Here is a 144,179-nt window from a genome sequence, read left to right as displayed (position 1 = left end):
CACGACTCATGGCTGCTGGAAATATAGCTGTTGTCATCAAGGGACTAGTAGACCAATATGAAGACATTGATGGCTTGCTTAGCAAGCCCATCAAAAAAGTTAAACCCAAGAACTTCTTCAACTCTTATAGATTTGTGGGAGTCCATCGTGTAGCTCTAGAGTGGGGCCTAAGGCTGGCACTGTTGTCCCAAAAAAACAAATTAGTCTGCTCAACAATCTCTGCCAAAAATACATCGTCAATAAACAACTGAAAGAAATGTATCTGCAAAAAGTTTTCAGTATTGACTCTACACCCTGCAACACCAGTAATGTCTGGCAATTGCCGGCTGCACCATGCCTGGGGCAATCCAGAGGTCAGCACTTCCAACTGTAAGCCTTGCATCCCTAGGCTGCAGCCCAGATGCCTCTTACTGCACATCAATGTCCTCCTCTAAAACAGGCACTTCAGCTGCACTAAGAGTAGCTTCATCCGCACTGAGAGTAGCTTCCTCATCCGATGATTCCATGTGGAGAGAAAACTCACTGCCTGAATCTTCCACTCCCTCCTGTGCCTCCAATGCAGAGTCAGTGTCTGAACCATGGTCAGAGTAAGACTCAAAAAGCATACCAACAACCTGCTGAGCAGTAATCCTGCGGCTAGCCATTATCCTTACTAAGAAAGGAGACTGCACAAACAAGTCAACAACAACCAACACTGTGCAAAATAAGGAAAAAAAAGTGTGCCTTTATCACAAAGATCTATATACTGAAAAATTATGCGTTGCACTTGAAAGAGACAGTTACACTCACCAGCACCTACTCTGTAGAGACACAGCAAAAACTAATGAAATCCTACTAGAAAGAAAAAAAAATGACTCACAAGACAACAAAATACACATTGAGCACAAATACAAAAAGTTTGACGCTCAAACAGAAGCCAAACATACTGCTATTATTCCACCATCCGTAAAAAACACATTCATGCAGAAAAATGAAACTTATATTGTACAAAAGTCTCTTACCAAACACATGCAACTACATAAACAGCAATACCACCAGTAACGAAACCGCAACCTGGAACAGTCTAAAGAGCAAAAGCATTGAACTTGAACAAAACGGGAGAAATAAAGCATTACGATTGCAATACACTAGAAATAAAACAATTAACATTATAACACTCTATGTCACTACCCAAATGGTCATTCTGCCAGAAGGGCCTTCAAATAGGGCTGAGAAAACACTGTGCTCCCTTTCGAAGCGACCCTTGCCCAAGGGCTCGCTTCCAATACAAAGAAAAAAAATCCCTGGTGCCTAGTGAGGGCATTTCTGCTGCACGATCACGAAGCTGTGTGCGATCGTGAAGCAGAAATGCCCTGCACATTGACATCAGGACATCCGGGGAGAGGAAAACTCTTCCCTCTCCCCCAATGCCTCTGTGCATGTAGGAACCCCCCATTCCCTCCCCAGAGCAAGGAAACCTACCTTGTCCTTTCAGACCCTGGAAGCATAGGGCTTCTAGGGCTTCCTGATGACGTTGGCGCACGCTGACGTGATGGGATTGCCCAGGGAGGTTCGGGGGTGGCAGTGGATATTCTTCCGCTGCCATCCCCCTTTGTGGGGGCTTGATGGGCTGCCCATGGGGGAAGCACCAGCGCTTCCCCCATGGGTGGGTGGCATGATGGAGCAGTTCCGTCATGAGCACTCAAGGAGTTAAGAGTCTTGCAAGTAGCTTTGAATCCAATTTTAACCAACAAATGCCAATTTGACAGAAGCAATCCATTCACCCAGCCAGCTCAGTGTAGAGGTGTCCCTCCTCCAAGTAGGTTCAGTGTGAGCCACTGACATTTCCTTTTTCCTGATCAGCAGCTTGCTGTCTCAGGCTTTCAAGAGGGAAACAGGTCCTCTGCCCCTGGCACATCTCTTCCCTAGAAGGTCCCTTGAACTCAGGAGGTCTGCTGTGTCAGGCCCAAGTTCCTGGGATTCAGTTCCTTCTGAGGCTGATAGGCACTCTCCCTGTAGAGGGAGGACCTTGAGCTTGTGGCTAATTTGAAGTTGGTTTCCCAGTCTTCTTGCCTTTTCTCTTGGATAGTTGGACCGTTTTTCCAGGTTCCAACTCCTCTTTTTCATTCTGGGCTTTGCATTGCGTTCTTGTTTTTTGCACACACCCATTCAGGTATACCCAGCATAGCTGCATGGGTCTTTCTTTCAACTTCAGCCCAGGATGAGGTCTCCAGATCATTACCTAGCAGACATTCTACAGGAATTTCCGAGGATACCACCATCTTCTTTTTACCAGTAACCCCTCTCCAGTCTAAGGACACTATCACAATGGGATGGACCTTCGCCTAATTATCAGCACTGAGGCCTGTGAATCTCTCATCAGTCAGGGAGTCTCCTGGGGACACCAGTTTTTCGGTCGCCATCATGACACTTGGACCTGTATCCCTCAGGACAAAAACTCTAATCCGTTTATATGAGGCTGTTATCTGTATTTTTCTATATTAATAATGGGCCAGACAGCAATGGCAGCTACATACACCCTCTGAGACTAAAGTTGCTTCAGTGAGCTCTCAGAAATTGTCAGAGCTCACTTGGGATCTCATCTGAAGACTTGCAGCTACATTTACTGCAGATGCACTAGGGGGACTCTTTTTGTTGGGAGAGCTACGGTTTTTAGTTTGGTGCCCACTACCTTGCAATTAAAGCACCAAGCCTTCTTGTATTCCCAGTTCTCACCCTGGTACCCATCCTTAGACTGTGTATTGGCCTGGGACCCACCTCCTGAACAGGTTTTTGGGGGCCTCACGAAGACTCTTGTTTTTTGTTTTTCAACAGGTCACCATCTTTCCCTTGGGTGGGCTTAGTGATCCCTATCTTTTTTTCACCAGCCATGAGATTTTTTGGTCACCCTTGTTTTGGCCCAGTGGCTGGCCTTCCCAAACTCAAGGAGAAAGAGCACCTAGGTCTACCAAGTACTGATGTAATTTCTCGGGAACACAGTTACTAAACAGGTGCTCCTTTATATTAAGATTATAAAGCTCAACATAGTCTTGCACATCATTATCTTTCAATATTTTCAATGAAAAGTCTACAAAATCGACCCAGGTATGACTCTGGGTTTTTTAAGTCTCCCGGAACCTGATCCTGTATTTCTCAGTGGTATGTCCAAAGCCTTCAATCAGGGTATCCTTCATGAGGTCATAGGAATCAGCATATGCCCCATTCAGTGCCAGGAGCCTGTCCCTACACTTTCCTGAGAACAGTTCCCAGAGAAGAGAGCCCCAATACTTTTGGTTGACTTGCCTCATTTTACAAACCATCTAGAAGGCTTTAAACTCTTTGGTGTGATCATCACTCTGTGTATATTTGGGGAGAATCCCTCTGGGGATCTTTGGGTCAAACGCTTCATCTTTCTCCCTATTGATTAGCTTGCTGCCACCAGAGATGGGTCCTAGACCCTTCTCGGCTATTTCTTTTTCTATAGCTAAGAGTTTGGATTCAAAGGCTATCCTCTTGGATAGTTTTTGAAGATGAGCATCTTCGCTCTCTAAGTCTTTTGGTGCATTTTATCTGGCAGAAATACTTATCGGTAAGGTTGCATTGGGAGAAATCTGCTGAAATACAAACTAATTTGTTGTTTGTTAATTTGGGATGTAGAAAATCTGTTTACCACAATTACAGGTAGCTCAAAATGCTCAAGTACAGAAGGAAATCCCACCTGAAATGTACTCCTACTTAGAGCAGGTACATTTTTTTGTCATTATCACATAGAAGCATGAATGTAAAACATAAAAATACTTAAATATATATATATTTTTTTTAATTAACATTATCCACTGTAGGAAGACTGCTCTTTATGTAGGATATCAAAACGAGATGCTCTGTGCAAAGAATCCGACAGGGGCTTGATCTAGCAATCCCATCGTGGTGTTATCTGTAGGACCACTGTTGGAATCATCATCAACTTCATCCACTTCAGGCTCCTCTCCAACTCTTTCATTAGGGGTTCCTTCCTTGGCCAAGAATCTAGCATTTTCTACAAGCAGTTTTTGCAGGTGTGCCTTATTGGGTCTAGATCCCGTGGGAAGGTTGCATGCTTGGCAGAGGTATTTAGGTCGGTCTAAATTAGGTTTCCCGTAGGGTCCCAGGTTGAGCTCCTGGGAGGAACCTGCCTCAGACATGGTATTAAAGTAGTTGGGCCTCTTTTTGAAAACTACTAATATTCTAAGTACTTTCTAACGGCCAAACTAATTTAAATGCTTTTTCAAATTTAAACAGTTTCGCTGTTGGGCTTAAAACAAGGCTCTAACAGCTAGGTTTTAAACAATTTAGAAAAGATCTAAATTGGAAAAATGTTTTGGGCTAAATACAATTTCGGATTCCTTAGTGGAATCACTTATTAATCATGTGGTACAGCAGATGTTGAGTCTTGTATCCCACCGCTTCTTCGCCAATGTAGGAAGCTGGCTCTTTATTAGTATATCAAAACGACATATACTGCGCAAGGACTCCGGGAGTCCCTTACGAGTGGTCCGATGCTTAATCTAGCAATCCCAAGGTGCTCTTTTAGTGTGGTCGAGCAGCCTTAGGCTTCTCAGAGAGAAGTGTAAGAAATCTGCAAATACACACAATAGTCAATGAATGATGCACCCAACTCAATAAAGAGATACACACCAATTTATAAAAATAACACGTATCTTTATGTATGTTCAGGTAACACAATCCATACGATCAGGTCAGTATGTTTTTCAAGGAAAAAACGTTTACATTTACACAGCGACACTGTGCATTTTTCAGAGGCTGCAATGTTATCTTAAGGAAAGAAAAACAAATACGAAATACGAGGTCTTTTAAAAAATATATATATATTTATTGGCATTTTCAAAAGAAAATACAAAAACTCAAAACTACAACAAGCCAGTACACTAGCTATGCATATACAGAATTCAAATCTGCACAATCCGATCATTTCAGGTGTTGTATAATATGCGCCCATACCATGAATATCCAACAGAGAAATAAAAAAGACATCCGCATTTCATTGTTCATCAAGTACAAAGCATATGGGGAGCGTGATCACAAGACCAAGCCTTTTCACATATCATTTGCACTGCATGCAGGTTAACTGTAAGGAAAGAATGTTTTGCAACATTTCACAATAGCCCAGCAGTTGACTCTGTGTGTGTCAAGACGTTTCCATCTGACCCCTGTCTCTCTATGGCCCAAGTGATGAATGGCTCCCAGATGTCTCTAGGTCTTGAAGTGGAGGGCATTAATTCCCAGAATGTGGTTAATTGGGAGTGACCATATGTGACGTCCCTGATCCACTCCTTAATGGAAGGTACCCTCCTCTTCCCCAGTGCACGGCAATCCGGGGTTTAGCAAATAGAAGTAATAACGCGTGTAGTTTGCGGACCTTAACGGGCGTGTTTCTAACATAGCTCAGCAGGCCAAGCAGAGGGGGGGGGGGGGTGACAGAGACGTCCCGATGATCTGGTTGATCAATGTGAAGATTGTGGATCAGAAGGATCCCATGCCAGGTATAAGACGAATGAATAAGTAAACCCACTGCGCCAGCGGATTTCATTGTCTCTCTGCCCCATGCGGTGTAGACCTGTAGGTGTTTTATAGAACCGTTGGAGGAACTTTTAATTGAAGCAGGCGAAGCTTATTGTTATGTCGTATATTTCTTTAATTCCACGAGGTAAGAACATAGAGTGTAATGGTTTAATAGTTCCATGTGGAACATTGATTGTAAAGAGCTGTTGAGAGGAAGACATCGCTTCCCTGGCTCTCACCTGTTATATTACTATTTCTTGGAATAAATACTATATCCGACTTCTACATCTTGTTGACTACCTTCACTTCAAATTGGCGACGAGGGAAACTGGCGTTTGGTCATCTTTATAAACTATTTTACTGGAAGTATATCGAAGGAAACCTCATTTTAAAAAAGAAAAGAAAAGAAAGCGGACCGGAACAAGAGACTTCTGTGAGTTATTTTTTTTACATTCACCTTGACGTTGCCACCACTTGCCGACTGCGCTTTAAATTAATTATAAACTGTGTGAATAGTAAACACAGCGCCGCTTACAAATCAACCGTTACAAATCAGCGTCTACCTGCATTTTTCAACTGTGCCTGCCATTCCACTGCATGCGCCGACCGCGAGGGGGACTGCGCACGTCACTTATAACGCGACTGCAACAATACCCTCAGGATCTGACGTCATACGCAGGTCACGCAGCGTGACCCCAACGTGGCGGCCATTTTACAGCCAATGTTTACATATCGAGTACTTCTCGGGAAGTAATGAGAAGCTGTGGCACATTCTGAAATAAGCGTTAAAGGTCGTGTAGTGCAACGCGAAAGAGACAATATCTACATTTCACAGAAGATACATTCGGGACAGCACAGTAAGGTGAAACGGATATTTAAAAAAAAAAAAAAATTTAATGGTTATTTTTTTTTTGTGGAACATTATAACAGGTGAGAAAGTCGGGAGAAGGTTGTTTTTGTTTATTTAACTTGTACTTCACAGTGCATGGAAGAAGGTGATTCCAGTGTAAATACTGTGGTTAAGGACAGAGACATGGCACAACAACATTTTTCAATTAGTCCTCCTGAACCATTTTGGGTTAAAGGTACCCAACCCAGTATAAAATGGATAGAATGGAAAGAATATTTTGTTAATTATTTGGAAGCCGTTGATGAAACCAAGAAAATGAAACCCGAGCAAAAAAAGAGACTTTTATTACATTCTTTAGGTCCCATAGGATTAAAGACATTTTCAAGAATGAGTAAGTCTGATGACTCCAATCTAGATGAGTTTGAAAACGCGATAAAAAATATGGATAAGTACTTTGCACCCAAGGTGTGCATTGGGGTCATAAGACACAAATTCTTCCAAAGAAAACAAACTAAAGAGGAAACTGTGGATGAATGGATGGATGACCTCAAAAAACTAGCCATTGATTGTAAATTTGACAATTTGCATGATGATCTCATACGTGATCAATCGGTAATGCACAACAACAACTCTGCCCTACAAGATCGTCTTTGGGTTAATGGTGATGCACCTCTTGATGATGTTGTAGCCATCATGAGAAAATCTGAAATGTCAGGGAGGTGTGCCACGGTTGTGAAGGAGACTGAGAAAGATTTGTCCAAGGCTTCTGGAACTGTTTGTAAGTTTCAGGCTTCCAATAGAAATTTTCCTCAGCAGCAGCAACAAGGGAGATGGACTGGTCAGCCTACAAGAGTTCAGAACAAGAACATGGAAGATAGGAGATGCTATGGATGTGATAGTAAAGAACATCTAGCATTTAGTAGACTATGTCCAGCGTTAAAGAAAAAGTGTGGTATTTGTGGACTTTTAGGTCACTTTAGCAAGATGTGTCGCAGACGCAGTAATGTGAAGTATGTGTATGAAGATGAGTTTGAGAACGGTAAGTGTCGGTGGTGGTGTTGCTCCTCACAGGCGAGCAATATTCCGCTTAGCTACCATCTGGCCAAGCGTTGACCAGAGTTTGCCTTTGGTGTTCAGGTCCGTGAGCTCCCAAACATTTAGGAGACACCATTTGGCCTCGAGCCGCATTTCTACCCCTCATACATCACTCATACATTCATGTATTTCCCTCCAATAGTTGTGGATTAGAGGACACTCCCAGATAATATGTAGAAAGGACCCCTCTACGCCACAATTTCTTTTACACAGCCCCTCTTCGTTCCTGCCCATCAGTACCAGTCTAGGACTGGAGAGATATAAACAATGTAGGATCTTTAATTGAATCAGCCTACGGTTTGCTGAGATGGTGAACTTCTTTGGCGAGGAGAATGATTCATGCCACTCCTCGTCGTCCAATTCCAGGCCGTCCCGCCCCCACTTCTCCCTCAATGATGTAAGAGGATCTGGGGTGTTGCGTATTACCTTCTTTTTTTTTTTTTTTAATATTTTTTTTATTAAACAAGCCGTAGGATAAACATTGGTACATTGATTACTTCATAATTAGAAAAAATTTCCAGGCAATATACAAGAGACAAAACTACACAAACTGCAATGACGTATGACTAAACGTTTTTCCTTTCATAAAAAGCTAAAACAAAAACGTAGTCAGATTGAAAATATAAAAACTATTGGTATGGAACAAACATCAAGATTACAATACGGATTAATAAAGTGCTAGTGCACTGTAGTATGGAAGCCGCTAATTTAAAACAGCAAGAATATTATTGTACACATTTTTTTTTTTTTTTTTTTTTTTAAGTGCTAGTGCAGTATCATGTAAAGTTGGCATATGTAAAGAGACTAGAGCGTTAAAGTGGGTGGACCGACAATATATATCAGGAGGAGTATTATCCTATTTCTTTAAAGTACAAATGCAAAATCGCACAACGTTAACAAATTAATATATCTATGATGGAATACACAAACGACTGGTATAATATAGCAAATTAAATATGTAGTTGAAATTCTTAAAAATGTAGAAGCAATACATTCTAAAAATTTGACTTAAATAAGACTATTGACTTCCTTTTATCGATTCAAGCATCTCAAAATATTTCCAGTTCCTTTCAAACCTAGCAATCGCTCCCACTCTACCTGCATAAGCTCTCTCAAAGTTACATGTTCTTCTCATTTTATTAATCCATTTTAATTGGCATGGGGCTATCATAGATTTCCAATTTTGTAAGATTAAAGATCGTGCTACCGCCGTAGAGATAAAAATAAACACTTCTTCTGATTTGTTAAACCTGTTCCTATCTTTACAGATACCGAAAAGGGCTATCTCTACCTCTGGTAGTAGAATTTTCCCAATTGCCATCTCTATGTCTATAAAAATCCCCTTCCAAAAGGATTCTAACTTAGGACAGGAGAAGAAGATATGTTGCCAGCCACCCTGACCCCTAGTTTTACATCTGAAACATTTGTTCTCGTATGCAGGGAATATTTTCTGCAAAGCCTCAGGGGTATAATATAACAACCAACGAGAAAAAAAAGACATACGTTTAAAATTAGCTGCACGGAGTGCTTTGTTTCCTAAATGACATATAACTTCCCAGTCTTTATCTGTAAAAACACACTGAGTCATAAGGCTTATTTTTTCTAAGTGACAAGCAGTTATAGGAGATGGTCCAGAGGGGAAGAGCTTTTTATACCAGAATCCAATACCTGTATGTTTCTCCCCATATAGAGTTGTTAACAAAACATTAGGTGTTGTATCTAGCCCTCCTATTTCTTTTTTTATAAAATTGACCAGTTGTATATATTCGAAGAACCTAATACGTCTAGGATGTGCTCTATCTATTACCGTTTGCCAGCCAATTACAGAATTTTGGATGAGTAGGTGCCTTATTTCCCCAAATCCAGCGGATTCCCATTCTAGCAGGTGATTCAATGATATCTGAAGACCCATCTTAGCACATTCTATCAGTTTCAAATAGATAGATCCATCTGAACCATATTTTTTAAATAAGAGCCGTAATCTTGATGCATATCCCATCAGTGTCTTTATATCTGGTTTTCTTAGGAAGCTTTGCAGTTTTTAAAAAGAAAAAAATTTGAGAGCCTGATTCCTCAAGCATTTTATCCCAAAAAAAATTGTCTCTTGTCTGTCTATTCCTTAATAATCCCGCCACTATGTCAAAAAAAGCTGCTTCATAGTATGTTTTAAAATGGGGCAGAGCGAGTCCACCTAGATTTACTGAAAGTTGTACCACCGAAAGCTTGGCTCTTGAGGCCTTTTTATTCCAAATAAATCTCCTCAGCATGGATTCAAGTTCATTAAAAAAGGCCATGTTAACTTTAATTGGGATATTGCTAAACAAGAATAAAAGCAAGGGCAGTACGTTCATCTTTACCAAAGCCACTCTGCCAATCAAAGACAAAGGCAACAGGTCCCATTGTTCAAGTAAGCTCTTGATTTTGTTCTTCGTTTTTAAATAATTTAAACGAAAAAGTTCTTGATACTCCCTGGTTACATAGATCCCTAGGTATCTTATTGGATCCCGTTTTTCTGCTTGGGGCTGGAGTTCTAGCGGAAGAAAATCTGAATTTGAGCATAAAACAAGAACTTCTGTTTTTTTCTCATTGATCTTATAACCCCCAATCTTTTCGTATTCCTTAAGATCTTTCATAAGATGAAGAATATTTTCTTTATCGGGGGCCATATATAAGATAATATCGTCTGCGAATAATTTTAGTTTTGACATTCCAACGATTGGGGGAGATATTGCTACATTATTCCTTAATTTTATTACTAGAGGCTCAATAAAAAAGTGAAAAGCAAAGGGGATAAGGGGCACCCCTGTCTAGTGCCTCGATTAATTTTTATCTTCCCTGCTTGCCTAGCATTAATTATAACCTGGGCTGATGCCCCTTCATAAATATTCTGTAGCATATTAATAATTAGAGCAGGGAACCCAAAATAACCCAAGGAAGTAAATAAAACTGACCAGTTAACTAAATCAAACGCTTTTTCTGCATCAATCATTAAGATGCATGCAGGGATTGAGTTAATATTAAAAAAATCTAACGCCTGTATCAAATATTCTGTATTAGCAGCCATATAGCGACCGGCTATAAACCCCGTCTGGTCTTGATGTATTACCTCCTGGGCTGCGAACACAAATCTTTGAGCCCAGATTTTCATAAGGATCTTATAGTCCGAGTTCAACAGACTAATTGGTCTAAAGGAATTCACATCCTCGGGGTTTTTATCTTTCTTCACGAAACTAATAATTGTGGACTCTTTGAACTCTAAAGGAACCGTCCCGCCAAGTCGAATAAAATTAAATAGATTTTTCAAGGGGTCTTCTAGTTCCTTCAAAAACACCTTATAAAACTCAATTGGGAACCCATCTATTCCTGAGGCTTTCGCTCCCGCTGTTTCCTTTATACCATTTTGTATTTCTAGGGAACTTATTTCACTATTTATTTGATTATGCCTGGAGACAGAAATTTTGGGTATATCCAGATTGTCAAAATATTCCCTGATTAGTGTTTCTTCCACTTGAATAGCAGGAGAATAGATTCTCTTGTAATGATCTAGGAATATTTTCGCGATCCCCTCACTCCGAGTCTCTGTGCCACCGAGGGGATCCTGAATTTTCAAAATAACAGAGGACTCTTGTTTTTTTCGGATCGAGTTAGCCAAAAGCTTCCCCATCAGTTGACTATCTTCATATAGTTTTTGCTGGAAGGCCTTTGAGCTGTTTATCTCTTCCAAAATAAAGAAGTCCCTGAGCGATGCTTTGGCTTGTTCCCATTTATTAGGCATTTGATGCAGTTTTAATGCGTATTCTTTCTCAGCGATACACTGAAGGGTAGATATTTTTCCCTTACGGACGTTTGCCTTGTTGCTGGAATATGCTATAATCTGTCCTCGGGCTGCAGCTTTAAATGCGCCCCATATTGCAAAAGGCTCTGCTGAATCCTTATTGACCAAAAAAAACTCTTTTATCCATTCTCTGAAGCTCTCTACCCATAATGTATTCTGTAAGAGGGTACGATCCAGCTGCCACCTGGGACGCACCCCCTCCATACCCTCCAGAATCAATTCAATTTCAATCCTCCCGTGATCTGAAAACGGATTACAACCTATCGATGCGTTGGAGATTTGCAACGATCTGGAGGATAGAAATAAGTCTATTCTAGAGGCTGTCTGAAATCTATTAGAATAACATGTGTAATACTCAATGTTGGGGTTCAGTGAGCGCCAAGAGTCTCGCAGTTGGTATTCTGCCATAAAGGCCTCTAGCACCCTTTTAGTTTTTGGTTTTAATTGTTTCTTATTCTTGTTAGAGGTATCCTTCTTTAAATCCTGAATGTAATTAAAATCACCCCCTATTATAATTTGCCCCGGAATACCCCTTAACGTTTCACTAATTTCAGTCAGGGCTGTGGTGTCATCCAAGATTGGGCCATAGTAATTTACAAGGTTGAATGTTTTTCCCAGCAATTTTACTACCACCCAAAGCCATCTACCTTTAGGATCTCTTTGTACCTGCACAATTTCCCAGGGTAGGTTTCTTGAGAAGTAGATTGCGACACCCCTCTGCGCCACCCCTGCTGAGGAGAAGAACCCATGGGAGAAATATCTTGGCAGAAACAATTTTGGATAATGTGTTTTCAGGTGTGTCTCCTGGAGGAAGACCACCTGGGGTTTAAGGGCTGTAATCCATTTTAAAAGGGCACCGTATTTCTGTTTGTTGAGAAGCCCATTTGCATTTAAGGACAGGATTTTGCATGGATCAAAACCCATCTATAGAAAAAAATCTTAAACATATTCTGTACCAACTAATTTCAAAAATAGCAGACCTACTGTGCTTGTATTTTTTTACTGCATTTACCCCCCCCCACCCTACACCCCCCCAGTGACGTGGGAGCCCCCCCTCCGTCCACGCAGCCCACATCTCCCCCCCCCATAGCTTCTTCAGGTGTCTTCTTGTTACACCTGGTGTGACCCACTAACCCAGGCGCCGCCTTGGTTGTTTCCCTCTTTTTTATTTGCTTTTATATAAATATATATATATTTTTTTTTTTTGTTTTTGCTAACAGAATACTCGGATTTCTTAAATGTAATCGCTTTTTAAGTTTTTTGAGCTTTTGAGCCTTATAACCTAGGCCTTTGTGGATATTTCATTGAGAAGAGTCTGGGCCTCTTCAATATCGGTAAACAAAAAGAATTTTCCCTTTACAAGAACCTTCAGCTTTGATTGCTGAGCAATCGAGGCCTGGGCGCCATTAGCTTTGAACAATTGTAACAATTTTACGAATTCTTTCCTTCTTTTGGCTGCGGCCGCAGTCATGTCTGAGAATATCCTACATTTAATAGTTTCTGAAATAGCAAACTGACGTTGTTGATAGGCCTTTGAAAGAATCCGCTCCTTAATCCTGAAGTCCGCAAAATTCAGTAAGATAGTTCTTGGAAAAGGAGAATTTGGAAAACGCTGAGCCGGTACTCTGTGGGCCCTTGTTATTGTTAGGTCTCCCTCAAAGTCTGGCAGGACTACTTTCTGGATGAAAGAGTTAACCCATTGTATCGTGTCTGGGCCTTCTGTTCCTTCGGGAACCCCCACAATTCTCAGGTTTGATCTACGAGAATGGTTCTCCAACTCCTCAAGTTTATTTTCCATAGAGATCCTCTTCTTTACAGCCTCCTTGGTTGCTCCTGAGGCCCTATTCATTTGATCTTCCAAGCTTGCTATCCTTGACTCAGCTTCCTGAACCCTTATAGGGAGTGCTAATGTTATTTCCTCCAGCTTATCTATTCTGGCATGGATGGCAGCAAGCTCAGTTCGTTGATTATTTTTAATCTCACGAATTTCGTCGAGAATTAAATTGAGCATCTCACGAATGTCTAGCTGGAATTTTGCTTCAGATCTCCCTTCAGAGTCCAGTATACTTAAGTCGAGCCCTGTTGCTTCTTCATTCCTGGGGGTTATCGCTTGTATGATTTCCCCATCCCTTACTTCCTCATTTGCTGTTGGAAGCTGGATTTGAGGTGTAGATACTGTCTTGTCGGGGCCTTTAGATAAAGCACTTGGGGTAGGTGTATCCTGTGAAGAGGAGGGGAGGTTCAATTTTGGAGTTGTTTTTTTCGCAAAAAGTGGAAAATCCTTCACTTCCTTTCCTCTGGTTCCACTCTTTCCACCCCCCTCTTCTGACTGGGCTGCTGGTATAGCCAGAGTTGGAGAAGAATTTGGGGGTTGAGGTTGAGGATGAACTACCACCTCTAGCTGAAGAGAAGGAACTACTGTATTAAGGTCAGCCATGTTGCCCTCCTTGATAACTTCTTTACACTGTTCTTCATGCTGTTGGGGGGTGGAGGAGAGAGGCAGTTCATCATCTGAAGACTCGGGTGTTGTATCTTCAGGCACAGGGCTTTCCTCCCTGTTGCCATCCTCTTTTTTATCCTTAGCAGCCTTGCGTGCCGCCTTTCTAGCCAGAGCAAGGCGAGTTTTAACCTTCTGTCGGGCAGCCGCTTCCACTTTACTGAGTTTGACTGCATCCTCGCACTCTTTCTGCGGTTTGCCCATCCTTAGAAGTGCAACCTCTCCTTTATATATATATATATATATTTTTTTTTTTTGCAAAGAACTTATAAAGCTTTTGAGACTTTAACTGTACAATTGCGTGACCATCAAGAGTTTTTTTTTTTTTTTTTTTTTTATTTCCTCACAATTACAGCTTGGCAGTCTTTATAAGGCCCTGGAGTTTGAGAAACTCCGCTGATACTTTACAGCCGATTTTTCACGAAATGCTTGTATAAAGTGTAAGACGCTTTATCCAGCTTCTGCTAATGAAAGGGTGAGATTGACATTTTTTTCATTTTTTTTCATTTTCCCCCGCTTTTGCCAACCTATCCCTAACCCCAGTCCTTGAATCTCACAGTTGTCGTGGTGCTGGTATCACTGAGGTATCATTGAGGGAGTGCTCACCTCTGGCATTCTTAGAATCCCGCCGACAGTCCAGGAACGTAGTGAGTGTAGTGATGCGGTAATTAACAGCTGAGCCGGACTCGCGGGGCAAAAGCTTTAAACGGCTCCTCTGCTTTCAATCCTCGGAGGTTTACATCCGCGATTCTGTGACTCCGACGCTTCCAACGCTCATTTCCTTGCTTCGCGGCGGCAGAAGCAGACTGTGAGAGCAGCGGGAAGCAGCTAGCGTCTCTGAGGCTCGATCGCCATTCCTGAAGGCGGGGCCATGGGTCGTGAGTCACGGGAGACTACGCAGAGGCGTGGATCTCTGCAGTCCCCGTCATCGTCGTCCGCCCCAGACAAATTGTTGATGGGAAAACGTTCTGCAATCGCGTATTACCTTCTTGTATGTGAGAGAGATAGCTTTTTCCTGTAGGTGCCCGTCGAATAGTCTGTCCTCTAGTGGGGAGGACTCCGGTAAGTGGGCCCAGCCGGGATGTTAGCTTGAAGGGAGTGCCTAACCTGCATGTATCTGAGATATTCTGATTCGGCTAGCTCGTGTGTCTGTTGTAGTGAAGCAAATGGGATCATTCTGTTTTTCCCCCAGAGGTCACCAATTCAGGAGAGTCCTATTAGGTCCCATTTATCAAACCCCTTAGTTCGACCATGTGTGCCCAAGGATTCGGAGTCCCATAGTGGGGTGGCAAGCGTGAGTTTTTTGCCCCACCCTAGAGTGCGGTTTACCATGTGCCAGATTTGTACTGAAAGCTGTGTGGGTCCTGTCAGGGGAAATGTGTTGGGTCTGGAATACAGTGACCTTGTGAAGCTACACCTGGGAGTATCCACTTGTTCATCTTGTACCTGGGGTCATCCCCACCACGATAAATGCACTAGTTTATGGCTGAGAGGTGCGCTGCCCAGTAATATTTTTTAATATCAGGGAGTACTATACCTCCATCATACCAGCCAAGTGTCAATTTTCGTAGTGATATATGCGGTTTACCATCCCAGGGGAGGTCTCTTTGGGTAGTTTCGATGTCTTTGAAAAATCTCGGCGGAACTGGGTCCGGGAAATTCTGGAGGGCATAAAGGAAACAAGGCAATGCCATCATTTGAAAGAGTAGTGAGTTTACAATGGGGTATACCCTAAGAACTCTCTGACCTGGGTCAGTAAACATAAGTACGTATATAGTGGTCAGGTTCTATAGATTATAGTCAAGAATTAATCATGAATTAGTTGTACAAAAAGAGTTATTAAGCAGAAAATCCCAAGGTGTAGTACACAAAAGCATTTATTTCAACATTGTTATAGCGTTGTGATTATCACTAAAGCATTTAGAAAACACAAACATAAAAGCTAAAGAAGGACCAATTACTTCATTGGATCAGAAGAGGACTGAAGGACATAAGTCTCAAAAGTTTTCTTATATAGCAACGTTATGTGGAGACAATTCTTAAGCATACAGTATATATTGAGTATTTACATAGTGCGCTCGAAGTGACAAGGAAAGGGAGACAGTTAAGTGGGTTGGGGGTGATTGGGTAGAAGTGAGGACTAGGTAAAGGGTGTTGTGACCTTATAACAATCACAGTGGTTTGAAATGCAACCTTTACAGACTAATTTAGTTCATTAGTTCCGTTCTATTCTTTAACATAGGGTCCGTATTAATCAGTGGGTTGCCTCCTATGTTAAGAAAATCAGATGCAATCCAGTCTACGTTTCGACCCCTGGATTAAGGGTTGATTGGAGCCTCAAGCTGGGGTCTTCATCAGGACAAGGAGGAGCTGGAGCGCCTAAAGATTAATATATTATTTTAGAAAGAGGAAATTTATCAAATCTGTAGTTAGCAAAGATTCTGTATTACTACCAAGGGCTCAATTGAAAAAATGGGCTTCTTACTTCATGTAAGGCCGTCCAGTGGCCTATTGAGGATGAACCTGCGTCGGTTCCATAGTGGTGTAGGAAGCCTAGGAAGTGTATTAAAAATGGAGGTTTAGGTACTGGGTCACTTAGAGTGAAACTGTGAGCATGTGTGCTCAAAGAGAAAACATCAGGGGACACTTACTAGGGCGTCAATGGCTATCCAATCAAAGGTACACAATTTCGGATCGAGTTGCGTCCGGGTATAATGGATCAATCTAAAAATAGAGGAGAAAGGGGTATATAGGTATTACCCTGTCTTTGTAGCATTGGAGGGTAGTATTACCAGCATTAATATAGACATTTAATGGCAAAACATGGTTAAGCTAACAACCCATGTTGGATTGGTCTAGTTATCAGAATAATTGCGTGTGAATTACATGGTCGAAAAGTAAAACACAACGGGGCAAAAAACTTTAAAGTTATCAGAATTACCCCGTGTGGATTCTATTGCCAGGAAGTAAAACACAGCGGAATTAATTAAAAGACCCTTTGAAGAATTCACTCCTTCCTCATAGAATGGTGTCGTATTAAAACATAATGTTAAACTGGTGGCCCCTCTCAGATAGACATGTCTTACTGGGTGAGGTAGATTAAGAGCGTGTCAATTACCTTCTTCGTTACTTGATTATAACGTGTCCTCAGAGCTAAGTCAGGATAGTTACTTGTATCAGCGCTGCCCGGTCGCGAGTGAAGCCGCGAGGTGCAGGCGCTGAATACTAACTGGGGGCTCGGCGGATTCCACCAATCAGGTGGCGGCCTGAGCCAGCACGATAGGGACTGTCTCTGAAGAGCCGTGTGGGAACGGGTTCTACCTTTCGCTCGGCGATCTCCTGCGCATCCGGGCACCGCAAGGGAGCGAGTGCTTCAGTAAACCTCTGTTGAACGGGGGGAAAGCAACGAGGCGTCCAGCGCTAAAGTTTCCAAGTGTAACAACCAACAACAGATAAATTCTTAGATACTTGTAGGAACTCCTTTAGCCAAACATAGTTAGCTTTAGTCTAAGGTTGGATTAATTGCCTACATAGTGGAAAAAATATCACTAAGTGCAACATATAGACATGAGTCAGAACACTGTTCAATAAATTATCACAGTTAAAAAAGTTGTTACTAATACATTAGAAACACATTGAAGCCCCATAGGGGTATGTGAAAAGCCCGTATGTATGTTCTAGGGTTATTCACAATATATCACTGAGTGCATCATACAGACGTGAGTCAGAACGCATCTGATAAAATATCACAGTTAAGGAAGTTGATACTAATACATTAGAGACACATTGAAAACCCATAGGAGTATTTGAGAAGCCCATATGTATCTTCTACGGTTATTCACAATTGATCAGAGCCATTTGGGAGAAAGTTACATCAGTTTCATTAAGTCCATTCTGTACAGAATCAAGTCTCTGCATCCATTTACATTCGCGTATGTTCAAAACAGAGTCTAGGTCCCCACCCCTGGGTCCCAGCGTGATTTTTTCTATAACGACCCATTTGAGGGATTCAGGTGTGTGATTTTGTGCCTGAAAGTGTTCCACTAAGGGCGGCCCCACAGTTTGGCATGTTATTCTACTACAGTGTTGTAGTATCCTGTTTTTTTGCTTAGTTTGGCCAATGTAAATGAGGTTACATGGGCACAGGATGGCATATATCACACTGTTACTATTGCAGTTTGTCAATGTTTTTAAATCAATGGTGACATTGTTGTGTGTGATACTCTTGGTTTCAATGCATAGTGCACATGCCTTGCAATTACTACATTTGTAATTTCCAATGATGTTCGGAAGGTTCCACATTGATTGTATAGTGGGCGCCGGTGGGGTGTCTAGCATAGAGCGGACCACCACGTCTCTAATACTTTTAGCTTTTTTAAATGCATGCATCGGTGGTTCTGGGACTTCAATCACGTCTGATATAATACTCCAATGACTGTTGATTAATTCTTGACTATAATCTATAGAACCTGACCGCTATATACGTACTTATCATTTGAAAGAGGGCTGCTCGTCCCAGTAACAAGAGTGGGAGTGTCTTCCATGTAGCAGTGTTGTGCTTGAACCTATGTAAGGGTGGGAGGAGATTCCGTTCATAGCGGAGCTTAGCATCCGTTGAGACAAAAATACCCAAGTATTTGAATCCTTCCGTTACTGTTTGAATCAAGTAGTCTTTTGGTACTGTGGGGGGGTCACCGTGTAGTACATATAGCAGTAACTTGCTCCAGTTAATTCTATAGCCTGAGTTTTTCCTGAAACTTGTGAAGATATCAAGGACCACCCTTAATGACTTCAGAGGGTAAGTCAGATATAGGAGGACGTTGTCTGTGTATATTGAGATTCGATCTTTCCATTATTCTGCCCATCTAAATCCCCTAATGGAAGAATCCCTCCGTATCCAGGCTGCCAGTGGCTCAAGGGAGAGCTCAAAAAAGTAGGGGCGAGGGGGGGACACACCTGCTATGTCCCAGAGAGCGAAAACGTTTGAGATTTTGTTGTTTACTACCACCTGTGCCAGTGGCTCAGTATAAAGGAGCTGCACCCATCCATATGGCCGGGATGCCCGCCACCCCCTCTCAACACAATCCCCAAGGATGGGAGAAGTCGGACACAAGTTTGAACTTTTGGAAGGCGGGAGGGAGTCACCCTCCCGGCCGTATTTATTAAAATATGAAACAAAATTTAAAACATTAAATAAAAGTTTCATAATTATGTACAATTTTACATTTATTACATTTCGATGCAGACATGATCTTTGGCTAACCTTAACAGATCTCTAATACAAAGGTTTCCTAGCCGAGCCTAACATCCTGCAAATGCAAACATTCTAAATTAAAATTGTACATCCTAGCATTAAGGGCCAACGGCAAGGTCTTAACCGGTGTCAGATCCCTACTGCCAAAACTCTCGCCCTCACGGTGTGAGTGGCGCATGCGCAGAGGACTCTACCCTCGTTGCCAACTGTAACTTCCCTTGTCGTGGTGGGGGCCCCCTTTCCACTCGACGCCATCTTAAAGGTCGTCCGAGTTCCCGTGTGAGGTATCTGTAGGAAGGACAGCGTGGTTTCCCCACCACCCCCCCCCCCCCCCCCCCCCCATCCCCACACTCTCTATCCGCCGTCGCGGATATCCGGCCCCTGGGAAATTAGTAGGAGGGGCATCTAGCCGCCTCCCCCCCTGGGAGGGGCCTATGGCCGTCTCCCCCTAGGCGACCCATCCTTAGTGGGTGCCGCCTCCCCGTGGGAGGGGCCAATGGCCGCCTCCCCTCGGGCGCTCCCATCCGTTGTGGGTGGCGCCCCCCCTCTAGGGACCTTGAAATTACTGCTCACCGATCATGACCTTACCGCCCGACCAAAATAAATACGACAGTTGTTTACCTACTAAAGGGAAAATCCTGACATTTTCTCAATGCTACATTGACTGCTCACTCCTACCAAGAAAACATTATCCTACAGGCAGAAGTCACATCCTTATCAAAACATTCCTTTACTGTTCTACAAAGGAAAAAAGGCCTACTCAGCAAAACTTTATTTAAACAAACATTGCCATAAGGGGCTGGTGGGTGGGTCAAAATTGCTGCTTGTTCCGTCGAGGGCTCACGAGCAACGAGTGGGTGCAGCCTTCAGAGCACAGGAACAAGAGGACGCTTCTTCGGATTCCCGCTCTATTTATTCTTCTGCGGGAGGGCGTGTACCCTCCTCCGGTACGCCTACTGGGCGTGGCCTTCGGTGTAGGTGTCTAGGACAACCCCTCTTGGGCGGGAAAAGGCGCGCCCCGGCTACGCCGCTTCGGGCATACCAGCCGAGACACGCCCCCCGCCCAAAATGGTTGCCCGGGAGGATCGAGGCACCCAACCATACGTTCGGGGGGACCGAATGGTCGCCCCTTTCCATATGGCCGGGATGCCCGCCACCCCCTCTCAACACAATCCCCAAGGATGGGAGAAGTCGGACACAAGTTTGAACTTTTGGAAGGCGGGAGGGAGTCACCCTCCCGGCCGTATTTATTAAAATATGAAACAAAATTTAAAACATTAAATAAAAGTTTCATAATTATGTACAATTTTACATTTATTACATTTTGATGCAGACATGATCTTTGGCTAACCTTAACAGATCTCTAATACAAAGGTTTCCTAGCCGAGTCTAACATCCTGCAAATGCAAACATTCTAAATTAAAATTGTACATCCTAGCATTAAGGGCCAACGGCAAGGTCTTAACCGGTGTCAGATCCCTACTACCAAAACTCTCGCCCTCACGGTGTGAGTGGCGCATGCGCAGAGGACTCTACCCTCGTTGCCAACTGTAACTTCCCTTGTCGTGGTGGGGGCCCCCTTTCCACTCGACGCCATCTTAAAGGTCGTCCGAGTTCCAGTGTGAGGTATCTGTAGGAAGGACAGCGTGGACTCCCCCCCCATCCCCACACTCTCTATCCGCCGTCGCGGATATCCGACCCCCGGGAAATTAGTAGGAGGGGCATCTAGCCGCCTCCCCCCCTGGGAGGGGCCTATGGCCGTCTCCCCCTAGGCGACCCATCCTTAGTGGGTGCCGCCTCCCCGTGGGAGGGACCAATGGCCGCCTCCCCTCGGGCGTCCCATCCGTTGTGGGTGGCGCCCCCCTCTAGGGACCTTGAAATTACTGCTCACCGATCATGACCTTACCGCCACAGGCCGGATAGTTGACCGACTATCCGGCCCCCCCAACTCCTCCTAAAGGTCATGCTTCCTCAAACCCCTTAGCCATGCTACGAAGTCTCCTATGAGTAAATCATTCCCCTCCCTGGACAGGTGAACCCCATCATTCAGATACATGAGATCACCCCGAATATACCCGTGAGGAATGCTATGCAACTGCGAAGAGCGAAACAATTTACCAATTTTATTGTTAACCCTTTTCACCGAATGGTTCAGTGCTGACACTGAAAGGCCTCCCCGCCATACCTTCCTGGGAATCATGTGGGACCAGGAAATCGTGCACCCCGGGATTCTTTTAGCCAACCAGCTAACAGCAGACAAAATTTGTTCGAACAACACTCGTCGACCTAGTGTCACCAAGTCATTGCCCCCAGGTGTACTATGACTACAGATGGCGGTGACCTTTTCCGCCCTAGGAGACCCTCAAAAAATGATTCGAATTGGTCAAAACAGAGCCCGCCCTTCCCATGGAAGGCCACTCTGTACCCGTATTCCCCAGCTGCGTGAGTCGCGTCACCTGCTTCGAATACGTCCCCGGCGCGCCTCACATATGAGTGGCCCATGACCCATACCACTCTCTCTCCAGACGGTGATCCTTGACCGCTGGTCTCCTGGTGCTGGGTCGACTGCAAATTCCGCCCCGCGTGACAGGCTCGCGAAACTGTAATTCAAACAAAAGACAAGAAGCGTGAGTGCATGTCAATTGATCATTACAACATGTGCAATCGCACATACCTTTTGAAGCAATTCGAGGACCATCGTCCCAACTGTTTCACTTCCTCCGCACTCTGACCCCTGGCTGTAGCCTCAGTAGCAGCCCCTATCCTAAAGGAGTGGGTCCCAAAATCGCACGGGTCCATGCCCGCAGCAGCGATTGTCAGTGCTAGCACCCTCTGGAACTGAAACCTCGTCAGTGGGGTGCCATCCATGTGCCTCGGCAAACTCCCCCCCCCATGTAGCCGCCCTTAGTGCCAAGTATTCCTCTATACACTTTATTGGGCACGTGGGGGACCCTCGCGCGCGCTGCACGACAAAACTATTCCCAAAAGCCCCCTGGTCAGTCTTGGACCTGGCTATCGAGACCACCATCGAATCGCCCCTAATTTGGACGTGATCCCTGCATAAGCCTCCCTCAACGTCTTTCTTATTCCTTGCGACCAGTTCGCTCACCCGCATAGCCCCATGGAATGCTAATGCGAAAGCTGCCAGGAACAGAACTGCTTCGAAATGGGAGGAGCATGTCTCGTCTAGTTTTGCTCCAAGCAAAGCCAACCTGTGTAAGCCAATCGGGCGTCTCACATCTTGCTCGCGACCCTCGAGGCGCTGCCAGCCGCGAAGGGCCTTCTTAACCAAAAAGGAATCCGTTGGGTCTCTTATGCCATGCACCTGCGCCATGAATGAAATGGCCGCCCTATGCCTACTGGCCGTTGCCGCTGCTCGGCCTTCTCTGTACAGCGCTACCAGGAACCCCAGGAAGGATTCCTCCTGACCCCAGCTCTGACTCCCTGTTGGACCCAAAAATGTGCAATAGGAACGAAACGCTCCTTCGTAAGCCTTCCTTGTCCTGGGGGCTAAGCTTGCTGCCATGAGGTCTTGTAGTCCGGGGCACCGATTAGCCATAGTGCTTCGGGGAATGGTGCCGCCACTAGGTCCGCTGTAGGCAGATAACCCCTGAACGCCTGCATATGTGAACGAGAGAGTGCATCAGCTGCATGATTCAGTACGCCTGGCACATGTTTCGCCCTGAACTGTACATTCAGTCTCATGCAAAGCAGCACAACTTCCTTCAACAATCTCAAGATCCATTTGCAGCGTGCTGCCTGTTGGTTAATTCATTCGACCACAGTCATATTATCAGAACAAAACACCACTGCGTGATCCCTGAAGTTGTCAGGCCATGCCATCAGAGCAACCCAAATGGGGAATAACTCCAAGAACCCAATGTTACCTGTGAGACCGCTGGAGTGCCACCAGGCCGGCCATGTTTGCGCCGACCATCGATTACCTAAGATGGTGCCAAATCCCACGCTCCCCGCCGAGTCAGTCCACAGACCTAGTTCATCTGACGACACTGGCGGCTTGTTCCACACGACTCGACCGTTGAAGTCCGCCAGAAATGCCAACCAAATGCGCATATCCTGGCGAACCTCTGCCGACAGTCTCGTACGGTGGTGCCCCTCTTTGAGACCGACCATAGCTTGTGCAATAGAGCGTGAGAAGGGGCGGGCCATAGGTATTACCCTCAAGGCAAAGTTAAGCTGACCCACTGTTTGCTGTAACTGGTGCAGGGTCACTTTCTCTTTACCCAGGCATTGCATCAAGGAAGCCCTAAACTTGGCCACCTTTTCCATTGGTAAACGGAAACATCCCTCCACAGAATCGAGCTCAATTCCCAGAAACTCCAGTGAAGTAGAAGGTCCAACCGTCTTACCTGGTGCCAGTGGGACTCCAAACTCCCTCATGAGGATGCAAAAGTCGTGCAGTGCCTGCGCACATCTCGTATCGCCGGCTGCTCCCAAGAACAGGAAGTCATCGAGATAGTGCATAACATACCTATGCCCTGTGGCCTCGGTGAATGCCCACTCTAAAAAACAACTGAACATTTCAAAATAGGCACAAGAAATGGAGCAACCCATAGGCATGCATTTATCCATGTAATAACTTCCTTGAAATGCAAAACCTAGCAAGCGCTGATCCTGTGGGTGTACCGGGAGCAACCGGAATAGTGATTCGATATCTGATTTTGCCATCAGCGCCCCGGGGCCTAGGCGATTCAACATGGCCACGGCCTCATCGAACGATACGTACCGTACTGAACAGACTTCTGGGTCAATGGCCTTGTTCACTGAGGAACCCCTTGGATCAGACAGGTTATGAATAAGTCTAAACTCCCCTGGGTCTTTCTTCGGGACAACCCCTAATGGGGAACAGATGAATTCTGCCACCGGCGGGCGATGGAAAGGCCCTGCCACTCGCCCCAAGCTGACTTCTTTTGCTATTTTCTTCTCTGCCACGCTTGGGTTGTGCTGCACCGATAACTGGTTTTTACAGAAGGAGTCCCCCCGAAAATCCCCCGCCGGGATGTGGAAGCCATGTAAGAATCCGTTCCTCAACACCCCGGCGGATACATGATCAGGGTATCTGTTTAACCAAGGAGTCATAGCCATGAGATCAACGGCTGTAGGCAATCGGTCACAACGTTCTACCTCACTCCTGCTTAGACCCTCCTTTTCCTCCCGTCCCGCTATTTTTCGATTTACACGAACTCTCCCGGTGTGAGGAGTTCCCACAGCCCGCACATACATGCTTGAACCTACATGTTCCCTGCAGTCTGTTACAGTTGCCTCGATTGAAGCCCCAACAGACCCCCTGTTTGCCGCCATACCCGCCGGTCTTAGGCTGGTAATCACCACCGGCGCCCGCTCGAAAGGGCACCGCAGGCTTTTGGCGGACGACTCCTGACCCGCTCCCGCCTGGCGAGGACGTACCTGCCGCCCCTGGCAGGAGCTGCTTGTGCCATGACACAGAGTCCAGGCAATCCCAAGTCAAAGTAGCATCATATTCTTTGGCTTTCCTGAATTTCATGTCATAACCTTTCCATTCCTCCCCCCCCGTACATAGAATAAAATTCCATAATACGATTTTGATAGCAAGTCAACTCAGTCATCACCTCGGGTTTACGTTCCCCCACAACTGCAGTAAATATAGAGAAGGCCTTAACCCAATTCGTCACTGTCTCATCCACCCTGAATTCCGCCATCTTGGCGCGCCAGACGCTCGGGTGCCATAAATCCTTCTGGGTTTTAGCATATTCCATCTCGCGATGGTCAGTTAATAAGGAAAACATGTTCACATATTTGTCCCCCCATATTAACTCTTTCGTGGCCAAAGGGATGTGCTGTGCCACCTTTTCCCGCCTCGAGGGTAATGAACCCTCCCCCGCTATTGGCAATGCGAGCTTACCCGGTTCGGCCGTTGTTCCCGCCGTTTTCTCGTGACCAACTGCAGGTCCTACCGGTGCTACCTGTGGGGAAACAAGAGGAACATTCGCCTTTGCGACATCTCTCGACTGCCGCATTTGCTTGATTAGTAGTCTGGCCTCCTCGGCCGCATCTCCAGGGGCCACTGACCCCCCTGCTTTCTTCTTGAGCCATGCTGCCAACTGCGTGGCCAATTCGGGAGGCATATCCTCATCGTTATCAGGAGTAATTACAACCGGGATCGGCTGCCCCATATCAGGATTTGGTACCGGGTTGTCTACCGGCATGAGGGGGGTGACTGGGGGTACCTCTGGGACCGGGGCCTCCCCCGAAACTGCCCTCTTCTTGACCCGTTTCCCTCTACCCTCAGGGATGACTCCCGGCAAGGCCGGGCCTATTACCTTCTTAGGGTGACCCGGGTTGCTCAGCGCAGCCAGCTGTTTTTTGACCTCCGTCAAACCTCTACCGATCGATTGGACTTGTCCGAGTTTTCGGTCCATGCAAGCCATCCGGTTCGACAACAGGCGTAACACCTTGTCCGTCTCGGAACTCTTTCCCGCTTTCTTGCCAGCCATGATGTCGAGTATTCCGCTCCTAGCTGATCGACGAGGCTCCGGACTCTTCGAACTCCAAGTAACTGAAAGAGAAACAACAAGATTACAAGTTCTCAAAATTGCTGCTTGTTCCGTCGAGGCCTCACGAGCAACGAGTGGGTGCAGCCTTCAGAGCACAGGAACAAGAGGACGCTTCTTCGGATTCCCGCTCTATTTATTCTTCTGCGGGAGGGCGTGTATTTATTTATTTATTTTGAATTTTGTAGAGCGCGCAGCTACCTCCGACGGAGGTGTCTCGGCGCTGAAGACATAGTCTCAGGAGGGTCGGGGGGAAGTACAGAGGGGTCTTAGATCTGTGAAAATAACCAGGTCTTTAGTTTTTTTCTAAATAGGGGTTCGGACGTCAGGAATCTTAGTTCAGTGGGTAGCTGATTCCATAGTTTGGCGGTTGTTACTGCCAGGGCCCTTTCCCCTGTACGTGTGAGGCGAAAGTGGGGGCAGATCATGAGGCGAAGATGATTAGACCTCAGGTTTCTTGGTGCTTGTGAAAACCTCATTCTGTGACGTAGGTAGGATGGGCCTCTGTCATTGAGCGCTCTGAAGGCCAGTGTTAAGGCCTTGAATTGGATACAGAGTTTTATTGGTAGCCAGTGAAGTTTGATTAGATGGGGTGTGATGGAATGGCGATAGGGGACATTGCAGACAAGCCTGGCCGCCGCATTCTGGACTTTTTGAAGTTGGTGGATGAGGTAAGTGGGGGCGCCTACGTATAGGCTGTTGGCATAGTCCAGATGAGCGGTAATCAGGGCATGGACCACCGTTTTGCGGGACTCCAGTGGGAGGTATGGGATGATTTTTTTTATCATTCGGAGTTTGCCGAAGCAGGCTGAGGAGACTTTGTTGACTTGAGTTTTGCAGGAGAGGGAGGTGTTGAATTGAAAGCCAAGGTTGCGTGTGGTTTGAACTGGTTCTGGGGGGGGGGTTGAGTTCAGACGGCCACCAGAGGTTGGAGGGTATAGGCGATTTTTGATTGAAGAACAGTACCTCGGTTTTGTCTGTATTGAGTTTCAGGTTGTTGGCGAACATCCAGGCTGCGATGTTGAGCATACAGAGGCGGAAGTTGGAAAAAGATTTTTCAGTGTGTTTTCTGAAGGAGAACACCAGTTGGGTGTCGTCAGCGTAGAAGGTTACTTTGACGCCCCAGGATTCTACAACTTTGGCCAAAGGTTTGAGGTATACATTGAAAAGGAGCGGGCTGAGGGCAGAGCCCTGTGGGACGCCCCAGATCAACTGAGCGTGTACCCTCCTCCGGTACGCCTACTGGGCGTGGCCTTCGGTGTAGGTGTCTAGGACAACCCCTCTTGGGCGGGAAAAGGCGCGCCCCGGCTACGGGCATACCAGCCGAGACACGCCCCCCGCCCAAAATGGTTTCCCGGGAGGATCGAGGCACCCAACCATACGTTCGGGGGGACCGAATGGTCGCCCCTTTCCAATAAAATTGGGACCAAAGCCCAGCTTTTAAAGGACTGCCGTTATATATGCCCATTCGAGGGTGTTGAACGCCATTGTTGCGTCTAGTAATACCACAATGGCGTCTTCTTGGATGGTGGTGTGTCGCCCCAATACACAGTGAAGTCTTCTCAGATTAAGTGCGATGTTTTGGTGTGGCATAAAGCCCGATTGGTCGGGGTGAACTAATTTGTCTATTACTTGCCTTAGCCGGTTTGCTAGTAAGTTCGCAAGTATTTTTAGGCTCAACATTCAATAAGGAGATGGGTCTGTATGAGGTGCATTAATATTTTTGTTTCCCTGTTTTGGGTATGGGCACTAGTGTGGAAATAAGTTGGTCTCGTGGGAGTATACCCAGTTCTTTACTGTCTTCGAACATGCTCTTTAGATAGGGGGGCAGTTTGTCAGGTTTGAGTTTGTATAGTTCAATGGGCAGACCGTTTGGGCCCAAGGCTTTTTCTGGTCATAGCGTTCTGATCGCCGTAGCTAGTTCGTCATCTGTAAATGCACTCTCCATCGCCTTTCTTTCGGAGTCAGCGAGGACGGGTAATGGGATGTCTGCTAGTAGTGCAGAGGAGTCCTCTTCCTGAAGCGCTGAACCACTCCGGTACACTTGTGTAAAGTGAGTAGCGAACTCTCGTATTATGTCATGGGGTTCTGTTAGCACAGCACCCGAACTACTCTTAAGCTCTGGCACTAGCCTATTTGCCCTTTCTTTTTTGTCCAACCAGGCAGTTTGCCTGCTTTGTCTCCTTGGTCGTACAGGCGTCAGTCTTTGTCTCTTACTAGGGTTTTGGCCGCATCGGTTGCCAGCGCTTTGTACTCTGCTTTTTTGAGCCGCATTCTATGGAGAGCGGCTTGATCTTGTCCGTCTTTTGCTGCCTCCTCGAGGCAAAGGTGGTCGCGCTCACAAGCGACCATCTTTTTTTCCTTGCGCAGCCCAGCTATGGCTGAGAGAGCATGGCCCCTGATCACAGTTTTGAACGCTTCCCATAGGGTCGAAGGGGAGTGTACTGTGCTTTCATTTTCTGGAAAATATTGTTTGAGGGTCTAGGTGAACGCAGCTTTAATTTCCGGATTGCGGAGATACCATGGGTTGATGGGTGCTACACAACCTACTCTTTTTTCACCTATGGTGAGGTGAGCACACAGAGGAGAATGATCAGAGATACCCCTCGCCAAGTGCTTGACTTCTTGTGTAATAGTGGTTTGTTGTATGGGCATGAGATTATAATCTATTCTAGAGAATGTGTGGTGGGACCCTGAGAAGAAAGCGTATTGTTGGAGGTCTGGATGGCGCATTCTCCAGAGGTCCGTGAGGCCGAAGGCCTCAATGAAGTTGGAGAGCCAGTTGTGCCCAGTACTAATGTCACGTTGCGGGTGGTAGTCGAGAACCCCCGAGACAACTGCGTTGAAGTCCCCACCCAGTATGAGTTTCCCTTCATGAAGGGAGAGTAAAAGCGTCCCAAGATCTTTATACGATTGTGTTTGGAGACCTGGTGGAATATATACCACTAGTAGCATGAGGGTTTGCCCTTCCCAGTGTCCCGAGACCGCTGCCTAGCACCAGTGGGTCTGTCCATGTGTGTTTGATGCTGAGTAGGAATGTACGTTTAAGTAGGATGCCTACCCCGCATGACCCGAAAGTAAAGCCAGCGTGTGCCACCATTGTGTATCCTCACCTGTTTAGAGCCTTACAAATGTTAACAATTAGGTCTGTCTCTTGGAGCAGTGCAACATCTGGGGAGTGACGCTTTAGGTGTTGGAGCTTTATGCTTCTTTTCACCTTGTCCCCAATCCATTGACGTTTTAACTGATGAGTTTTAGACTCTTATCCGACTGCACATTCACTTTTAAAAATCAGGGCATTGTCGCACCCGTGCATCATGTAACATAACCAAAGCATGAAATAATGTTTCGTACATGACCAAGAATCAGCCCCCCAAAACCCCCCTCCCACTTTGACATTAGAAAATTACATTAATACTGAAAATAGCACCCTCCGCCCGAAGTTGTCCCCCCCTCACTGCTACCCTGCCACGTAAGTTTAAAACTACCCACATCCCTAACTAGCAGAGTGCCTATCGCCCCAAGAACAAGTCAACAATTTACGAGGGATAAATGCCCTAGCACCGACTCCGGCTGCCCAAGGAATACCCCCACCCTTAGAGAAAAAATTGTGAGGTTAAAGGACCCCAGGGTCATACCAACCCCACGTCTCACTAAATATTCCCCGCCCACCTCAACATTGGAAAGTGTATACATTACAGTTTGTTGAGGTGGATCCGTTGGTTCAATACCACAGAGTTCAGATCGCTCAGTCTCTGAACCACTAGTGTTCCCGGGCTACTGGACCTCGATCTCCAGAAATGCTTGCTCTGCCTGTTGATGTCTGATCTGCCATCCGCTGAGCCCGGCGAATGGGTGCGGGTGTCTCTCCAGTTATCATCCGTAGTCGCCGTTGATCTCCGAGTGGCCAACCAGTACTGTACCTCCGATGGGGATGTGAAGAAAAGGGATTTGCCTTCTACTGTGACTTTGAGCTTTGCGGGGAAGAACATCATGTACTTGATTCCTCTTTCTCTGAGCTCTTCCTTGACCCCGTTGAAGGAGCGCCGTTTCTGTTGAACCTTAAACGTGAAGTCAGGGAAGAATCGCACTGTCGCATTTTCATACTGTAGCTCTCCTTGTGTTTGAGCGCCTTTAGGATTGCGTCACAGTCCCTATAGTTAAGTATGTTGGCAATTATAGCTCCCAGTTTGGGACTGGGGATTGGTGTTCGATGCGCCCGTTCGATTGTGTATAGGGAGGAGAGCCGCTTCGGCTTGAGGTGATTGAGGATTAATTCCTCCAGGAAGAGGTCCATACTAGGCCGATCTGAGCCCTCCGGGACTCCGACCACTCTTATGTTGTTTCGGCGGGCTCTCCCTTCCTGATCTTTGAGTTTCAGCGCCATCTGGCGGTGCTGGTGGACTAGCTGCTGTACCCACTCTTCAAGTTTTTTTGTGGAGGTTTGAAGTTCCAGAACATTCGCTTCGTTGACCTTGACTCTGTATGACGTTTTACTCATATCTGCTCTAAGCAGGTTCATCTCTGTGGAGACTTTGTCAATTTTAGTTTTGAGTGTGGCACCCAGCACCTGGATGACCGCCATGATGGATGTGAGAGATGGATTGTTTTCTCACCTTGGACTCCCTCTTCTGTGGGGTTGTGTTTTGGGACCGCATATTTATCAAGCTTATTCGTTTGCACTGCAGCGCTGCCCTTGGGCTTCATTGTGAGAGTGCACACGTCCAGGCCACCCAGCAGGAGTGTAGTGTCTCCACCTTCGTAGAGCCTGAGTGTCTCAGCGGCTTTGCAATGTCACTCCACAATTGTCTCAGTCTGCACATTAGGGATGAGCGAGCGCTGGTTGCGTCGTCACCAGGGGAGATCAGTAGGAGGCATACAGTAGATCTTGTCCATTTCCCGCTTGGGTGAAGCAAGTAGGCTATGAAATGGCTTGGCGTAGGCTGGTGTGCGGTCGATTATGGCCTGGTTGTCACAGTTCTTACTGGAGAAAATAGGCCTTTTGCCTTTAGTGGCTGCCAATCCTGCACGCGTGCATGGCAGGCTCTGATGGTGCACACGTGTCTTGACAAGGGTTTCACCGTCCCCCTGGGCCCGCTGATGGCCGACTACCCCTCCTTGGTGATGTGGGAAGGATTCTGCTGCTCCCACTCACTGCAGCTCTTGTCCGCCTCTGTGTGAGCACCCCGCCTGACCTCGAGTAATTAAGGGCCTGTGGGATTGCCAGCGGAGAAACCCAGGAAAGAGCCTGCTGATTCCGTCCCGTTTGACGCTCTATGCGCTGGCTCCGATGTTGTGTGGTAGCGCGGCCACTCTAGTCCTCTGGCCCAGCGCTGTGCAGTGTCGTGGACGGCCTCCGGGGACTCCGGCAGTGTGCACTCCAGCTCCCCAGCGCAGCTGCCGAGACTCATGCAGGCCTCCGGCGAGGGTTGCCAGATACTATTTCGGAATACTTTGGGCAAGGGTATGTAGGGGCAGCGCCGATAGGGTTACATATGCGGGGGCCTCTGCAGTGAGCGGATCAGGAGGCGGCCGTGGGTTTTACCTCCAGGCCCCGCGCGGCCTTCCCTGGCAGTCGCGGCTGCTCTTCAGAGTTACGGCGCAGCCCTCGAGTGTCCCACCATGTTCCGATTTTTGCAGCGAACTGCTCCGGAATTGTTGTGTAGATGTTGGGGGTAGATTTAGGTCCCTTCTGCTGGATTTATGACGGATTTTAGGGTGTTAAGGGCTCTACCCCGCGGAGCTCTTCTTTCAAGCGGCCATCTTCGCCGGCGCTAGGCCACTCCACCCAGAGATGAATTTTTGAGAAATGTAAATTACATTTTGGCAACAGATTTGGAATTCATAAAATGGTTGTTTGAAAGTGTAGAAATTACTAATATCGCCATACAGCACCAATTGTCGGTAACATTTAAATACAAAACAGTACTGTTAGGTGAAATTCATAAATACTACCACACAGCCTCAGATTGGGAAGGCGGGCAATCGATTGGCCGATGGGCCTCTGGCTGAAGCCAGTTGGTGGGCTGTTTTTTTGGACTCTCCCCCCCCCCCCCCCCCCAACCCCCCCTGGTGCACACCATGAAACGTGTAACAGCCTTGACAAAACATGACCCCATGCAGCTGAAGACAGCCCAGTGGGCTACTGTCGGTTGCAGAATGAAAATAGGCTGCTCTGACTGTCACAGCATGAGGTGTGCCTGCCTCCGTCCGGGTGTGACAAAGGTCTCAAGGAGGTGTGGATGAGAAGTCATTAGCACTTACTTTTCATGGGTCTGCAGCATGGGAGCATCAAGAGATGGAGGTTTGTGAGGCCCAGCGAGGAAGCGCCTCAGTTTTTGATAATTCTGTGCTTCCAAAGCATATTTTTTTTCCTTGGAATGTTAATTTCCTATTAGGTGCTGGCTCTATAAGCTTTAAAATAATTTTATTACTGCAAATGTTTGTCATCGTTTAGCTCCATTAACTAACTAAGTAGTGTATTATCAAAGGTTGCAATCTACGAATGTGGCCCACTCTGTTTGGCTGCCCAGGACGAATTGTGCCCCCAATCCAACCCTGCTACCACTCCTGCCTCAAAGTTGCGTGCTTCTCCTGCCGGAGAGAGTCATGCTCTGGAGACAAGCAACCTGCAGAACCTGCCGCCCCTTGGCAGGACACCACAGGCATGCCGGGCAGATGGAGGGGTGAGGGGCCTCTACCCCCAGGGATGTCTCCTTGGTAACCGCTGCGTAAACAAAAGACATCTGAGGCTGAGCAGGCCTGTTGATAGGCCTGCGGGGCAGAACCCACACCACTCGCTGACCGTGCCCCAGTGCAGCTGGGCAGCAAATCAGACGGGACACACCCCATGCAAATAAGGGTGAACAGATCTTGCGACCTAAAAACAACCGAGACATTTTGCAAACATAGAGCAAGGACTACAGTTTTATATCAACGAAGTGGCAAAGAATGACAGCCTTCATCAACAGAGAACCACAGAAAAGGCACTAAGAACATAAATAAAATGTTAATTTTAAAACCAGCATCATACATGTTAATTAAATTGCTAACTTACAGCTGTAAACAAGCCCTGCTTTGGAACACGTCACTGTTTTCGGACAGGAGCCAAAATTGCAGAAATTAGCTGGGGCAGCTCTTCAAAACCCAGGACTGCAAATCCGGGGCACCTAGTCACCGCACATGCAAATGTAATTAATATTATTAACCCCCTCCACTCTCTTCCTCCCAGTGGGCCTTAACCTCTGATGCCATCTACATCAAAGCTCCCAATGCCCAGCATCTACAGGCCCTTCTACATGTTCGATCAACAAACTAAGTTGTAGGTCGTCATCCACACTGCACTGGCCCAAGCAGGCAACCTCGCAGCCGAGTAAGCTAGGGATCCTTCTGAAAGCCGAAATCCAAACTAACCTCATTTTGGTGGAGTGGTCGGATGTTGAGGGCCCTCCTAAAATTGTAGGCGTGACCCACGTGCAGCTGGAACTGATTTCAAGATTTTCAAAGGAAAAAAAAAACCTCGCTTTCATGGTTAGCAATCTGCATATTTACAGGTCAGAATTACAATCCTGCCAGATTTCTTTCAATAATGGACCAAAGTAGTGTCTAAGTTCACTATGTCTATGTCACTGGAGCACCTGGTTCTTGTGCTGATCTTTCATTTAACATACCAATGCATTCTGGGATTTGCAGTATTGATTCACTACACTGGAACAATTTGTACTAAATCATACAAATAAACATGATGCTATAATGATTACAGACCTAGCTACTAAACTATTGGATAAAAAAGATAATCCCACCCATTTTATAAAATTTCAAACAAGAGAATTACAGGGCATACACCTTTGGCCAAACTACAGATGTCCTACAGCCGAGGTTACCAACTGACTCCATGTGGATGTTATCAAGAACACAATACTGTGTTCCTGGGTTTTCTTTAACACATCATTGATTTGTTTTCGTTCAATCAGGACAAGAGCTACATTTCTTGCCGTGCATTTGGTTGTAAAAGAGAAAGTTCAAGCATGGAGCACCACATCCCTGGTGATATGTAATCTTCAGGAATACCTAAAATACCGAATATGGTCAGCCCGCCCGGCCACACAGACCCTGGCCTTGGATAAGTTCAAGCCACCGACACATTGCACTACATGTCAATTGGGTGATATAGCAACAGATTGGTTGCTCCTTTGGCAGTCCTGCTCAGTTCCTCAGATCCATGTGCAGAAACTGCTTTCATTTCATTCTGGGACTTGTAATCATATTTATCCCATCAAAAAAACATGTCTAAAAGAACAAGATAGAAAGGAAAAACCTGGTCTGGTGGTGCTAGTTATACAGGGATCTGGCAAACGTGGCACGTATTCCATGCGCCAGATATCTGGCGCAAAGAGAGTTACAAATAAGGCACTATGGACATTGTGAGATTTTCTGACAGAACAGGCATCCCCCTGTAGAATGATGTACCTCTTTGGAAGTTTGATAAAGTAGAAACTATATCTGAAAGAGAAACGTTAGTGATAGATTCCTTATCTTAGAATATCCCTAGGCGTCAGACTGGATCCGGAAAGTTTTTCGTCAGCAGTACCCCTGCATGTTGGTAGGTGGCGTCGTGCTGCTCAGCGTTCGTCGCTGGCGTCGTAAGCGCTGAGATGACGTCACGTAGAATACTTAGGTGCCACCCATGCTCGCTGACGTCAGTTCTTTCTTTTTCCGCGCCAGCAAGCGCAGATCCGGTTAAAGCCCGTACCCTAGTCACTTTTTTACTAACTTTTTGAGACTTGTCTCTACTTCTTTTTAGTCTTTGACTCCTGGTGCCATGTAGAGATGCCTGGGTTTAAATCGGGGGCAGTGGGTGAGATTTTAAAGTGGTGGGGCGCAAAGTGATTTGCATACAGCACCGTAGCGAGCGCAGCGAGCGATCCCGAACCCCAAAAGGAGGGTTACCCACCCCAAGAAAATTTTGAAAAAAAAGAAGAAAAATCGTGCATTTTCAAGCAAATTTGAGAAAGCAGGAAGGTTAATAAAGCAATTATGAAAGTGCAGTTATTACATTAATAGATGGCATAACATAGGTAGCTGATTATTCAGTATAACCACAGAGCTTCATACATTCCGTCCTATTATGCTCAGGTGCTGAATTCAGACTATAAGACTTTCATGGAAATCTCAGCTCTAAGAGAAGAAGAAGTTGCAAAATCACAAGTCAGCAGAAACACAAATCCACAGCCAAAAGCACAGTGACATAAAAGCTGCCACTGCCAAGATGGACAATAAGGCAGCAGGATGAAGACCGGCCAGCAAAGCAGGCATATTTCAGCCAAAGCAGTTCATAGTATACGTATGAAGTGAACTAACTGTGAAGTGAACCACCTGCAAGTGAAGTGACGAGTTCAAGGAAAGGCCTGGCCTGCTCCCTGCCTTGAGCAATGAATCATGCAGTCGGCCGTGTGCAACTGCAAGCACAATGCACCGCCCGGGTCTGGACTAGCCTAGGAGGCTGGAATGGCGGGGCCGGACAGGGTCTTCTGGTCTTCTATTTATTTATGCGTTTTTATATAGCGCAGACTTTACCCAAAGGCGTCAGAGCGCTTCACAATTGGAACAGTAATGAAACATGAGGAGAAAATTAAAAGTGAACAAATTACAAGATCAAACGTTAAGTTACAAGAGGCAAAAGTGACAATTGTGAGCAAACAAAATACATGAGGTTGCACACGGTGCATTACAGGAGGAAAAGTGACATGTGTGCACACAAGTCCTTAAAAGATGACTGAAGGCAGGGTTTGAATTTTCCAATCCCTGAATGTAAGAGCTTCACATTCACTGTCTGAATGCTAGATGCATTATCTACACGAGTAATTAAACTAATAACAGTGTATAAAAGCAATTACTACTAATGTGTCTTTATTACTAAAGGAACACTTTTGTGAAAAATTTGAATAATGAAATACTGATCAAAAAGAACTGTTTCTAAACTTATACCTGGTAGTTACGATCCATGCAATTCCTTAAAGATGGTACATAATTCATTAAGCAGGTATATTACAGGTGGTAACCTGAGACCTATCTTACTCAAGGATGTATGCAATGAAAGCAGTAACTCGTGAGCTTCCTACGTAAAATACAAATCTGTGACCTGCATGGTGAATGCTTCACTTTGCAGCTGGGACATCACATTTAACTCTGTCTCTTTATACTTTGTATGAGTGAGGCCGGCCTGTAACTAGACTGCACACAGATCTCGCCAGCAAATGTATTCACCACCAAAGTTATCTTACAGCTACAATGCTTTGGAATTTGTTGGGAAACAAAGATCTCTCTGCACCAGGTGTCTACAGTCTAATCCCAATAAACTATTTTAAAGTGAAGTCTGCTCGAGAGAAAACAAAGTATAATTAGAAGAGGTAATGTATAATACTGCAATATATGGTAGACACTCGAGCAAAAGAACAAACGTTACGTTCGTAGGCAATGGTGGCACTTGTGCAAGTATCAAAGCAAACAAAATGCCATTACAGCGCAGTCCCCGGCAACACTCACTTGAAAGATCTGCCAAGGTGCCCTTTTTGTCAACTGGAGAGCATCGTTATATTCCCACCCAGCCAGGTAGATTTGTCCACACACGCCCACTGCGTTAATCTGAAGAGGATCAGCACAAAATCTGATAGTCTTTCTGTAGAGCATGATCATCACCCCCATTGGGCACACCATCACCATGCCATGCAAGGTGTAGATGGCAAGGGGTCACCTCTGAGGGGAGACTCTATGCAGACAGTAGAAGGCAAGGCGTCTTCTTTTCTGGGCAGTGCTGTGCGGAGAGTAGAAGGCAGGGGTCATCTCTGGGGGGCATGCTACGTAGGGAATAAATAGAAGGCATGGAGGGTGGAGCCTTCTCTAGGGGCTCGGTGAAGTGGTTAGAGAAAAGGGAAGTGCTTTAAATGGATAGATACTGCCCGGTACTGTGTGCCTGCACTACCTGAATGTGAAAGGTAGAGTATCTGCACCTCTCAGCACTGCTGTAACATATATAATGTGAGAGCACCGGCACTTCTCAGGAGCAAGCAGGTACTCTAATTAGTGGGTGCCTGCAATTCAATATTTCTAATTCACGCACTGAGGCCTGAACAAGGGGTATTTTCCTATGGAGATCGTCTGTCACAATTTCTAGCATATGTCCATTTGCTGTTTGGAATACATCGCCACAGATGTGACTGGTGGTGCAGTTTACTGACAAACATGACGTGATCATGACGTCGAAGATCAACAACCGACTAACAGCACACAATGACACTTCAGAAAAAAGCCGTCTTTTGACCGGCAGCGTGTGAAATTGGAGCCACCCTTCAGGGCACCATTTAGGACCAGAGCACATGTGTACAGAGGAATCATGAAGACCTTTCGTTGTATCTTTATTTTTGCTGTTGGCATAAATGAGCTCCTAACGGTAGTGGAAGCATGCAGGGTTCAAGCTGTGAAATATTCAACTGAGGCAGCCAGTCCAAGCCAATACTTTATAAAGTAGATGCATTATTAGGTCTGTGTATCTCTTACCAACATGACCATTCCTACAAGAAGCACCGTTCCTTGCAAACCCAATCAAAGACATGAACATTATAAGCTCAGAGGAACACTCATAGTTGAGGATGTTCTCCCTAGGGGTGGGCGCGGAGTTCATAGACTTTCACTTCACGGAGTTGCTAAAAAACTCCCCAAGTTCCACATGTGAGTGGAGTAATGGGGAAGTAAGAGAAAGTGGCCTCAAATGCGCTGCACTGACTGTACCAATAGCAAATATAAGGCACTGCCTGGCCGATCGCAATATGCCTGCGCATGGCACAGAAATCGTTTTCAAGTTACCTTACCGTCACGTAGGTAAGGGTGCCGCTCTGTTGTATGACTATGTCCAGTTGTCTACACAATATTGGCATGCTCCAGCAACAGCTTTAGCCAGCATGCATTATCTGTTTTGGTCACTGCAGCACACAACACGACCCTTAGAAGCTGCGTGGAAGACGTGGGCTGTCAGACCTACTGAGAATATCCTCCACTGTCACCAAAGCCCCTGGGGACCGAAAGTGGATATGTGAGAGTGATGCATGTGGGAATTATGGCAGCACGTGCTGAGGATGAGGAAATGTCAGTTATCTGCACTCCGCCACAGTCACCTTGCTCCCTGGCCTTGGCCTTTGTTCTCGAGTCTCGACTTAGTACAGGCCAGGGTTTGACGGATCCGTGTTTTTGAGATGGAGCCAAGGGACGAGCCTTCCACGCAGCAGCCTGATATATGCATAACTGGGGTATATGCATAACTGGGGGTGGGTTTGTGGCTTCGGTTTCGTTTCGTCACACTCACAGAACAAAACCCTTCCCTGGCTGGTTGTGTCTGTGTGAGTGTGACACTTCTGCGACCCACCCATGCCAATGCCATCTGTGCAGAACGGCGCGGATGGTGCACTGCACGTGCGATCAGCTGAGCTACGGGCCGGGGTGCGGTGACCGTGGTGGTGGCGCGCAGTGTAGATTGTGTCACAGTCACCCCCGGATGGGGTGACACCCGGTGCGGTCCGCACCCCCCTAGTAGTAACGCCACTGTTGAGAGGTTTCCGTTTCGGTTTTACCCAGGCCCCCCCTCCGAAAAAACAACTGAACTCAACTGAACTAATGATACTCACTAAAAGAAGAAGTCAATACTTCGTGATGATGAGGACGGCCGACGGGTCGAGCTGGAAAGAAAGGCAACGAACAGGCAGCAAAAGGCAAGCACAGGCTGCCGGCGGTGATGCGCACACACTGTCTCCACACGAGTCGACTCCACACACAACCACGAGGCGAGTCGGAGTGAACCGGATCCAACGTACGACAGCAGCACCGCGCGCCAATGGCCAATCACTGCATGACTACAATAAGTCAGACACAGTGATTGGCCAAATGTGCACTGCGGCTGAGCCACCCACGCGTGGCATCCAATATGGATTGCCCCGGCTCTGCGGCGCGGTGACCAGCCAATCCTGGCGCTGCATGTAGCGCCAGGATTGGCTTGGAGGGCACACTAACTGCTCGCCTTGTCGCCCTTTTAACGCCAGGGCTGCCGCACGAATAAACCTGCACCCCCCTAGTCACTAGCTAATGTGGGGGGACTTAATGCGCATGCTCGGGCAAGTTTCTGCCCCAAGCTGTACATGGGCGTTCTAAAAAGGAGGACTCATCTCTTCTCGACTCACCTGTCAATCACACCAGCCCGCCCCCCTACGCACTCCCATTTCAGTCGGGTGCTGCCCGGCGGCGCTCGGATAAATATCATGAGAAAAGTTATTTAATACACTGTGAGTCAGGAACATTTATTTAAATTATTTTACTTGGCAGCTGCGGGTCCATGGGCTGGTGGGGCTACGCCCCTACGCCCCAACGCCCCAATGGACGCACCGCGGCGGGTTTAAATACTGCGGGGCCTGTTGCCATACAATATCAGTGGCCGACTCCCATGGCGTCTGTCTCTTCTCTCTGGAATGCGACCATGACTCCCGGTCATGTTCTGACTGTCTGGCCATGGCTCCGAAGGCTTTGTGGGAGCAGTCCCAAAAGCTGCTGGAGGCCAGGCAGTCGTCTCTGCGCCGTTCGAGATCCAGGGGTCGCTTGAGAGACCGCAGAGCCATCATCATCGCTCCTCTGGGTCAAAGTCTTCACCCTTGGAATCGGGTAAGAGACGTCACATGAAAAAGTTGAAGAAACGTGTACACTCTCCGATGTCCCCCCGTCGGTTTCCGGACGCAGACGAGGGGGCCAGGGGTCCTTCCCCTGTGGCTCCATTGGAGTCTAGGAGTCCTGTGAACTACCCACCCTATCCAGATCTGCGGGTGACTCCGGCCCAGGTGCAAGAGTTTCTTGCCGCCATGGACAGCCTTTTCAGGCCTAGGGCTCCCGCCGGCGCGCCTTCCGGTCCTGCGGTCCCTATTGAGGCCCCTTGCTTGCCACCGGCTCTGCCGTCGGTGCTGCCGGTGACTCCAGCCACGGCGCTGCAAGGTTCTCCGCCGGCAGCTCCTGCGCCACAAGGGCCTCCGCCAGCATCGCCGGCCCTGACACTACAGGGTCCTCCGCCAGTGGCCCCGGCGCCCACTATGGCTCTGTTTTACGGAGCCGAAATGGGTTCCGTTCGTCCCACCTCCGCCCATGCCAGACTTTCCGGGCAATTTTGCTCCGGCTTTGGACCTTAATTGGGACATGGAGCCAGGTCGGCGCCGTTCTCTGAGCCATTGAAGCATTTGTTTTCCCCTGTGCCTCTCCCGCCGCTGCTGCCTGTGCCTCGGGCCGTGGAGGATAGGGATGACTGGGAGGGGTCGGAGGACTATTTTGCACGGCAGTGCAAGTCTGAACATGAGTGGGTGGAGGAATCAGGGGATGCAGGTGGCCTTGACCTCTCCTATGGTCCGGTGTTTGTGTCTCCTCCCGTTGTCATGGAGGAAGGTGCCACATACAATGTGGTTCTCCGTAGGGCAGCTGAGGCTCTTGAGCTTCATCTGCCCATGGTTTCCTTCAAAACAAACCTCCTTACTGAAGTGCTTCAGCCGGCTGCAAGTTCTATGGAACCTCTGCTTCCGTTCAATGAGGCCTTGAGGCATGTTTTGATGGGTACCTGGTATAGACCAGCCATAGAGGTGCCTGTGGATAAAATCGTGGCCAGGCGTCATCATCCGGCACCGGGTGACGCTGCCTTTTTTAACAAATCCTCCGATCCCGGAGAGCCTGGTCATTCAGGTCTCCGCTTCCCCAAGTGCATTCCCTACGGCTCCGCTGGATAATGAATCGAAAAAGCTGGAGTAGTTTGGCAAGAATTTATTCTCCTCAGTCAACACTGCATGCCTCTTGGGCCGCTACTCTCATGCTGTGTGGGACACAGTGGCGCAAGCTTTGCCCAGTGCCCGGAAGAGGTTCTGGCTGTACTTTCTCAAGCTGTTGCATAGGGGAAGGATGCCGCAAAGTTCGCCATTAAGTCCACCTCCACTCCCGCAGCATCCACCTCAAAGCCTTCCTAGTCCAAGCTTTGTGGTGCACCCCACGCCGGTGGGTGGCAGAATTCAACATCACCTCCCCCACTGGTGCTCTGTCACTTCGGACAGGTGGGTGCTGCAAATCGTACGAAGGGGCTACTCCCTCCCCTTCAAGTCTGCCCCACCAGCCATGCCACCTCAGTTCCACCGCATGTCAGGGGATCACTTTGCGCTTCTCCAACAGGAAACCACGGTACTATTGGCCAAGGGGGCCATCAAACGCGTTCCGGGCCAGAAGTAGGACGTGGTTGTTATTCCCACTACTTTCTGGTACAGAAGAAGGGGAAAGGGGGCCTGCGCCCCATCTTGGACCTCAGGAACGTCAATCGCTTCCTCCGGAAGGAGAAGATCAAGATGTTGACTCTATCTCAGGTCTTGGCTGCCCCAGACCATGGAGACTGGATGGTAGCGTTGGACTTGCAGGATGCATATTTTCACATCCTCTTCCTGCTGGGCCACCAGCGTTGCCTGCGGTTCACGGTAGGCCACGAGCATTTTCAGTTTGCCTTGCTCCCCTTTGGCCTTACCAGCGCCCCTCGGGTGTTCACGAAAGTGATTGAGGTGGTCGCAGCCCATCTGCGCAGGTCAGGGATATCAGTCTTCTCCTACCTCAATGACTGGTTATTGAAGGTGGGCTCCCCCCAGGCAGTCGTCACCCACTTTCAGACTACAGCTGACCTCCTGAATTTGCTGGGGTTCTCCATCAACATGCCGAAGTCGCACCTGAGTCCCTCTCAGAAGCTCCCCTTCATGGGAGCGGTTCTGGATTCGACGCAGTTTCGGGTTTATCCTTCCGAGCAGCAAGTCCGGGATATTCAGGCTATGATTCCGATCTTTCTGCCTCTATCCCGGATTTCAGTCAGGATGACCCTCCGGCTCCTGGGCCTGATGGCCTCCTGCATCCTGCTAGTGTAACATGCCAGATGGCATATGTATATTGATTAACATAATCCCAGGGGCAACTCAGTCCTGTATTTCCAAGATAAGGAGTGCACACAGGCCGAGTTTTCAATAATCTTCCCATAGGATAAGTTTCAATTAATGACATAGTATATTGTCTAAAAACTTCTTTTCTCTTCGGTCCATGGTGGTTTTTATTGTGATTGATGTTCTGTGTAATACTGTGATTATTTTATTCATTGTTTTATTTGAAATGTCTGAGATATGTGTATGAGATTTTTACAGTTTTATAGAAATGCTTTTTACATTGTGATAACAATAGTTGAATAAAACATGTTTTGCAATTTTTCATTTGAACAAGTTAGTACATGATTTTATCTTGTGAGGTGGGCTGGAAAAAACATCAATGTAATTTTTCTAATAGGTCATACATAGATTTCAATCTAGTAGTGGTGCAGGTGATTCTGCATATAATTGTCCAAGGGATTATTTGTTTAAATTGTGAAGAGTACCCTATTCCCTTGGTTTCAACAAGGGGTCTGTCTCTGGTTAACACACAGGCTCTGAAGTGGGACCTGAAGTTCCAGTGGGCACAGCATCAGGGCAACCTGTCCGATCATGTTGAGATGTCGGAGGGTACTGCAAGACAATTGCAGTGATCGCTCACGAATCGCGATTGGGTCAATGGCAGATCCCTCTCCCTTCCCCAACCGGAGCACACAGTGGTGACGGATGCGTCCCTCTTGGGATGGGGCAGCCACTTGGGAGAGGCGGAGATCAGAGGCCTCTGGTCTCCGGCGGAGTCCCGGCTCCATATCAACCTTTTGGAGCTTCGGGCAATCCGTCTTGCACTGAAGGCATTCCTTCCCTCTGTCCGGGTAAATGTAGTGCAGATGTTCACGGACAACACCACCGCCATGTGGTATTGCAATAAACAGGGCGGGGTATGGTTGTGGACCCTATGTCAGGAGGCTCTGTGCCTCTGGACATGGCTGGAACATCAAGGCATTACCTTGGTGGTTCAACACCTGGCAGGTTCTCTGAATGCCAGGGCAGACAAACTCAGCCGCCGGTGCTTGATGGATCATGAATGGCGTCTGAACTCTGACGTGGCGTAAGGTCTCTTTCTGAAGTGGGGAGAGCCTTGGTTAGATCTATTTGCCTCCGAAGAGAATGCGCAATTTCATCAGTTCTGTGCATTGGAATTACCAAGGCGGCACTCACTCAGCGACGCTTTTTGTTGCGAGTGGAGTTGCGGTGTGTTGTACGCCTTTCCGTCCATACCATTTCTGCCCAGAGTGCTAAAGAAGATTTGCCACGACCGGGCCCAAGTCATCCTTGTAGCTCTGGATTGGGCACGAAAATACTGGTATCCCGAGCTACTCAGCATGGCGATCGATCCCCCGATCTGACTGCCTCTTTGGGAGGATCTTCTGTCGCAGCAGCAGGGGACGGTCCTCCACTCGAACCTGTCCAGCCTCCACCTCCATGCGTGGAGATTGAGCGGCGACAGTTGACAGCTTTCGATCTTCCTCCTGAAGTCTGTGATGTCACTGTGGCAGCCATACGTCCCTCCACTAAGACTGTATACGCCTGCAGGTGGAACAAATTTGTGGCATGGTACGCAGCGAAGGCTATGGATCCCCTTTCTGCCCCTCTTCCTGAGGTCCTTCTGTTCCTTCTATCCTTGGCCTAGCAGGGCTATGCTCTGGGCACTATCAAAGGTTATCTTGCGTCCATCTCCGCCTTTCTACGGCTTCCAGATCAGCCTTCTCTTTTTAAGTCCCCGGTTGTTAACCGTTTTCTCAAAGGCATTACACACACGTTTCCTCCCGTGCCTTTCATAATGCCTCAATGGGACTTAAATCTTGTCTTGACTTATCTGTTGTGCGCTCCCTTTGAGCCCCTTCATAACTGTTACGTCTTATCACTGTAAAGACTGCTTTCCTGGTAGCTATCACCTCTGCCAGAAGAGTGAGTGAGCTCCAGGCTCTTTCTTCTAAACCTCCTTTCCTTTCTGTTCATCCGAACAAGGTGGTTTTAAGGACCCGACCTTCTTTCTTGCCAAAGTTTGTCGTGCCCTTTCACATTGGGCAGACCATCACTTTGCCCTCCTTCTTTCCGACTCTGCTTCCTTCAAAAGAGTAAGAGAGGCTCCACCGTCCGGACTCAAAACGTGTGCTCTCGTTCTATCTGAAGCGCACACAACAGTTCCGGGTGGATGACCGGCTCTTTGTTGGCGCCAAAAAAGTTTGGGCCATGCACAAACGAACCATCTCTCGGTGGGTTGTTCTGTGCATCAAAGCGTTTTACTCGTTGGCAAAGAAGAAGCCTCCTGTGGGGCTGCATTATTATTATTATTTCTGAGTTTGTATAGCGCCTGGTTACACTGTCAGTGTGTCCCCGCGCTGTCAGAAGAGCCAGTTGCTCCGTCAGTCAGACAAGACGGGGCTATTCTTTAGGAAAGAGGAATGTTTTAAGTTTCCTGCGGAAGATGAGCTCCGATGTTTCCACTCTTAAGCTCAGGGGGAGAGAGTTCCATTTATGTGCCGCCAAAGTACGAAAGGATCTACCCCCCATTCTGGCTCTCTTGTGTCTGGGGACAGCGAGGAGGCCTGCTCCTAATGAGCGGAGTTGTCGGGTAGGCGTATAGGGGCAAAGAAGGTTCCGAAGGAAGGCCGGGCCCTTGCCATGTACGATCCTGTGACCAATACATAGGACCTTGAAGTCGATCCTTTCATTGATCGGAAGCCAATGTAATATTTGTAGAGATTTTTTAGAGGCGGCTCTTCTGGGCAGCCGGAGGACCAGGCGAGCGGCAGCATTCTGGATTGTCTGCAGTCGACGCCGACTAGTGGCGTTGGCGCCTAGATACAAGGCATTGCCGTAGTCCAGTCTCGACGTGACAAGAGCGTGGACCAGGGTCTTCCTTGAGGATTCTGGGAGCAGGTCCAGGGTCTTACGGAGTTTCCGTAGAATCGAAAAGCACGTACCAGCTACCCGTCTGGTGTGGTAGTCGTAGTTAAGCTTTGAGTCCACCCATACTCCAAGATTCTTGACCTGATCACTGGGGGTAGGGAGGGGCCCCAGGGTCTGCGGCCACCAGGCAGATGACCAGACTGAGGGGGGTTTTCCTACAATCAACACCTCAGTCTTGTCTCCGTTCAGACGGAGGCAGTTCTTCGCCATCCATCCAGCCAGCTCTTGGAGGCATGATGAGAAGTTCGCGGCGGCTTGTTCAGCAGGTTGGGTCAGAGCGACCACCAGCTGAGTGTCGTCTGCGTATGTCACTACTTCCACCCCATATCGTTCCGCAGTAGTAGCCACGGGGGTGACATATAAATTGAAAAGGGTTGGACTGAGGCTTGATCCCTGAGGCACTCCTTGACCGAGGTCAAAGGTGTCGGAGCGTGCTCCTCCTTGCTCCACCGAGAAGCTACGGTTAGTAAGAAAAGATTCCAGCCATAACCAGGCCGTGCCTGTCACCCCTCCTTTCTTCAGACACTGTAGCAACGTATGATGTGCTACAGTGTCGAAGGCTGCACTGAGGTCCAGGAGCACTAGTGCCGCCACATGCCCGGCGTCCACGTGCTTCCTCAGTGCCTCAGTCGAAAAAAGGAGGGCTGATTCTGTGGAATGGCGGGCCCGGAAGCCCGATTGGTTGGTATGCAAGAGGGCTCTGGACTCTATGTGTGCTGAGAGTTGTTGGTTGACCAGCTTTTCCGCCAGTTTGGAGAAGAAGGGTAGGAGCGAAATGGGGCGCAGGTTGCTGAGCTGGGACGCACTGATATGGGGTTTTTTCTTAAGAGGCAGTACGACTGCCTGTTTCCACCCATGTGGGACCTTGCCAGTGTTAAAAGAGGTAGACAATATATGGCCTACATACGGTGCCAGAAGACTCATGGCACTGGCCAGGAATTTGGCAGGGGCAGGATCGTGAGGGGAGCCTGATTTGATTCCTTTAGCAGTGGCTATCAGAAGGTCCTCCGTCGGAACCTGGTATACTGTAAGGCAGTCTTCGATCTTTGCCTCCCAAGTCGCTTCTTCCTGAGGAGGTAGAAGGTTGGGGCCAGTTCTGGCATCATCGGGGAAACTGGTGTAAATGTCGCGTACTTTTTTGTGAAAAAATTCTGCAATGACGTTACAAGATTGTACTGAGGTATCGGTCTGCTCTAAAGAGGGGGGAGGTGTGGTGATCTCTTTATAGATCCTAAAGAGCTCCTTGGATGAGCAGTTAGCACTGTCTATACGGTCAGCGTAGAAGGTCGCTTTGGTTTTCCTGATTTGGACGTGGTATTTTTTTATGCTAGCTTTGTACACCTCTCTTGCCTCTGGTGAATAGTTCTTTCTCCAGGCGCGTTTGAGCCTCTTGCAGGCTGCCTTGGTTTCTCTAAGAGCTGTGCTGAACCAAGGTGCAGTTTTAGTTTGCCGCTCCGGGCCCTTCTTGGCCCAAGAAGGGCCAAGAAGAAGAACGGAGAACAGAACGACCAAAGAAGCCGTCTCTTCAGACTAGACTGTCAGGGCAATAATGCTTGGTAAACGTGTGCAGCGACGTGTGTAGCTGCTTGACAAATGTCCTGCAAGGGAAGGCCGCGTCCCAAGGCAGTAGTGGCTGCTGTTGCCCTGGTAGATTGGGCAAAGAAGGGCCCTTCTTTGCCCAATCTACCAGGGCAACAGCAGCCACTACTGCCTTGGGACGCGGCCTTCCCTTGTAGGACATTTGTCAAGCAGCTACACACGTCGCTGCACACGTTTACCAAGCATTATTGCCCTGACAGTCTAGTCTGAAGAGACGGCTTCTTTGGTCGTTCTGTTCTCCGTGACTTTCTGGTGTAATCTTGTTCGCAGACCCTCCACCGGGTTTCGTATTGCTGGGGTATCTATTCCGAGGTAAGGAATCTATCGCTAACGTGTCTCTTTCAGATGCACAAGTTACTACTTGTGTAACGATATATCTGTAAGAGACATTAGTTAGTGATTGATTCCTTACCGCCCCACCCATCCTCCCCATTCTGCAACCTTATTTCTAGGGTTAAGGTTCTTCCCTTTCCGGGCCATAGTTTCATGGCACCAGTCAGTTTCTTGCATGGCTCTGCATTCCTGGTGCGGAAAGTCGTGTACAGAACTGACGTCAGCGCTCATGGGTGGGGCCTAAGTAGTCTCCGTGACGTCATTTCAGCTCTTACGACGCCAGCGACGGACGGGGAGCCGCACGACTCCACCTACCGACACGCAGGGGTACTACTGACGAAAAACTTTCCAGATCCAGTCTGACGCTCGGGGATATTCTATGGTAAGGATCTATCACTAACTAATGTCTCTTACAGATGTATTTTTAAGTATATAAGTAGTACCTTGTGCGTCAGTGGCATGCCATTCTGGTATGACACAACACTGGTGTTAGGGGTTGTCGAATTAGACCCCAATCATAAGTGTTCAATATGAATTCCACAGGGCGTAGCATGCGCAAGTGTAGAAACCCTCTTGTGTTCCTGTGAGACTTTTGCTCCTTTCCCTAAAGCCTCTTACTGTGTAAGGTATGGTGTTTTGTGACGCTCCCTAGGCAGGTTAAAGAGGAATCTCACCCACGAATCAGTGCTTGGCTTACTGTTTGGTTAGTGACCACGCCCCCTCTACTCAGCGTTCTGCTCCGTGAGGTTCCCGTAGTGTTCAGAGCTCCTGCTGAATTCTCTTGATCCCGTTTGTGCTCTTTTCCAGTTCCTGACATTTCCACCTTTGGGTCACTGTATTTTTCTGTTTTGGATCTGTGTCCTGCCTGTTGTTTTGCCTTCCGCCCTGTTCCTGTGCCCTTCCTCGTCTCGGCACGCCCTTCCCCGGTGCCTTGCGTCCCCTTCCGCCTGGATACCCCGCCTGCCCTTCTCTCCTCTGTAGTGTCAATGTCCTAGCTGGCAAATCCTTCACAGTGTGTTGACTCCGCGGTCATTTTTGGTGATCGAAGGGGTTTTGTGTATGTTTGTGAATTGCGCTTCACTCCGTCCTTGGCTTACGAGTGGAGCGTATTTTGGCTATCACGTCTTGTTGTAGTTACGCCCACTCCGTTCTGATCTTCAGTACCTATTCTGACGGGGTGTGTCTATTGTCCGCGTTTCATGTTGTTTGTGTCCTTTCTCCACTTTGTCTTAAGTTTATGAGTCGGAGGAAGGAATTGCCTGTGTTATATGTTTGTTACTCGCTCCACGCTGTCTTAAGTTTATGCGCTGGAGTGGGAATATCTGTATCACTTTGTCTTTAGCTTTATAAGTGATACTATTGTCATCAGCTGCACTTGTGGCGCCCACTCCTGCTCTGTCTTAAGTTTATGAGTAGAACGGGCATTGGTGCATTCTACCTTGGAGATATCCTTGCTAGTTGTCCTCCAGATTCTCTGCTGTATCTCCTGGTTCTTGCCTGGACTTCTAGATTAAAGCCCTGATACTCACCTATGTGGTAAGTGGAATGTTATGTTGAACACTTGTGTATCAGCCTTGTAAAGTACTGGTGAGGTTAGTATTGTTGTCTATTTATTTTCCAGTCTCCTGCCATCAAGACTGCAGCTACGCCACCTTGCTGGGGGAGAGTGGTATACTCCCTGGGAAAATTCCCCCCACACTTTTAGGTAGCAGCTGCCTGTTAGCGAAGTTATACCTTCTCGCTGTGGTAGTTGTTGTCTGGAAGTGTGTGGGACATTCATCTTTGCTCCTGTGGACGAACTACCTCCTCTCTCGAGGGGGATCCTTGACAACTGGCTCTTTTCCAGCCCTTTTACTCCTTTTGAGGCACAGGCCTGATGGAGCAAGGATTCGCACATAAAGCGACTTGCTCACATTCAAGAACCTCGTTTAATCTATAATGTCATTAATCAACCTGTTTGTCATTAATATTGCACTTTCACACTATACGCGGGTGTCCCAGAGATGCTTGCCTATGTGTCTATTAATCCTAATGAGGCTTGCATACTACAGAATCGCTGCCATGCGGGATTTCAGTCTGCGCATGCGTCGGTCATACCCATGTGATGTGACGCACTCGCAGTTCTGGAGGGATTTTTCGCTCATGCGCATTACTGCTATTATGGCCGCTTTGTCTTTAACATGCTCTCCGCTTGCTACTCCCGCTTTTGCACAGCTGTCTATTTCTGCGTAACCTCTAATGCTATAGATATTATAAAGTAAGGGGTGCAGTGTAGCTATTCATGGTGTACAGTGTATTCATTTTTTCTGTGTTTCTAATTTGTTTTCGCTTACTTTTCATGTACCGCGTATCTGTGGGCCTGGGAGTGGGGAGCCGCTCCATCTTTGAAACCCATGTCACCCTAATCACGTGATGAGGGAAAACCCGAACTGCGCAGAAGTAAAACCAAGCCAGCTGGCTTCTGAAGCTGAGATGCGCCTGGGAAAGTCAGCCTTGCACCAGGAGAAGATTTCGGCTGTACCTAAATATGATACAATTGTATATACTTTATGTGTGTCCTATTGTTTTACACCTTCCACATGCCATGGGAACAGGAATGTAAGGGGTGGGTACGAAAATTAAATATTCATGGTGGGAACACAGAATTTTAGGTGGTGACAATGACCTAACCACCTCTCCTGACCAATCCAAAGTTGGGGATCCTGTCACTTGCAACATTTGTGGGTGGTCTAGGGGCCCGAAATTAGTATAACTAGCCTAGTTTTAGCTAGAGAAATTGTCTGACTTGTACGAGTAGCTAACCTGTCACCGACCCTACGAACTCTATAGGTGATTGATACAGAGAGCTGAGGAGCACTCTGTCCGTAATTTCCACAAACTCCAAGGGGTGGAATAGTCTTAAGTGCTGGCGAAGCACTTTGCTGGGAGATTCGAGAACCCAATCGGGGTTACTGGCGGATTCCGTGCAGAGAGGGAGTAGCGCAGGCGTTGCATCCGAAGCTGCAGGTGTTGGTCGTACCTTTGGTGAGCCCAATCCTGATCCAAATCCTGAGGGGTATCCTGTCCTGACTGTCCATGATCTGTACCTGCTTGCCTACTGGCATCCTAAGTCCTTGAGGGTCCTAGTCCTCGTCTTTTCCCAAACTGACCTGTGGCCAGGGTTAGTCCTCATTCCTGTCCTAGGTAAATATATAATTGTGGGTGACCATCTATCTATTTTCTTTTCTTTCCTCCTTTAATAAAGCTTTCTTGCCCGTATTATTCCTCTGCCTTTTCCAAAATTTACATGCTATTGTTTATTAGTTATGTTCCATTTTTCCCCTTACCTGTAGGACATTATTGAAACGGTTTACATAATTAGTGTGATCTAATGTTACTTGTGTTTTGCATCTATGCTTAAAATTTGCAGTTAGACTAAGATCAGTTTGAATCACTTGTAGAAATTTTGCAATCCACTGACTAATATGTTTTAACTCACCAGCCTTAGTATAAGCCTGAAAACTGAATAGCATGTTCCCTGTTACCCTTACCCTGTAGTTTTTTTTCTCGCACTCAATGGTACTTGCGCTTATTCATAGTTACATTATAGTTATAATCCTGATTATTGATATTCTAATCAATTTTATTCTCATGGCATTTGGATTTTAAAACTTACTATATAAAGTCTTTAAACCCCTTTAGGTGTCTGTGGTTATTACAAAACGTATCAAATGTTATTAAATGTATAAAGTATTTTTGTTAGTCTTATCACCTACCCACTAATAGCTCCTGATCTATCGGAAATATAGGTACTTGTGTCAAGGTGGTAAGAAAGGTATTCTGGTAATAGTGGTAAGAAAAACACATAGAATTACTCATGGTGTTGTGTAAACTCGCCCGATTCACAAAATACTGTCATAAACACGTCATGGGCCCAAGTGCATGAAATCTGGTGAAATAAAGAGTCGGGCGACCTGCGCGCTCTATCAGGCCTACCTGGAAAGCTCAACAGACGGAGACTCAAAATTCCAAACAAGTACAGCATAAATCAGGAAATGGTTTGGGATTTTCACGCATACCAAATAATATAACCTTCTTGTTTTAATACTTGTAAGATCCCTTACATGTTCTCACAACCAGGAGAGAGCGAGGAACCAGCAGAGTGGTGTTCTCCCAAATTCACTGTTTGCACACAAGAGCAACTGGGCGAAATAAGAAAAGAAAGTGGAAGTAGATAGATTGGGTCCAGAAAGAATGCTACTTCCTGGGTATGCTTGGGTATCCAAAGATATTGATTAGACGCCTTTGCACTTTATCGTGACATGCTTCATCACTGGCGCCTATCCACACGCTGGTAGGGTGGTACCACACGCTGGTAGGGTGGTTTCTGTCTCTCATTTCTCACAGTTGCTCTTGTGTGTAAACCGATCCCTTACCTGCTCATGGCAACATGAACACCCTGTTTCCAACCTTAGGCCTTTCTCTTACAAATCATTTATATCAGCAATCAGCCTAGTTGGTTCACAGGACTGCAAGGAAGACCATATCTCCCAGAATGCATTAGTTTATCAAATGAAAGGCAAGGATGGAAACACCTGCTTACATGGAGTAAACATGCAACCTTAGTTTTGCATCATTCCGGGGACATCCTTGAGAGGCCATGCAATGCCACATCACTGTCCTACAGAAAATTAAAGAGATCCAGGTAAAGCAAGTTGGCTGATGGCACAGTTTCCACAAGAGATCCACCAAAACTCTTCGTCCAAAGGACCGAGGGGCAATGCAAAGGAGCCACATATCCTTTGATGTGCAGGGACAAAGCTTATCGCACATGGTCACTCTTTAAAGTGCTCTAAAACTTCACAAGCTACACACCTGTTGCATGGGTGGCTATGCACAACATACCATATTGCTTCATTGGGTGAGTTGACAGGAAATACTGTTTCATCCCCAAGGCTCGCTTCTCAACCCTTTTGCCTGTTGCTTCCTTTCTTCTCTCCTGGTCCATCTCTGGAAATACCCTATCATCCCTCCCTCGCTTTCATTCATTACATACGCTTCAAATAGTTGTCTCACATATTCTCCATTGACATCCCTTGCCACAGCAACATCACACCCCACCTAAGAAACTTGCACTGGCTCCCAATCAACAAGAGGATCACCTTCAAGCTCCTCACCCACGCACACAAGGCACTCCACAACAACGGACCGGCATACCTTAACGGATGACTCACCTTCTACACCCCGAACCACCAACTCCGCTCCACCGACCTCGCACTCGCATCCATCCCCCGCATCAGAAGAGCAACCACCGGTGGCAGATCGTTCTCCCACCTCGCCGCGAAGACCTGGAACACCCTCCCCATTCACCTGCGGCAGGCCCAGGACATACTTAACTTCAGGAGGCTACTCAAGACCTGTCTGTTTGAGCAGTAGCAGCACCCTCCCCCCGCTCCTTTAGACCCTCACGGGTGAGTAGTGACCTCCATAAATGCTCTGATTGATTGATTGATCCCAAAGGCTTGTTTCTCAACCCTTTTACCTGTTGCTTCCTTCCTTCTATCCCGGTCCATATTTGGCATTACCCTATCACCCCTCCCTCGCTTTCATTCATTACATATGAGGCAACCCTACCTCATCAGACCAATCACACTCTATTTTCTACAATAAAAATCCCCTCCACCCCACACCTCCTGTTTTTGGGGTGAGCCTGGGCAACGCATGCGCTGCTTGGCGAGGCATGCTGTATTGGAGTATGCACTTGAAGTCCTGCCCACTCTACACCCATATTTATCATTGGCTTGTGTCATTGTCCTTCGTAAATGCTGCTTCTGATTTGTAAATAGGCTTGTTAGTCTCTCCTTAGTACTGCCTTGTCCATCATCCCCTTTTGTTTCGCTTTGTTCGCCCTAAGTTGGCAGGGTTAGCTCAGACGTAAGTCCCTTGCTCACTTGGCCACTGGATTCAAGATAGCCTGGCTGATGAGGATTAGGAATCCGAAACCGGTCCCAGGATGCTTGTTTCCGGTCCAGGGAAGACATGGCTTGGCAGTTCGGGCTGGACTGTTCCCATGAGGCACAGGGTCAGACTGATTTGCATATGGCCATGTCTGAACTGGGGTGGCTGAGTGAGCTAAAGAATGGTGATGGATTAAACCCAGATCAGTTGACTGGGGGTGAGTGTTTGATTTGCTCAAACGCTCCGTCCATCATACCCTTTTGTTTCGCTTTGTTCACCCTAAGTTGGCAGGGTATGCTCAGACGTGAGTCCCTTGCTCACTTGGCCACTGGATTCAAGATAGCCTGGCTGATGAGGATTATGAATCCGAAACCGGTCCCAGGATGCTTGTTTCCGGTCCAGGGAAGACATGGCTTGGCAGTTCGGGGTGGACTGTTCCCATGAGGCACAGGGTCTGACTGATTTGCATATGGCCATGTCTGAACTGGGGTGGCTGAGTGAGCTAATGAATGGTGATGGATTAAACCCAGATCAGTTGACTGGGGGTGAGTGTTTTATTTGCTCAAACGCTCCGTCCATCATCCCCTTTTGTTTCGCTTTGTTCGCCCTAAGTTGGCAGGGTATGCTCAGACGTGAGTCCCTAGCTCACTTGGCCACTGGATTCAAGATAGCCTGGCTGATGAGGATTATGAATCCGAAACCGGCCCCAGGATGCTTGTTTCAAGTCCAGGGAAGACATGGCTTGACAGTTTGGGCTGGACTGTTCCCATGAGACACAGGGTCAGACTGATTTGCATATGGCCATGTCTGAACTGGGGCGCCTGAGTGAGCTAAAGAATAGTGATGGATTAAACCCAGATCAGTTGACTGGGGGTGAGTGTTTGATTTGCTCAAACGCTACGTCCATCATCCCCTTTTGTTTCGCTTTGTTCGCCCTAAGTTGGCAGGGTATGTTCAGACGTGAGTCCTTTGCTCACTTGGCCACTGGATTCAAGATAGCCTGGCTGATGAGGATTATGAATCCGAAACCGGCCCCAGGATGCTTGTTTCAAGTCCAGGGAAGACATGGCTTGACAGTTTGGGCTGGACTGTTCCCATGAGACACAGGGTCAGACTGATTTGCATATGGCCATGTCTGAACTGGGGCGGCTGAGTGAGCTAAAGAATAGTGATGGATTAAACCCAGATCAGTTGACTGGGGGTGAGTGTTTGATTTGCTCAAACGCTACGTCCATCATCCCCTTTTGTTTCGCTTTGTTCGCCCTAAGTTGGCAGGGTATGTTCAGACGTGAGTCCCTTGCTCACTTGGCCACTGGATTCAAGATAGCCTGGCTGATGAGGATTATGAATCCGAAACCGGTCCCAGAATGCTTGTTTCCGGTCCAGGGAAGACATGGCTTGGCAGTTCGGGCTGCACTGTTCCCATGAGGCACAGGGTCAGACTGATTTGCATATAGCCATGTCTGAACTGGGGTGGCTGAGTGAGCTAAAGAATGGTGATGGATTAAACCCAGATCAGTTGACTGGGAGTGAGTGTTTGATTTGCTCAAACGCTCCGTCCATCATCCCCTTTTGTTTCGCTTCATTTGTAACTTCCCCCTAGGACCCACCCTTTTACATGTGTTGTTGCTCGGTAGGCTTTAATTACAGCCTCAGAGCCCTATTTCATTTAACAGTTTTCGCATGTCTGCTGTTGCAGGCATGACATGTTTGCTCAGAACAGCTTTATTATTATTTTTTTACATAGCACGGCATGCCACACTGGTATTGGCAGCCGTGCCTTTGCTTTACTTGCGGTTAAGGAAAACAATGGTCATAAGTGGCCTGATAAGGTCCTGGTTGAAAGGTTATTTCCAGGTTGGCTAACAAAGTCCAAGAAGGGGAAATTATTTCTGGTAGATAAGTTAGATTTGGGAGACAGTTTGGTAAGGTTACAAACAAAGGGCTTTATTAAGGCTTACACAGTTACGTTTTCTTTGTATCAGGTGCTCACACATGTGACAAAAAGTGCTTATAGTGACTGAGTGAAATATTAAACAAACTATATACAAGGTGTCACAAGCAAGGGTAGATCCCCAAAAAAATATGTACAATAGGGAAGGGGAGTTTTTCTTGCAAGGGTCGACGGCGTTTCGATCTAACATGACTTTAGATCATCATCAGGACGTGAGCTTTCTTTGCGCGTTGTGATGGCTATATTTATCTGGCTCAAGTTTAGGAACTTGATACTCCGAGTTAGTTGGAGATATGCGGTCCAATTATGTTTAAGGTGCCAAGAATTATTTGCTTATTCATATTTCTAGCTCAAAAAGGGGGGTTTTTCTTAGAGTCTGAAAGTAAAATCAATAACGGTCCACTTATTTGTCTTGCAGAGGTAGTGAGTTCAATTAGGGGCGGGAGTGTATCCGGTAATATTCGGTGTCCTACGTTCCGGCGGGAATAGATCGCCGCGGTCCGTGGCGCAGCTGCCTCTGCTTCAGTGCTCCGGCGAATGCGAGCGCTTTTTTTACTTGCAGCGCCAAACGCAGATGTATGGTTTTAAAAAAAACCTATTTATTTATTTTAAATTGCTCCATGCACAGGGACGTTTTAAGGATTTTGGGGGCACTGGGCCAAATGTATTTTGGAGGCCCCTGTTCGGTACAGCTTTGATTTTATGATCCAGTTCCAGCTCTTTCATGCCCTCTTTGGTCAAATTCTAAATGTGTGTGCGTCTGATATTCATGGATAGTGACGTGAACATGACAACCTTGATCCCCCAGGAATCGTGGTAATAGATCTAGAACCCTTTAGCTCAGTCACTCGTGCTCTCTTTCTCTCAGAAAAATTTACTAGGAATGCACAGTGGGACGTTTTCAATATTTAATTAACCAATGTCATTCTTGTATAAAATATATGTGCTGCAATGATCAATAGACAGAAACTAATTAAAGTAATTCGAAGTAGGAGAGTGAACAGAATGAAAAGTTCCACCATCGTGCTGAAACAATATATATATATGCAAGCGCATAAAACAATATAGAAATCTGGCGTGCTCCTACAATGCGTCCCCTAACCTAAGTGTCTAGGGCGTGTGTGTGTGTTCTGCCAAGAAACCCTGTACTGGATGTCCCAACCACTATTACCTGAAGGAAAATAATTTAATTTTCGCGCCAGTCCAGGTGCCAAATGGCTCTGGACAAGGAATGCCAGCTTCTTCTGCTGTGAGTGAAAGCAGATTCGCATATCAAAGGTGGTAGGTAGGCTCTTTGAAGTGCCCCTGCTTTGGAATATTAATCTGCAGGTCATCCTGCAGGAGGAGGTGAAAACACCCCCTGCCTGCGGAGGCTCTGGTTATATCCCCCTGACAGCAAAGATTCTCACCCTTGGGGGTCAGAAACTCATCTCTAGTTGCAGGCTGGCGAAAACCAGTCAGGCAGCACACCAGTGGCTGCTAAGTGTTCAGGGGGCACCTCGAAGGTGCGCTTTGTATGCATTTATTACAAAATCAGACAATGGCATTAGCGTGTGTTTATTAATACAATATGTTTGATACCAAACACCACTATTTTCACAGAAGCCATCATGTAGCTGGGGAAATTGTTTTCACCAATGTATACCACATTCTTTCGAAATGGCTTCCCTGACCACTTGTACTGGCAGTAATGGTACTGACCAGCACAGGGGCATATCTGCTTGCGCAGTCATGCCCTAACATGGAATATAGTGCACCCTGCCTTAGGGCGGTAAGGCCTACGCTAGGGGCAACCTGTCCTACTACATGCAGTGTCAGCAGGCATTGCATACAGGCTGTGTGCCATGGTATTTTTTCCCTTTTATCAGCACCAAGAATAGCAGCCTGCAATTGCAGTTTGCATGACCTTGGTGAGGGGTCCCCAATTTGTGCTGCAGCCCTTGGGAACCTTCTTTAGTACCTCATACCTTGGAATCAGTGGTACCATTTATTAGGGACTTTCAGAAGGTACTAAAGTTATTGCCAATTAGGTAAAAACTGCCCAGTTTTGGGAAAGAGATCTGGCATTTCCAGTCAAAATCACATCAAACACCAAGCAAAAAAATTGAGGGTGACCATGTCGAAACATTCCTGCATCCAACATAGAAAATATGGTTAAAAAACTTGCATGCATACATACAATGGGTATTAACTTTGACCTCTCCTCAATTTTTCCGTACATATTAAAAAAACGTAATACATTTTAGATATAAAATGTACAAGCTGGTTTGTTAGCTAGGTGGACTAATACAGCCACTGTAGGGGCTTGTGTTTGACCTCATGGTCATAGGTTAAAATCCCGGCGGGTCCACTCCGCCTTTCATCCTTCTGAGGTCGATAAAATGAGTACCATTGAGTTGGGTAACAATAAACATCTGTTATTCAGTACCAAGATACACTTGGGTGAACATGCACTTTACAAATACACATGTAATTTTACAAATAAATAAATGTTAATGTACAATTCATCATCGAAATAGTTTTAGATCTGTAGATTAAAATATAGGGATAATAAAATAAGTAACTAAATTAAATGATACAATACACATCATTTTGTCACTAAGACATCACTTCTTGGCTTGCTGAGGGGAGCCTATTGTGAGATTAACATCTAAGAAATCAGCATAACAAGAAACATTGAGTCTTCTTGCAGAAGTTCAGTTTATTCCACATGGAACGCCTCATCCACAGCCACCAACGTACTCTTTCTAGAAGCCAGTTCATCTTAAAACATTCTGATTACATGTGTCACTGGACTCGAGGCACAATATATATTCCTTTCCAAACACAATATTGAAAGCATAGAACATAGTACATAGAAAACAATATGCTACAGAATTCTCAAAGTAAATTCAGCAGTCCAAAGAATGAAGTTCATAAATATAGTATAGCAACATAAAAATCGTCGCAATGTCCAGGAGTACTACTTAGCGTATTATCATTAATCAATAAAGAACTTAACTTAGACTCTGCATTAATCTGCTTACAGCCATTTAATATGCGATTTAAGTTCATTATTTTTTCCATCTAAGGTGTTTACTTTGTTCTTGAAGGACAAAGGACTTACCTTCAGTAACGCCTTATCTGGTAGAGACATGATCTAGCCGTAGGTTCCTTACCTTTGAATTTCCCAGGAGTCAGACTAGATCTGCAAGATTTTTGTTCAAGCAATAACCAGCGCACCGGTAGGTGATGTCGGTCACCTGCGTGTGGCGTTGTCCGCACCAGAAGTGACGTCTGTGTCACCTATATAGGCGAACGAAGAAAACGCAAGTAATAAAGGTGCCACCTCTGCAGCGGACATCAGTTACTTTTCACAAATTTTCACACTGGTGTTTTTGGAAAGCTAGGGCCCTGAAAGGGGTCATCCATGACCCTAGAACACTGTCCACAGTGCGGGAAGGATGGATGGGTCAGTAAGGAATCTGCAGCCAGATCATGTCTCTACCAGATAAGGCATTACCAAAGTAACTTGTTCATCTGATAGAGACTTCTAACTGCAAATTCCTTACCTTTGAATAGATACCCAAGTAATATCATCCTCAGAGGAGGGACTGCGGACAAGTTTAGACCAGGAAGTCCTGCGATACAGAGCGTCCAAAAAAGCCGTCCCTTCGGACTTGACTGTCCATGCAGTAGTGTTTGGTAAATGTGCAGGGATGCCCACATTGCTGCAGACAAATGTCGAGGACAGGAACACCACTTTTCAACACCGTGATAGCAGCCTTAGCTCTGGTGGAATCAGCCTTTATGCCTTCAGGAGGCTGCTTTTTGGCCTGAGCGTAGCAAATGTTGATGCGGAGGACAACCCATCATGACAGTCGTCTTCCGCACAGCCTTTCTTTGATCCAACCTACCCCACCAAGAGCACTTTAGCGCAGTCAAGGTAGAACAACAACACTCTTCATGGGTCCGGCAGTGGAGTCGCTCCTCTTCTTTAGAAGGGTGCGGAGAAGTGGGGAAAGTGGGCAAGGTCACAAATTGCCCCAAGTAGAATGGTTTTATCACCTTTAGTAAGAAAGAGGCCCTAGCGCGAAGCACCAACTCATCAGGGAAGACGGTCAGGTAAGGAGGCTTGGATAACAGAGCCTCCAGTTCACTCAGCCTCCCTGCAGAAGTTAATGCCACTAAAAAGGCTGTTTTGATGGTAAGTAGCCAGAGGTGGCAGTTGTGCAGAGGTTCGAAAGGATCAAACATCAGGAAGGTGAGAACAAAATTAAGGTCACACTGAGACATGATGAAAGGTTCAGATGGGAACATATGTTCACGCCCCTTAAGAAATCTGTTTACAAAAGGGGATCTAAATAAAGAGGGTTGGTCTGGCAACCTAAAGAAGGCAGATAGGGGCAAAAGGTACCCTACAAGAGTGCACAGAGCACAGCCCGGCTGGGCAGGGTGAAAATAAAGAGGACTCGAGAGAGGGAAGCAGAAAGAGGATCAATAGATCTTTGTGTACAATATTTTACACATTTGTGCCACCAGCAGGTGTACACGGTTTTGGTTACAGACTTTGTGAGGAAGGTTGAATGCTATCAACTGCGGCCGCTCAATCTCCATGCAAGAAGGCGTAAAGTTGACAGGTTTTGGAGGAGGACCCTCCTCTGCTGCCGTGACAGAGCATCATCCCAAAAGGGCAGCATAATCAGATGATCGATTCTTAGTTGGCGAAGCTTGGGATACCAGACTCTCCATTTCCAGTCCGGAGCCATGAGAATGACTTGGACCCAGTCACTCCTAATCGTCTGGAGCACTCTGGACAGGAGTGGTATTGGCAGAAATTCAAACAGGGGGCCTGAGCTCCACTTGAGATGAAAAACATCGCCAAGCGAGTGCCGCCTTGGAAACTTCAGTGTGTAAAACTGCTGACATTGCATGTTCTCATCGGAGGGGAACAGTTCCAACCAAGGCTATCCCCACTGCTGAAAGAGACCTTGGGCCACCTTTGGATGGAACCGCCATTCGTGATCCGCTGGGCATCGCAGACTGGGTTCATCTCCCTGGCATTCAGAGAACGTGCCAGGTGTTGAACCATCAGGGAAGAGCCCTGCTTTTCCAGCCACATCCAGAGACACATTGCCTATTGACATAGGGTCTATGACCCCACCCTGCCCCATTGTTTGCAGTACCACATGGCAGTGGTGTTGTCTTGAACACTTGAAGCAGCTTTCCCTTGATTGAAGGAAGAAAGGCTTTCAATACCACAAAATTGCTTGGAGCTCCAGCAAGTTGATGTGGAGTACGGATTCCGCCGGAGATCAGAGTCTTTTGATCTCCACCTCACTCTCAGATGGTCGCCCCATCCCCCGAGTGATGCGTCTGTCACTATTGTGTGGTGTGGCTGGGGAAGGGAAAGGGGTCTGCCTCTGACCCACTTTCGGTCTCTTAGCCACCACTGCAGGTCCTGTGCAGTTCTCCTTTTCGATCTGGACCATGTCAGAGACATTCCCCTGATGCTGCGTCCACTGGCACTTCAAGTTCCACTGCATAGCCTGGATATGCCATTGGCATGTGTCACTGGTTGAATGGAGGAGGCCATGAGGCACAGCAGACTCAGAGTCATTCTCACCAAAATCCACTCTAGAGACTGAAACATCGGTACAATAGCCTGAATATCCTGAAGTCTCGCATTCAACAGCCAGTCTTCAAGGTAGGGAATCATAAGCACCGCTGAGCTGCGCAGATGAACTGTGACCACTGCCATCGCCTTGGTGAATACCCCAAAAGCGCTGGTATGGTCAAAGGGGAACATGGTGAACTGAAAGTGCTTGTGGCCTACCATAAAAGGCAGGTAGTGCCTATGGGCAGGCAGGACAGGAATGTGAAAATAGGCATCCAGTAAGTCCAATGCTACCATCCAGTCTCCCGGGTCCAGGACAGACGAGACCTGAGCTAGAGTGAGCTTCTTGAACTTGAATAGCTGAGGTCTCGCAGATCTAGGATAAGGCGCAGGCCCTTTTCCTTCTTCGGGACCAGAAAGTAGCAGGAATAGCTACCAGAGTGTACTTCTAGCACCAGAGGCGTCTCTATGGCTCCCTTGGCCAAGAGAGTCATGACTTCCTCCTGAAGCAAAGTCAGGTGATCCTCCGTCAGCCATTCCTCCGTCAGCCGTTCATAAGTTGGAGGCATGGAAGGAGGGGTAGTCTCGAAGGAGAGGGAGTAGCCCCTTCTGACTATCTAAAGAATCCACCTGTGAGACGTGGTGTCATGCCAGTGGTAGTGGTGGTGATGACTGATCCTGACACCAACTTTCCGCCCATTATCTTGAAGGGTCAGACTAGGAAGGTTTGGAGGTTGAGGTTGCAGGAGGGGTAGTGGACTGACCCGACCTCTGACAGCCCGGCCCACATGGTCTGAACGAGCCACAGCAGAGGTTGCTGAACTTACTTGGACTTGTGGCTGGGATATGGCTGCCACGACTGAAAGCCCCTTCCATATCCACAAAAGTGGCAAAGGAAAGACTGGGGATGAGTGGCCACTGAGAGGCCCAAGGACTTGGCCATAGCCTGCCTGGTCTCCGAAGAGTCTAACAGCCACTGTTGTTGATATCCCTCTGTACCGTGAGTCGGTCTTATCAAGCCCACAACGGGTGACGAACTTTGTGGCATCTCTCCCATCTGACACTGCTTGGGAGAGGATGGCCCGGACTTCCTCCGGGACCTGTGGGAGCACTTGTGCAACTGTTTCCCACAAAGTGTGGGAATAATGGCCAAATAAGCATTCAGTGTTCACCGACTGCAATGCAAGGCTGGACGAAGAAAAATGCTCTTACTCAAACTATCCAGACTCTTGGATTTCCTATCAGGGGGGGAAGGAAATGCACCCTGGGAGGTAGAGGCTTGGACCACCAAGCTCTTGGCGGTAGGGCGGTTGGTGAGGAAAGATGGGTCACCCGGTACAGGGTGATGGCTGCAGTTATCCTATTCACAGAAGCCCCTGTGCTGGGCTTGGACCAGGTGCCCAGTAGGACATCAGTTAAGGCCTCATTGAAAGCCAGTAAGGGTTCTGATGACGAGACATAAGGCTGCAGATCCTCCGTCAAGATTTTCATCTTGACTACCACAAAAGGGAGCTCAAGGCAAGGGGCCTCAGCTGCCCTTTGCACCACCACCATAGAGTATGATGCTTCCTCCTCCGTAGCCCTAGTAGGACGAGAAAGCAGACCAGAATCTGAAGAGGTATTCAGTTTGCTGACCTCACCTAATTCCTCAGACCAGTCCATGTCATGGTAAGGCTGTTCTTGTAAAGGGCCCAGCGACCTTTCCTAATATTCCTCCATTTCTAGCCCTCCCGAATAGAGCTGAGGAAACGACCCAGAAACCAAGGGTTCTATCAGTGCCGGTAGGTGCTGATCCGCCTTTGGATCATCAGGGATAAGAATGGGGCTGGCGCCACCAGTGGGCAACCACTGCCCCGGGAGTCTAAGCGTTGGGACTGGCACTGGGAAAGGTTGCAAAGGTACGACTGGTGACGGTCCGGATCCATCACTGGATCCATGGGGGGGATCGATGCCGGCGAGAACCCGATGGAGCCCGCTCTAACCCTCCGAGGCCTAAAAGCGCACCTGTAGGGTCAGGCCTCCCAAATATGAGGCACATGTCATAAAACTCCAGGAGCTGGGCGGGGGCCACTCTGGCTCCCGGGAAGGCTGGGAAGAGACGAAGCTAACCCAGGCTCAGTTTCCAAGGAATGAGGCCCAGAACGCCAAGGCTCCTATGTTGTGTCGGCCACTGGACGGGGAGAAGTTGATGCGCACTTCAACTTTTTATGTTTCTTGTGCTTCTTACATGACGGACTCAAAGTCTTTGAGTGGGAGGACGAAGACTCAGGGCTCCCAGAGCATTTACCAGACCTTCCTCTTGACCGGGACCGAGAATGAGACCTCCGGGCAAACCACGCGGTGCCGAGTGCCGGGCTGCGAGCAGCTTTGGGGACCGCTCCCGCAAAGTTTTCGAACCCATGGGCTGGCAGTCAGAGCATGAATTCGAGTCATGGCCGTGCTGCAGGCACCAAAAACAAACGAAGTGTGGATCCTTCACCAGCATGGCGTGGTGGCAGGCACCGCATGACTTGAATCCAGACGTCTTCTTGGGCAACTTGAAAACCTACACACCAAAAAACGTTTGACAAAACATCGAAAGAAGCATGCCAAAAAGTGACAGAGAATAGCTTTCTTCACGGATTTGCACTTGTTAGGCGGAAAGAAAAGAACTGACATCAGCATGCCAAAGTGGTGCCTATATAAGTGAGGCGGACATCACAACTGCGGAGACAAGGCCGACATCATGTGCAGCCAATCAACGCCACCTACCGGCGCACCGGAGTATTGGTCACAGAAAAATCTTACAGATCCAGTCTGACCCCTGGGAAATTCAAAGATAAGGTATCTGCGGTTAGATGTCTCTATCAGATATCAAATGTAATTCCCCATAGAAAAACATTGGACTTTTGATATGGACCACTTGGCAGCTAATGGTTCTTTTTCAATCAATAATTTAATTCTGCATCTTTCAAACTTCTTGAAGCAAAAGCTATAGTTCTTTTTTCACTATTCTTCATTTGCAACAACACAGCACCTAGTCCTTTCTTGCTAGTGCCTGTAATTAACACACAATTCTGTCCTCGTATAAACTCTTGTAAAATGGGGTATTTTGAAAATCTTTCTTCATCAAAATAAGCTCTTCATTACACTGCTGACTCCCCTTTTTTGTCAATTCTCTGATTGAGTTTTTTATGCCAAATTTTATACAAATAGGGCATAGAACCCTATCATGCCCAGCAATGAAAGAACCTCTGCTTTATTGGAAGGAGCTTCCAATTTTTTAAATAATCTTCTGTAGTTCCTTTTTAGGATGTACCCCTTGTACATTAATTTCACGCCCTAAATAAAATATTTCCCTCCTACTAAAATAATTTTGTTGTTGTTAATGTGAAACCATTTTTACCAAAGATCCAAAAGCTTTCCCACTGCCTCATTGTTCCTGACAGTCCTTCCCAAAATGTAAACATCATCTTGATGAAAGATTACCCCTGGCCTACCTTTTAAAAGATTAGACATCACTCTCTGAAAAAACTAATGCAGTTGTTACCAGAACAAATGGTGTCCCCTGATATTTTTCTGCACCCCTCAGCATGCCGAATGCTGTTAACTTCTGAGTAAGCCTGGGCGGAGTTCGCATAGCCAAGCTGTGCCGAAATCCACATAGCAGTAAAAAAACACTCTGCCATGAGTGAGCAGATTTGCTTATCCTGCCCGTTCGTGTGACGTTTCCACCGTATGTCAACACGGATTGCGTGTTTGGGTGGAAATATCTTGAGCATGAGCACAGCCATCTTGTTTCTTACTCTGTTCATGGTGCTGGGGTCTACTTTTTGATCCTTCTTTAATCTTTTCAATCCTTGATTTCTAAAACTTTTTTCTGATCCTTTTTATTTATTATCTTACCCTCTGTCTTCCTAAGTGTATATTTTGTTTTTTCTATTCTTTTGTGTGTTTTGGCATTAGTTTTGTACTTTATTTTTTAGCTTTACTACTTCCTTATTACCCTCCTTTCTTCTTTTTCCCATTTCTTTTTGTACTCTCCCCCCACACGCCATAGCAGATAAGGGCATACCAAGACACGCAAGTAGCAGCCACCTTCCTTGCGGAAGGAGGTAGGCAGAGATGCAGCCCCATTCTCTGTTTTTCAAGGTTGAGGTGGCAGCGCTGTTTTTTTTATATTCAGCACCACCTCCCCTCCACCCTGGCAGCAGGTGGCAGGCCTGGGTATGGGATGCAGGAGCGCCAGCAGCGCAGGGTGAGCCGAGCAGTGTACCACTGCTCTGGGGTCTGGCGCACGCTTCACCAACTGACGCACCGATGGTCCAACATCCTGGACCAAGAGCAGGACCTGCTGGAACTGCTAAGGATTGAGGTCACAGGGCTAGGTGAGTAGCTAATTATTAAAATTATTAATTTATTATTACTTGTGTGTTCAATGCTATTGCTAATAAAAAAAATTCCCAAATAGCAAGCATGCTGCTCACATGCAGGTAAGTTACATTTTCAAATATTATGCGATCGTTATTCTAGACAGGTGCTAGGTGCTACCTAATAATACTTGTCGCTTGCTTAGGCTGATTATGTAAAAACTGAATTCAGCAAGTCCTTTGTCCTGTCACTAAAGTGGTAGTTAGCATTAGTCATTTAGCGGTGTGCGACCTCTCGCTTCAGTTCTTAGATCCTTTTTGTAGCCAGCACAGTAGTAAGCAACCAATTTAGTGTATTAAACTATGCATGTGTCCATCTATGCTTTTAAAGAAAAAATGCAGACTTAGGGGTCAGGGCATCCTTAAATTTTCGGGTGGAGAGCCTCCGACCAGGGGTCAGAGGCTCTCTGCCCAACGTCCTGCATTTTCCCTCTGACCGCCGTAACTATTTTGATATTGGCACTCGGAGGGCCTTCACTGTGTGGCAGGCACCACATGGTGCGTGCCAAACGGACGGTGCAGGGATGTTTGTAAACAACATCCATTTTTTAACGGAAGCCTGTGTTGCAGGCCTTTTTTGCCCACTGCACAAGCTTCCATTGACAAATGGAGGTTTGCGACCGCCTTATGGCCTATTGGCGGTTGCATCGTAATAGTGCGGTCGGGACCGCTGACCTAGGGTCGGGAGGTTCCAGAACCACAATTGCATCAGCCTAACATCGTCGTAATAATAAAGCCCTTAGTGAATTGGCCTGTCAAAGGGGGTTGAGAGATTACGAAGGAGTTGAGAAGAAGCAAACATAATTTGTTGCAATTTATTATTTGTAATTTCAAAATGAAGTTTACAAAATTTGAAACTGGGCTAGGTAGGTAGGTTTAGGAAATTTGGAATAGGATAGGACCATCCGCGATACTACTACTAGTCTGATTTTGAAAAGTTCATTGTTATTGCAAATGCCTTTTCCTGTCAAACAATATTTTGGGGAGACTATTTATTTACCACCAATCTTTTTTTGTCTTTATGTCTTACATCAGCATCCAGAGGCAAGAAGAGGGCTGAGGCATGTGAGGGAGCTGGAGGTGCCTCCCAGAGTTACTCAGCCAATAGCACTGCTAGCCCCAGTAAGTCCTCCTGCTGTTAACATTTATATATAGTTTTCCCTAACTTTAACTGGTCCTTATTTTGAAGTATATCTAACCGTTTTATATTTTTTTCCAAATCCTCTTCGATCTATCCGTTTTTAAATTCTTGTTATCCCTGCGTTTTCCTATTTACTTGTTTTTATATTTCAAGTTTCTGAACTTTACTTCAAACTGTCTCTGTACTAGTCTATCTGTAGCTTCCTTTCTTCTGCTTTGTCAGTCAGCTTTCTTTTTCCCCTTATATTATATTTTGTGGAGGACTGCCTAGTTTTGGCACTTTAAGACTCAGAGAACCCATTCGTCACATACTAATACTACTCTGCTGTGCAGCTTGCATGCCCATTGCCCACCTAAGGTATTCTGTGCATATTTGTTGAGATGAGAAGGCTCAATCAGTAAAACAAGAAAGTGGCCATGGTCATGTTGGACACCACAAAGCTGTGCCTCCCCCATTGCATTTGACAACCAAGACCATATGGGCAGTTGTCCACTCATGTACTATTTCTTTTAAAAAAATCTGATACATGAATAGCTCTAGCCACTCCTTAACAGTTTGTCTTGAGGCTTTTTAAAAATTGCCACCAACAATATTCCCAACCTGATATTTTTGATAGAAGATACTGTCTGTAATGTATCCAAATTGTAGTGATGTGGGTGGTGTATTTTGCTATAAAAACAATTAATAGGGGAAGGCATATCTGGCATCTAAGAAGTGTGTAATGCTCTTTCTATCCGCACCAACCACCAGTGCGGGGGCCAGCATTGATGGTGCCAGCCATTCTGCAGATGCAGCAGTGGTAGGGGGTGAGGCACTGATTGGGGGCAGCAAGTCATATTGCTTGCTTATTGTCAATTCATTATATACTTACTGTAAGGGTGTAGTGTTGACTTGTGAACCACAGGTGAACACAGCAGGAGTTGTTTTGAATAACTAATGGCCGCTTCTATCTTCAACTCAGCAGAGAAAGTTTCATGAACAAGACCTTTAGCTATGGATTGATGGAAAAGAAGAATGGAAGGAGAAAGGATGGGTGAAATGTAATAACTGCAAGAGAATGATGCATGGGTAAAAGGGGATGCATATATTATAGGTGGCTGATAGGATACATGCATGGGTGGGTGAAGGGTGGATGAAAGGTATCCGGGTGGGAAGCCTGCCCGGGTTGGTGAAAGTGGATCTGTGACAGAATGCCTGCCTGGGTGGGTGATTGGAATCCTGTGGTGGTTTCGATTGAAAGTATGCATGGGTGGGTAAATGACACAAATGTATGCTGCGGAAAGGTTAGTTGCGAGTGAGACAGAGAAATATGTTTGGTTAAATGGTTTTCAATGGTGAAGACTGGAATGAGAGAATGTAAGACTTAAAAGTTCAAGTTCAAGTTTAGTTTATTGGATGATTGATAAAAATTGTTACAATATTCGTTCAGATAAAAAAAATTGAAAAATTAGATGCTGTAAATATAAACATTTGTTATTGAACATCCCAATGCAGTTTTAAAACCGTTCTTAGTTTTCCCCGGTGCAGTGCATATTTAAGTTCAAATTCTTGGTCGAAGATTGAATGGAATTTTATATACCTCAATGTTCTTCCGGCCTCAGTCAGTCCCTTATGGCCAACGTTGCTTTTTTTTTCCCCTTAAGTTTCTTGTAGCCGTTTTTTTACCTCAATCATGAATTTGAGTCCATGACAGGCCAGGATGGAAGAGGTACCTCCCAGCCAACGTATTACTGCTTGCCGACATTAATGTATATTCAGTGTAATGAAGATGTCTCGTAGATGCTGTCTTTTTAAAGCCATGAGTGCCTGGCATATGCATAACAGGTGAATTAAAGTTTCATCATGATATCCACACAGTCTGCAATGGGGACTTTCTTTTTGATATTTCCAAGATGGTCTTAAGTCCTTAGAGTAATGCTGGCCCATTCGATAGTCAATATAAGTCTTTTTTAAATGCTGACTAAAATGCGTGACTAAATATTCCTGTGGCTTTTGTTGATTGTAAGAGGTGATTACTGTCCATGCATGTCGACGTCTAGTTAATGTTTTTCTGTCCTCTAACAATGATTTCAATTTTGCTGCACCATTTGCTACTTTGCTGAAGTATGCTTGGTCAGTTTCTTTATTCCATTCTTCTAATAATTCCAATTCGGACAGACAGGTACTCAAATGACTTCCCCATGAGTTTGTGGGTGGCTGGCTTTCCTGGTGCTTTATTTCTTTCCAGCAAATGTTGTCCATTGACTCAGTTGGGGCTGAGCGGAGTTTGATATAATTTAACAAAGGTGGTCATTGACCGAAATTTTTGGTTTTGTAAGCCGAATTCAAGGTGGACTTGTGCTGGAGAGGCTGACTGTGGCAGTTTAAACACTGCTTTATATATCTTATTTTGTAATTCGTTTAATATTTTCGCCTCCCTTCCAAGCCACGTTACTAGGCCGTATGACAGTGTTGGTAAAATTTGTGCTGCCATTACCTTTAGGAGATGTGTATAGTTCGGGCTGGCCATTTTTAGTAGTAATTGTTTGTACGCATAAATTAATGTTTGAGGTTTCGCTTTTATTGCCAAGGTGTGCTCCTTCTTTGAGTGGCCTTGTCCGAGGATTACGCCTAGGTACTTGTAGGATTCCTGTTCTTCTACTACTGACTTGTTTAATGCTCATTTAAGAGAATGTAAGACTTAAATGGTGAGTAGCAAAGCCAAGGGTGAAGAATAAAAAATAAAATACTAGAAGAACAATGCAGTGATGAATGGAAAAATCTTTGGGAAGGTGAATAAACAAGGGACTAGCGTGCTCCTCTGTAGTGGTGCTCTTCTCACCTTTACTTGCTTGGAATGATTTTATCGAGGTTCTTTTGATTCAAAGGGTTGAGGTGGCATTTCAGACTCCTCCCTTGACTCAGAGTAGTGTTCAAGCGCAATATATTATGTATCCTTCCTACCCACCCATCATCATTCACCTCCCTACTCATGACATCATTTTATGTGCTTTGCTAAGAGCATTGTTTACAATTTGTTTTTGTATTTCTTGATATATACCTACTCCTGCTGATCCGAAACCACCTAGCCAGTATTGCAAGTTCCTGATGATGGTACTTTAGATCCACAAACTGAAATATTTGCATGGTCTTCTGGAGGTTCCACCACCCAGGACAACTGAACTATTATTATTTGTGTTACAATGAGGCTTCACAAAGACATGAATAACCTGTGGTTAGTAACATGCAAAACTCTAATAAGAAACTTAAAGAGCAGCTCCATGACCTAAAACAACAGACTATGGGGGATTCTGAGTGCTTGAGCCCTCACTCATGACTTGTCCCTGTCTGGAGGAAGAGACTAACCCCATATAATGAGGATATATTGAACTAATACCTGGACAGGACCCTACAGCTCTGTAACAGCAGCAGCAGATGGAGAGGGGATAGTCTACTGCTCCACAACAGCAGGCAAAGGGGGGGGGGACACCATACTGCTACACAACAGCAAGTGGGAGGGGGCCATTCAGAAGACGATGATGTATTTCAGGATGCTGACTTTGGTGGGAGTAAGGATGTGTCCGACATTGAGTCTGCGCTACCTGCACAGAGTGCAGGGGCTAGAGTGAAGAAAGGGAAAGGGTCTTGTAAAGGAAAAAGAATACCTTTGAAATTGGTCCTCTTAGGACATATCTGCCAGCAGTTGCTAGATGCGTACCTACTAGTTCAAGTTCTGTGAACCAACTAAGAACTCCTTGTAGGAAGCGGGCTCTGTATGTACTATACACAAGTAGGGTATAGGTAAAAGTAGATAATACCGTACTCTATTTGTGGTAGTGTGGGCGAGCAATAAGGCTTTAGTAGAGGGTAGTGTTAAGCATTTGTTGTACACACTCAGGCAAGAAATGATGTCATACACTCAAAGACTGAACTCAGACCATTTTGTTTGTATAAAATATTATTTAGTTTGTATTTTATTTTCTAGAACCAAGCCAGGCCTGGTACAGGTAAGTATAATAACACTTTGCAAGAATAATGCAGTTAAATACAATTTGAGTGCAATTGGATTGGTTACAGGTAAGTCTTTTGTTTGTAAAACAATTGGAATTACTTTTCAGTTACTTTTTAGATTCATTTTTAAGTTTAAGTTACTTTTTCTACCTTCTCAGTGTGATATGCCTAGATATCACACTGGAACATTTCCTAGAGAATAGGTAAGTAAATCAGTTTTTGTACATTTGCAGTTTCTTAAGGTTTCATACAAGCCAACTCCACACTCAGACCAATTTTCACAAGAAAGCAGTCAATGCAGTCCCATTGTAGAAAACAATGTTATCGACTTATCAGTAAGTACTTAGGTTTGGGAGTTGGTTTTATGGGTTTAGAACCAGGGTTCCCCCAGGGTCAAAGATGCACTCTCAAAGTACCCTCAGCAGTACTAGGGCACCCGGGTGTAGAGTGCTGAGGCTCAATGTCATCCAATGGGGTATAGGGGGCCTCCGGTTGGTGGCTGCTCACGAGCAGGCCACGCCATTGTGGGAGCAAAGCTCCTGGACTTAGGCTCAGGGCAAAGAGGGATCCGATTTAGCACAGAAGGTTCACCCACAACAGCGCAGGGGCTTAAGGGTGCAGGGTGCTATTTTGGAGTCGATGCCCTGTTTTCAAGGGGAATTCTCCGGTTGCAACAAACACCGCAGGCTCAGGGCGAAGATCTTCTGGAGGCGTCCACCAGTTGGAGAGGTAAGTTGGGATGTCTTGGGATGCTGGGACACTGTTGGTTGGGCCACCCAAGGCCGTGGGACGTAGGGTCCAAGGGTGCCTTTTGGCTTCATGCTTTTCTTACCAGTTCTGGTCGCGGTCCGGGGGAATCCTCCAGAAAGGAGCTTCAGACGTCGGTTGGAGACTTTAGTTAAGTCACGGATCACCAGATCCTGGGTCAGGATTATTGGGTAGACCTCCTTATGGTATTGGGCCACTCGAACTCAGGCCGTAGGCATTGGGTGCAGAGTGGTGCAGACTCAAGGATTTGGCTGGAGCCAGAGTCTGTGGGTGAGCAAATCCGGAGCTCATGGGAAACAAGGTCTGGTTTGGGAAGGCAGTACAGGTTTCGCTGTAGCAGGTCGAGGTTGGGACAGGCCGATAGGGCTGAGGGCAAGTCAGTTGGTGTCCTCCTCTCCTTCTTCAGCACGGCTCTTCGGTCCTTCTTCCTCTTGTTTCTGCTTGTCTGATGAGGCAAGGTTCAGGGTTACCCCTAAATACTACATTTAGGGGTGTTACAGGTAGGTATAGGCTGGGATCAATGGGTCCCTTCCTTGGGGTGGGTACACATCCTATTATGCCACCCTTCAGTGGGAGGGGGGCATAAGCCTAACTCTGGTTGGCTGGCCCCCCCATCTCCAAGGTCGCGGGGACCCAGAGAGTTTTGCTTCACCTCGCGGGTGGTGTTGGCAAAAGTTAACACACCTCCCTTCCTCACTTGTTTTTCCTGCTGATTCTCCGACCCTAAATGGGGGTCAGAAGCGTGGGGGGGCAGTTGCTAGGAACAGCAAATGGCTGGGGTAGCTCAGAAAGTTAGCAGGCCTTTGACGTTCCCCTTTGTGGACCCAGCCCATCCTGGTGGAGGAGGCATGGCATCTCGTCCCAGGATGTGCTTTGTTTCAGGATCCCGAGAGCAGCAGGCATCAGGGGTCCAGAAATATGTATGGTGGTGGCAGCTGATGAGTAGCTACTCAGCCAGGACACTAGAGTTAGGTCGTTTTTCAGGGGACATCTCTAAGATATCCTCTGAGTGCATTTTCCATTAGATGCCAGTCAGTGTGGGTTTAATGTGCTAAGTAATTTGATACCAAATTTCCCATCCCAGTATTCAGTAATGCCATTATGGTGCTCTGGAGTTTGTAATGACAAACTCTCAGACCATATACTCTTTAATGCCATTATTGCACTTACAATGTCTAAGAATGGTCTCAGACACTATAGGGGTACAGGGCTCATGCACCTGTATCCCTGGTATAGTCCATCCAGCTGGAGGGGTGGCTTACCTATGCCAGAGCAGTGGATTGTAGGCATGGTACTCAGGGATGTGTGCCATGTCAACTCTTCACTTTGGTCTGCACTAAAACACTCTGCCTGCAAGGGCAGAGTGTGTGTGTAAAGGTGCAGGACCTCTATGGGTGGCACAATAAGTGCTGCAGCCCTAGAGGCCTTTTGTGGTTGCAATGCCCTTGGTACCTAAGATACCTTTTATAAGGGACTTACATGTGGCCAGAGTGTTGCCAATTGGGTTTTGCAACAGTACAGTTTAGGGAAAGAACTGGTTGGCAGGAACCCAGGGCACACTCAGTAAAAGCACATTAACATCAGGCAAAAAGTGGGGGCAATCAGGCAAAAAGGAGCACTTTCCCACACTCACTCACTGGCTCCAGACCTTCCCCAAATTTAGGGATTATTCCAGTGATTTCATCAGGTTATTTCAAGCTATTTGCAATACACATGATCCCAAATGGGCAGATGTCAATATGATGTTAGACACTTAGCTTACCCCAGCAGTAAATGCCCAACACATAAACTTAACACTGACGATTCTACTACGCCAGTATGGCCTCTGCAAGACTATGATTGGCAGATACAGGCTGCTTATACTGCATGTTTGGTTACCTTGAGTGCAGCTGGGAGAGCTCTCACATGTGCTATGGAGGGGGTGGGGAAGCCACAAGTAAAATGGGCAAAAGTAGTCATGCGTAACAAAGATGAGTGATAGATGGGTGGATGCCATTAGAGAACATATGGGGGCTGGGGAATCCAGATTTGGAAGACGTTGCACCCTTTGTGGTTGGGGTCTATGTTAGAAACTTCCCTACATTAGAGGGCACAGAGTGTGGGCTGGTAGGGTATGGGATTCCTGCAGCTTACCGCCATAGCAACCACTTATGGCAAAGAGAACAGAAAGGCAAGCTGGAGGAGGAGGATAAGAAAGGCAAGGTACTTATTCTGCAGCTTGAAAACTTAAAAGCCATAACTCAAGTGAGGGGGATAGAACTCAGGCAGTATGGTCCAACCAGTCGAGGAAGACCAGGTGGGACCAAATAATGGGGGCTTGCACAGAGTATTGTCATGTGAGAAGACAATGGGCACAGTCCTGCCCACGGAAAAAGAATAGTGACACTCGACCCCAGGGGGAGTTTATAGCCCAATCCCAGTGCAACTCGTCTGAAGGTTCCCCCCGAAATTCCAATGTTACTGACCAATGCAGTGTCTGCTAGTCTTCCCCACCCACAAGGTACCTATGTTACGTTATGAACCCCAGGACTACCACATAGACTATTGACAGGCATTTATATGAGATGCTGATCAAGAAGGGGGCATCTCTGCGCTCCCTGGGGAATGAACAAATACCACCCTTGGTTGTTCACACAGTCGTTTGGTGGTTTGCTGGTTCCCCGATGAATCTCCAACTGTATTAACCTCTTTTCCATCTCTTTCAGTCCCATAACAGACAAACATGTTTCTTCATAGCCCACGAGCCTCAGATGACTTGACAGGTCTTGATCTTCTGTGCAAAACCAGGGCCACAGTTTATTCTGCACCAAGAGGGATGTCCCACTGTCTCCCAAATGACAAGCTGCACGGCCTTAGTTCCATATTAGCTGCAGAGTCATCTGAAGATACAGGACTTGACATATCGCCCTTTATACAGCCGGCCTGCATTGGTCACCCAAAGTAAGAGAAGAGATGCCTCCTGGAGCCATCTAATAATGGTCCCCAGGGGACCCGTAAGGCTGTATGCCACCCCTGCAAAGTACGCAGGAAGGGTTATGTATGACGTACCTGATGTCACATAGACATGTGGTATGGAGTTAGCGGAGTAGCAGAGCCGTTGTACTCTGGCGCCCAATGTTCAGGACCATAAGAGTTGTCTTGCACCTCTCGAGATAATGCTAGGAAGGACAGGTTTCTGGTATGTTTTCTGCTATACTCTCTGAGACGTAATCCCAGTGCACAGCACCTGCAAGACTTTGAGGAAGACAGGATCTCTACCTGTTGAAGTTTAATAATACCACCTGAAACTGGAATTTGAGGGGTAAATAACTGCAGAGTAGAAACTGGACCTTTGTGACTGAGCAGCAGGTTTTCGACCTTCCAGTCAATTATTGGAACCGGACCTGTGTTGATCGCTCCTGATGGGCCCCTGTATGATCCTTTGATTGAGACTCAGGGAGACAGTGCTATTGTGCAACCAACAGTTTCCAGACTGCCTGGTGTGCATATGCTTCCCCAGACCAGTGGCACCTGGGCTTATAAGGTACTCCCCAAAAACTAGGAGGGAGCATACTCCATAAGTTATCTCTTGCCCAACATCATAGTGGTGATGTATATCACGGCTCATGAATCTCTGAATCTGGGTAGTTTTGCCCACCAGTATAAGAGAAAAGCCCCTCTGATAGGTAGTAGGAAGTCGAATTTTCATAAGTTTGTTTGTGTGCTATAGGTACGTGGGCTATCGTGACCATTTCAAGAGAATAGCAAATGCCTTCAATGCTACTGGAAATGCCATTCAGGGACTGCAGATAGAAGTGACATTGATAGTAAGCAGACATGATCACATGACCATCCAGAATAGAATGGCCTTGGACTTGCTAACGGTGCAGCAAGGATGGGTGTGTGCCATAATAAATGAGGTATGTTATTATATCATTAAGTCAGGAGAATTAGAGACTCGTATGTCGAAGTGTTTAGGGGGGGGGGGGCGCTAGGAAAGCAACAAATGCAAAAACAACAATTGATGGACAGAATGCAGAACAATGTCATACATTCACCCCAGTACAGAGATCTGGGCCTAAATCCATCGTTTTTTGCACTCCACACCACCCCACCCCGGTTCAGACATGGCCATATGCAAATCAGCCTTGACCCTGTGCCTCATGGGAACAGTCCAGCCCGAACTGCCAAGCCATGTCTTTCCTGGACCGGAATCAAGCATCCTAGCACCGGTTTCTGGCTATCAGACGTCTTCAGCCAGGATAGCTTGAATCCAGTGGTGTGGAGAGCACGGGACTCACGTCTCAGCATACCCATCCCACTCGGGGTAACAAATAAAAAAACAACAATTGATGGACAGAATGCAGAACAATGTCATACATTCACCCCAGTACAGAGATCTGGGCCTAAATAAAACATTTTTTGCACTCCACACCACCCCAGTTCAGACATGGCCATATGCAAATCAGCCTTGACCCTGTGCCTCATGGGAACAGTCCAGCCCGAACTGCCAAGTCATGTCTTTCCTAGACCGGAATCAAGCATCCTAGCACCGGTTTCTGGCTATCAGACGTCTTCAGCCAGGATAGCTTGAATCCAGTGGTGTGGAGAGCAACAAGGGCATAGATTTGTCTTGGCTGTGGTCCTGCCTGCTAAGAGCACCGATGAAGAAGGTTCCGATAGCAGTTAAAGACATGGTCACAGCAATCCCTTTGGGACTGTGTATATTGCAATGATGTTTTTCTTTATTGCAACAGCTATACTGGTGAGATTTATTTACTCTTTCATTTGCTATGATATTACCACAAATGAGCATGAAAGGGTCCAAATAAATCAAAGGCTTTGAGTGAAAGAACTTGATGAAAAGCAAACAATAAAAGAACTAATGTCAATAAACATGGAATGTACGTCATAAAGAGCAGAGGCTCCCCTGACTCATAGAGGGCAATTAACATAGTAATGAAAGGAACTAAAGAGCTTTGCTAAACTAATGAATTTTGCTCTGTGCATGGTTCTGTGCAACTATTTCTACCGCTGTGCAAACACGGTTATGCAAAACCACTCGTTAGGGAATGACTGCACTGGATGTTTAAAGTTGATAAGTCGAATGACAGGAGAGGTAGGAGTCCTCTCGGGGAGTGGAAGAGAAAGAATGCCTATGCTTGCCTTTAGTTGCATAATATATATGATTTTCTGTGCTAGCAGTCTTTCTTTGAACATTCCTTCCAACTGTGTGTAATCCGCAAAAAGTGTATACATTTCAGCTGAACTAAGTGTGCAGTGTGACACCCAGCTAGTCTATTTATTGCCTGTCCAGGTAACCTGATGCCTTGTAGCTAAAAACTCCTTGGTCACTTCCAGGACAAATTGAGGGGGTGAAGACATGTAAGTCTATTACTAGGAGGAACTTTACACTCAGAAATGCTGAATAGCAAAAAGTAGTAATGTCACTCATATGTGCAAGAGTAAATTTACATGGTAATAAACCTACACATGTAAATTTACCTTTGTGAATAGGGCCATATGTTTTTTCAATGTAGAGAAATACACCTGTTCTCTTTATTCAAGGCCTGCCTCTTTAACAATCTCCAACAAAGGCCATTCTAGAATGTTGTTTTTGCTTCGTGGTTGGTTTCAGCCGGGGTTTTAAGCTGTGTTGTGACAACATTCACTGGATGCCCCCTTTAATGCTGATAAATGCAGACGTTCCACAGGCCTGGCGAGAGAAAATCATGATTCTATTAAAGTCACGGAGACTAATATAATGCGGACCTCCTTTATTGCTCTTATACACAACAGCAACAAAGTAGGGAACTCTCATATGTAAAATAACACAACATTCTAGAACAAACATTAAAGCACACAAAATACAGCCATCTTCCATATTTATTGCTGCAACTAAGCTAAACCAAACTAAACACCAATGCGCCTCGCCTGAAAACCTACACTTCCAAGAACTTTACTTCGAAATTCATAATCTTCTCTCCCTTAAGCTTGAACTGCATAGACAAAAGAAAAAAAATTAACAAGCATTGGCATAGCCAATAGGTCTCGCATTTGGGACCTTATAAGTGTTTAGCCATGCAACAGTTGGTGTTGTTGCACCAAGGATATTTTGCTGCGTAACTAAATACTTATAAGGTGCAAAAAGCTAGACCTATTGGCTATGCCAATGCTTGTTTGTTTTTTGTTGCTGGTTTGTTTAATTTGCCAGATCTACAATAGCTGGACATGGTGTTTGTTAACAGTTTTTTTGCATCAAATTAACTTGTTTTCATTGCTCTGAATGTTGTTTCCATTCTGGTTGTAGGAAGCAGTCATTCCCGTGGGTGTGGGGGCTGCTTAGCTGTGCACATGCGCCGAACTTTGCAAATGAGAAAAAGTCTGGTGCAGGCGCAATTTACAAGTGTGGAGTGAGTGAGCCCCAGGCAGCATGACTCACTCACACAGGAGTTCATGCACTGCACCTGCCAGGCATCGAACACATATTTACCAAGAAACTCTGAGAAGAGCCTGCCTGCTGCACTGACGGTGTGTGTGCCAGGTGGAAACGTGCACTGACGGCTGGTGGCGTGTGTGCCTGGTGGAAGCGTGCACTGACGGCGGGTGGTGTGTGTGCCTGGTGTGAGCGTGCACTGACGGCTGGTGGTGTATGTGCCTGGTGTAAGCGTGTACTGATGGCTGGAGGTGTGTGTGCCAGGTGAAAGCATGCACCGACGACTGGCGGTGTGTGGCTGGTGGAAGCAGGCACCGACGGCTAGTAGTGTGTGATGGCTGGTAATGTGTGTGCCTGGTGAAAGTGTGCACTGATGGCTGGTGGTGTGCTCGGTGAAAGCGTGCACTGACCGCTAGTGATGTGTGTGCCTGGTGGAAGCATGCACCGACGCTGGTAGTGTGTGATGGCTGGTAGTGTGTGTGCCTGGTGAAAGTGTGTACTGACGGCTGGTGGTGTGTGTGCCTGGTGGAAGCATGCACTGACGGCTGGTGGTGTGTGTGCCTGGTGGAAGCGTGCACTGACGGCTGGTGGTGTGTGTGCCTTGTGGAAGCGCGCACTGGCGGCTGGTGGTGCGTGTGCCTGGTAGAAGCATGCACTGATGGCTGATGGTGTGTGTGCCCAGTAGAAACGAGCACTGATGGCTGGTGGTGTGTGTGCCCCGTGAAAGCGTGCACCGACGGCTGGTGGTGTGTGTGCCTGGTAAAAGCGTGTACTGACGGCTGGTGGTGCGTGTGCCTGGTGAAAGTGTGCGCTGACGGCTGGTGGTCTGCGTGTGCCTGGTGAAAGTGTGCACTGATGGCTGGTGGTGTGTGCCTGGTGGAAGCGTGCATCGACAGCTGGTAGTGTGTGATGGCTGGTAGTGTGTGTGCCTGGTGGAAGCGTGCACTGATGGCTGGTGGTGTGTGTGCCTGGTGGAAGTGTGCACTGACGGCTGGTGGTGTGTGTGCCTGGTGTGAGCGTGCACGGATGGTGGTGTATATGCCTGGTGTAAGTGTGCACTGACGGCTGGTGGTGTGTGTGCTTGGTGGAAGCCTGCACTGACGGCTGGTAGTGTGTGTGCCTGGTGAAAGTGTGCACTGATGGCTGGTGGTGTGTGTGCCTGGTGGAAGTGTGCACCGACGGCTGGTGGTGTGTGTGCCTGGTTGTAGCATGCACTGACGGCTGGTGGTGTGTGTGCCTGGTTGTAGCGTGCACTGATGGCTGGTGGTGTGTGTGCCTGATGGAAGTGTGCACTGACGGCTGATGGTGTGTGTGCCTGGTGTAAGCGTGCAGTGACGGCTGGTGGTTTGTGTGCCCGGTGGAAGCGTGCACCGATCGCTGGTGGTGTGTGTGTGCCTGGTGAAAGCGTGCACTGACGGCTGGTGGTGTGTGCCTGGTGGAAGCATACACCGACGGCTGGTAGTGTGTGATGGCTGTTAGTGTGTGTGCCTGTTGAAAGTATGCACATGGCTGGTGGTGTCTGTGCCTGGTGGAAGCGTGCACTGATGGCTGGTGGCGTGTGTGCCTGGTGGAAGCGTACACTGATGGCTGGTGGTGTGTGTGCCTGGTGTGAGCATGCACTGACGGCTGGGGGTGTATGTGCCTGGTGTAAGCGTGCACTGACGCCTGGTCGTGTGTGTGCCTGGTGGAAGCGTGCACTGAAGGCTGGTGGTGTGTGTGCCTGGTGTGAGCGTGCACTGATGGCTGGTGGTGTGTGTGCCTGGTGGAAGCGTGCACTGAAGGCTGGTGGTGTGTGTGCCTGGTGTGAGCGTGCACGGACGGTGGTGTATATGCCTGGTGTAAGTGTGCACTGACGGCTGGTGGTGTGTGTGCCTCGTGGAAGCGCGCACTGGCGGCTGGTGGTGCGTGTGCCTGGTAGAAGCATGCACTGATGGCTGATGGTGTGTGTGCCCAGTAGAAACGAGCACTGATGGCTGGTGGTGTGTGTGCCCCGTGAAAGCGTGCACCGACGGCTGGTGGTGTGTGTGCCTGGTAAAAGCGTGTACTGACGGCTGGTGGTGCGTGTGCCTGGTGAAAGTGTGCGCTGACGGCTGGTGGTCTGCGTGTGCCTGGTGAAAGGGTGCACTGACGGCTGATGGTGTGTGTGCCTGGTGTAAGCGTGCAGTGACGGCTGGTGGTTTGTGTGCCCGGTGGAAGCGTGCACCGATCGCTGGTGGTGTGTGTGTGCCTGGTGAAAGCGTGCACTGACGGCTGGTGGTGTGTGCCTGGTGGACGCATACACCGACGGCTGGTAGTGTGTGATGGCTGTTAGTGTGTGTGCCTGTTGAAAGTATGCACATGGCTGGTGGTGTCTGTGCCTGGTGGAAGCGTGCACTGACGGCTGGTGGCGTGTGTGCCTGGTGGAAGCGTACACTGATGGCTGGTGGTGTGTGTGCCTGGTGTGAGCGTGCACTGACGGCTGGGGGTGTATGTGCCTGGTGTAAGCGTGCACTGACGCCTGGTCGTGTGTGTGCCTGGTGGAAGCGTGCACTGACGGCTGGTGGTGTGTGTGCCTGGTGGAAGTGATAGAGCGCGCAGGTCACCAGGCTAGGATAATTTTACTAAATACTCACCTGGGCCCATAAATTTCATTAAACGTATGACATTAATGTTTACCTTGGGTAACTCACGCTCTACTATCAGTAAGTCTTGAGATTCTCTGTACTACACTGATTCCCATATCTACAACCTAGCAATGTAAATACTAGGAACCTAATCACCTAGGATCAGGGAGTCTAGTCGAAATATTAGGTAGTCAAGAACATTTATAAACATTTGAGAAATATGAAATAACCACAAACTCTGGGTAGGTTCAAAATTTTATCTGATCATCTTCATCATCATATGTCATGAGCAGGAAATTAAACGTGATAAGGCTATCAATAACTAGCATTAAGAACAGTATATAGCTATGAATAAGACAGAGTATGCTTAGCATCTAGAACTTGAAACTGAAGGATAGGTAAAAACAAGGAACATGCTATATTTAGATAACAACCTCTCACAACCTGATTAAAGGAGGGTAAAGAAAGGGAACATGCTATATTTAAGAGTCTTTAGAGCAGTTTAAGAAACTTATTGCAATTCAAAGTTCAATTTTAGCTCAAAATACAAAAAGGGTAGGTAAGATTGGAACATACTATTCAATTCAGCGTATCTCCTAAAGGGAAGGTAAGATAAGGAACATATATTTAAGATAGAAACGATTTAGCATTAACTAAAGGTAGGTCAAAAGTGGAATATGCTAATAGACAAGTAATGCATGGAAATCTTATTTATGAAGGATAGGGGAGAAACAGAACATATGCAATTATGCTTTGCAATTATTCAAGAATTAGAAATGCAAATATAGATAAGCAATCACCCACACAGACTTTATATTTACCTAGGATAGAGTGAAGACCAACCCTGGCCACGGGTCAGTTTGGAAAGACGGGAAGGGACCCTCAAGGACTTAGGTGGAAGTAGGCGAGCAGGTACAGCTCATGGACAGTCAGGACAGGATAACCCCAGAATTTGGATCAGGACCGGGTTCACCAAAGGGTACGACCAACACCCGCAGCTTCGGTTGCAACGCCTGCGCTACTCCCTCTCTGCAAGGAATCTGCCAATAACCCCGATTGGGTTCTCGAACCTCCCAGCAAAGTGCTTCGCTAGCACTTTAAGTCTGCATAAACCCCGAATGGGTTTCTCAAACCTCCCAACAGAGTGCTTCGCAGCTCTCTGAGTTCAGTCACCTATAGAGTGCGTTGGGTCAATGAAAGGTCAGCTATTCGGACAAGTCGGACAATTTCTCTAGCTAAACCTACGCTAGTTATACTGTTTTTTCGGGTCAGTGTACCACCCCCCAATGTTGCAAGTGTAAGGATCCCCAATTTTGATTGGATAAAGGAGGAGGTTAGGTCATCACACCACCTCAGATGTAACTTTCTCAAGCCCCTTATTTGAATTTTTGATCCCCGCCCATTGAATTCTTGATTCCCATGATATATGCTTTACACATAACAATGGTGAATTTATTAACATATACATTGTATTTAATCTGAGCACATTTCAGTCTATTCGACTAGGTGAGAGGGTTTTCTCCCAGGCACATCTTGGCTTGGGCTGCCATCTGGCTTTTGTCCAAAGGTCATTTCTGTGGAGACTCGCAGACTCCGTTTTCACACAAGATGGAGAGCGGCAAAAGATAGCAGGCCACATTTTGTAAGGTACCATGTAATGGAAAAGAACAGTTTTAGAACACAGAAATAAATGATTTCACGGTATACCATGAAAACTCTATACTATTCCCATTACTTTATAATAACTATAGCATTAGGGTAATTGCAGAACAAACAGCTTTGCGAAAGCGGCAATGCAAGCTCAGCGCATGTGAGAACACAGAGCAGCCATGTCAGCTGTATTGTGCATGAGCAAACACTTTCCCACCAGAACTGCGAGTACGTCACGTCACATGGTATGACCAACGCATGTGCAGTCTAAATTCCCGCGTGGCAGCGGCCATTTTTAGAATGCAAGCGCATTAGGATTAATTAACACATAGGCAAGCGTCACTGGGACACCCCGTATAATGGAAAATGTGCAAAATTAGTAAGACAAACATGTTGATTACTTTATTAACATTATTTGAGGTTCATGATACAAGCAAGTCGCTTAACGTGCGAATCCTTGCTCCATCAGAAGCGTGCACTGTCGGCTGGTGGTGTGTGTGCCTAGTGGAAGCGTGCACTGACGGCTGGTGGTGTGTGTGCCTAGTGGAAGCGTGCACTGACGGCTGGTGGTGTGTGTGCCTGGTAGAAGCGTGTGCTAGTGGTGTGCATGCCTGGTGGAAGCATGCACTTAAGGCTGGTGGTGTGTGTGCCTAGTGGAAGCGTGCACTGACGGCTGGTGGTGTGTGTGCCTAGTGGAAGCGTGCACTGACGGCTGGTGGTGTGTGTGCCTGGTAGAAGCGTGTGCTAGTGGTGTGCATGCCTGGTGGAAGCATGCACTTAAGGCTGGTGGTGTGTGTGTCTGCTGGAAGCAGGAGAATTCACAGTGATTAACAACACAAATGAAACTGATGAAGAGGAGGGGGAGAAGGGAGGGGGAGTGCGATCAGAGGAGCATGATTCACAGCTAGAAGACACAAATGAAGCTGACCGGGAGGGAGGGGGAAAAAGGAGGGGCGTAGTGCAAGCAGAGGAGCCTGATTACAGCAATAAAAACACAGATGGGAGCTGTGCAAGTGCACGAGCTCTTGAACGCAAGCTGTAGGCCAGCAAAAGCCTCTGGTGGCACTTTTAAAAGCCACTTACTAAATGTCTCGAAGAGACAGCGCATGCGCTGTCTCAGGCGAAACAAACATTTTTAGGAGGAAATCAAATGGGAGGGATAATATTACCCCACATATCTTTAATAAAATTATGATTTTCTTCCCTTCAAGGCGGTGGAAAAACAGCATTTTATGGCAAGGCTTGGAGACCAATCTTATGCATATTCAAAGCTTTGCCATAACATTTTCCACAATTCTCTCAATAGGTTTAAAGTAAAACATTTTAAGAGTGGAGTCACCTGCCCAATCAGCGGACTTTAAAATATCACTCAGGCTGTCACACACAAACACAGCCTTGCTTGCCCTAGCACTGTGCACAGAATGTGCTCCCAATTACTACACATCCACACCATCCTCTGTTATCACCTCATTAAGCTACCCAGCTAAAGATAGAGAAGAAACTGGCCGATGAGCTGGTTTAAAAATATTAGCAACTGAGTGCCCCCTTCTGTGTTAGGTTGTCAATCTTCTTTCAAACACCTCACCACACATATGCTCCTGTGAGAACGCAGTTTAAGATAAAAGATAGTCCTCGATATAGTCTTTGTTCTCTTCCTAACATAAAAAAAGACCCCTGCTGGTGGAAAACACTTACAGGTTACTTCTAGTACACTGCATAATGATACATATCTGTTAGAAATCAAACAAAGAAGAATAGCCATCTTTAAACTTAAAGCCCATAAATCTATGTTCTCATTGTTGATTGACTGATACCTTGCTGATAGTTAGAGACTCGAAACACTTACGCCCCAATTCCATCTTAACCAAAGCACGCAACTGCCCTAGAATATGGTGCATACCCAAACATATGTTCAGCCTAAATGGTTGGCCCATACATAATAATCATACGGTAAGACGCTCCACCACGGAAAATACTTGTGAAGACATTCAAAACCTGAAGTAACAGTGACAATAAGGGATCTAGACTGCTTTCAGCACACCAATGAGCCAAGTGTTGTCATGGCAATCGATAAACCTTTGTTATTCTAAGGCCCCAGGAACCTCTAACAAGATCTGAAGCCTCTGCAGGTAATCTAGGCATCTGCTAGACTCCACTGAAATTCACAATGTTTTCTATTTCGACTGGCCTCCCACGACCCGCTTGTGAAACGCTCATGTTGGATTTACCGGCAACATGGAACACACAGCAATGGCACCCGATTGTTTATCAACCTCTCCATTACATCTGGAAACCATGTCTTGGGCAGCCAAAAGAGAGCCACTACAACTACATTTTCCCTTCTGGCTTTCAATAAAACTACAGGATCATCGTGGAGGGCAGAAATACGTAGGCCAGATGCCTGCTCCACATCTGCAGGAAAGAATGCAAGCCTAAAGCCTCCGTCTCCAATTGAAGAATATAGGAACCTGAGCATTCAACATGTTGGCAACCAGATCTATCCCAAAAGTGCCCTGTAACTCTTCTAATTGCCTGAACACCTCCTCAGCTTCCAATCACTTGAGTCCTTCAAATTCCTTGAACTCCCTTCTACAACCTAACTGTTCAGACCTGGAATATGTTGTGCATAAATCAAAATGTACAGGGAAACAAGGTAAAAATGGCAAAACTCCTTAGCCAACAATGCTAGGCCTGTTGACTAAAGACATCCCAATTTGTTCACACATTTCACTGCAGAGATATTGTCTCGACCCTCCAGGACTTCGCGATTTGAATAAGAATTGTGAATTCGGATGTTTTGTAAAAAAGACTGCACTTTTGTAAAGGTGCCTGCAAAATTCCTTGTATTGGCTCATGGATGACTACTGAGCCAAATAAAAGGAGGGGCTGAGAGCAGGCGAGGTGTTTGTTTACTTACCTGCTGCATCGCATATCCCTGCCTGGAGGTGCCTGGAGAGCACTGCTGCTGCTCGGACCGGGACACCACGGGTCAAGTAAGTTTTGTCCCGGCCCGGCAGCATATGCAGTTTCTCTGCTCCTCTTCCACTCGCCCTGAACACTCCCACAATTCCAGCATATTTGGTGTTGGTGTTTCTGGGTTAATCAATGTAGTTTTACTTGGCTTGAATGGTTTCTGACCTAGGATACAAGGCTGTAAACCATCTATACAACTTTTCAAGGTCAAAGATGCATAGAGGGAATCGAATTCACTGAAATTGGTAACAAGTACTTTAAAAAATATTATCAAGATTAACAGACAATCGGACATAAAAACTTAAGTCAATTGTGATATGTGATCCTGTAATAAATAGTAAAGGTGGGGTTGTGAGGAGCCTTACGAACCGTGGGCCTCTGATATTATTAATGTTGAAATCTGAGATCAAATCATTCAATGTCTCGCCTTGAAAATCCTGTCTAAAATGAGATGCAAAACTTTGACAAAAAAATGGAAAACGATGTTTAAGATGACACTGTGTGCTGCAAAGATGCATAAAACAATCCCCACAAAATGAATGAGATGGCTAGCATGTTGGAATCCTTGCAACAGCATTCACACAATCCCAGAATATTCTGCATTGGCGTTTCTGGGTTATGCAATGAAGTTGTTGTTTGCTACCCCATGTTATATGGAAGCATTTGTCTTTTTGGCAGGCTGCTAACATCCACTTGTTTATCTGAGCAATCACAAAGGCCTGAACGCAGCACACCCAACATACTATTTAACAAATCACAAGTGGTCTTGAACATTCATGCGGTAAATCACTAATATCTCATACTTGCGGTTCAAAAATGAAATGGCCACATGGATCTTTCACAACGGAAAATCTCCCTGCCTTTAGAGCATCACACGTGCAGTGACCACAGCACACTGCCAACATCTCAATTTTGTCAGACCACTAGCGAACTGGCAGTATGTTCTCTTCCCAAACAAAATCTCCCTTGCCCTAGCAGATCACAAGTGGTCAGGAATTGCCACACATGGCAGGACACCACTGAAGTGGGTCAGCTCTCGCTCTCCCGGGTGTGTCTACAGGCACCTTCTTTTAATTGTCCCTTTGTCTGTGAAGCTATAGTTATAGAGAGGCAGTGCCCAAATATTCCTATATCAGACATGTGACACTTGAAGTGTGCACAGGCATTCGGGCAAATCTCCCTATCCAGGGCAACCACATAGGCCCAAATCTCCCTTACCTGGGCATATCACAAGTGAAGTGAACAAAGGCATCACCCCTTCTCTGACAGAAATCCAAATGATGTGGACAGTCCCCTCCCCCGCCCCCGCACCCTCCCTCCCCAACACAGATCATCACTGGCCTGGACAAAGTCACTTTCCCTGTTGTTGCAGATTCAAGTGAAGTGGGCAGAATCACTTTCCCTAATTGTTTCTAATTAAAAGCCTTTAACCTGTGCAATGCCCGATTATGAAGTGGAGCCGGGAATATCAATTGAATTGAGGCTGACAACACTCCTAGAATTCTTGGCAAGTGACGCAAAGAAACTGAGCGCGCAGCCAATGCCCTCTTGATTTCCCTGCAAATCTTTTTTTTATTTTCTCCATCTATAATTGCAATACACAATCCAAGGTCTGTAGCTGAAACCTAAAAATGTGGTCTTCCACAATGGAAAAAAACATGACTCGTCCCTGTTCGACCCAAACCCCACATCATCTATGATGTGAACTACCAACTCCATATGCTTCCTGTAATAAATTGGGTTATTAGTTGAGAGAGGGAAATACCCAACTCAAGTAATAATCACAACCCTTGTCAAGGTGAACCACTGAAGTCACTAAAAACACTAACCTCAACTCCCTGGTAGCTCTAGAACAGAGAAAAGAGGCTTACCTTGGAGACTATGGGCAAAGCATGTATGCAGTATCAAAACAGTAATAACGTTAAAATGAAAAATAATAAAAATACCAAACCAAATTAGAAAAGTAGAGTAAAATGTAATAACCAAAATGACAGCAAGAAATCAAAATCAACAAGGGGAACTGGAGATATGAATGTTTACAATTCTACGTAGAAATAGCACCAAGAAGCACAAAGCGCCAATGATAGGCAATAATAGAGCAGAACCTTGAAGTAATATGACACTGGCATGGGTCAGCTATACTAACTAGGTTTGCCTTGGTCAGAGATTTTACCTTCTGACTTTAGTCCTTTAAGTACCAATCCATCACACGAGTTCACTTCTAAAGCCCCCCGGGACTTCAGGAGAGGCACTTAGAGACTCACTGTGTATCAGGCAAAGTTCAGTCAATGTCCAGGTGCCACTGATTAGCTGAGTGAAATCAGGAAAGGCCTCTTGAATGTGAGGAGTGTACTATGGTAATCCTAGTGTCCTCCCACAACTCACATCAAAATCCAGTTTGAGGCAGTCCCTTTACCCCCAAGAAACCCAGAGACAGAAGTCTGGTGAAGCGAAGCAGGGGTTATCAGCAATCAGACAGTGGATACACAAACATTGCTTTGGCACCCTGTTTTCACCCTTTGAAGTACGCTCCAAGTGTGATTTGTAAAACTTCAGTAGACCTGTGAAGCAGGTTTTGACACTCTAGAACAGAGGTCTTCAAACTTTTTGATGCCGAGACCCCACTGTCAAAATCTTTTCGGCATAAGGACCCCCTCCTGACAAAATTTCTAGAACTTGGTACTCCTCATTATTGCCAACTATCGACAACCATAAACACCCGCAATTCCCACAGCAAATCATTTTTACAGTGGGGAAATAATATTAAACAGTATTTAGCAAAGCAAAGGCCAGTGATCGTGAGGGCATAGTCAAAGGTGTGGCTAAAAACAAAAGGCCTCATTTATGATGCATTGGCGTAGGGCAGCGCCGCAAGTCTTCTTTCTGCAGTGCCCGACACCACTGTGAAAGGGCAGGAATACACCATATTTATGAAATATGGTGCATTCCTGTCCTTTCTCCCTGCGATGGCGCACAAATTGCTGCCTAGCACCGACATAGGCAGGATGTTTTTTGTGCAGGAAGGAGTACCTTCCTGGACAAAAACAATCCTGTGAGGGGTTTTCCTCTTTCTGTGTGTGCTGCAGAATGCCGCACACATGGAAAGTGGAAATAATGAGGGGAATGAAAATATCTCTCCCCGTTATGCCTGCTGTGGGTGGGTGTAAGGTTTTGGCGCAGCCCCAGGTTTACATGGTTTTGTAAATCTGGGGCAGCGTCAAAACGCCCACCGCAATGCCCATGGAACGCCTACTTGACATGGAGTAAGGCAAGGCAGTGACTTGCATTGCTTTGTCTTACTCCGACGCTTGCGCTGCCGGAGCTTAAAAAAAAGTGACACTCCAGCGGCACAAGCGTCTCATAAATAAGCCCCTAAATATTTTGTTCGTTTTCTAGAACTTTCCCAATTAGGTAGCTACATATAAAATAATGGGTAGCTTAAATGAAAAATACATTTAAAAAAGATGTTACTCATTGGGAAATGCACTGTAGTACATTATGAAACCTCTGTAAGTTAATGCACTGCAGAGGTCTATGTCTGTAACCAGAGAGCCACAGATTTACATTTGGTTGGTGCAGTGGAGAATAGTGACTTGTGTAATTGTTTGTGCTACAAGGTCGCAGCCTGTGACAGAAAGCACTGTGAATGCGTAAGTCATTATTTTATAATCTTTTAGGATAAAATAGCGCTTCCAAAATGTAGATTTTAGTAATACCAGTACATAAGTAATGCAATTTCATTTTTTTTGCATAACTGTCCCTTCAACCATCCTCAGGGGTACTAAGCACTGTGTAAATACAGTTACAATTAAAAGCACAACTTGACAGCCCAGGTATTAACTCTTCCTACTACCACTGGAAAAAACAAATCTTTGCAATCACAATGCTTGGAGTGATTACCGTTCCAAGCACCCTTTACATTTGCAGATTTACTCATAGCTGCATTTGCATTTCATTCAGCCAAGCAGGCCCCCTGGTGTGAAGGACTGTGTTACCTGTCTGCCCTGACCCTTTTTTTCACAGCACAGGAGACTCAATTAACTTCAGCACTGAACTGCAGCAGAAGCATTTTCCGGATGGTTGTCTTTTTCTAAAAGGAAAAGCACATTTTGGATTCCAGACAGAAGTGAGGCCTGGAAATGTGCGACCCCCTTTCCATGACTCCAGAGCCCCCCTGGCGGTTGCGCCCCACAGATTGAAGACCTCTGCTCTGGAAGGATCTGACACTGTGATGTCAACAAGAGGCTTACTGTGATTTGGGATGGTCTTGCTTGAGGGAACACAAAAGGGTGCAAGTCTGAGCGTTAGCTATATCTGCTTTTGGCAGGGTATTGGCCTATTTGAAGTTAATCAAGTTCCTAGGCCCAGAAATGGCAATCCTATTGCGGGCACACCAACACTTCCTGATGCCCAAGCCTGTTTGTTCTTGTCCGGGAAGAAAGTTCTCAACTCCTTCACACCTATTCAAGTGCTAATTACTGGCTGGCAAAAGTGAGAGAGTCAAATGCAGATTAGCTTCCTGTGACTTCAGATAGGGAAATGGAAATTGTATCAAAGTATATTTTCCTTAATAGTCATGCAAATTAAAATTTTACTATTAAATTGGATTTTGAATAACTTATTTAAAAGTGTCCTTGAATTATTCTGCTCTCTGCTTTGAAACTGAACTGTCAAAAACAACAACGGGGTTGCCTGTACTGATACCTATTATATAACCAAAAAAGTCAAGGCGCCAATTAACAAAATACTGACTGCCTGCTCAAATTTTATTAGAAAGAATATATTTTTTATTCTTCAAAAAATTGATTAGTTTTCAAATGCCACATATTTACACACATTAGCACATTACGCCACAAACCAAAAAGAACAAATTTCCATACGATATGTTCTGTGTTTCATGTCGTCTATGTAAGTGAGTGGGTTGTCCTTGATGTTGTCCATCATTCATGCAATTATCTTGAGTCATTTATTGTTCTTGTTCTTTTTGGTTTGTGGTATAATGTGCTAATGTGTGTAAATATGTGACATTTGAAAACTAATCAATTTTCTGAAGAATAAAAAATATATTCTTTCGAATAAAATTGAAGCAGGCGGTCAGTATTTTGTTTATTGGTGCCTTCACTTTTTTGGTGATAAAATAGGTATCAGTACAGGCAAACCGTTGTTGTTTTTCATGATTTAAAGGTCAGCCTTGCTGATTAGAGTCAGACCCTGTAGTGTTAGACAGTTGAAACTGAACTGAGCATTATTAAATGTAATAATGTAACTCACTGTTTTCCTATGGAGCCGGCAGCCATGATACAGTGAATATAGCTTTTGTATCTGTTTCACTGTAGGAAGCAGTAAACTTATTTGTCCTACTTTTAAATACCATGCACCCTACCTAATGGGCAATAAGGCCTACTTAGGGGTGACTTAATATTTAAAAGGAAGGTCTGACCTGCCAAAAAGGGTTCATTTTGACAGGTGGAATCAGCAGTTTAAAACTGCACACCCAGACTACAATGGTAGGCCTGGACACTTTGGCTGGTTCACTGGAGTGGGTTGTACAATGGTTGCTGCAGCCCACCAGTTACATTTAACTTACAGGGTCTAGGCACACTCTGTACCTTATACTAGGGACTTAAAGGTAAATTAAATATGCTAATCAGTTGTATACGAATTCCAAAATGTTAAAAGGTGGAGCACAGCACTTTACTGCTAGTTAGCAGGAGCAAAGTCTGCAGAGCTCTATGGCCAACAAAAAAAGGGGTCATCAAAAAGGCAAACAATCCAGAATGTACCTGTCGAAAGGGAAAGTTTCCAACACTTCCCAGTCTAGGCCATAATCAACACACCAACCAAATACACTATTAGACAAACACATCTTATTAGCATTTAAGTCACAACTGGCCTCACCACCTTCGTGAAACACTAAGGTGCTGATGTCAGTCCAAATGGAAGACATGAAACTCTCCTCCCTGCCAATGGAACCTGAGATAATCGCAATTCCCCTGACAGATTGGAACTGTTGAATTAGCATCCTTCCAGTCCAGTTGAGTCAACTAATCTTGTTTCCTCAAAAAAGCCTTATAACAGATGGACTCCTTCTTCCATCTTGAAATGTAAACACGTCACCCAATGGTTCAACTCTAGATGGTCAATTTTAGGTGTCTTGCCCTTGTCTTTCTTTTTCACTAGAAATATATATTTTTGACAAACCCATCAGAACAACCTTGAACCCAATTCTATTGGTACTTTTTGAAATAAAACCAATACTCCTTATTCTACCAACCTTCTCTCTTCTGCCAAAAATACCAGGCTTTTTGGTTCCCGAACCTAAACCGGAGACTTTTTGAACTCTGTGATATCCCTGCACCATCTCCAACACCGAAGCATTCTGAGCTCGCTCTCAATTTTTTAACTAAATAAGTCTGCCACCCAGCTTTAAAATAATAGATATATAGTCTCTGCTTGAACATACTCTTTGCTCACCTGCGACGGAAAGCCGGGTGATAGTTTGTTTGCTGCTAAGTTAAAATATCTGGTCTCTTTGCTTTCGTGGTTTGCGCCGCATTTTAAATAAACAACTTTTAAATTCTTAACTCACGCCACACTGTCATTCCCATCTCCCGCATTAGCCAGCACGGACTACTCCGTGTTTACGCAGCCGATTAGGCGCTGTGTTCGGAAACGCTTGAACTGTGCTCATTGCTGTTACTTGGAGGAACTACAAGTCCCAGCACTCTCGCGCTGCTGACGGGACTTCAAAAGAAGGGAGCGCGCCTGACTCGCAAGACTCTTTGCTCACCTGAGGCGGAAAGCCGGGTGATAGTTTGTTTGCTGCTAAGTTAAAATATCTGGTCTATTTGCTTTCTTTGTTTGCGCCGCATTTTAAATAAACAACTTTTAAATTCTTAACTCATGCCACACTGTCATTCCCATCTCCCGCATTAGCAGCACTGACTACTCCGTGTTTACGCAGCCTATTAGGCGCTGTGTTCGGAAACGCTTGAACTGTGCTCATTGCAGTCACTTGGAGGAACTACAAGTCCCAGCGCTCTCGCGCTGCTGACAGGACTTCAAAAGAAGGGAGCGCGCCTGACTCGCGAGACTCTGTGCTGACCTGAGGCTGAAAGCCGGGTGATAGTTTGTTTGCTGCTAAGTTAAAATATCTGGTCTCTTTGCTTTCTTTGTTTGCGCTGCATTTTAAATAAACAACTTTTAAATTCTTAACTCACGCCACACTGTCATTCCCATCTCCCGCATTAGGCAGCACTGACTACTCCGTGTTTACGCATCCGATTAGGTGCTGTGTTCGGAAACGCTTGAACTGTGCTCATTGCAGTCACTTGGAGGAACTACAAGTCCCAGCGCTCTTGTGCTGCTGACGGGACTTCAAAAGAAGGGAGCGCGCCTGACTCGCGAGACTCTTTGCTCACCTGAGGCGGAAAGCCAGGTGATAGTTTGTTTGCTGCTAAGTTAAAATATCTGGCCTCTTTGTTATCTTTGTTTGCGCCGCATTTTAAATAAACAACTTTTAAATTCCTAACTCACGCCACACTGTCATTCCCATCTCCCGCATTAGCCAGCACTGACTACTCTGTGTTTATGCAGCCGATTAGGCGCTGTGTTCGGAAACGCTTGAATTGTGCTCATTGCAGTCACTTGGAGGAACTACAAGTCCCAGCGCTCTCGCGCTGCTGACGGGACTTCAAAAGAAGGGAGCGCGCCTGACTCGCGAGACTCTTTGCTCACCTGAGGCGGAAAGACGTGTGATAGTTTGTTTGCTGCCAAGTTAAAATATCTGGTCTCTTTGTTTTCTTTGTTTGCGCCGCATTTTAAATAAAAAACTTTTAAATTCTTAACTCACGCCACACTGTCATTCCCATCTCCCGCATTAGCCAGCACTGACTACTCCGTGTTTACGCAGCCGATTAGGCGCTGTGTTCGGAAATGCTTGAACTGTGCTCATTGCAGTCACTTGGAGGAACTACAAGTCCCTGACTGCTGCTGACGGGACTTCAAAAGAAAATGGCGACTTCTCCTCGCAGCGGACGCGCGCAGTGGGCGCGCCCTAGTCGCGCCAAAATCAAGCCTAAGTCCATCCCGTCTGCGCCCGTCCGCGCTGAGGACGGGCAAGAGGACAGAAAGTCTGTCCAGGGACCGACCACTGGTAAGATATCCAGGGATAGGTTACTTGCCCTAAATACACAACATATGTATTGCCATCCGGCCCTTAACGTGGATAAATGGGTAGGACCGATAAACTGTATTGATTGCAAACAAATAGTAGAACCGTACCAAAGACCATCAGGGAACGAGAACGAGATACGTAGAGTCATAAAGGGCGGCCTTATAAATGCCCGATCTATGTGCAAGAATGCACTTCACATCTATGACCTCATTTCAGAAAATGCCTTGGATTGTCTATTAATTACGGAAACATGGCTTAGAGATTGGTCCAATCCGGATATAATTCAGGCGTTGCCATTGGGCTTTTTAATCCAGAGGCTAGATAGACCTCTTCAATGGGGAGGGGGACTGGCGATTTTTTATCGGGACTCCCTGCAATGTACCACTACGGAACTATCAGATATTAAACGGGCAGAATGCCTCGAATTTAGACTCCAAGCCCACGACCTAAGGTCCCGGGGTACTATTGTACTTTTGGAGAAGACACCCCGGACCGTGGCCCTGGGGGTCCCTGAGTTGGTGCCCCCACCCCGATCCCAGTCCAATGAGGATCTTGCGAACTATGGTCTATTGGAACTGCTGAGTACTTTGTTCAGGTTCAGTGTCTTGAGTTATATCTTATTGGTTTTTTTTTTACAGGGGGGGTGGGAGGTGGGGGGTTTCGGGGGCAGGGGGCACAGGGGAAGTGTTGGGGTTTGGGGCGGGGGAGGGGAGAGTGGTGGTGACGGAAAACTGTGTGTGTGAGGTATTGTTTGCACTAGAGGTGTTCTCCATTGCGGTCGCTATCTTGAGCCTTACTGTGGATTATACATTTTCTGATGTTTGCATGGATGGGGGATGTTTGGAGCTCTGGGGTGGGGTGTGTACTGTTCCCCATAGACGGAGGGTGCTTGGAACATTGATATTGGTGTCTCTATCCGGTTGTTCTCAATGTGCAGTGCTCTGCGGGTCATCTTGTCTGATTAGCACTGGCAGGTCCGATGAAGTGGAATTGCTGGAGGGGAGGGGAGATCGGAGGATTGGAGGTGGTTGTTGGAGGGTGGGTCTGGCCCAGGGGAGTGTGGAGTGGTGGCTAGCGATGACTGGGGAATGGGCGCTGGTCATCCTAATAAGCACACAGAACGGAGTCTCCCACAATCATTATGCCTGTTAGTATAGGTACCTGGAATGTGAAGGGTCTCAATTCCCCACAGAAGCACCAGAAACTCTGGAAGTACCTATCAGATCATCATCTTGATGTAGTTGCCCTCCAGGAAACCCACTTAGCTAGGAAAGATGAACTAAGACTCCGACATAGACACTTCCCCCTTATTTATAGGGCGTCAGCATCCACCAAGCACAGGGGGGTGGCCCTCCTGTTCCGGGCTTCTCTCCACTTTCAGCCTCTGGGGGTGAGCAGTGATAAGGAGGGTCGTTGGCTAATGGTGAAGGGGTCATTATATGGCCGACAATGTACGTTTGTGGTGGTTTATGCTCCTAATGCTGGACAGAATGGTTTTTTACAAGGCCTGATGGACAAGGTGGGGGACTTTGTAGAAGGTCACTTGTTCCTATTGGGGGACTTCAACATGGTGTGGGACAGGGACATGGATGGTTCGGGGGCGTGCAGGGCAGACTCTGGGATCTTTACGGAAGAAACGCAGAGACAAATAGGCGAATTGGGGTTGGTGGACAGTTGGCGCTTCTTACACCCTCAGACCAAGGATTATACATTTTTTTCTCATGTCCATCGCTCGTACTCTCGTATAGATCACATTTTTATTAGTCACGCCCTCAGGGGGGATGTCCGAATTGCTAGTGTTTTTCCACTTTCAGTATCTGACCATAGCCTGGTGGTTCTTGGGTTGCATTGGTCCATGGGGGGGGACGGTTGGCGGAAGTGGTACTTCCCGGCAGCGTTGGTACGGGATGAGGTGTCCTGTAAGGAGCTGCGAAGGGCTTTGGGAGAGTTTTTTGCTCTTAACCCACCTTCTGATACATCAGTATATACCACGTGGGATGCGTGCAAGGCCTCAATACGTGGTACATGCCTCGCACTCAATGCGAACCTCAACAAGCTTCGGAGGAAGGAGAGGGAGGCCCTGGAGACGGAACTCACTGCTTTGGAGCAGGCGCACAAGTCAAACCCTTCTAGGGTGACCCTCTGACCACTAACGGCGGTGAGAGGAAAATTGCGAGCCCACTACAACAACCGGGCTGAGTTTACCCTCCTGCGCCTCCGACGCGTCTCCTACTCCCAGGGGAACAAGGTGGGGCGTCACCTGGCCCGGCAGCTTCGAAATAAGCGCGAGAAGGATTACATTGGGGGCATACAGGACCACACAGGTTCGGTTCGGCACAGGGATGCGGACAAAGCAGCCCTTTTTGGCCGCTTTTATGCAGATCTCTATTCGGGCGACACCCTTAACCCGGAGGCCCAGTCTGCGTTCTTGAATGGTCTCCCTATACCACAGGTTTCCAGGGAATGGAATGACTTGCTGTCTTCCCCCATCACTAGGGAGGAGGTATTGGACGCCATTAAGGCTCTGAAACTCCACAAGGCTCCGGGCCCTGACGGTTACACGGCCTTGTTTTACAAGACGTTTGCATCGGACCTCTGCGATTACCTGGTTTCCCTCTTTAATGCAATGGCGTCGGAAGGGAGAACCTCTGAAACTATGGCCGAGGCTCTGATTACCGTCCTCCCCAAACCGGGGAAGGATCTTACCAAATGCGCGTCCTATCGCCCGATAGCGCTCCTCAATCTAGACGCTAAGTTCTATTCTTCTATACTTGCTTGTAGGTTACAGGATTTGATGCCGGCCCTTGTTCACCCGGACCCGTCCGGGTTTATAAAGGGTCGGCAAACTCATGACAACTTGAGGCGCGTGATCCATCTGATCGAGAAGGCTAATAGATTTCGCATACCGGCGGTGTTAGTAGGGCTCGACGCGGAGAAAGCCTTTGATCGCGTCGACTGGGGCTTTTTACATCGCACATTGGAAGCCTTCGGGTTCTCACCCCACTTCATAAGAATGCTTGAGGCTAACTATAACAGCCCCACCTCCCGGGTGCTGATTAATGGCCATAGATCCGGGAGTTTCCACCATTCCCGCGGAACGCGTCAGGGGTGCCCGCTCTCCCCACTTCTCTTTGCCTTAAGCATTGAACCGTTGGCACTAGCGATTCGGGAGAAAGAACAAATCTTGGGCCTCCCCTTCTCAGGTGAACATCATAAGATTTCGCTCTTTGCAGACGACGTGTTACTTTCGGTTAGGGACCCGGCACTATCGTTACCCTATGTCCATACGGTGCTCTCTGAATTTGAGACGGTGGCAGGATTCAGAGTCAATTTCGACAAATCGTATATTCTGAACCTGACTCTACCTCCCGAAGAGGTGCACCGGATTCGAGCGCTTACACCACTATCATGGTCGACTTCGTCCCTGTTATATCTGGGTGTAAGACTGACCTCTACACTAGGCGCACTGTTCCAGGCCAACTTTCCCCCGATGCTGGCGGCGATACGCACGGAGCTGGAGAGATGGAAGCCGAAGTACATCTTGTGGTTGGGTAGGATTCATGCGCTTAAAATGGTCCTCCTACCAAAACTTTTGTATCTTTTCCAGGCATTGCCCATTCCGGTGGAGCAGGACTATTTCCGTCGGCTTAAGACCTTGATGTTGAAATTTGTATGGCAAGGCGGCCGGGCGCGACTTCTTCGACGTCCACGAATGGAGGGGGGGTGGGGTTCCCAGACATGCACTTGTATTATAAAGCTGCCCAATTGAGAGTACTGGTGGAATGGTCCCAGCAGCTCTCAGAGAAGCACTGGCTCCATATGGATCGGAGTGTGGCCGGAAGATCCATCTGGGACCTGGCCTGGAAGCCTAAGGCGGACCGACCCAGAAACGCGTATATTAGCACTCCCACCAGCACGGTATTGAAGGTCTGGGACACGGTCAGTGGCGACGACCGGTGGACCACCTTCCCGTCCCCATTTACTCCTATTCATTTCAACCCTGCCTTTCCTCCGGCCCTGACTGATGGACCCCTTGGTGTCTGGAGAGAGGGTGGTTGTAGAGCCCTTACTCACCTGTTTCATGGTATGGCGCCTCGTACCTTTCATAACTGTGTGCGGGATTATGGAGTTCTGCCCACTGAGCGCTTTCGGCACCTCCAACTCCTACACTGGGCAACGTCACCTGGGGTGATAGATGCCGCTACTAGACCATTGACGAAGTTTGAAACCTTTATTCTTCACACGTCCACCATGAAGGGGACGATCTCCTTCATTTATGGGATGCTACTAGACACCACGGTGTCCCCCCGACCTCGATACATGGACCACTGGGAGACTGCATTGGGTAGGGACATTTCTGACAATGAGTGGAGAAGCCTTTGGCACATAATCACTCAACAGATCTTAGAGAGGCTCATCTGAAGCTTATATTTGACTGGTATCTATACCCATCCAAGTTGCATTGGATATTTCCGACAACCTCAGATAAGTGCTGGCGAGGCTGCGGTATGCTGGGTGACTTCCGCCACATCTGGTGGGACTGTCCCACCATCCGACCATTCTGGTCCGAAATCCTATCCCACATTAAGGATGTGATGGGCTATCCAATTCCGGATTCCACGGAGTATGTCCTGTTGGGGCTTAGAGACCCGCTGTTGGAACATCAGACTAGGGCCGATAAACGCATTATATGGCTGTGCCTGGGAGCGGCCAAATTGACTTTGGCATCCGCTTGGAAAAGCCCAACAGCTCCAGCTATCTCTTTATGGCACGCACGGTTATGGCGACTACTGAGTATGGAGAGACTGTCAGATATTTTTGGGGGGGAATTTTAAAAACTTCATGTTCAACTGGGGACCCTTGGTTAGGTTTCTGTCTCGAGGTTTGCCATCTGCGGTTTGCCCCTCAGCTCTTCGTGCATTACATCTCTTCCAAATTTAACCGCCTGCTTTTATGATGTTGTTTTGAGTGAATGATGGTCGCCACCACCAGGGACGGGGTGGGGGGTGGGGGGGAAGTGGGAGGGGTGGGGTGTTGGGTTGGGGTTGTTGATCTACTTTTGGTTGCGACAAAATTGGCATGTGAAGACGGACTGCACGGCCTTCCTATATACTTATGATCCTGGTTGGGACACCTCCTACTTTTGAGACCTTTGGATTATCTGCTGAGACGTTGGTGCTCCCTCCAATCGATGGTGATTGAAGAAACATGGACGTTTGCACTGCATCTGACAAAGCTAGTTGCCATCTCCCTTTATGTAATTTTGGGTTTTCTGCAGCAATATTCTCCAGCACCCCCTGTGTGGGGATTTATGGCGGAATGTCGCCTGTTCCTTTATTCTCATCCTCTTTCTTTTTCTCACCTTTTTTCTCCTCCTTTTCTTCTGCTTAAAACTTTGAATAAATAAAACTTTTATAAAAAAAAAATCATCCCAACCAGCACTCATAAAACGCCTTCTAACCCCAAATTGTATGTCAGGACTGGAGGCAAAGACTATGCCTATCTTTCTTCACTTTATTTATAATAGCAGTTGTTTCCAAGTTTAGCTCTTTAATGCTAACAAACTACATTTCCCAAGAAATATAGGGAAATCATTAGAAACAAAATACCATTAAAGTCCACCAATCATGCTGTGCTGTTCTCTAATTCTCTCTCTGACATCTCTTCCTCTTTCAATGCTGTGAAAGTTAAATTAATCATATGGATTTTGCTGTCAAACTGTTAAAGAGATTAAAACTGTGTTGAGTTGCTTTGTATTGATCTTCAAAGTGTGACGCTTACGGATCCAGCTGTAGTGCAGCAATCCCCCCTTTGGAAAGCATTTGCGCTTCAGATGCTTCAGTACTGGAGGGGCCCCAGGTGGAGTTGTTCCCATCCGAACCTCCAACTAAGACTAGTGTGCTAAGGGGATTTCCCTGGTTTGAGTGAACTTGGCTGTCTGGCTCATAAACCTTGTCCGACCACAAGACACTGGTTGGCAGTATGGTCGATCTTTAGTCAGAATTTTGTCTTGTGAGCACAAGTGAGTGGGTCAAGCACCTTATATACATACCGTTAAGGCAGTAGTTCCCAAACTGTGTGCCGCGGTGCACCGTCAGAAATCACCAAGGGCGTCGGGCACTTCTTGGGAATGTGGGAATGGTTCTGCTCCAGTTCCGTAACTTTAACTAATCTAATGCTTTTCTTTCATTAGTGATGCCGCCTGCCATGCATTTGTTTTCCCTGCGTTTCTTTCTTTTTCATACCATAGCTCCCTTACAAAGTCATGCACTTACCTTTTTAGGTCTCGCCTGTCAATGCGCTTGCGCATTGAGCTTGCGAGAGGTATTGGGGCTTCACCAGAGCTTAACCATCGGGCGATTTGATGCTGTGCCCGTGAAAAGCAAGCTCAATGCGCAAGCGCATTGACCTAAAAAGCGCATGCACATCAAAGCCACCAGCCTCCCTCCCACTGGCATCCCCCAGCCTGCGCTCTGCCTCAGGCATTTCTCCTCCCCTAATTTATTCACTTTGACGGCCGCCAGGCCGTCTCTCGCGTTTCACAAAGCAATATTCCCTCATGACCTAAATAATTCTACAAATTACAACTTTTGTACTTTCAACAAAGTCCTTCAACACAAGGTGACAAAAAAAGTAATAAAAATCACAAATGTGAAAAAAAGTACATGTTAAGACAAAATTCTTGTTTTTTTAATATTACTTTTAAATTCATTACAATCATTTTACAAAAAACATATATAGTTCATCATTTGGGCAATAAAAGACATACAAATACCATACAGAGAAAAAAATCTAATCCACTCTCACAAAAACCTCATGCATACTCTCTCATACCCTCCACATTCATTCATTCCTTATTCTGTGTCTGAGGGGTCGCAGGTTGTTATGCGATCTATTACGCAAGGTCAACGCGTTTCGGTGGGTTGAGACCACCTTCCTCAGGACCTTTAGCAGAACAGACGATCTTTCCAAGAAAAATTATAAACTCTGCATGGATATCTGTAATAATAAATAACACATCATGTATCTGTTGCACTATTTTAAATTCATGTTTTTCTCATATCTTGTCATACATTACAAAGCTACTCAAGTTTCTCTACCTTTTATGCACCTTGTGGAGAAGTCACCAAGAACCAGTTCGTAACAACTTGTTTATTACTTTGTCTTTTGTCAGTGCTCCTAAATAAAACAAAACAGCAACATTTTTCTATACATATACTAGAAAATTGCAACCTATTCTTTGAGTAACATAGGCAAAGAGTGGGAGCCTGAGCATGTCGAATTTAGTGAGAAAAGGAGGAAAAATCCTACAATGTATGGATCTACCCTATCGTACAGCTATATGGCTTGAAAAGCCAAATTTTGATTTCACATTCTAATGAAAGAACGGGATAGATTATTAGTTCTCAGATACACGCATTGCATTTTATGTTCTTATCCTTATAGCAATGTTGGGGTTGATTTCACATTCTAATGAAAGAACGGGATAGATTAATTGTTCTCATATACACGCATTGCACTTTATGTTCTTACCCTTATAGCAATGTTGAGGTGAATCCTAACTTCGATTGGGACTTCGTGTTGTCAGTTTGTAAAAAAAGACATTCCTACAAAAAATTATATAAAGTAGGTATATTTGTATCTCGAAACCTGTGAAAATCTTATAGGGTTACCACACTATTGATTATCTAACAGCTTACCCAGTGTTGCTTTATACGTTGACAATCAAATTAATTGTATGAAGGGTAGAATAGCCTGCAACCCTTCAATGGTTAATATGTTGAATATGCGTTTCTAAGGAAAATAAAGAAAAATTTACTTAGTCCTTGTGTGTCTTAAAGTTATCTGAGCATGTTGGTAGTCAGAGGAAAAACTAACCTTATGGGTAGCAGGAGCAGCTTATAGATATTCCATTTATGTGCTTCGGCTGACTTCTGTAGTTTCTCAACTTGTCAGGGGCATCTCACTAATATTTAATTTTACGGCTGAAAAGAATAACAAAAGTAAAGGTCGGACATATTCTGCAGGTCTTAGCTAGATAAGGCTGACTGATGTTATAGTTATTATGGCTCGTGAAATTCCATTATTATTACTAAGGTTTGAAAATTGTAAACATGAAAATACGTCCTCTACGAGACCATATGTAGATCACAGTAGTGCTCTAACTAGCTTTAAATTACTCCTATACGGCCCCTATACCCTTCATAATAGGAGCCAGCTAAATTGCGGAGTCACGAGCTGTATCTTCCGATTGGAAACAGCAAGCGTTACTCAACAGAGTGTGAGTCTCTAAGATATGGACCCTAGGGACTGCACATCCTTCGATAATGAGACCACAAGTTTAAGACAGTTGCTCTCTGCTAGACGTAGTTATTTTCAAAAATAGCCTAAACACATGTTCCTGCCCCGCATGCATCCGAGTGGTTCGCTTACCTCTGTTTGCAAAGTGTAGACGCCAACACACCGCCCCGGCTCGTAATCCCGTAGGCTAGAGAAGGCTTGTTATTGGGCCTTCATTTAAATACCGCAATTCTCGCGCCAATTATATATTCACGTAATTGATATGTGGCGTTCTGAATAAACGCCATTTCTCAGTGGTGTTTTTTTCCCCTCTTTTTCCCTTTTCCCTTTTCCACGAACAAGTACAATAAGTGACAGGGAGTTATGTCAGACTAATCTGATACTTAAACAACCTGAGTTGTTTTGAAAAAGAGTTCACAAATTTCCCAAAAAACAGCTTTCTCTCCAAAAGTCGAAGTGCTAGACATTTCTAGGCTCCCGGTCAAAGCTAACATCGGCGCCATTTCTAAGTGGGGTTTGATACTATAACTCTCCCCACAGAATATCAATATGAACATGCGCCCATGAGGGAATAAAATTAACAAATAATTATACTTAGCAAAAAAAAAAAAAATAATAATGACAAGCGATGCAAAAGAATGCCAGTAAACTCAAAATAAATTTGAGTTGTAGCAATCATATTCCGCGCCCGCCGATGAAGCCTCTCGCGTTTCTCCTCCCCCCTCCCAGTGTACTTTTATTTTTTTTTACTTGTTTAATTTCCCGCCCTCCCACCCTTGCTTGCCGTTCATTTCCTGCCCTCCCACCCTTTCTTGCCTTTCATTTCCCATTTCTTGCCTTTTATCCCCTGCCCACCCATTCTTGTTTTCCCTATATTGGGCCAGCTCTCACAAGCTCTGCCGCGGCACACACGCACGGCCCTACCTCAACTCCTGTTGCAACCAGTGCTCTAGCCCAATACCCGACTTTGGGCCAGATGTAGGTAAGTAACATTTACCGAATCTTAATTACCGAAAATTACCGAATTTTACCGATTCGGTAATTAAGATTCGGTAAATGTGAGGGGTTGGTATGTAGGGAATCCAGATGTTCCCTTTTACCGAATCGGTAAAATTCGGTATTTACCGATTCGGTAAATACCGAATCGGTAAAGCCTATTGATTCCTATGGGCTTCAAAGCCCATAGGAATCAATAGGCTTTACCGATTCGGTATTTACCGAATCGGTAAATACCGAATTTCACAAGGGTGCAGGGGGTGTCACTTTGACACCCCCTGGCACCCCCTAAACAGGCGTGGGTGCCATGTGGCAGGCATACCTGCCCTAAGGGCAGGTCTGCCTGTCACATGGCATAGGTGTGCATGCACACATGTGCATGCACACCGGAATCGGTATTTTACCATGGATTTGTTTTCCATGGTAAAATACCGATTCTGTAAGCCATGTGCAGGAGGTACATTGCCTACCTACATTGCATTTTCGGTAATTTTACCGAATCGGTACATATTACCGAATCGGTAAATTTACCGATTCGGTAATGATACCGATTCGGTAAAATTACCGAAAATGTGCCCCTACATCTCAATAGCCTTTACCGATCGGAAACGGCCGAAAATCGGTATTTTCGGCCGATTCCGATCGGTAAAGGGCTACCTACATCTGGCCCTTTGTCACTTTCAGGCTTGCAGCCCCGCCATGGACAAGGGGGAGGAGCAAAAGGAAGGAGGGCGACAACATTAGCAAGAATGTTATGATCAGGTTCTTGTTTGAGTGAGCACTTTTTGGTGTTTATGTACAGTGTGGGGCAGCTCTCACAAGCTCTGCCGCAGCACACACGCACAGTGCTACCTCAAATCCTGTTGCAGCAAAGTGCTCCAGCCCAATACCCGACTTTGTCACTTTCAAGCTTGCAGCCCCGCCATGGACAAGGGGGAGGAGCAAAAGGAAGGAGGGTGACAACAGTTTTTACCGCGTTGCGCATTGTGTCACTTTAAAAACGGGTTCCGCGGTATCCTATAACTGTATTGGCAATAGGAAAGTAGGAAAGGGCGAACATAAATTACCCCCGATCTCGGTTTTTAGCTATCATGTAATGCACAGGAACAAAAGTAGCATATAACAACGACTCATTAAGAGCAGTTCCTTATTAAGTCATCTATCTGCCTGTCTGCTGAGAAGTGCCTACGGGCACGAACACCACTCAGTGCCTGATTTACACGCGCAGCTGGCACACGGTTACTGTGTGTGCTCATTAGCAAGAATGTTACGATCGGGTTCTTGTTTGAGTGAGCACTTTTTGGTGTTTATGTACAGTGATGCAACTACTGCCAAAAAACAGCAACGTTCTTTCTCAGTCGGTCGTACGGTTTTTCTCTCCATTCTTGTTTGTGCCTTTGTGCCCTCTGTTACACTCGGTTTTTGTGCCTTTCTGCCCTGTTAGACTCGTTTTTTGTGCCTTTCTGCCCCCTGTTAGACTCGTTGTTTGTGCCCTTCTGCCCTCTGTTATACTCGTTTTTCCCTTGTTTTTCTGCCCTTCTGCCCTCTGTTAGACTCGTTTTTTGTGCCTTTCTGCCCTCGGTATCACCACATCATCACTCAGCGCAACCACAGCATCACTCAGCACAATCACAGCATCACTCAGCATAACCACAGCATCACTCAGCATCACCACAGCACCCCTCAGCACCACTCAGCACCACTCAACACCACCACATTATCAGTCAGCACCACTACAACACCACTCAGCACCACCACAGCATCACTCAGCACCATTACAGCACCACTCAGCACCACCAGAGCATCACTCAGCACCACCACAGCATCACTCAGCACCGCCACAGCATCACTCAGCACCGCCACAGCATCACTCGGGACCGCCACAGCATCACTCGGGACCGCAACAGCATCACTCAGCGCCACCACAGCACCACTCAGCACCACCACATTATCACTCAGCACCACCACAGTACCACTCAGCACCACCACAGCACCACTCAGCACCACTCAGCGCCACAACAGCATCACTCAGCGCCACAACAGCATCACTCAGCGCCACCCCAGCATCACGCAGCACCACCACATTATCACTCAGCACCACCACATTATCACTCAGCACCACCACAGCATCACTCAGCACCACCACAGCATCACTCAGCACCACCACAGCATCACTCTGCACCACCACAGCATCACTCTGCACCACCACAGCATCACTCAGCACCACCACAGCATCACTCAGCACCACCACAGCACCACTCAGCACTACCACAGCATCACTTAGCGCCACCCCAGCATCACTCAGCACCACTCCAGCACCACCACATTATCACTTAGCACCACCACATTATCACTCAGCACAACCACAGCAAAACTCCACACCACCACAGCATCACTCCGCTCCACCACAGCATCACTCCGCACCACCACAGCATCACTCAGCACCACCACATTATCACTTAGCACCACCACAGCATCACTCAGCACCACCACAGCATCACTCAGCACCACCACAGCATCACTCAGCACCACCACAGGACCACTCAGCACCACCCAGCGCCACCCCAGCATCACTCAGCATCACTCAGCACCACCCCAGCAACACTCAGCACCACCACATTATCACTCAGCACAACCACATTATCACTCAGCACCACCACAGCAACACTCCGCACCACCACAGCATCACTAGGCACCATCACAGCACCACTCGGCACCATCACAGCACCACTCGGCACCATCACAGCACCACTCGGCACGCACCATCATAGCACCACTCGGCACCATCACAGCACCAATTGGCACCATCACAGCACCACTCGGCACCATCACAGCACCACTCAGCACCACCACAGCACCACTCAGCACCACCACAGCATCACTCAGCACCACCACAGCATCACTCAGCACCACCAAAGCATCACTCAGCACCACCACAGCACCACTCAGCGCAACCACAGCATCACTCAGCACCACTCAGCACTACCACAGCATCACTCAGCGCAACCAGAGCACCACTCAGCACCACCACAGCATCACTCAGCACAACCCCAGCATCACTCAGCACAACCCCAGCATCACTCAGCCCCACCACAGCATCACTCAGCCCCACCACAGCATCACTCAGCGCCACCACAGCACCACCACATTATCACTCAGCACCACCACATTATCACTCAGCACAACCACATTATCACTCAGCACCACCACAGCAACACTCCGCACCACCACAGCAACACTCCGCACCACCACAGCATCACTCGGCACCATCACAGCACCACTCGGCACCATCACAGCACCACTCGGCACCATCACAGCACCACTCAGCACCACCACAGCATCACTCAGCACCACCAAAGCACCACTCAGCACCACCACAGCATCACTCAGCGCAACCCCAGCATCACTCAGCACCACTCAGCACCACCGCAGCATCCCTCAGCGCAACCACAGCACCACTCAGCACCACCACAGCATCACTCAGCACCACCACAGCACCACTCAGCATCACTCAGCACAACCCCAGCATCACTCAGCCCCACCACAGCATCACTCAGCGCCACCACAGCACCACTCAGCACCACCACATTATCACTCAGCACCACCACATTATCACTCAGCACCACCACCGCACCACTTAGCACCACCACAGGACCACTCAGTACCACCCAGCGCCACCCCAGCATCACTCAGCATCACTCAGCACCACCCCAGCAACACTCAGCACCACCACATTATCACTCAGCACAGCCACATTATCACTCAGCACCACCACAGCAACACTCCGCACCACCACAGCATCACTCAGCACCATCACAGCACCACTCGGCACCATCACAGCACCACTCGGCACCATCACAGCACCACTCGGCACCATCACAGCACCACTCGGCACCATCACAGCACCACTCGGCACCATCACAGCACCACTCGGCACCATCACAGCACCACTCAGCACTACCACAGCATCACTCAGCACCACCAAAGCATCATTCAGCACCACCACAGCACCACTCAGCGCAACCACAGTATCACTCAGCACCACTCAGCACCACCACAGCATCACTCAGCGCAACCAGAGCACCACTCAGCACTACCACAGCATCACTCAGCACGACCACAGCACCACTCAGCACCACCACAGCATCACTCAGCACAACCCCAGCACCACTCAGCACAACCCCAGCATCACTCAGCACAACCCCAGCATCACTCAGCACAACCCCAGCATCACTCAGCCCCACCACAGCATCACTCAGCGCCACCACAGCACCACCACATTATCACTCAGCACAACCACATTATCACTCAGCACAACCACATTATCACTCAGCACCACCACAGCAACACTCCGCACCACCACAGCAACACTCCGCACCACCACAGCATCACTCGGCACCATCACAGCACCACTCGGCACCATCACAGCACCACTCGGCACCATCACAGCACCACTCGGCACCATCACAGCACCACTCGGCACCATCACAGCACCACTCAGCACCACCACAGCATCACTCAGCACCACCAAAGCACCACTCAGCACCACCGCAGCATCACTCAGCGCAACCCCAGCATCACTCAGCACCACCACAGCACCACTCAGCATCACTCAGCACAACCCCAGCATCACTCAGCCCCACCACAGCATCACTCAGCGCCACCACAGCATCACTCAGCGCCACCACATTATCACTCAGCACCACCACATTATCACTCAGCACCACCACATTATCACTCAGCACCACCACCGCACCACTTAGCACCACCACAGCATCACCCAGCACCACCACAGCACAACTCATCAGCACCACAGCATCACTCAGCGCCACTCCAGCATCACTCCGCACCACTCAGCACCACCACATTATCACTCAGCACCACCACAGCACCACTCAGCACCACCACATTATCACTCAGCACCACCACTGCATCACCACAGCACCACTCAACATCACCACAGCACCACCACAGCACCACTCTGGAACACTACAGCATCACTTTGGAACAACACAGCATCACTATGCGCTACCACAGCATCATTATGCGCCACCACAGCATCATTATGCGCCATCACAGCATCACTCAGGGCCTCCACACCATCACTCAGGTCCTCCACAGCATCACTCAGGTCCTCCACAGCATCACTCAGGTCCTCCACAGCATCACTCAGGTCCTCCACAGCATCACTCAGGGCCTCCACAGCATCACTCAGGGCCTCCACAGCATCAGTACGGGCATGTTTGAGTTGTGGCCACATGAAATCACTTATCTGAATAGAGGGTCTGGAATACGCATATACATAAACACTTTTCTGAACTACTCTGCCGCTCGCACGTATGCAGAGTAATCGAATAGTATGTATGAAACCATCTCCATCAGATACTAGTGGAATGATTCCTTGATAAACTAACAGTGGTATTGTGTGAGGTGGCTGAGTGCTTGATAGCTGTATTTTTGAATGAAATGACACTTCTATGTGTCCTAAACACCCTTTTTTTTATCTAATCTCGCAATATAGACCAGTGCTCCGTTTTACCTGAGCTGCAGCCAGGTGAGGTGGGGTTTTTCTCTCCTGCCACAAGGCTAAGTGAGCATCTACAATAGATGTGTAGTAGATTGATGTTAAAACATAACACATTAGTCTGATTTTGGAACACTGTTTATATGAAATAATTTTCAATTCAGTGACCTATATTTAATTATATGCATTCCACGTTTTCTTCAATGTGTGTGTCCTTTTGGGAATGGATCCATATCCTGTTGAACTTTGAAGTCAGGAGAAGGATGCTATCACTGCATGTCAGGTGATATTTTGTCTTTTCAACTTTTCACAAAGCAGTAGCGTTAAATGGTCCTGAGGAAGCAGCAAGATACCGTTTGGATCAAATTAGTCTGCCGAAACATGCCAACCTTCCATCTTTAATAGTGGTTATTTGTTTAGTCCACTACGCACTTTTTATTACTTTAGGATTGAAGAGAAACATATTAAAATTCTTTTTTCTTCTCTACCTTATTTTACGGTTATTCACATTCATGTACTCTCGCTTTTCATTTCACACTTAGAGCACTGCTTTCAGTCACCCTTGTCAATACTAGTTATAATTCTATCACTGGGTCCCACTTGTAGGTCTAGGCTTCAATATCTGCTAGTCCGCAGTGGGTATACCATTCTACCTTCATGTGTGAAGGATCCCAGATGATGAGGGGCGGATCCGAGTGGTGACTGATGGGAATCTTTTCACAAGGAGGGAGACCCTATGCGTGACTGAAGTAGCACACCATTAGTTTTTTACTTCATAGGAACAAGGTTTTCATTTCATAGTAATTAAATTTGGATTGCATAGTAGTTGACCCCTTGCTATTTTTTGTTGGTTTAACTGTTTACAGGGATAATAGCACTGCAGGGTCTTTAAACTGTCCCTAGGATGCTCCCCCCTCTGTTTTGCTGATGTTCTTGTGCAGCCGCATGGCTGCGGGTCCTTTTTAGCTTCTTCGTCCTAGTCAGGAATTTATTTTGATGAAAAGGGATTGTGTGACCTGTGAGGTGTGGTTCGTTTGAATACAGTAGTCTTGTTGAAACTACTTGGCATCATGGCCACTATTTTAGGCCTGGCGTTTGATGAAGCGGAAATTCAATCTATTTTGTCTGAGAATCCCAGCATCCTGGATATGCTACCATCAGCTCAAACCAACAGTGATGAAGGTTGGGCGAACATTCTACTGTTGAAAAAGAGTCAGGCAAGGATCTGTGTGCATGGAATATCCATGGTAGAGTATTTACGTGGAAACTGTGCCCCAAGTGGGCTAATTGTAACCAATGCCCCTCTCCTTTTCCTGGATGACAAAGATTTCCTACGCGATTGGTCACTGATCGCTTGGAAGTGTACCCGAGATTGGCTGGTACTTATTATCAAAACAGCCAAAAAAGCAGATGATAAGATCCTAGTGGAGATCCAAGTACTAGAAGGTCAAATAAAAACGACTATTACAACAAAGGCATTCACTAAAAGCCAAGATGAGGGCAACAAAGCCAGCAAGGAGTTTAGAGATTCGATCTTGTTCACTAAACTTGAAATTTTTAAAAAAGATCTTGCAAAATTCTCCATGGAGAAAGCATATCCCTACACTAGCGACTCGTATACACCTACGCCTTTTTAAAAAACGGGCGGAAAGGAGGTTCAACCTATGGTACCTCAGGTTCAGAAGCAGAGTTGAGTGATTCCGACGCGTCCAACTCTGGCAATATACAGAATAATAAGAGAGGCAGAGGGAATAATAGGGGGAATTGGAGAGGACACAATCATGGCTTCAGCCAACCATCCTTCCCTCCCTGGTGGCAACCCACACCCTGGGGTGCTCCCACTTTTCCACTCACAGGGGGTCCCTTCGGCCCTCAACCTTTCTATTCTGAATACAATCAGCAGCCTTTTTTAGGCTATGGCCAGGGGAGAACGAGAGGCCAGCGCAGGTCTCAACAACAGGGCCAGGTTCAGTGGAATCTACTCCCCCAAACGATGGATCTGAGGAATGGGAAGAAGATCCCCCAGGAACTACCAGGGACTTCAGCAGGTCCTCCCTCGTTATCAACCTCAGTTCTTACATAATGACTGAGACTGAAGAACAGGTATTGAACAGAGGGCTTGGGTTTGTTGCCACAAACACTGCTGACCCATTCCTCACTAACATTGAGATACACAAGTTTTTCAGAAAAATCCGGCTACATTACCTGTTCGCTAAGAAAGAGGGACAAACAGCTGATGCTGCCAATGACAATGTAAATACTGGTTTAAAGAGACCTTCTACATTCAACCCAACCACTTTAGGCTTACCGGCGAAAGTTATGGCTTTCGAGGAAGCAGTGGATCATGATATTCAGACATTATTCCAACAACATCACAAACCCTTTGTTAATCTAAGTAAAAGGGAACAAGAGGCTTTGAATGGCTTGGCAAACAATACATCTGTGATAATCAAACCCGCAGATAAAGGGGGAGCCATAGTTTTGTAGGACTTGAGTACCTATCGGGAGGAATGCCTGCGCCAGTTGAATGATAAGTAAGCTTATCAGAAATTGATATGTGATCCAACACCAAGATTGGTAACCATCATTGGCACTATCGTGGAAGAGGCTTTAGCAGACGGATGGGTGACAACTAAAGAGGCACAATATTTATGCTCCACTAACCCAGTAATGCCATACTTCTACGTATTGCCAAAGATGCACAAACCCCAGAGACCACCGCCTGGGCGCCCCATAATATCGGGCATAGGCTCATTGTTGGAACCTCTTTCCACGTTTGTGGATTGCTTCCTCCAACCGATGGTACGAGAGATGCCAACCTATCTAAAAGATACATAAGATGTGCTGAGGATCCTACCGGATGTGGAATTTGACATGGAACAAGACTTCCTGGTTTCCTTCGATGTGGAAAGTTTGTATACTTCCATACCCCAGACTGAAACCTTAGAAGTGATAGAGAGTCTGTTGGAAGCCAGAGATCTTAACTCCATCACGCCTGTGAGATTGATCATGACGCTGGCGACTTTGGCCATGACAGAGAACTTTTTCATGTTCGAGGAGACTGTGTACTTGCAGATTAGCTGAACTAGTATGGGCAGCGTTTTTGCCCCTAGTCTCGCTAATCTATACGTACACATGTTTGAGCAACAACAGGTGCTCAACTAAATCAACCCCTTCCTTGGATGTGTACGTCTATGGAAACGATATATAGACGACATCCTGGTGGTCTGGCGAGGATCGATTGATGATCTTAAGAACTTTCATGAGTGGTTAAACAACAGGAACCGGTTTTTGAAATTCACTATTGAATATAGCAAACAACAGTTAGCCTTCTTGGACCTGCTGGTCACTTCTACATCCACTGGTTTACAAACAGAGATCTATCGTAAATCAACGGCCAGAAATTCACTTCTAAGTTACGAAAGCTTTCACCCGAAAGCACTTCGTGATAACCTGCCCTATGTGCAATTCCTTCGAATTCAAAGGAATTGCTCTACTAAATCTGCATTTGAGGACCATGCGAATACCCTTGAAAAACATCTGATTGAAAAAAAGTATCCAAAACGACTGATCAGGTCTTCAAAGAAACGAGCCTCAAATAACAATAGGGAAGGTTTATTAGAACTATTGCCCCCTAAACCAGAACAGAAAAGGATAACATGTGTCAACACTTACAGTACCCAGTCCAACCACATTAAAAAAATTGTAAGAAAACACTGGGCCATCCTGAACACAGGGAATGACACTGAGAATTTTCCACCTTCTCTGTTCGCTTTCAAGCGTGGTCGTAATGTGAAGGACCAGCTGGTCCATACTAGACCAAAGAGCAGCATTCCTCGAACTATAGGAACACTATGGGACATGCCTGCAGTTACTAGCCACCACCCGTGCGGTAACTGTGCAGCTTGCCCGCAAACTACTAAGTCCACACAAATTGACATTGGCACTGACCGTCCGTGGGAACAACGTCGCTTTACAAATTGTAACAGCCAAAACTTGATCTATTTGGTCACTTGCCCCTGCAACAAGCAATACGTAGGGATGACTACGCGTAAAGCGAAATTCCGGATTTCAGAGCACAAAAGTTCAATTAGATGTTCCAGACAAGCAACTAAACTCACTAACCATTTTATTGAGGTTGAACATTTACCCACAGAGTTGAAATGGACCGTCATTGAACAACCATTGATTCCTCCCCATGTGACTGACGTCAGTAATGTTTTATTTAAAAAGGAACAGAGATGGGTCCATAAACTCAGGTCCGATAAATTGGGGTTGAATGAAGATATCCCGTGGATGTCACTCTAATATAAAAAAAAATTGGTTGAAATTATGCTGGAAATATGAGCCTAGTACAACCTGGTGTCGAGACATGTTGCTATATCTCGCTAGAACAGTGGATTTTAGCTGTTGTCGACACATAATCGTGATGTAGGACTCAGCTACTTCTTAATGTCTATTTAGCAGACATATGGGCTTGTCTCCCGTTATTTATTTTACTTCCCACAAACACGGGCGTGTTCTTTGCTCGTAAATTGATTAGAACACTTTAGATAAATTAGATCGAGCCATACACCCACCGGGGATTAGTTGTTAATCGGAAACACTAGGTATACCTAAAAACTACATTTCCCTAGGTCCCTGCATAGTGGCATTTTGAATGACAGGCTGTATAGTAGTTATAGATAAGCCCACAAACTACATTTCCCAAGTTTATGAGGGAGTCGCGGGCGTCTTATGTCATCCATGCGCCGATAGGGAGTGGGTAAACAATGAGGTTTGCTGCACAATCGGAGACACTTGGTATATCTATAAATTACAAACGGATACACTTGGTATATCTAGAAATTACAATTCCCTAGGTTTCTGTTAAGTCGTATTTGCATGACAGGCTGTATAGAAGTTGGATAAGTCTGTTAACTACACTTCCCAAGCTGCCATGGGGGAGTCGCGGATGTCTGACGTAACACATGCGCCGAGAGGGAGTGGGTAGATAACGAGGTTTCCTGCGCCGCGTCGGTACCTCCCACGACAGCCCAGAGGGACGCCCGGGGTACCGACGGACAGGTGAGCGCTGTGAGCGGGTGTACTATTGTTTCTGGTTCCGTCCGTTTGAGACGGAACAGTGCTCGCTCCATACGACTTATTTCTTAAAGTACTCGTTGTTGCAACTGAAAGAATACCGGATGTGGGTATAAGCGTAACCCCGCTGCCATACTAGATGCCGGCTCCTCACCTATTGATTTCCGACTTTTGCACTCGCATATATTAAAATGGCTCCATTGATTGGTGAGTGGCTCGATGTTCTACATATGCGGGCATGTTTGAGTTGTGGCCACATGAAATCACTTATCTGAATAGAGTGTCTGGAATACGCATATACATAAACACTTTTCTGAACTACTCTGCCGCTCGCGCGTATGCAGAGTAATCGAATAGTATGTATGAAACCATCTCCATCAGATACTAGTGGAATGATTCCTTGATAAACTAACAGTGGTATTGTGTGAGGTGGCTGAGTGCTTGATAGCTGTATTTTTGAACGAAATGACACTTCTATGTGTCCTAAACACCCTTTTTTTATCTAATCTCGCAATATAGAGCGGTGCTCCGTTTTACCTGAGCTGCAGCCAGGTGAGGTGGGGTTTTTCTCTCCTGCCACAAGGGTAAGTGAGCATCTACAATAGATGTGTAGTATATTGATGTTAAAACATAACACATTAGTCTGATTTTGGAACACTGTTTATATGAAATAATTTTCAATTCAGTGACCTATATTTAATTATATGCATTCCATGTTTTCTTCTATGTGTGTGTCCTTTTGGGAATTGATCCATATCCTGTTGAACTTTGAAGTCAGGAGAAGGATGCTATCACTGCATGTCAGTTGATATTTTGTCTTTTCAACTTTTCACAAAGCAATAGCATTAAATGGTCCTGAGGAAGCAGCAAGATACCGTTTGGATCAAATTAGTCTGCAGAAACATGTCGACCTTCCATCTTTAATAGTGGTTATTTGTTTAGTCCACTACGCACTTTTTATTACTTTAGGATTGAAGAGAAACATATTAAAATTATTTTTTCTTCTCTACCTAATTTTACGGTTATTCACATTCACGTGCTCTCACTTTTCATGTCACACTTAGAGCACTGCTTTCGGTCACCCTTCTCAATACTAGTTATAATTCTATCACTGGTTTCCACTTGTAGGTCTAGGCTTCAACATCTGCCAGTCCGCAGTGGGTATACCATTCTATCTTCATGTGTGAAGGATCCCAGATGATATGGGGCGGATCCGAGTGGTGACTGATGGGAATCTTTTCACAAGGAGGGAGACCCTATGCGTGACTGAAGTAGCACACCATTAGTTTTTTACTTCATAGGAACAAGGTTAAATTTGGATTGCATAGTAGTTGACCCCTTGCTATTTTTTGTTGGTTTAACCTCCAAAGTACCACTCACGGCCTCCACAGCATCACTCACGGCCTCCACAGCATCACTCACGACCTCCACAGCATCACTCACGGCCTCCACAGCATCACTCATGGCCTCCACAGCATCCCTCAGGGGCACCACAACATCACTATGCGCTACCACAACATCACTGAACGCCACAGCATCACTCGTCGCCACCACAACATCACTCCGCGCCATCACAGCATCATTATGTGCAACCATTCAACAACAACTGGTTCAAATATGTTCTCTCAATGTTTCAAGCTTTATTACAAATGTCACAAAAAGATGTTAATATTTCACTTCTGTTCTTGGATTTTCATCACAATAAAATACACTGAACATAATCTTCACAAAAGTTTAAGCTATTGTCATTATAAATTACAATCACTTTTGTTTAAGTATTAATTATTTAAAAAAATTTAAAGCCATTGTTATTTGTAATATCAATACATCTAAGTCACGTAAATACAAAACATGTTGCATTACAAATGCTATAGGTGTCACATTTGTGAAAGTTATAACTATTGGCATTGTAAATGACAAAGCTATTAATTTAGCTATTTTCAAAACCAACACATAAACAAAATAATTGTCATTTACAAGACCAATAGCTCAAACTTTCCTAATGCGAGACCTATTGCATTGCAAATGCTTGTTTGTAATGTGCATTTGCAGGCCCTGTAATCCATGTGTCAATGCCGGGTGGGAGAGTTACGGAAGCGTGTGGATTGGTTTAATTTGTGACATGCGACAAAAAGCGTGCGCACTTAGGCGGGGCCAGTCACAATCAGTACAGACAGTGATGCCGAGCTAGTGTTATTGCTGCCGTCAGCCACTGTTAAAATCAGAAAACTGGGTAAACATAATCATGTGAAGCGAAGGGGTCAAATTCCGATCAGCTGCAAGTGTTTCTGGACGGGTGTTTGAGATTTCTGGCTAACTGTACTATGTATGTTGTATACTTTCCTGCCACTGAAAATACCATGTTCTCAGTTGGCTTTCCTTATTTTTCAAAGTTAAAAATCCAAACTGCTTATGCTCTATTTTTTCAAAATGTTCACCATGCTCCAGGTACTGTGGGTGTGTGGGTGTACTTGTAAAGCACACTGTGACTCCAAAGAGTATCCTGGCGCTGAAGACCGCTGGGGAACCAGTCCTGGTTTTCCCTGTGAGATGGTCCCTTTCTGGGTATCTCCAAGGTGAAACCAGGCATCCCCGGTGTCTGTGGGGGGCCGTTGTAGAGATGAGGGTACTGTAAAACGAAGCATAGCAATGCAGTGGCACAGGCATGTTTGAAAACACCCACACGTCTATTGAAATGGGCTTATCTAGGCACATGGTTTTTTCAATGTAATTTCGGAGTAGTTGAAAAACTATTGAATGACGGACTGCGACTATTATACTTGAATCTTGTTCATTACCGCCCGGTGCCACTGTTATACACATACAGGGCCAGATGTAGGTAGCCCTTTACCGATCGGAATCGGCCGAAAATACCGATTTTCGGCCGTTTCCGATCGGTAAAGGGCTATTGAGATGTAGGGGCACATTTTCGGTAATTTTACCGAATCGGTATCATTACCGAATCGGTAAATTTACCGATTCGGTAATATGTACCGAATCGGTAAAATAATTACCGATTCGGTAATATTTACCGATTCGGTAAAATTACCGAAAATGCAATGTAGGTAGGCAATGTACCTCCTGCACATGGCTTACAGAATCGGTATTTTACCATGGAAAACAAATCCATGGTAAAATACCGATTCCGGTGTGCATGCACATGTGTGCATGCACACCTATGCCATGTGACAGGCAGACCTGCCCTTAGGGCAGGTCTGCCTGCCACATGGCACCCACGCCTGTTTAGGGGGTGCCAGGGGGTGTCAAAGTGACACCCCCTGCACCCTTGTGAAATTCGGTATTTACCGATTCGGTAAATACCGAATCGGTAAAGCCCATTGATTCCTATGGGCTTTGAAGCCCATAGGAATCAATAGGCTTTACCGATTCGGTATTTACCGAATCGGTAAATACCGAATTTTACCGATTCGGTAAAAGGGAACATCTGGATTCCCTACATACCAACCCCTCACATTTACCGAATCTTAATTACCGAATCGGTAAAATTCGGTAATTTTCGGTAATTAAGATTCGGTAAATGTTACTTACCTACATCTGGCCCACAGTGCTTTATTTAAATTGAACGCCAGGTGTATGCAGTGACATCTTGAGTATTACCTGCAACTGGCTACATGTTAATTAAGTGAGAACACAGACAGCTCTTGCTGCAGTCCAATTTACCCACTGAGCTACCTGCAGAGGAAATCAATAGGAAGGTTCAAAGTAGCAATTATTATTTCAAAATATGATGCCTCTTATCTAACCACACACCGTTTTAATACCATTATCAAACTACTGCATGGTAATGAAGGTTATTATAAGTCAGTCAGGAGGTTTGCAGGGCATCGTAAACAAGCACAGGATAGGTAGGAGAACGTATGAATTTCCCCGGCTGTGATGGAGCAGGCAAGATGTTTTGTGGCATTCACAGGAAGAGCCACCAGTGAATAATAATCAAAATTGATAACATTAGCAATGTTTCAATTATTGGTGCTGATATTCAGTAAAAAACTACCGTCCTGTTCAGTACCCTACATAGGATCTGAACTGCTTAAAAAAGGATACACAATAATTAGATGGCTTTCTTAGCAAGGAGCAGAATGAAGTGCAATGAAAATTGATGCTATGGTTATATTTTGTTCATGCTGCTATACCAGTGTATTCCTGTGTCTCACTCACAAATCTGAATGAGTCCATTCGGAGGTAAACGCACATCGCTGGTGATTTCACAGTTCACACTTTCCTTCCGGAAAGCTGTCAAAACCCTTCTGTTTCCTCCCCCTTAGGGTTGTTTTCCCGGCTTGGCCTGCCTCTTCGGTACTGCACTTGATCTACCAGCGCCAAGACGCCTCTTTGCTGGGGCAGCTGTCGCGCTTACACAAACTTTTAACATAACATAACTTTGGGAATTTTTGATCTAAACATGATATGTCCTGCCAAAATTACTTCAATCATTAAAAAAAAGACTGATTTCATACATAGCACAAGTACAGATTCACAGCGACATATCTACTTACAAGATAGAGCCTTTCCATGACAACTCTTTGTACATGGTAAAATAAATAAGTCCGTTGTCTTGATCAAGGGCTATTGATCGTGGTAGTGGTCACAGTGGGTTTACCATTTCAGTGCCTTCAGTGTTTAAATAAAATGAGCAAAAAATATGCGGCATGATCGGGAAATGGGGTACTCCTTGGCATCAGGTGGCACCAAAATGCTATTAAAACAGTATTGACAACATATCCAGGAATATTGTGTAATGTCCCAAAAAGAAATGTCAGGTTTTACCCAGTAACATTGGTATAGATTCCCTGCTGGTGGTAATGAAACAGAAACCGAAACCGCAGGTTAAAATAAATAATTTTGCAAATCTTGACACCACATTTCCTTGGTTGGACAGAACTGTGCTGTCTAAATGAAAATAGATTGCCATCTTGCTCCTAAAAAAAGCTAAAGAATACTTGTAATGACAAAGCCTTGAGCTTCACAGAGAGCTCAGCAGTAAAGGTAAGAGTGAGTAGGTCTTCTAACATTGACTTGCGCACTGAAAGGTTAACTGAAAAAAGCTGCAAGTCTCTGCTGATGTCACGCAGTTAGCCCAGAATACTTACCCTGAGATCAGCACTGCCGAAGCGAATGGGACGATTGTTTTCCATTTCACTTAACTTTAATTCCCCTGATTACACATTAGTTTACCTTACAATTCACGTCAACGGTATGTGTTTGCCCACAACACCAGTAAGCCTCCATACCAAATGTAGTTAGGTGACGTAACATTTTCTCATTTATGACATCTCCTTTTTAATCACTGTACATCCCAGCACCTGTGGTCAGGCTTACATCACCCCACCTAAAAAGAAATTGAAATGATGGGAGCCGCAGCCAATGGCCAATTATGTCAAGGGAGCCACAGGTCGAAAAAGTTTGGGAACCACTGCTTTAAGGCCATAAATACTCCCAATCCTATGAGGGAGAAGACGAGGAATGCCCCATGTGTGGCACGGTCTGACAGGAGATGTGGCGAGGTGTCTCTCCTTGGCAATTTATGAGGCCCTCAGACCCATCAATGGCCAGCTCCTCAGACAGACGGTAGGATTTCCTGAACATATAGGGTAGCATGCAGCCCTCAAGGACACGGGCCAAATAATTGAAGGGATTTAGATGGTCCTTAAAAGTGTCGAGGGGATACCACGGAATAAACCTTTTTACAATCTGTGCACCTCCGAAAAACATGCAGTTGAGACCCTGGCTGGAGACCAGACAATAGTGATTAAACAAGCGGACAAAGGGGGTGCCACTGTTATTCAGACACTCCATGACTACAATGTAGAGTGTAGACGCCAACTCTCTGATGCACGATATTATGTGCCTCTCACTGAAGATCCCACCCCTAGACTACAAAATGATATCACAGCACTGGTCTTGGAAGGAGAAACTAATGAATGGTTGAGCAAAAATGAGGCTCAATTCCTGGTTACAACTAACCCCAAAACCCCATATTTCTACACCTTGCCAAAGATACATAAAGGGACAACACCTGTTCCTGGGAGACCAATTGTTTCAGGCATCGGGTCCTTACTTGAGCCCCTTCCAAGATTTTGCGACCATTTTCTACAGCCTATAGTAAGAAAAATACCATCATTTCTCCAAGACACGAGTGACGTACTGAGACTCCTTGATTCTATCGATGGAAGGGCAGGGGTTGACCTACTGGTGACCCTAGATGTAGAAGCTCTCTACACGAACATCCCCCAGAGAGCTACTCTAGAGGTGGTGGAAACTAGCTTACGAAGAGAAGAGTGGACTTCACCTACCCCCATCTCCTTCATTATGTCCTGTGCCACCATAGCACTTACCGAGAACTTCTTTCAATTCGAGACAGATCTATTCCATCAAATACAAGGTACTTCGATGGGGAGTACGTTTGCTCCCAGTTTGGCATGCATCTATATGTCACACTTCGAAGAAACCACCGTTAACACAGTGACCAACCCCTTTAGAGACAACCTCACACTGTGGCGTCGGTACATTGACGATAGTTTGATCCTGTGGAAAGGTGATATAGAGACTTGCGAGGCTTTCTGTATGTGGCTCAATGAATAGAACCCTTACTTGAGGTTCACAAGCACCATGTCCACTACAGAAGTCGCCTTTCTGGATCTTAAGATCAGACTGGATGACACAGGCTTGAGCACTAATCTTCACACTAAAGTTACCGATAGGAACAGTCTCCTCCAGTACAAGAGCCACCACCCCAAAAGCTTGAGAAATAATCTGCCTTTTGGACAGTTCCTCAGCATCCGAAGGAACTGTTCTAACATCGCAGATTACAACAAAGAGGGTCGGCAGCTTCAGAATAAACTTCTGGACAGAGGTTACCCAACCAGACATGTCCGCGACTCCTTCAAAAGGGCGATGCACAATCCTAGAGAGGCCCTTCTCGAACCTAGGAGCAAAAACACAACTGATATACTCACCTGCGTTACCACCTTCACTAAGAACTCCACCATGATACAGCAGGCAGTACTGAAGCATTGGAGTATAGTCAATTCAGGTGACCTTAATCTCCCATCCCCCAGGTTCGCCTTCAAGCGCACGGCTAACCTCAAGGATAAACTGATCCATACCAGACCCAGGAAAAAAGAGACTATGACCCATAGGACATTATGGAACCTCTCTAGAGTCACTGGGCACTATCCATGCGGAGGCTGTGCAGTCTGTGAACAGACCAGAGCTGTCAAAGAAATCAAATTACTTGATACCTTTACCTGGAAGATAAAAAGACACTCGAACTGCAACACACAGCGCTGTATCTATCTTCTGACATGCCCCTGTTCAAAACGCTATATGGGCATGACCATGAGACAGGTCAAACTACGCATTACAGAACATAAGAGCAACATTAGGTGCTCAAAGACCCACACCAAGCTCTTTGTCCACTACAATGAAATGCAACATCCAGCAGAAAGCCTTAGTTGGCTAGTACTGGAGTCCCATCTATACATCACACAACAGGCCTTGTTCAGGATTGAACAAAGATGGATACACCGCCTTGGCACCGACATCATAGGGCTTAATGAGGCCGTCCCTTGGACATCACTGACATCCTAACTAACCTTAGCTGGCCTGCGGTAGGGCAATACATCCAACCCTGGCTCCCTACGCCCTTATTGCGTATCTGTGATACATGAGCATTCTTGTAATACTCACTCTCCAACCACGAAACTACACTGACCAGGTAGATCCCGGTTTATGTGCACCACACATCAGTGCACGACCCGACTTCCTACCAGATACGCACCATCCAACAGGGACAAAACCGACTTCACTATCGCTATTGCCTGCACCGCCATCATAGGGCTTAATGAGGCCATTCCTTGGACATCACTGACACCCTAACAAACCTTAGCTGGCCTGCGGTAGGGCAATACATCCAACCCTGGGCCCCCTACGCTCCTATTGTGTATCTGTAATACATGAGCATTCTTGTAACACTCACTCTCCGACCACGAAACTACACTGACCAGGTAGATCCCGGTATATGTGCACCACACATCAATGCACAACCCGACTTACAACCAGATACGCACCATCCAACAGGGACAAAACCGACTTCACTATCGATATTGCCTGCACCGCTCTGACAAGTGGCCCCCCACTTTTACCAGCTCCAGCACCCTTAGGGCCATTGGCTAGTAACCGGCAGAGGTTGCGGACTCATGATACACATCTGTAGCTGCGGCTGTACCTACATGTATTCATTACTCTGAAACCACGCTTCGTTGTGGTGAACCTATCATCAACCTTGTCCACAGCGAGGGTATCCACTGTCAATATATAGGCCATACCCCTTGATGCACCTTTCTTCTAGTTGCACCGCTGCCCAGGAACATGTGAATCCACTGATCCGTTTACACATTAACTAATCCCACGGAGATTCCCCCTTCTAAGATGGCCGCCCCGGTAACCGGGACTTACACTGACCAGCCCCCTTGACCCGCAGACAGGCACTTCCTGTTTGGTTGACGCATGCGCGTCGGCCTGCCGCCGGGCTCGGACGCGACGGGGCGGGTCCCCGCCCAAAGACGACTTCCGTGCTCAAAAGAGACGCCAGGAGTGTCCGAGGTAATCTGGCTCCCCTCGTCAGTCAGACGCCTGGGTAGGTTGACGGTGCAGCACTCGGCGAACCTAGGTAAGTGCGGAAAACCTCTGTACATCGCCCCCTTCCTCCTCTGTTTCGCCCTCGCATTGGTTGTCTCGCTCCTCAAATGCCATGAGGAGTATGTTACCTATCCTAGTTTACTCCTGACTAATTGCGGGACTATCGGTGTTCACTGTCCCTGAGGTCATGATGCAACACATGGTTACTGGGTGCGGGGGCTCCGTCTGGTGCTCCGGTGAGTGATTGGCGGCTATGCACACAGGGTGCGGGGCACCTCTTGACCCGCAATTTGCTGTATGGCTCTCAGCCTTGCCGGGGCTCCTCGTGTTCTCCCGCGATCCAATTAACGCACGCCATGTACCTTGCCATCTACCTCGGGTGACACGACATAGACAGCGTGGGCTACTGAGGAGCTAGGGCAGCATAAGGGACTAGAGCGAGCGGCGCTCCTGTGTGAGGAGGGACCGCTGTCCTTGCTTTTCCACTGCTGGTTAACGTTGTTTGCGTCTCACCCTACCTGTGCCGCTTTTTACTCTCTCCCCCCCAGACCACTTAGTATTTGGACAGGAGGAGACCGCTGAAGAACACCTAGCTTGCTGGGTGTGTGAGGGTTTTAGGTCCCGACAGGGAGGACCCCTCCCCCCCCCCACCCCCTTTCCGTACCCTAGTTAACTCTTCGGGTGTCTCTCTCCCCTTTTTAGTCTCCTGGAACATACCACCCTCCCCTTGTCCTGGGGAACTGCGTACCCTTCTTTGTCTCCACAGTTCTCGGGCACGTACGCTGGACCCCTCTAACAAGCCCACCTCGTCCCTCTCCTTTGATACAAACAGCAAAAAGTGTCAGAATACTTCGCCAAGAAGATCAGGATTTAGAGAAGGAGGTCAGGGCAAGATTGAGTGGGGAATGCCCTAGAGCCTCTTTGGAGGGCAATATGACCACAATGCCTGACAAAGGTCACAAGATGTATACCTTTTTCGCGAAATACAGTAAGGATCAGAAAAAAGAAATCAATCCTTCGTGGGGGGCCTGCTAAGATTATGAATTACTTCACGTGGGGGGCACCCGTATGAAAATCCTGGAGCTGGTGGAGGAGGCCAAAGTCTTGGGTAGAACTAAGTCAGCTGAGATAGTGTTCAGATGGGTTCAGTGATTTGTGTGTATGCTAGAATACGGTAATTGCACCCTGTCAGCAGAGCAATGTCAGCCTCTTATAAAAGATGGCCTGAAACTAAGGGATCTCTCAACATCAAAAGCATGAGCCATTGCCAGGTTTCAGAGATGACTTTGTTAAGAAACTGGGTAACTTTGTGGCAATCTACTCTGTCTTAGGCAAGGCACATAGGTCCATAAAGAAACAATTTGCTAGGAAGATTTTCTCAGGGCAGGAAGTGGTGGGGCCACTCCTCCGGCCAGCCCTTTCAACAAGGTTCCTTCCGAGGACAGATCAAGAGTAACAGTGGCTGGAAAAATGGATGGCAGGCAAGAACTTTCTATTCCTCATGAGGATTTGCATAAGGAGGGATAGGAGAGGAAATTTCAGGTGCATACTCCGATATCCATGTTAGTCTGGAGGTTGCAATGGTTAACATACAAAGACGTCACAACCAATCTGTGGGTATTGGAAGTGGTACAGGGTCTCCACATGGAGTTTTATGGTACAAATTGTTTGACCTAGTCCCTTGAGATTTCCGAGCCAGGAGAAAGCCCTTATAGACAGGAGAAGGCCCTTATAGACAAGGAGGTGGCGGAGCTTGAAATCAAGGGTTACAGGTTGGTACTTCATCCCAGGGGTTTTCTAAGCAACTTCTTCTTAGTAGAAACAAAAGACAAGGGTTTCAGGCCTATGATAAACCTTAGTTTAATGAGTTGTTGGTTTACTACCATTTCAAGATGGAAGTCATCCGCCTTCTAAGAGATGTGCTATTTTTTGAAGAGTGTCCTTTTTTGCTCCAAACACGAGATTCCTTCAATTTATGGGGAAGGAGCAGGTGTACTCATTTTCTAGGCCATCTGGTGCTCTACCAAGCTGCTACAGCTGGTGGTGGAATAACTAAAAATGAGGGGCATCAGATTGATAATACTTGGATAAGATTTTGCAAATGGGCAAATGTTATCAACAGTTGCAGTCGAGCTTGACCATGACTACTGTTTTATTTCAGAACCTGGCTTTTGTGATCTACCAGACTAATGTGTTTTCTGGGGTTTGTAAAGGATTTGGTGAAGACCACCTTGAGCCTACCAGTGAAGATGTCATGGAATTGAGGATAGACTGTCACTCATACTATTGGCCAGTATAGCAGGCCTGCTATTGTCATCAGTTCAGGCTATCTTTCTGGGCCTGCAGAAATAAAGGTCCCAGTGCTTAATTTGTAAGAAATAATAAGTGCCAGGGATCTCGTCAGGAGGCCACCGTTGCCTGCACCACATATTGCCCTTGCAATGCTGGCAATGATAGTAACACAAGGATGTGGAATTCCTACAGCCCAATGCCCAGGATATTATTTGGGGTCAAGGGCAACAAGTTTGTATGTGTATTTTATCCTAGGGACAAGTAGGCCAAACCCCCCTACAGCATAAACCCTTTGGCTGCCACATTATGGATCAGGGAACAGCATTGTCTGCAGGAAAGGTAATATTTGTGTCCATGTGTTAATGCTGTTCAACCTTGTATTTATTTTTAATTAACGCAAAGCCTTTATTATTAGGAAGAGCAGTCCAAGTAAATGTTGTAAGCTTGGACTGCACTACTAACAGTGGTTCCAGTATAAAAAATGCATACTCACCTTTTCAAAGTTTAGCAATATGAGGCTATGTATAATGCTCCCAGAATCCTCTCTAATTAAATGCAAATATTTCCATAGGCTCGAAAGCAAGATTGATGATTCTTTGCTTTTCAAAATAAAATGTTGACAAAAAAATGCAAATAGGAATAAAAACATTTCACTAAACTACTGAAAAATGTGAGGTACCACTTCTTTGAAGCATTGTTTATTACAATGTGTTGTTGTATGCTAGCATTTCCCAAAAATATTCATAATGGAAAATCAGTGTAACCAGTTTCAATAAGATTATGGGAAACATAAAAATAAATAAGCACTGGCAAAGCCAGTAGGTCTGAAATTGGTGGTCCGCCTTTTGGCTTTGTCAATGTGTCTCTTGTTTTAGCATGGTTTTTGTAAAACCTTATTGGTGTGGAAGCTGCCAGGCCCTCACCATTATAACAAACAATGGCATAAGCAAAAATAGTTTTTTGTCTCAAAAAGTACACGTTACCACAGTAGTTCCGGGCACTGAACAAAACTACTTTGTATGCCAATATGCTCCTTGTGAAAGAGCAGAATACTGTCATTCAAAGTAAAGCCAGCCAACAGAGAGACTGACAGAATTTTAATAAACACAAAAGGTCATTGTTAACGCCAGACCTAATTAGGGGCCCAATTATTAAAGAAAATCTAAACAGTACACATGGTATATGTCCTTGCATTAAGTGCAGATTCTTGGCTTTCATGAATTTGTAAGAATTTACAGAAGTAGGCCAGGAAATGGTACTCCTAGAAAATATTGATCAACTGCATTTCAGCATGAGCAAATGTAGAGTTTTTACAAGTTCACTTTCCCTCCAACCACGTTTTTTCCAGCACTGAAAGACGTTTTACGTCTGCCATTGTCAGGAGTAAGTTTTCCACTTTTCTCTGTATGGGAAAAGATTAAAGAAAAGTTGGTAAAAACCCTTAGAACATGGAAATTAGTACGATTGCATAGGCCCAAAAGGGCATTCCAACTCTGGCACTACTGCTTACCACTACCTTCAGCCCCAGAATGTAGATCTTCGAAAAACGTGGTAAAGTATGGGAATTGCTAGTATTCACTGGGGTATTAGCCCTTGCATAATCAAAGAGGCTATATAAGAGCTCTTATATAATGAGTTTGCTACTATAATTTCTCGTTGCATCACATGGCACAAAAGAGACATGTTGATTTTGTTACAGGACACGTACATTTATGAAGCAACTTGCTCCATGGACAAGTAGATATTTTAATAAATTCCACATCCCTGGTAACAACTCAACTACTATCACACTCCTACAATTATAACCATACGGACTATTCCAGGCCCCCAAACCTATGAGAATGGCTTGGGCGGCAGGAATAAATTAATTATTGACTGTTGTTGTGGTCATCTCTAAATTAGCCAGACAGCGCCACCTTGTGGCAGACTGTCACAATGCCGGTGTGGTCAATTAAGTGACGGTGCCGAGCACCGGAAACCACTGGCTCAAAATAAGCACCGAAAGGGACTGTCCAAGACTGAAGGAAACAACAGGGGTGACTGACTTTAAACTGGTGCAGTTATCCAGGTAAACAAGGTCAGTGATCGAGTGGCGGCTTGATGACATGTAGGCTTGTAAAGGGAATGCAATCCTTGGACCCTCCCCAGATGTGATAATAAAATTGGTACAAGCCGGTGGTGCAGGGCAAGTTTTTTAGGTTATTTTGCACTATGAAGGGCACAGGCCCCACAGCGACCTGAAAGGATGAAAGGATATTATTTGCACTAATAACCACATTTATGCTAATAAACAGTACCTGCCAAACATGCAGATGAAACAATATGAACATTATGCAGAAAGTTTTCAATCTCCACAATAGGACACATGGCACACCAGATTCAATGTATACAACATAGCAAGGCACCGATGGTCCGTAGCGATATAAATAGGGTGATAGATGTCAGTGATTGAGGGGTGCCACTCAGGGATCCACCTCAGGCAGAGGAGGTGGGTCGATTCCACGATATGTCACCCACCGGGTCCAACTTTTACGATGTTTTGTGGGGCAGCTCCGGGCATCAAAGACCGCAATCTCAGCCCCAATGCATTTATCTATCTCAGTTTTCCATTTGCCTATAGTAGGGGGGATGTTGCCTTCCACACTTGCGCAATGTCCCTCTTGGCGATAGTAAGGGCCAAGAACAACAGGTGGTGTTTGTAATGGTTCCGCCCCGATATTATCAGTGGAGTGTAATAAGAAAAGCTGTGGGTCAGAGGTAAGCTCCCATCCCAGCACTTCATTAAGGCATGACCTAACCTACACCAAAAGGGTTGCAAAGCCGTGCAGCTCCAAACTGTATGCATTAATGATCCCTCCTCCCGGCCACACCTCAAACAGGTAGGTGACTGGATGACACCCATCCGCCAGAGCTGCACCCTAGTATAATACACCCTATGTAGGTATTTGAACTGGATGAGGCAATAGCGTGTAGAGACTGCCGCACCCCTCGGGCTTGCGATTGCCTCGGCCCAGTCATCGTCGGTCAATTCTGGAATGTCGGCCTGCCAGGCAAGTCGAGTCTTGTCAAGGGTGGTGGGTGTGTGTTTCGTCAGTGTCTAGTATATTTGTCTAATCTTGTGAAGATCGAGATCACCTATTAGTAGGTGGCCCTCCAAGGGTTGGAACTCGTGGAGAGTCTCCAAAGTGCAGATCTGGGGGGGGAGTGCATAGCGGGGTTGGAGAAATTTGTAGAGTTGTGACTTATGTAGGTCAAATTAGGCCTGCTGTTTTTAGAATGATTTCAATGTGGTGCCCCACAGCACAGCCCCAAGGGTCGAGATCCTCACCAGGTCCCACCCCTGGAACCCGCTCAAGGCGGCCACTGATCGAAGATGTGTACCCCGCCATAGGGGAGTTTGCTGGGTACGTTTCCCCTTCCAACCCACCTGTCTGGTCTTGGCTCTCCCTAACTGTATGACCACTCTGCCAGCCGGTGGTAAATGCTCCAAACGTGTGGAACTATATAATAGATGAAGAAGAGGACCTGCTCCATTGCAACGTGCTCTACTGCATAGGCCGGACCTGTGGGGGAGTTATACCACCATTCGTTCACTACAAGGATATGAGATACTACATAGTAGGAGTATATATCAGCTGCTGCGATCCCCCACCGTACGTAGATTGTGTACAAGTACGGAGTGCAACATGAATTCCAGAAGAATTTATTTTGTATGGCAATGACTTGCGCAATCGATGTGCGAGGGATAGGGTATGGGAAGTTTTGAAGGCGGTATAAGATCTGAGGCAATGAAACCATCCTGAAGATGGCCGAACGCCCATAGAGGGAGAGAGAGAGAGAGAGGACCATATTGCAGTTTAAGTCTCATTAACAGTGGGGTGATATTGTGCACCCAGGAGACTTTGGGGCATGGAGAGACATTAATCCCAAGATATTTTAAACATCTGTGGCTCGGGAGAGCTGCGAGGCCCACGAATTACGGCCTTGATGTTTACACACTGGGAATAAAATGGATTTGACTGGATTTGCATGGAGGCCGGTGGTGTCTCCAAACACCCTGAGAATTTCCAGTATACTGGGCCCAGAGTACATGGGGTCTGTCATGAAAAAGAGGACGTCATCTGCATATAACGCTATGCGATCCGACCGCGACCGAGACAAATCGAACCCTCAAAGCACCGGGTCGCTCCTGACCCATGCCACCAGGGTCTCGACCGCGAGGGCGAACAACAATGAGGACAAGGGGCAACCTTGTCCGGTACCTCTCTGGATTGGGAAGGAGCATGATCGATGTCCGGCAATGCGGACCGATGCCGTCAGGTCGGTATACAAAAGAGGTATATATGTCCGGAAGCGGGGCCCAAAATTGATCACTTCGAGCAATTGAAAGCGATATACCCAGCTCAAGGAGTCAAACACTTTATCTATATCGGTGAGGAGCAGGGCGGCAGGCCGACCCAATGCGGGAGCTGTGGCTATAATGTTAGGGGCTCGCCAGATATTGTGTTGGGTGGCTCTCTGTGGCATAAAGCCCGACTGGTCGGGGTGAATCAAGTCTGCGACACACTTTCGAAGGCGATCTGCCAGGACCTTCCCTAACAGTTTGGGTTCAAAATTAATAAGGGAGATGGGGCAATAAGAGGAGGGGTCGTCTGGAGGACGGCCGGGCTTGAGAAAAAGCACGATTCCTGCGTGTCACCAATCCTCTGGCAGAATAGCACGCTCTGTGGCTTCCTTGATGATCGCCAATAAATGAGGCCCCGGGAGGTGCATGTTCGGCCGTAGGAATTTCATAGGAAACCTGTTGGGGCCAGGGGCAAGGCCAGGGTGGAGCGCGATGAGGACCCCGGTCAGTTCATCCAACGTGATTTGGGTCTCTAATTGTTCTCGGAGATGATCGGGGAGCCGTTGAGGTGGAATGTCTACGAGGAACTCAGCAATGAGTTCAGCTGAGATCTGTTCCTATAAGGATGTGAAGTGCCTCGCGAACTCCCCAGCAACACCCTACGGTGTACAATGACCCATCTGGACCTCGAATAGCGGGTGTGACAGCCGGGGAATTACCTGCCTGGCATAGTCCAGTGAAGCATTTTGCTGGATTTATCGACCCACTGATAGCTCTGGGGCTGTGACGCCTCCCAGATCTCTTTGGCTTCACCTAGTAGGTACTGTCGAAGTTCCTGTTGTGCAAGCATTAGGTTAAGATGAATAATAGGGCTAGGGTCTGAGTTGAGTTGGGAAGCCAGGGTTGCCTGGCATGACTCTAGGACCTCAAGTGCTCCCAGCGTGTACATTTCTCTTTGGTGCAGTAGCTAATTTCGGTGCTGGGGATGGTTGGCTTAAGGGCCTCCCAGAGGATGCTCCGAGAGAGGGCAGAGGCACAGTTATCCGCTAGGTAGGTAGTGATCGCTGCACTGAGCATGTCTCGATAGGCAGGGTTACAAAGGTGCCAAGGGGACATTCGCCAATGGAAAGGGGGCTTTCGGGAGCAGGTATGAAACTGTGACCGGGGAGTGGTCGGAGAGTCCACAGGGTTGATGGGTTACCAGCGAGAATCTGTGTAGAAACTCCAGGGGGACAAAGAAATGATCCAGTCGGGACTGTGACCCATGTACGGCCGATAGATATGTGTTGTTACATTCTGTGGGGTGGAATTCACGTCATATGTCAGCCCAACACAGGGTGGATGCTAAGGTATGTAATTTTGTTGGACCCGATAACAGGGGGCTGTCCGGGTTGTGCTGTCGGTCTAATGGCCCCATAGCGTCATTCTAGTCGCGCCCAACATGGTCAAGTCCGGATGGAATAGCTCCCCAGATACCCAATAGTTCATCGATAAATGTAGTCCCTAGCGGGGGGAGGAGCATAAATACTGCCAATGGTAATCTGTTCCCCGTACATCAAAACTGTGACAAAAAGAAAACGGCACCCTGGATCAGACTTGTGTGCAGTATGCTGAAATTGGACTCTGCGGTGAATAAGAATAACAACTTCCCTGGAACCCCTAGTGAACCTTGCATGGTAAACAAGATGAAAGCCAAATCGGGCAAGGCAAGGGACTTTTGTACCTAATAAATGGGTCTCTTGTAAAAGCAGGATATCCGCCCCATACCTCTTTGCCTGACGTAAAACTGCACCCTGTTTCACCTTATTTAGAAGGCCCCAGATATTCCACGAGACCACTGTAAGGTCACCAAAAGGGGTCTCTTCACCGGGTACCATTAAACTCTAAGTGAAGAACGATTAGAGCGAGGAGATCATCGTCGAAATTGTCTGTCTGCATACGACTTAAACACACTAACACACTGAATCTACAACCCCCTATAAAAACCACCCCCACCCAACAGCCAAAAACAAGGAGCATCTGTCGCGGTGTGTGGAACAGGAGACCCCCAACAGCGGGACCCCCTGCTCCCACACCAGTGGTACCCTTCCCACCCTATAACCCTATAAACATGAGGGGTGCAAAGAGTCTGTGGCTTAGCAGACCATGACCTAGCCCCCACGCCCACCCAGAGGAAACAGTACAAATATAGTCTTTAAACAATTTCAGTGCCCAATACCTTGCTGTTTGGTCGCCTGTAGGGCCTCGAGACATTCAAGGCGGGCTCTGTGGACTTGCTGACATCCTGTCTCATCCCGAACCCCATCACTTTTGGGACTTGGTTCGCTGTGGATGTCGACTTCGTGAGCCTAGAGAGGAGTCAGAATCTATAGCAGGAGGAGAGTTCGACCTTAGTTGAGGGTGCTCATCAGTCCAAGCGAAGACAGCCTCAGGGGTGTCAAAGAAAAAGGACTTGGAGTTGTATAGTACACGCATCTTCGCTGGATACAGCAGCATATATTGCACATTTAACTCTCTGAGCCTGCGCTTCGCAGCAGCGAAGGTTTGGAGTTGTTGTTGGACCAGGCGTGTGTAATCCGGAAATACCATGATAGATCGGGATTCGTGTCGAACACGGTCCTTGTGGGTCCTGGCATAGCGTAGAATTGCATCTTGGTCGGCATAGTTCAGGATTTTAGCAATAACCGGCCTGGGAGCCGCGCACGGGGGGTGGGCCTTTGTGTCAAGGCCCTATGAGCGCGCTCTACTACGAAGGTTGAAGAGAGGAGATCATTCGGTAGGAGATCTGTGAGCCACTTGGTAATGAAGCCAGTCATTGAAACACCTTTGCAGCCCTCCGGCAGGCCTACGAACCATGGATGATTCCGTCTAGCACGGCCCTCCGCATCTTCCACTCTAGAGGCCAGTTCCTGTGACCCCACCATGAGCTTGTTTACCTTCTTTTGGAGAGTGGATACTGTATCCTCCACTGTTGAGACTCTCACTTTCGTCTGAGTGATTTGGTCAAATGCCTTGCGGAGGTTCAGGCGCAGAAAGGAGACCTCCAACCCAAATGCGCCGATCTTTCCGTCTAGCGTGTCCTGGGCACCATTGATCGCAGCCAGGAGGGTTGCATTATCTGCAGCTGAACAATTCACTTCACCGCCCGTGGCACCCCCAGTAGATGTGGTAAATTGGTCAATGGTGCCCTGTTTGGGGCCAACCCCCCCTAGCCTGTCCTTGCCCACCAGGAAAGGTGACCTGGGGCATCACAGCCGTGCAGGGGAGGGTGCTGGCAACCAGGAGATTGGGCTCAAGCCCCAGGGTAGGCAGCGTCCGCACTGAATAGGGACAGCGATGTCCAAGTGGATGCAAGCCTGGACCCCGGAGCAACACCTATAATAGGCAGTGGAGCCGCCGATCCAGCAGAAGCGGGCCACAGAAACAGCACCAACTGCGTCCCGGCTCTTCGAGTCAAGCGCCAGACCTCGGAGAGCCCCACCCTCCTCCAATGGGGATATCAACCAGGGCAGCTGGCGTCTGCCAGATACAGGCGCTTAAGGATGGTTGGATGTATAATATCCTAATCACGGGGTTTCACTCGGCCTCCACCAGCTGGGCGAGTTATCAGGTGAGGCCCTAGGCAGATCGCTGTCTCCACGCAATCACCATGCACCCCAGGCCCTCAGCAGAGTGATCAGGCCCCCGTCTCCAGAGCCGACCAGGTGAGTCAGTCCAGTTTATATTTCGGATCGCCCCGGAGCATCGGCGATCAGAGTTCAGCCCAAGCAGCAGCACAGTGCCTCCTGAGACAGAAGGGGGAGAAGGGCGAGGGCGCCAGCGGGAGTATGTTGTGCGGGCGTGGGTGCGGGCCTCGCGCTCACCTCTCAAGGCCACAACCCAGCCTCAGTGTCATCTGATCCGGCTACGGCCACAGCCCGCCCTCTGGAGCTCAGCTACACAGTCCATGCAGGCATGGCCGCCCCCGATGGCACAGGGGGCGCCGCAAGGACTGCAGCCTCCCGGACAAACTCTGTATGTGGGATCGGGGCAGTATTCCCGGACAGGCGCCTCCACGCTCTCGACCAAGCATTGGGGAAAGAAGGCGAATCTCAGAGTGAAGGGGAGGGGCACCGGATCTGACTCCTCTGTGACGCTCTTCACTGGAAGCTCAAGGTGTCTGGCGGCGGGCCCCACTGCCGTCTCCTCCATCCTCGAGCAGGACCAGGCCCTGTAGTCCGCTGTGCAGTCTCCAGTCGGCCATCAAAGAAGGACCGGGCTCACGTTGCGCCGGAGCGAAATCACCGGGGAACCACTGCTACAGCACGGCTGCATCCAGTATGAAAGGGCCCCCGGGCTCCTGGGAATTGGGGGCTTCTGCTCCTGCAAGTTGATTCTCCTCTGGGTAGTATCGGTGAAGGATATTTGGCAGATTTTGGCGTGTGTGTGCGGAGCCCGATCAGGCTACATCTACCATGATGGCTCACCAAGCTACTCTCTCAGGGGAAGTTTTGATGGGAGCAAGATGGTCAAAGGTGGAAGAGAAATTTCACATAAATTGCTTGGAATATCTGGTGGGGTTGTTTGCCATCAAATCCCTGACAAAGGACAACATACCATGCTGTGTGTTTCTGAAACTAGATAACATGTCAGCTGTCAGACACATCATTCAACTGGGAGGCATGAGATTGAAGAACCTGACAGAACTGTTGAAAGACTTCCAGCACATTTGCTTAGAGAAACAATTATAATTAACAGCAGAGTATCTTCCGGAATGTCAGAAGGAAGTTGCTGATTGGAATTCCAGATATAGCATTGAATCCAGCAATTGGAAGTTGAATTGCCAAGTTTTCGAAACTCTGATGGTCAGATGGGACCTATGTGAAACAGATCTGTATGCGTCTAGATTGAGTATACTTCATCTGGAGACAGGATCGGGGAGCAAGTACTATGGATGCATTTCTGCACTGCAGGATTGGGCAATCACAAATATGTCTTCCCCCATTTGCCATGACTGCCACGGTGCCCGCACAGGTTAGACATCAAATCTGATTCTGGTGACTCTCATCTGGAGGTAGAAAGCTTGGTTTGTGGTGTTATTGGAACTATCATGATAGCTTTGCTGGTAATTCCTAACATTTTAGAGGACTGGAGCAGGCTGTCTCACCCTCTAGTGATGCAAGGCCATCTCAGATGGATAGTGTGGCGCGTTTCAGGGGTCGCTGGATGATGGAAGGACTTTCAGAAGTAGCTGCATGGTTTATTCGGCAAACATTGGCAAAAGGTACGATCAAGAGATACCGATCAGCATGAAGGAGACGGTCTTGTTGGTATCTGGAGTTCAAGTGTAGGCAGGAATTCTCCATATCTTTAATTTCCTGTAAAAGGGCACTGAAATGGGACTAGCCTACAGGATAGTGAATAAACCCAGGTCTGCAATATCAGTGGGCCACAAACTGGTAAACGAGAACGCAGTGGGAGAACATCCGTGGGTATATAAGCTAATGAAGGGAATAGGTTATCTAAACCTTCAGACCCTAGATTTTCCATTATTTGGGACATTGGCATGGATTTGGTTCTGAATCTTTTGCTCACTTTCAAAGATGATTTTTGTCTAGGAAAGAATAATTTGCAAAGTTGCAAGGTAGTTGAGTATGAGTTTGTGTAAATGGGTGTCTGTTGTCGTGGCACTGGATATTTTGGGGCATATGTTTCCACTGGATGAAGTCACTTTTACTATTGGCAAGAGGACGAAGCATGGCTGGTCAGATTTATTACAGTTTTCACAAACAAACCAAAGTTACGTGTATTTAAGTTGATGACTGCAGTTCTAAGCACTGTTCCCAAGAAGCCGCGCGGCAGCGCGCGCGCGCACTTCTCTACCCCCGAGCGCGCAGTCCCATGAGTGGAGCGCGCACAGAGGGCACATCCCGCTGGAGTATTCGCCGCCGCTTTTAAAAGGCACACGGCGCGAAAAGCGGGCATTTCCAGAAGGTAGGAGACGGCGGCGATAGGGGCGGAGGAAAGTGTTTCCGTGTGGCCCTTTGTGTTATGTATTTTCCTGAAGCACCTGTATTGTTTTGAGAGTAACGCGAGGCTGCGGGGGAGATGGAGAGCTTTTATTTAAGAATCCATGTTAATTGCAGCCCCTTCACGAGCGGAGATTAACATGCATATTTAATTAAAAGCACTCCATCTCCCCCGCAGCCTCGCGTTACTATCAGAACAATACAGGTGCTTCAGGAAAATACATAAATTAACACTGTAGGGTGACCAGACGTCCCGGATTTCCCCGGACGGTCAGCGTTTTTGGAGAAGTGTCCCAACACTTTTCTACAAATTTCACAGTTTTTTGGGTAGTGCCTGGGTTATGTCCCGGTTGTTAAGGGAGGGTCGGGTGAACCTGCACATGATTATCATAGTGTTGTGCAGGCTCAGGTTTCCACCGGCTTTCTTCGAAAAGGGGACTGAGTGCTGCTTCGCGTCATTTAAGCAGCACAGCATGATTTAATGAGGCGTGAATCGGGGCTGCAGAGGGCAAGGCCAAGCCCACCAGCAGCAGGACCCCGGAGCTCTTCCCAGAACGGGCGGTAAAGTAATGAAGTAATGTGATTTTTTTTTTAAAGAACACAAATATAAATCAGCAACGTGAAATCAACAGGTGTTAAATTACAGTCAAGTCGCTGTCAGTCAATCAGACCAGCTTTCTGTTTTGTGTGAGGCTAAGTGAGAAATGTTGGTCACACATGGCGCAGAGGTTAGTAGCACCTTTGAGGCAGAGGGTGATGCTGCGGCTATGGAAGCAGCGAGAAGGGGGTGTCTGATTCTCATGCTATGCAGTGTTTAATAAAGAGTAATGGCTGGTGCTCATCAAAACTGCAGGGCCACACCAAAGGGGAGAGGATGTGGTCTGACAGTTAGCGTGGCCGACTTTGGTGCTGGGAAACCAGGTTCGAGCCTCTTATCGAGCCATAAAAGTGTATACATGACTTACTTTTGTGTTAAATAAATAGATATTTTAAAAAACAAATACAAATGATGTTCCTACTAAGGTGTGAAATTGGTGTTGAATAAATACATGTTTTAAAAACAAGTAATATTAATCATGTATCATTGGTGCTGGAGTACAAGGTTCGAGACTGGTATTGAACACTGACAAGCTGTATGCAAGTTATATGGTCATAAAAAAAACACGAATGATGGGTGGATGCAGGATGGATAATGGGTGGGTGGATGAGTGGATGCATGAATGGATGCAGGATGAATGATGGGTGGATGGGTGGATGCATGAATGAATGATGGATGCAGGATGGATGCAGGATGGATGGCTGGATGGATGGCTGGGTGGATGCATGAATGAATGATGGATGCAGGATGGATGGGTGGGTGGATGGATGGGTGGATGAATGAATGAATGATGGATGCTGGATGGATGGATGGATGAATGGATGCAGGATGGATGATGGGTGGATGGATGGATGGATGCATGAATACATGATGAGTGCAGGATGGATGGGTGGATGGATGGATGGATGGGTGCATGAATGAATGATGGATGCAGGATGGATGGATGGATGGGTGGGTGGACGCATGAATGAATGATGGATGCAGGATGGATGGCTGGATGGATGGCTGGGTGGATGCATGAATGAATGATGGATGCAGGATGGATGGGTGGGTGGATGGATGGGTGGATGCATGAATGAATGATGGATGCTGGATGGATGGATGGATGAATGGATGCAGGATGGATGATGGGTGGATGGATGGATGGATGCATGAATGCATTATGGGTGCAGGATGGATGGGTGGATGGATGGATGGGTGCATGAATGAATGATGGATGCAGGATGGATGGATGGATGGGTGGGTGGATGCATGAATGAATGATGGATGCAGGATGGATGCAGGATGGGTGGATGGATGGATGGGTGGATGCATGAATGAATGATGGATGCAGGATGGATGGATGGATGGATGCAGAATGGATGATGGATGGGTGGATGCATGAATGCATGATGGATGCAGGATGGATGGGTGGGTGGATGGATGGATGGATGGATGGGTGCATGAATGATGGATGCAGGATGGATGGGTGGATGGATGCATGAATGAATGATGGATGCAGGATGGATGCAGGATGGGTGGATGGATGGGTGGATGCATGAATGAATGATGGATGCAGGATGGATGGATGGATGCAGAATGGATGATGGATGGGTGGATGGATGGATGGATGCATGAATGCATGATGGATGCAGGATGGATGGGTGGATGCATGAATGAATGATGGATGCAGGATGGATGGGTGGATGGATGGATGGATGGATGGATGGGTGGGTGGATGCATGAATGAATGATGGATGCAGGATGGGTGGATGGATGGATGGGTGGATGCATGAATGAATGATGGATGCAGGATGGATGGATGGATGCAGAATGGATGATGGATGGATGGATGGATGCATGAATGCATGATGGATGCAGGATGGATGGGTGGATGGGTGGGTGGATGCATGAATGAATGATGGATGCAGGATGGATGCAGGATGGGTGGATGGATGGGTGGATGCATGAATGAATGATGGATGCAGGATGGATGCCGAATTGGTGGATGGGTGGGTGGATGGATGGATGGGTGGATGCATGAATGAATGATGGATGCAGGATGGATGCAGGATGGATGGGTGGGTGGATGCATGAATGATCGATGGATGCAGGATGGATGGGTGGATGCATGAATGAATGATGTATGGATGCAGGATGGGTGGGTGGATGGATGGGTGGATGCATGAATGATGTATGGATGGATGCAAGGTGGTTCGGGCTCGCTCGCTGCGGTGCAATATGCAAATTAGTTTACGCCTCACCACTTTCAAATGTCACCAGCCACCCCTGTGCTAGAGTTAAGAATGTTTAGTAAAAATCTTATGATTGTACCACCGTTGGAGTCTTGTGCTTTTCTACACCTGAAGTGTACTTGCCTGTGTAATCAATTCATGTCAGGGCGTGTTTATCCAATTTGCAAACCGGCCTTAAGATCGGCCTTTTCACTTTTTTAAGTAATTGTTTAGAGTGACATTTGGCGCTGCACACGCGCGTCTGGTTCCTGGCGCACATAGCCATGGTTGCAGCGCACAGAGACCCTCCACTGCCGCACACAGAGGAAAAAAATTAGAGGGAACATTGGTTCTAAGGCAGGGTGGAGACAGTTGCGAGCATCCCTAAAGAAACTTTTTTAAGCAGTTTTATCTCCCTATATTGCCCGGTGGGTAAAGTGGATCATGCATGAGAGAGGAATATATGTACATGCATACCAATGCACTTGATTCAGGCGGGAGACTCAATTTTTCAAGAAACAAATGGCTTTATTTTGGCTGCCTCCCGCCTGTAATTGCCTTTGTTTTAATATAAGTCATCGTGGAAAATACAATTTCCCGAAAAAAATGTTTCTCACTTTCCTGTGTGTATGTTTCACACTTCGAGTACACTAAATTATAGATGTAATGGCTTCCAACGCGACTGTAGCTGGAGGACGATTGAGAGAGATCATAAATGCAGCTGCTGGTTGTCACAGGGGGTCTCACTAATACAAAGAAGAAGTTGGCACAGAAGCTGAAATATAAAAGAACATCTTTATTAAACTCAAATGAGTTGAGACTAAGTCACACAGAAGCCTTCGCAACTGAATGAGGCAGTCTCAAGAGTGCAGAACACTGGGACCTTATATATGTGAGGGTTACATACTCAGCATAAAAGCAAGGGGCAGTCCTAGCTCATGCAAGCATGCAAAATGCCTAATATGGACATGCAAGATCTGCCAAATATTAGGCATCATGTATCCAGAACGTCCCCCTTGAGTCGTGTTTTTTTTGCCCAACCCCATAAGTCAATCAATGACAGCACCTATAGGTCAATCAGTAATGGCAGGACATGTTTGTGTGCTTCAAAGGACAACTTGCAAAATAGGATAATGCGGGGAAAGAATACCGAAGGCCAACAGATAGTTGGGACAAGGATTAGTCAGTTTGGCTAGTTCCTGGAATTGGCTTCACAACAAGGAAGGGGAGGTTATTTAACACGTGGCAGTACAAAGGGCAAAAACATTCGGTTTATCAAGCTGCCTGAGTGAGGGCAACATAAAATGGCGACGGAATACAAAATGGAGTTGAAACTGAATTACCTCAGACCCTCCTTTTGCCATTACGCAGGCAAATCCTAATTCAGATGAGCATTTTCCATTCTACACATTTCATTTAAGCAGGTATATGTAAGCTATAAGCAGGAATACAAAGAGAACAAAGCATCGGGTCATAATTAACTTTTAAATAGCAGAAGAAAGTAATGACCACTATTACAAACAGGATTATCATTTTTCACACCCCTAGGCAAAAGCAAATCCTAAAATTATTTAGCAAACATTTTCAGGGCTCTTATGCATTTCAGTGACTATTATATACTCAGGTGAGACAGTGGCGATCCTTATCAATGCTCTCAGGTGAAATGGGAATATCCTTTATCAAATTACAGACATAACACTACTTCAGGACCATTTTGGATGAACATATCCAACACCCACTTCATACAGTGGCACTGGAAACACTTGTGCAACCACAACTATACCCAAAGTCCGTTCTAAGCCTCTCTGGTAGGCTTTTATCGTCCATCAAATCTGCTTCCATTGTCGCATTGGGCCTCTTGATTCAGGCCTTCCCTGAAAATAGTGCTTCTCAGTATCCGTTGGAGTGCCCTCCTGGCAAACACTCACAGCTCACTCGAAAATATCAATGTCTCCATGCAGTGCACCAGTGTCTCTCCTCTGCGGCAGACACTACAGATATTGTGCTCTTCATTGGTCGTGAGCACAGATCATCTCGTGCAGACCCAAGTACTATTAATCGGGAAAGAGCAACAGACTTTCACACTCAGCAACACTTTCAGGCTCCAACACTCGTTATTCAGTGTCAGAGGACGCTTGGGCTGCTCTTTCATTTAATTTTTACCTTCATCATGGGTACCACAATGTAGTTCCGTAAATCCTCCGGTGCACTGCCCTTCCGTTGGAGCAAAGAAAAGAGGGGGGTGGCCAAAACTCAGGCCAAGGGGCTCAAGGGACTGCACACTGTGAGAGGTTACCAGCACATGACAGGTAGAAAACTGAATCCTCAAACCAGCCCTGCCATCAACAACAGGGATCCTTCTCTTTCGTTCTTTTGCACTGAAGCTCTGGTTCTGTGATGTCCAATGCCGTCTGATGGAGCAAGTACGATGCTTTGGAGATACCATTGATGGCATGCTGGCGATCGCTGTCCAGCCTTTCTACTTTCTGGGTGCTGGGACTGTAGGGCCAAGACGTCGGGCCCTCATCTGTAGCTGTCACTGATGGGAATTAGGCTTAAATCAGTGTTCTGCAGGTTATCATGACTTGATACTGCAGAACCTAGTGACGTAGGAAATGTGACACAGTTATTAGTTTCCTTCAATTTAGTACAAAAACAGTTCATTGTATTTAACAATGGGACTGCAAGCAGGTGGCCTGCAATCTGCGAGGGAGTGGCCATACGCCATGGGGCAATTCTGGTCTAGAATACACTGTCATTCTCAAAGGCAATACTTGTAATCTCTTCAATTGGGTACCCTTCATTATCCTCTGCCATCTAAGGGTAGATAGTTACATGGGAATTCTATCTGAATGGATGTCCTCACACATGGTGGCATTGTCTAATGGGGTAAACATTTTTTTCCTCAATGATTACGTCTAGGTGTTCCTAAATTCCTTATCTAGAACACCTCAAAAGAGAAATCCCATGATACAGATTATCAGGGACATGTAGATACCTCCCCTTAATAATTGCGCATCAAGTGGACTATGCAATACAAAGACTAATGATCAAAATGTAGAAACAAAAGACAAGAACTAGAGAGTCCTGGTATTTCCATGATTAGAACACATCTGATCCCACAAAAAAATTAAAGCAGCAGGAACAAAATGTAACTGAAAAATAAAATAGGCATTGAATTTGTCATGTTCAAAAAATAAACGTAAGGTATCTCCTATTGAGGTGGAAAACTTGTCTTACTATAGTATTGAGTCAGTTAACCAGTCCATCACTACCCTGACAGTCAGACTGGAAAACATCAAAGTAGGCCTAAATAAAATTCTTGAAAACCAGTCTGGTCATACAAAAGGGAATTATACATAATATGGGGGTCCCTGGTACATTACTGCAGTCTGGAAGTGTGAACCTGGATAATACACCAACAATAATAAAAGGGCTGACTGGTGAAAGGAATACGGAAAAGGGAAATGGGACTAGGACACAGCTAAAATCCCCAATAACTAGGCACAATGCGACATCAATCAGGGGAGAAGCGGCAAAAGAAAAATCTATAGGAAGAACAAGAAATTATCGGGTGATAGTCAAGTTTGTGACACAATACCAAGAGTATGGGTGATACACAAAAGTCAAAATAGTACACAAATTTTAACTCTACCGCTGGCCCCTACACCATATACGGTAATCTCAGCTAATGTTCCAGTTCCTTCTTGAAGGAAAAATGAAGCTTGGTTCCCTTTGAGGAACAAAGCCATACACTACTTAGGAAGCAGAACAAAACTAACAAATGCAATATAAAAATTAGGTCACCTTTTACAAGAGTCACAGATCTATAATTCATCCTTACGTCCAATCAGGATACATAAATCTAGGCCTGCCCATCCCTTAAAGGAAGGGGCAGTACTGTGACTAATTACAGGTGACACACTTTGATCCTGTATATCTTTTTATTTTCCTTCAATACCATTATAGCCAAATAGACACGCACTGGTGAAGTGTTGTCTCTCATGTTCACAGCATGAAATATCATTATCTGTGGAATTTAGTATCAGAATAAGTCCAACCAACTGTTGCGCAGCGATATGCATCGTCATGACCATCCCTTCACAACACAGGAGAACTTGTAATAGTTATCAGAAGCAACAACATAAAACAAAAACATGCATAAAATAAAAAACGCACATGTCAAGCCATCAGATATACTTGCTGTATACCAAGCACAAAAAGCATAGACAAAACAATAGCATATGTAAATGAGCGGTGACGCACAACACCATGTCATGTACTTTATGCACTGTGAACCTGCAGCCCAAAACCCAATATTCGGGCCTGCTTAATTTGTCAGGCTTTAAATTAACATTCAATTTCCTTACTGTCCTCACCCCCCTTTGACAGCAGGTCACCTCAGTGGTGAACGGCTGTCAAATACAACTAACTGTGTCTCTTCTGACACACAGGACCAGCAAGAACAATTCATAAAAAAGGACAAAATGCACAAGGCAACTAGATGGACATTATCTTTCAAAAGCAGAAATACGAATGTATCACCCCTTTGAGGCCCTGCTTTTAGAACTTCTCGGAGACAAGGCCCTAATTTAATAGGCTGCAGATGTCGACATGAAAGCCTCGCACAGTCCTCCAAGAGCTAAAAATAACACCTCAGCAGAACTTTCTGGGCTGCTAGCCAGCCTCTGCCAGCATTCCTGGTCCCAGCCATTTTTCAAGGTTCCTACAATGTGCAAGCATTATGGTCTTCTTGTCAGAGAAGCTTTTCCAAGCAGTGATTTCTCCATCTTGTTTCACTCACTCCTAACCCCCACCTTACTGACCTCAAGGTCAAAATCTGCCTCGCTCCTCAGCCCTCTCTCTCTCTCTCCTCACCCTGAAGCTGTCAAAGACCAAAAGCCTTCCTAACTCTTTCCAACCTGCAATAATTAACCCTATTGAAAAACACATGTTATATATATATTACTTCTTTTAGGGGCCTGTAACGTTGGCGGGAGGAAAGGGCAGGAGATGTGTCTTAGTTGTAGGTTGATTTATTCGAGACAACAGTAAATCAGTGCAGGTTTTACGGGTAGACACCCTCCTCGGTGAACGGCTTCTTTCCGTCTGCCTTTTCCTCCTGGGAACACCTTCTGTATTCTGGCGGGACTTCTCCTGGGTCTCCGTGTTGCAGGGTCACGCTCGAGGCGGGGGGGGGAAGGTGAGGAGAAGAATCAGTTCGAGTGTACTTATTCACAGTGAAAAGGGGAGGGAGTGAGGGAGACACCATTCGTGATCAAGCTCGGTGTCAGGTGATCAGGGGGACAGGGATTTCAGTGAGGGAAGGGAACACCGGGAAACAACCAAGGGAAGCGGTCAAGTTACAGACCCGCCTTACGTCCCACCCAACCCGCTATACGGTTTCGTACCTCGCGGAGCCACACACCTCCTCCTGGCGTGCGGCTGGGCGGCTCATGATGCAGTTGGCCTCCTGGGCCACCAACTGTTCCTCCCTCTGCCTCCCGACTCCCGTAGATGTTCCTTCAGTTATCTTCTGCTCTGCTGCTCCCACCACTCCTCCAGCCGTTCCGTCTTCCTCCCGCAATTCTCCACACACTTTCTCTCCTCCTCGCCTCCAATCGCCTCCGGTGTACAAGCACACCTGTTCCTTGTGATCTTCGGCTTTTGATGACACGTCTTGCTCCCCCCATTCTCCCAGCTCGGACCAGTTAAAGGGGCCGTTCTTCTCCTCCTCGTCAGGTACACACCACGGTTCGCCGGTCGGCCTCCATTCTGGCTGCTGCGGAGAAAAGAGGGGTGGGTCACGGGATAAGTCCCCAAAAGGGGTTACACAGGACCTCCTTCGCTGGGGCAGCGGGTCCCCTTGGTTACAGGGCTACAATTTTTTTCTATTCTTAGATTATTAAAACATTTACTATGAATAATTCGCAGAACATAATAAAACATACCAGCTTTAGAAAAAATGTTTGTTACTACCCTAGGTAACGGTACTCAGTTCATCAACCTTAAATGGATGAACGTCTCAGAAGGTCCAGCTAGAGTTAGAACCTTCCACCCTGATATTAAACTCAAACCTCTACAACAGGCACATTGGCTCACTGAGCCATTAAAAGCAACCCCAAATGGGAACAACCTGCAAATTTGTATTATACCTAAATGTATGCGTTTACTGAAGCCTAAGGCACTTTAAAGCTATTGTAAATGGCAAGAATGCTGTTTGAATAGTCTATTTTACCAAATTTCAACTTTGATATTAGGCGCACTTAAAAATAAATATCCTATAATTGTGTTACATAATAATCATCCTCAGAATGTTCTTTACAGATTGCAGAGATTGGACATTAGACATATCTCATGCAAATTCTTAGAAAAAATTAGTTTTTTACGCCTGCGCCAAGTGAAATTCCATATGCTAATGTCCTCATTATGCAGTACAACACAACTTAAATTTTAATGCTAGGAGGTCATAGTATGAGTATTAAGCTTTATAAATATTAAAAAACGATTTTGAAAGCACTTATTTTATAAATAATTTTCCATACTTAATAATTTTTCTTTTAATAAAACCAATCATTTTTGATAATTTCACCTATAAAAGCAAGCTGCATCTCTTGCCTATCATATGTAGTTTAGTTTGTTTAGTTTAGTTTGTTTAGTTTGTATAGCGCAAACAGCTACCCAACAAAGGGTTTCCCGGCGCTTGTGATTCAGAGGAGGAAGTTTGGACAACTGACTAGATGTTAAACAGCCAAGTTTTAATGGCTTTTCTGAAACTGATATGATTAACCTCTGAGCGCAAAGCCTGTGGCATAGAGTTCCACAGGGAGGGGCCAAGGTAGGCAAAGGATCTACCTCCCATGCGTGATAGTCTTATTTTAGGCACAGCAAATTTGTTTGCTGTTGCGGATCTCAGCGTCCTGGATGGACGGTAGTGTTGTACCAGATTTAACAGGTATTTAGGGGCTTTATTTGCTGAGATTTTATGCATAAAGCATAGTGATTTAAATTTGATTCTGCTCTCAATTTTCAACCAGTGTAATTCTCGTATGAGTTTGGTAGTAGGTGCATGGATGGGAATTTTACCTAGCAATCTAGCCGCAGCATTTTGTACGGTTTGTAGTTTGCGGACAGTGGCTTTTTTGGCTCCCAAATATAGTATATTGGCATAATCCAATCTGGATGTTATGAGGGCGTTAATGACAGTTCTTTTGGTGTGATCTGGTAGCATCCAGCAGATTTTCTTTAGCCACTTCAGAATGACAAAGCAGGTGGCTGATGTTTTGATGGCCTGCTGGTGCATACTAAGAGTGTCATCTACCACAAAGCCAAGATTACGGGCCTGGTTAGTTGGTATAGGAGGAGAGCCCATTACTGGGGGCCAGTGTTGGGGTCCCCAGAGTTCTTTATTTTTTCCTAGGATTATGAGTTCGGTTTTTTCACCGTTTAATTTAAAAAAATTATTTTTCATCCATCCAGCAATTTTTGTAAGCCCAGTTCTCAAGATAGAGGGATCATTATTGTCTGTAGGCGGAAGGGAAAAGAGAAGCTGAGAGTCATCAGCATAGGAGAACATTATCAGTCCAGTATCCTTAGCTATTTTAGCAAGAGGGCTCATGTATAAATTAAAAAGTAATGGGCTTAAAATTAAACCCTGGGGGACGCCATGTTTCAAGATATAGGTATCTGAGTACGTAGAGTTTGAAAAAATTTGGAATGTTCTGTTTTCAAGTAGGGATGTGATCCAATTTAAAGCAGGGCCACAGATGCCCATTGAGCGAAGGGTTTTTATTAGTACCGCATGTGAGACAGTGTCAAAAGCGGCACTGAGGTCTAAAAGCACCAGTGCCACTGTTTCACCCCTGTCTATCATTTGACGAATATTTTCGGTTACACCTAAGAGAGTGGTTTCGGTTGAAAACCCTGCTCGGAAGCCAGATTGAAAGGGAGGTAACAAGTCATGTGTTGTTATATAATTTGAGAGACAGCGGTGGACATGTTTCTCTAGAATTTTTGCAAATATAGGTAGGAGAGAAATTGGTCGAAAGTTTGCGGGTACCTTCGGG

This window comes from Lissotriton vulgaris, unplaced genomic scaffold (assembly GCF_964263255.1).
Source record: "Lissotriton vulgaris unplaced genomic scaffold, aLisVul1.2 SCAFFOLD_1493, whole genome shotgun sequence".
Lineage (NCBI taxonomy): Eukaryota > Metazoa > Chordata > Amphibia > Caudata > Salamandridae > Lissotriton > Lissotriton vulgaris.
Note: the sequence above shows the minus strand (reverse complement) of the source record.